The 143,572-nt window shown below is 37.0% G+C and overlaps 4 protein-coding genes, 1 non-coding gene and 2 pseudogenes across 15 annotated transcripts; 1 reads left to right on the top strand and 6 right to left on the bottom strand.

Moving 5' to 3' along the window:
• Window positions 1-13,732: 13,732 nt before the first annotated feature.
• LOC148210764 (uncharacterized) lies at window positions 13,733-17,642 on the bottom strand. Of its 2 annotated transcripts, XM_088124962.1 has the most exons (4): window positions 15,623-17,642; window positions 15,351-15,538; window positions 14,729-15,276; window positions 13,733-14,639 (listed from the first exon to the last, which is right to left on the bottom strand). In XM_088124962.1, exons 3-4 carry the CDS (start codon window positions 15,272-15,274, stop codon window positions 13,941-13,943), a joined length of 1,245 nt encoding a protein of 414 aa, XP_087981088.1. In that variant the 5' UTR covers window positions 15,275-15,276; window positions 15,351-15,538; window positions 15,623-17,642; the 3' UTR covers window positions 13,733-13,940. The 2 variants fall into 2 exon arrangements, with proteins under 2 accessions (XP_087981088.1, XP_087981087.1); XM_088124961.1 differs by having other exon boundaries at window positions 15,351-17,642.
• A 4,133-nt stretch (window positions 17,643-21,775) lies between these two features.
• Window positions 21,776-33,015, bottom strand: SEC (Tetratricopeptide repeat (TPR)-like superfamily protein). 4 transcript variants are annotated; one of them, XM_022296000.2, is made up of 29 exons: window positions 32,521-33,014; window positions 31,823-31,968; window positions 31,501-31,599; window positions 31,366-31,416; window positions 30,474-30,590; window positions 29,951-30,007; window positions 29,204-29,323; window positions 29,001-29,063; window positions 28,794-28,872; window positions 28,480-28,589; window positions 28,323-28,376; window positions 28,170-28,237; window positions 27,968-28,070; window positions 27,568-27,770; window positions 26,650-26,746; window positions 25,962-26,033; window positions 25,735-25,811; window positions 25,548-25,664; window positions 25,389-25,473; window positions 25,147-25,314; window positions 24,540-24,650; window positions 24,374-24,460; window positions 24,159-24,286; window positions 24,000-24,082; window positions 23,770-23,875; window positions 23,519-23,665; window positions 22,656-22,776; window positions 22,447-22,560; window positions 21,776-22,280 (listed from the first exon to the last, which is right to left on the bottom strand). In XM_022296000.2, exons 1-28 carry the CDS (start codon window positions 32,717-32,719, stop codon window positions 22,447-22,449), a joined length of 2,982 nt encoding a protein of 993 aa, XP_022151692.1. In that variant the 5' UTR covers window positions 32,720-33,014; the 3' UTR covers window positions 21,776-22,280. The 4 variants fall into 4 exon arrangements, with proteins under 4 accessions (XP_022151692.1, XP_022151693.1, XP_087981092.1 ...); XM_022296001.2 differs by having other exon boundaries at window positions 21,776-22,275; XM_088124964.1 differs by lacking the exons at window positions 21,776-22,280; window positions 22,447-22,560 and adding an exon at window positions 22,929-22,964 and having other exon boundaries at window positions 32,521-33,015.
• A 13,189-nt stretch (window positions 33,016-46,204) lies between these two features.
• Window positions 46,205-46,675, bottom strand: LOC148210763 (uncharacterized). The gene has a single exon (XM_088125177.1). The coding sequence runs from the start codon at window positions 46,673-46,675 to the stop codon at window positions 46,205-46,207; it is 471 nt and encodes a 156-aa protein (XP_087981303.1).
• A 3,469-nt stretch (window positions 46,676-50,144) lies between these two features.
• On the top strand, window positions 50,145-51,334 carry LOC148210761 (uncharacterized; annotated as a pseudogene).
• On the bottom strand, window positions 50,649-50,754 carry LOC148210762 (small nucleolar RNA R71). The gene has a single exon (XR_015792037.1). It is a non-coding gene; the product is annotated as a small nucleolar RNA R71 (small nucleolar RNA).
• A 12,361-nt stretch (window positions 51,335-63,695) lies between the features above and the next one.
• On the bottom strand, window positions 63,696-136,383 carry PIR121 (transcription activator). 6 transcript variants are annotated; one of them, XM_088124950.1, is made up of 32 exons: window positions 136,203-136,379; window positions 135,946-136,018; window positions 129,621-129,685; window positions 125,643-125,720; window positions 113,310-113,429; window positions 113,166-113,236; window positions 112,922-113,014; window positions 108,705-108,774; window positions 108,438-108,502; window positions 108,052-108,247; window positions 107,667-107,825; window positions 106,339-106,425; window positions 104,404-104,616; window positions 101,970-102,181; window positions 97,040-97,281; window positions 96,679-96,862; window positions 92,472-92,616; window positions 87,636-87,804; window positions 85,214-85,290; window positions 83,946-84,116; window positions 83,685-83,761; window positions 83,506-83,608; window positions 83,035-83,154; window positions 82,775-82,918; window positions 80,826-80,975; window positions 80,470-80,613; window positions 70,398-70,485; window positions 68,172-68,299; window positions 67,597-67,801; window positions 66,961-67,133; window positions 65,593-65,799; window positions 63,696-64,120 (listed from the first exon to the last, which is right to left on the bottom strand). In XM_088124950.1, exons 1-32 carry the CDS (start codon window positions 136,254-136,256, stop codon window positions 63,920-63,922), a joined length of 4,284 nt encoding a protein of 1,427 aa, XP_087981076.1. In that variant the 5' UTR covers window positions 136,257-136,379; the 3' UTR covers window positions 63,696-63,919. The 6 variants fall into 6 exon arrangements, 5 of the variants coding, with proteins under 5 accessions (XP_087981076.1, XP_087981078.1, XP_087981077.1 ...); XM_088124952.1 differs by lacking the exons at window positions 96,679-96,862; window positions 97,040-97,281 and having other exon boundaries at window positions 136,203-136,378; XM_088124951.1 differs by lacking the exons at window positions 129,621-129,685; window positions 136,203-136,379 and having other exon boundaries at window positions 135,946-135,991.
• LOC148210760 (uncharacterized) lies at window positions 116,446-118,559 on the bottom strand (annotated as a pseudogene). The gene is made up of 5 exons (XR_015791925.1): window positions 118,499-118,559; window positions 118,080-118,130; window positions 117,217-117,968; window positions 117,015-117,133; window positions 116,446-116,919 (listed from the first exon to the last, which is right to left on the bottom strand). The product of XR_015791925.1 is annotated as an uncharacterized LOC148210760 (transcript).
• Window positions 136,384-143,572: the final 7,189 nt, after the last annotated feature.

Here is a 143,572-nt window from a genome sequence, read left to right as displayed (position 1 = left end):
ATTGCTGCCGTTTGTCACTATCGTTTTGATCAAAACACAGGACCTCAACCCACCCAACATAAAAATTTCACCCCCTCAAATTCTGGACCAAATGTATTTGCTGCACATCACACTTCTACCACGGTCACTACCCCTGAGACTGTCATTGATCCTAGTTGGTATGCCGACAGTGGAGCTACAAGTCATGTGACTGCCAACCCGAACAATGTTGAGCAAAAAGTTGATTACTCAGGTACCGAAAATGTAATTGTCGCAAATGGCAATAAGTTATCTATCTCTCACATTGGTAGCACTAATATCCATGCCTCGGGTGGTTCTTTAAAATTGAAAGATGTTCTCCGTGTTCCTGATATAGCTAAAAACCTTGTTAGTGTCTCATGACTAGCTAAAAATAATGACGTCTTTGTTGAATTCCATACTGACTTTTGCTTGGTTAAGGACAAGGCTTCGGGAAGAACTTTGTTGAAAGGAACACTTAAAGACAACCTCTATCGTCTTGATAGAAGTCACCGGTCACCACCCGCTACTCCCACATTGACTGCACCGTTGTTTGCTCACACTGTTGTATCTCTGTCGAATAATACTCTCAGTTCAGAGAAACCAACTCCTTCTTTCCCGTTTGCTGAACACATTAATGTAGTGGTGTCCACAACCGTGTGGCATAAACGGCTTGGACATCCTTCTATTCAAGTCTTAGATCATATCATTAGGACTTGTAATCTTCCCTACAAGACTAATGAACCAATAAGTTTTTGTGATGCATGTCCGTTTGGAAAATCTCATGCCTTACCGTTTCATGACTCTCACTCTCATGCTACAGGAATGTTTGAACTAGTTTATACAGATCTCTGGGGACCGGCACCTCACCTCTCTTCAGACGGGTTTCGATATTATGTCCATTTTTTGTATGATTACAGTCGGTTCACATGGATATTTCCTTTACGTCAGAAAAGTGATACAATTGTAGCTTTTAAGCAGTTTTTATCTTTGATACAGAATCAATTCAAGATCTAGGTGTTGACACTTCAATCCGATGGTGGGGGCGAATATCAACCAATTCATTCTCTGTGCCGCAATCTTGGGATTCAAATCCGAGTCTCTTATCCATACACTTCAGCACAAAATGGACGGGCAGAGAGAAAGCATCGACACATAGTTGAGACTGGTCTCACACTTCTCGCTCAAGCATCTATGTCGTTGAACTATTGGTGGGATGTGTTTCTTACTGCCACCCTCTTGATAAACAGCATGCCTATGGTCGTTCTAAAATTCAAGTCTCCGATGGAAGCACTAGTTGGGAAGCAACTTGATCTCACATCTGTAAACACCTTTGGGTGTGCCTGTTTCCTCTGCTTACGCCCATATCACAGCCAGAAGTTCTAGTTCCATACCATGAAATGTGTATATCTTGGATTTAGTCCAATGCACAAGGGTCATCGCTGTCTCAGCCCAACAGGAAAAGTGTTTATCTCACGGCACGTCCAGTTTAATGAAACTGAATTCTCATTCACCTCTGGCTTTGGACAAACAAAGTCTGTCACCTCTCCTCCCGCTGCATCTGTGGCTTCATCAATAATGTCCTCGTTTCCCATGCCACCACCTCTGCCTCTCTCCCCACCTGCCCAAAGTCACCTTTCCACTCCAATTTCTTCCATCCCAACAGATCTCATACCCACTGGCTTAGCTTATCACTACTCCTGCCCTATTGCTGTCTTACCAACAACTTCCCCTATATCCTCTGACCTTGCCAATTTGTCACCCAACCCTCCATCAGGCCCACCTTCGCCGCCCCCTCCCTGTCTCTTCTCTTCATCACCTCCACCACCAGCCCCAGAACAACTGGCTATCTCCTCTCCAACGCCTCAAATACCATTAACAATCATTGACCCTCTAGCTATCTCCTCTCCGCTGCCACCAATAACATCATCGGTCACTGAACCTCTCAACCCTCATCTTTCGTTACTACACCTCCCCCAACCCGAGGCCTCATCCGACCCTTCTCCCCTGCCGGTACAGAACTCTCATCCTATGATTACCCGTTGGAAATCTGGCATTATTAAACCCAAAAATGGGCTGCCACCACTGCCCAAGATTGGTCACTAACTGAACCAACGCGGGTCTCTGATGCTCTTCAAACGCCTCAGTGGAAGGCAGCGATGGATGCAGAGCTTTCAGCATTGATTCGCAACAATACTTGGACCTTGGTTCCATCGTCCACAACTCATAATGTTGTTGGTTGCAAGTGGGTTTTTCGAATCAAGCAAACCTCCGATGGGTCCATTGAGCGCTACAAAGCTCGTCTTGTCGCCAAAGGCTTCCACCAACATCCTGGTGTTGACTATTTTGAAACCTTCAGCCCCGTTGTTAAGGCTTCCACCATCCGTATTGTTCTATTTTTGGCTGTTTCTTCTGGGTGGCAACTTCGGCAACTTGATTTTAATAATGCTTTTCTGAATGGCACTCTCAAGGAAGATGTTTACATGGCTCAACCACCAGGCTTTGAATATTCTACGTTTCCTCGTCATATCTACAAACTCAATAAGGCGATATATGGCCTCAAACAGGCACCTCGGTCATGGAATGATGAATTAAAGTCTGTGTTGTTATCTTGGGGTTTTCAACACTCCAAATCTGATGCATCTCTCTACTACCTACGGTCCAACTCTATGATTATTCTCCTTCTAATCTATGTTGATGACGTTATTCTCACAGGAAATGACATCACATTCATTGATAAGTTCATTCGCATGCTGGATAGTCGATTTGCCCTCAAAGATCTTGGTCGATTGAGCTACTTCCTTGGCATTCAAATTGACTACTTGCCTATGGTCTCTTATTTAGTCAAGCAAAATATATTGACGATCTACTCTCCAAACTAAACATGCAGCATCTCAAGTCGTGCTCTTCTCCCGCTGTCACCGGCACCCAACTCTCCCTTAGTGACGGGCAACTCATGGCAGACCCTTTTTCTCTATCGTAGCATTGTTGGTGCGTTGCAATACTTGACACACACCCGGCCAGACATTTCTTACATCGTGAACAAGCTCAGTCAATTTTTAAAGGCCCCAACTAATGTTCATTGGCATGCTGTCAAACGTGTTCTTCGATATCTTAAGGGTACTCCTACTCTCGGTCTGCTTATTCAGCCCTGTGACCGTCTCACTCTCACAGCTTATGCGGATGCTGACTGGGCTGCTAGCATTGACGATCGCAAGTCTATTGCTGCATATTGTGTTTTCTTTGGTGATTCGTTGATATCCTGGTCCTCGAAGAAGCAGAATGCTATTGCTCGGTCCAGCACTGAGTCCGAATATCGAGCTCTGGCCCATGCCTCAGCTGAAATCACTTGGGTTCGCTAGCTTCTTCAAGAGATTCACTTCCGTCTTCCACTACACCGGTCCTTTGGTGTGATAATCTTGGAGCTGGTGCCTTAGCCTCTAACCCAGTGTTCCATGCGCGCACCAAACACATTGAGATCGACGTTCATTATGTCTGTGACCAGGTCCTTAATAACCATCTTGATGTTCGTTATATTCCCTTTGTTGATTAGGTCGCCGACTGCCTCACCAAACCTCTTGCCCACTCTCAGTTTGCCTATCTGCGTTCCAAACTCAGATTGTTTTTCCCACGCTCTCGTTTGCAGGGGATGTTACGAAGTGCAAGTCACAAGCCAACAACTAACTCCATGATCTTCTCAAAGTCAAGTTATATTGTTAACACAATCTCTCGTTAGTTTGTTTACTAAATTTAATTCTCTCACCTCTCTATAAAAAGGTGGGAGCTTACACTGTAGAAAACACACAGAAATCAAATCATAAACTTCTTATTGAGTTACTTTTTTACTTTTCGTGTTAATTGTTTTCTTAACTGTTAGCACCCTACAACACCCGTGAAGACAGTTGCCAACATTTTATTTTTATTATCCAATTTAATAAATTATTGAAGGTCCGAAAAAGTTTATTTATTTTATTTTTAAATGTCTCATGCTTATTAATTCACATTTTAGAAATAAACATGGGTTAATAATTATGGGTGGCATAAATACCATTGAAAATATGAAAAATTATTTTTGGGAGAAATTTTATGTATTTAAAGAATTTAACAAAATTCAAAAAAAAAAAGAACACTACTCATCCTCCCTTTTTTTTGTTTCTTTTTTAATTGTGAGTGGTTTTTAAAATTTTATTTTTAATTGTTTTATGGAAAACGTTTTGAAGTATTAAAATTAATTTTATGGGGAATTTCTTGTATTTATGGAATTTATAAAAAAAAGACCAAAAAAGATTTGTGAGTTTTAGAAGAATTCACAGAAGTGAACACTGCTAGTTTTATGTGGAAACAAAAATATTTTTTTAATTTTATAAAACTAAAATAAATTAGTGTATTTATGAATATTTTAAAAGGAAAGAGTGAAAAGGAAACTATACAGAGAACATTATAGCAATTTCAAAATTTTAATATTTAAAATTAAAAACATTTAAATCTTTTTTGAACTCTGAGGTACAGCTTGGAAGATTGCATTTACCAAATTTCATAGCTTTAATATTGAAGATTTGATAAAAAAAAAAATTAAAAAGCTATACAGAATCTCTTGAGGTAAAATTTAGAAATATTTACCAAGCTTTGCAATCTCAAAATTTTAATATTTAAAATTTCAATTCCACAATTTTAACATTTAACAAACTAGAAACATCTATCTAAAAAAAATTTACATTTTGTGTCAAACTAATTTGGTGGAGAATTAAATGTTTCAAATTTTGAAAGCATTTTGAAATTTAGATGTTGGGTTTAAAAGCCGGCAGAGTATAAAAAAATACAAACATGGCCCAAGATTAGATAATTATGTGGTCTAAAATCCATAAAAATACAGTAAGTTAAGATTCAAATTATCTACAGATTATTCAACAAGTTACAAAATTTAATGCATATCTCATACATTCAAATTTTAAATAGAATCGACATGGAAAATCAATTAGCAAATCGGTTAAACAAATTACAACTTTATTCCAATTTCAAATTTATGGAATTGATTTAGCAACCACAATAAAAATGGAGGATAAAACATTAACAAAATAAGGCAAGCAGAATATACATGGGAGAAAATATTAACAGCATACTAAATGCGACTTTTAAAAGAAAAAAAAAACTGCTAGCAAGATGTTATAACAATCATACTCCATCCATGAAATTCTTTACCATAAAATAAAAGAAACAAAATTAAATTCTCCTACTAATAAAATACATTTTATAAATTGAAAGATAAAGAATACCTCAATGCTTTAGTGAAATTCCACCGAAATTTTGGAGGAAGAATAACCCTGCAATCTCACTAGATAAATTTCTTAGAAATATAAGAACCAAACTTAAAAGAGAAGAATTGGAGTAACAAAATTTAGTAACCTTCAAATCCCTCTTCTGTCCCCTATTTCAAGAAAATCTAAACGTTTATATAGCAATATGAAACTGAGTGAAAAAGGAATGAAGACAACATGCAAGGGAGGGAAAGAGGAAAAAAAAGGGAGATAGTGGGAGTAGAGTAAACGTGGGAGAAAAAAAATAAATAAATAAATAATCCTTACCTCTGTGAAGCACAAAAGATGAAGGAAGGGAAGGAGAGAACTAACAAAAAAAAATAACGTGGAAGAAAATTAGAGATAAAAGAAAATGTGAATTTGAGTAATATGGAGAAAATAGTGGGAGATTGAGAGAAGGGTGGAGAATGGAGATATGGAGAGACAAAATAAAAGAGATATAGTAACTTAGGGAAATAGTTGAGAGAAAAATAAAAAATTGGATTTTGTTAATAAAAGTGAATAAAAAAAATAGATTTTGTTAAATAACACTCAAAAGAAACATCAGACTAAAGGAATATGCATGAAATGAAAAATAAGTCGGACAAATTACGATATCTACAGTTGGAGTTGTAGTTTTTTCTTAACATCTAAATGCAATCCCCCAATGTATCTTGCAATTTGGTACTGTTCTTTCTCTCCCATATTAGTTCTTGCACCTAAACGATGAAATTTTTCTGTATAATCCATGATAGATCGAGTACCTTGTTTGCAATTTTGACATTGGTTGTAAATGGCCTATTCATAATTGATGGGTAAGTATCTTTCTCGCATGAGTTTTTTCATCTTTTTCCATGTGCAGTTTGGTCTCTTCCCAGATCTCCTTCACTTTTGTCTCTAGTTGATCCCACCAAGCGAATGCTACCCCTTTTAATTTAAGAGCTACAAGTTTTATCATCTTGTTTCTCATGAGTGCTCATGTAATAAAAGAAGTTTTTTAGTTCTTCATCCAATCAAGAAACCCTTCTTAAGCAAATCTATCTCCATTTTGTAATCACTATCATCTCGGTATTGTCAATGATCATAACGAAATCGTCTTACGGCTTCTTCCAATTTGAGTAGTTCATCCTCATCACTTGAAGAATCCACTACAATTCATTTCTCCTTTGATGCAACAGATTACGATTGAAGTTCAAACAAAACCTTGCCGTTCTTGGATTCTTCTTGGTTATAAGGTTAGTTCTTGAAGTGATTCATGATTCAAGTTTGTGCTGATCTTGACAAATTTTATTCCCTTGTTCTCTTAATTCTCCTTCTTGGTTAGTTCTTGTTTAACCTTGCTACAGGTTCAAAGTTTCAAGATGCCTCATAATAGTTCCCATCATCTGATGCCTCTCAACCACATCCCTTTGAATGTTCTCTACTGCTCATTCAACCATCAGTAGATGATTGGTTATAGTTCGTGGTGAGAGGATGGTGGTTTGATCCACCTCTTCTTGGGTAAGGGAAGAATCTCTGCAGGCTTGAGAGCCTTCTTACCTGCCATTAGGAGTCCAAGTGGTGCAGTCCAAATCGAGAGAAAACTTAAGAATATTTTATTCAGCTTCAAACGAAATTAGTCCTACACGTGATGGGGCATAGGACTAACTCTCTGAAAAATAAACAAATAAAAAAGTGAGTAATCTTCTAACGTTTCTGACCAACAGGAGCTCATTCCTCGTTACGGTTTCGCTACTTCAGTCAACATGATCGTTATATTCAGTGCTACTTAAATTAAAGTAACCCGACTATTAGGTTATACCAAACACCATTCTGGCTAAGCATACCTGTTTGAGGGTAAACATACCCAGAACACGTGGAGGATCCTTATTGGTATTTGAAGAAACTAAATAAGAGGGATTGCCTAGGTCCACCTCGGCCTTGCCGAGGAGACCGGGTTCGCCCATTATAAAAGACTGTGGGCGTCAAGGTTCGACCTGGCTGGGGGTCCGACCTGCTCGGAACCCGACAGGTTCGATATGAGAAAAGACATATAACCGCCGGTTGTATGTATTGTCGGATCCATCACCTATAAATAGAGGGCTTCATTTCACGCTCAGGGATCGAATCTCACCTCGAACAAAATATAGAATCCGATCTGTACTGACTTGAGCGTCAAAGTGCTTACCCTCTTGTGCAGGTCCACCCGGGTGTTCAGGTCGGATCCGGAGACCGAGTTCGAGCTTGATTCGCGAAGAACCGTTGTGCAAACTCTTGCACAAACATTTGACGCCGTCTGTGGGAACGAATACGATTTAAGTCATCTCGATCTAAGAAACATACGCAAAGATGGTGCAGCCAGCAAACTCTGCCAATACGACAGAACGGAGGGGTTTTAACGCTGATAACGGCCCTCAACGAGACCTTGACGCTAGAATGGTCGAGGATCAGGTTCGAGCAGGACAAGAGGGAGATCTTCCACAGAGGTCGTCCCGCCACGCGAACCAAGAGTTACCACCTGCTCACCCGAAACCTTCAAAGGCCAACCGAGGCCGAGGTGGGACCTCGAGAAAGACCTCTCGAAGGGCCAACCAGGCGGCAAACCCTGAGGCTTTGTATACTCTCCAACGCGAGTTGGATGATATGCGCCATCGGTTGCGCACAATGGAAGAAATGTACGTCGAGGCGACGCGGGCTAACCGAACAGTGTCTCCCTCAAGGGCCCCAGGCGCACCCGGAGAGAGGGAAGGCTGGGTTCCATCTTTCCACTCTGGCGACTGCGAGCCCGTTCCCAACAATGAGGGGGTGGATTACAGCTTGCGGGATAACGATCTGAGAAAGCACCTCACTGATAAGAAGAAGAGAGCATCTCGGGAGCCGGAAGACTCTCCGTCCTACTCCCGAGAGTTCTCCAATTCTAACCTCAAGGCTCAATCAAAGTATAAGCCTCTAACACCAGAAGCTATGATCACCAGGGAAGAGTTCAACCTGATGAAGCCCAGGTTCAACGAGCAGGTCGAGGCGCTCAAGGCCAGGTACGAGAAGAAAGAGTGCTCGTTTGACGATGGCGACTTGGGAGAATCGCCATTCACCTCGGACATCCTGGAGGCCCCAATTCCTCCAAAGTTCAAAACTCCCACTATGAAACCTTATGATGGGTCTAAAGACCCGAAGGATTATGTTGAAGTCTTCGAGGGCCTCATGGACTTTCAAGCGGCAACAGATGCGATAAAATGCCGCGTCTTCCAGATCGCTCTCACCGGCAGCGCGCGCCTGTGGTACCAGAGACTACCGGCCAGTTCGATCTCGACCTACTACCAGTTGAGGAAAGAATTCATTAGCCAATTCTCTTCCCGTCATTACGATAGAAAGACAGCGACTCACCTCGCCACCATCAGGCAGAAGGAGGGAGAGACACTAAGAGAATACGTCACGAGGTTTCAAGAGGAGCAGCTGAAGGTCGCGCACTGCTCCGATGATTCGGCCATGTGCTACTTCCTCACCGGCCTGGCCGACGAGACCCTCACCGTGAAGCTCGGATAGGAAGCACCAGCAAACTTCGCTAAAGTTCTACAAAAGGCGAAGAAAGTCATTGATGGGCAAGAGCTCCTCCGAACCAAAACTTGCCGACCTGAAAAGCAAATCGACCAGAAGAAGCTAAGCCAAGACAAGAGGAAGGCCGATTCTAAGTCTAAATACAAGGGATCGTCCTCCTCTGGCAGCAGAACCGAGTATCGTCGGTCGGAGATCGGCCACAATCGAAGCCAACCTTACGAGCGTTACACTCCTACCACCATCCCCATTTCTGAAATACTTACGAACATCGAGGAAAGCGGGATGGAAAAGCTCATCAAGCGACCTGAGAAGCTCCGAGGATACCCAGAAAAGCGTAACAAGGATAAGTATTGCCGTTTTCATCGCGATCACGGCCATAATACGACGAATTGCTGGGAGCTGAAGCGCCAAATTGAAGATCTCATTCAAGATGGCTATTTCAAAAAGTTCGTAGGAAAGCCGAGGACCAACTCGGTGGAGAAGACAGAAGAGAGGAAGCGTTCAAGGACGCCACCTCGTCGAGATGACCGACCTGCGGTCATCAACACAATATTCGGGGGCCTTAATGGGGGCCAGTCTGGAAACAAAAGGAAAGAACTAGCTCGCGAGGCCAGGCGCGAGGTATGCATCATTAGGGAGCAGAAGCCTACTTGCTCCATTACCTTCGGCGATACCGACCTGGAGGAAGTTCATTTGCCTCCTAATGATGCACTTGTGATCACTCCTCTCATTGATCACGTCTTGGTCCGAAGAGTACTGGTAGATGGAGGCGCATCTGCCAACATCCTGTCCCTCCCAACATATCTAGCATTGGGGTGGACCAGGTCACAGTTGAAGAGAAGTCCAACACCTTTAGTTGGATTCTCTGGAGAATCGGTCTCCCCTGAAGGGTGTATCGACTTGCCGGTTACGATTGGGCAAGATAGTACACAAGTAACTCAGATGGCCGAGTTCATGGTTATCGACGGCGGATCGGCCTACAATGCCATCTTCGGGAGACCGATCATTCACTCATTCCGGGTCGTCCCCTCCACACTGCATCAAGTCTTGAAGTACTCAACCCCGAATGGAGTGGGCACGGTTCGAGGTGAGCAAAAGACCTCGCGGGAATGTTATGCATCCGCACTTAAAGGGTCGGCAGTATGCGCCCTGGAAGAACAAACAAATCGCGACAAGCTGCGAGAGTCCGAGGCCGACCTGCCCAAAGAAGGCAAAAGGCAGTTCTCCCCGCCAACAGAAGAGCTCGAGCTTGTTCCTTTACTTAGCCCTAAAAAACAAATAAGCATAGGAACCAAGCTGGGGGCCACTGACAGGGAGGAGTTGATCAACTTCCTCAGGTCTAACTCGGACGTCTTCACATGGTCTCACGAGGACATGCCAGGCATCGACCCAAAGATCATGGTGCATCGCCTCAACATAGACCCATCATTCCGACCTATAAAGCAAAAGAGAAGACCTGTAAATAAGGAGAGGAGTGATGTAATTGTTGAGGAAGTTAACAAACTTTTAAAGGCTGAATATATAAAAGAAATTATGTATCCCGAATGGCTCTCTAATGTCGTGTTAGTTAAAAAATCCAACGGGAAGTGGAGAATGTGCGTGGACTTCACAAATTTAAATAAGGCATGCCCAAAAGACTGCTTCCCTTTTCCAAGGATCGACCAGCTCGTGGATGCAATAGCCGGGCACGAGCTGCTCACCTTCATGGATGCCTACTCCGGATACAACCAAATTAAAATGCACTTGCCAGACCAAGATCATACCTTGTTCATAACAGACCAAGGTCTGTACTGCTACAAGGTGATGCCTTTTGGCCTAAAGAATGCAGGTGCGACCTACCAAAGGATGGTGAATAAAATGTTCGCCAAGCAGATTGGTCGGAATATGGAAGTATATGTAGACGACATGCTTGTCAAGAGCAAGCAGTCAAAGTCGCATCTTTCCGATCTGTCCGAAGCCTTTGGAGTACTGCGCAAGTACCAAATGAAGCTCAATCCGACCAAGTGTGCCTTTGGAGTCTCCTCGGGAAAATTCCTTGGTTTTATGGTAAACAACCGTGGGATCGAAGCTAACCCAGAGAAGATAAAGGTCGTGCTCGAGATGGAGGCACCCAAGACTCTAAGCAGCTTCACTGCCTCAATGGCAAGATTGCAGCCTTGAATAGGTTCGTGTCAAGATCAACGGACAAGTGCCTTCCTTTTTTCAAGGTTCTTAGGAAGAAGGGACCATTCGAATGGACGGTAGAATGTGAGCAAGCACTGGAGCAGTTAAAAAACTATCTCTGCTCGGCACCTCTACTCGCAAAACCATTGCCAGGAGAGAAGCTCCACTTGTATCTGGCAGTGTCTGATAGCGCTGACAGCTCGGCCCTAGTCAAGCAGGAGGGCGCGTGCCAAAGTCCCGTTTATTACACTAGTAAGGCCATGACTGAGGCCGAGACCAGATATCCCCAAATGGAGAAGCTGGCCCTTACTTTAGTCACATCGGCCCGAAGACTTAGGCCATACTTCCAGGCACACACGGTTCTAGTATTTACAAACTTGCCCCTAAAGAATATCTTCCTTAAGCCTGAAACGTCAGGGCGTCTGATGAAGTGGGCATTGGAATTGAGCGAGTACGACATCCAGTTCGGGCCAAGAATCGCGTTAAAAGGGCAAGCAGTGGCGGACTTCATCGCGGAGCTTACCCCACCGTCCCAGTCGACCGAGTCCGACCTCTCGTGGACGATCTATGTTGATGGATCTTCCAATGAGAGGAGGTGCGGGGCAGGAATTCTCTTGCTCGCACCGGGTAGTGAGCAATTTGAGTACGCTCTGCGATTCAACTTTCGAACTTCAAACAATGAGACCGAATACGAAGCACTTCTGGCAGGCCTGCACGTTGCCAAAGGACTGGGGGCTAACCACATTAAGGTCTTTAGTGACTCCCAGTTAATTGTAAATCAGATTAAGGAGGAGTACCAAACGAAGGACCCCCGAATGGAAAAATATTTTAGCAAGGTCAGATCGCACCTCGCCCAGTTCGGAACTTACGAGGTGATTCAAGTTCCAAGATCTGAAAACTCCAATGCGGATGCCTTAGCCAAATTGGCATCAGCGTATGAGACCGATCTGGCTAGATCGATCCCGGTCGAGATCTTGGACAGCCCTTCAATCTTGGAGCCAGATATGATGGAGGTTGACACTCCATCACCCTCTTGGATGGACCCAGTCGTGGAGTTCATCAAAGGAAATTCACCGCAAGATCCGAAGGAGCAAAGGAAGATGGCACGGAGAGCAGCTCGGTTCACACTCCGAGAAGGAGCGTTGTACCGACGTGGCTTCTCCCTGGCTCTGCTTAAGTGTGTGACTCCCGAAGAAGGCCTTTACATTCTTAGAGAAATCCATGAAGGGGTGTGTGGAAACCACTCAGGCGCCAGGTCGTTGTCGGCCAAGGTGGTTCGACAAGGGTACTATTGGCCCACTGTCGAACAGGATGCAAGGCAATTTGTGAAAACCTGCGACAACTGCCAGCGCTTTGCAAACATTATTCATCAACCTCCCGAACTGCTTACCCCCATCTCGGCCCCATGGCCATTTGCGCAGTGGGGGGTAGATATCATAGGTTCTTTTCCCCTGGGCAAAGGACAAACCAAGTTCGCCGTTGTCGCTGTGGACTACTTCACCAAGTGGGCCGAAGCCGAGGCACTATCCCACATCACAGAGTCCAGAGTCACATCTTTCATATGGGCAAACGTTGTATGCCGTTTTGGTATACCAAATGCTATTGTGACGGACAACGGAAAGCAGTTTGATAACGCGAAGTTCAAGGAGTTTTGCAGTAACCAAGTTCGTCGTTGGGAAAGCCAACGGGCAGGTCGAAGCAGTAAACAAAATCATAAGGCGGGGACTCAAGCTGAGATTGGATTCCAGAAAGGGGCGATGAGTCGAGGAGCTACCTGAAGTATTATGGTCGTATCGGATCACCCCGAGAGAGTCAACTGGTGAAACTCCGTTCTCGCTAGCCTTTGGCTCCGAAGCTGTTGTACCAGTTGAGATCGGCATACCAACAGACAGAGTAGAGCAGTACGAGCAAGCGAAGAACGAAGAAAAGCTACTCCTTAACCTGAACTTATTGGAAGGAAAAAGGGAAATGGCTCAACTGCGCCTAGCAGAGTATCAAAACAGAATGGCCAGACATTACAATGCCCGAGTTCGACCTCAAAGCTTCCAAGTTGTACATTTGGTCTTAAGGAAGATTCAGAGTCATGTGGGCACCCTTGACCCAAGTTGGGAGGGACCGTTTGAGGTTAAAGGCATAGTCCGGCCCGAAACGTATATGTTGGCCGACCTGGAAGGACAAGTGCTTGCGCATCCATGGAACGCGGAGCACTTGAAGCGCTATTACCCTTGAAATGTCAAAATAGTCCTAAAATGGACTTGTAAAAATTTTCAAGGGACGGAATATTTAATAAACGAAGTTATTTAATTTCCTGATTCCGAGTTCGATCAGAAATCAAATGGGGGCCACGGACTCCCATAAGACTTAAGATCGGCAAGGTAAAGCTAAAAATTGATCAAATTCAATCTCTAAACTCATGGCTGCGATGTGCGATGTGAATATTAATTATGGACTAAAAATTCAACCCTTTAAACGTTCAAGTTAAAGGTGCGATGTAGGAAGTTCAAATTGTTGCTTAGTATTATCTTCTGGACTTCTGAGTTCGAGGAGAAATATTAAAGACCAATTAAAGAAACTCTTAGATTCAAACCTTAAGGGTGCGATGTGAAAAATTATCTCACGCTCAATCCTTCAAACTTGCGAGTTAAGAGGTGCGAGATGGAAATTATTCATAGATAAGTTACAACTTACAAAAGCAAATCTAAAAGTTTAAGGAAAAAGTAAGGGAAGAAAGAATCAGCGCTAGATGCAGAATCGCAATCAAATGTAAGGAACGAATAATTCATTGATTGGAGGACAGAGCCAAGGCTTATAGACCTTGCAGCTCTGCCCAAAGACTTACAAAGGAAAATAAAAAGAGAAAAAAGAGAGAGAAAGAGAGCCTCAGCTACTTCCGAGGTGGGAGGACAGCTCGCCCTGGGAGCCCAGAAGGTTGACCTCTTGGGATCTGCCCTGCTAAAAAGGAACTTCCTCTTGCGTCGTGCCGACCTCATTAGGCTCTTGGCTAGGAGCATCCTCTTCCTCCACATCGGAGTAGTCAGAGTCCAGCTCCCTGACGTACTTGTCCACCAGTGATTGGGGGCCAAGAGTACCGTTGGGCCCAGAAGCCCACTTCTCAGAATACTTCTTCTTGAGATCGCTGAGATCGATCTGAAGATGAGGCATGTCGGCAGCAATGCCCTTCATCCGGAACTTGAAGCCGACATCGCTGAAGTCTTTGGCAAACCCATCGAAGTCTGGGTGTTGCCTGAACGACTCCTCCAACAGAGTTCCATTGGTAAGGCGCTCCTTCAGGTCTTTGAGCTCGGTCGTAAGGCGCCCAATTGAGGCATTCTTCTCCTCAAGGACTTGAGCAAGGTCGTCCTTCTCCTTCAGGAGTTGGAATTTCTCCTTCTCCAACCCTTTGGTGATAGCATGGGCTGCTCGGAGGTGGGCCTTGTGTTTCTCACCCTCCTTCTTCAGAAGCTCGGCCTTGGCATCCACCTCGGCCCTTAAAATATCCACCTCGCCCCGGGCCTTTAGCAGCTCGTCCTTCAGCGTGGTGGCAGCCTCTAAGGCAGCAGAGGAGTTCTCCCTCTCCTTCGCTGCCAAAGCCTCTCTTCCATCCAGCTCGGCTTTGATCATAACCGCTGAATGAATGGAAGCGACAAACGCCTACGAAAATCAAAGAGCACAATGGTTAGACCAAGCTGAGAATTGAGAAAGTAAAAAATGGTAAAAAATGGCACAAAAGCAGGTCTTACCTCGGCAGCGTTGTCAATGGTCCTCTGCAATACGGACCCAGGATCACTCACAAACTTGGATGCTCTCCTCAGACAGCGGTCCAAGCACGTGGTCGAGATGCGGGACACCTGGTCCTTCACCCCGGAGCTTGACGGTTCCATCCTGAACCGCATTCTCACATCGGATGTTCCCCCCATCCGAGCTTCGGGGTCATCCACCAAATGAGCATGGCTCGTAGGCAGAGTCCCACGAGCCCCAGCCTCCGAGAATGAGGAAGTCTTCTTCTTCTTTCTTCTTCTCCTCAAAGGAGATTCTCCCCTCACCTCGTTCAGGGGAGATACGTCAAGCGCCTCGGACTCCTCCCTTGAACGCTTCTCTCCAGATCGATCCCCAGATAAGTCAAGCTCGATCACGGGGGTGGGGACTGCAGAAGATGGCCCAGAGTTACTATGGGCCTCAATCCGTGGCATCGTTGGCGTCACCAGTTCAGTACCCACCACGATCTTGAGGGCGTGAGCACGGCCCTTGGACTTGCGCTTCACACTTCCAGTGAATCCGCACACCATTTCTGCAAAATAAACAAGAATAAAGTTTGAGATCAAAAGAAAGTTAAGATTGAAGTCGAGATCGAACACGGCTTACCGAGCTCGGAGTTCGGCCTTGAAGCTTCAATTGGTCGAACCAGAGGGTTGTAGTCTAGTAGCCCCGACTCCAAGAGTAGCTTGTCGGTGACCAAGGTTCCGATCTTCCGGCCCCTGGGGAAGTGATCCGTGTAGTTTTGAGGGTATCGAAGGTGGCTTGAGCAAGCTCGGGAATCGGTTTGATCGACACTGCACAAGACAAAAAAGATTCAAGTTAGACATGAAAAAGAAAGAACAGAAAAATTCAAAAAGGTAAACACAACGGCCTCATACCTAGATTCCCAAACCTAACAGGTACGTCAAAGAAGGGACGACCTGACTCGTCCTTTGCCAGCCATTCCCCTGAGGCAAAGAACCACTTACCTACCCATCCTTTGATGGAGGTCGGCCCCTTGACTATGCCACCCGCGCCCTTCCTCACGCACATATAATACCGACCTGGTTTTTTAGCTATCCTCTTGGCCTCAAAGCACCAAGAAGTTGATCAACGCTTAGTAGCTCGGCCTCATCCTCGTCCCAAGCTCGCAACCAAAAAAGGATAGCTAAAGCAAAAATGACACCCCACCCATTGGGGGCCAATTGAGCAGGAGTCAGTCCAGTTCAGTTCAGGAACTCCTGAGCAAAAGGATGAAGGGGAAGTCTGAGGCCGTACTCAAACATCTTTAAATAAAGAGTGACCCATCCCTCTGGGGGATTGTCAGCTCTTTCCCCTTCCTCAGGAATCCGAAGAAGAATATCGTTCAGAATTTTAAACCCCCTACGGAGGGGTCCGAGATAGTGCTCGGGCATCTTTGAAGGGTACTACAGACCCTTGCCCGAGGTGGAGGTATCACTATGTTTTCCATCATCTGAGAACCTAAAGTTCTCTATTTCTTCCAGCTCGGACTCTAACCTACGAGCTAAGCCCTCCCCAGAATCACTTGGTTTTGGGGCCGAACTACCTATGGTACGACCCGCACTACCTAGGCTATCACTACTGGAAGGGGAAGACAAAAAAACCACCATATTCGAAAAAAAAGTAAACAAGAATGACTGACCTACGGAAGGTTCGAGCTGGTTTCAGATCGAACTCCAGAAATTCAGGAAACGTGAGGTTTGACCTGAAATCTCAGGACTATTTATAACTAATCGGAAAAGTCTTTGCGTCGTACACGTGTAATCAACGAGCGGCTAAGATCTTCTCGAGATACGCAACGACGGAATGCTTGAGTGCTCCGACAACCTGGCAGATCGAAACGTCTTCCGCAACGGTCATATTCCCTCTACAAATGAAAAGTCGCCACGTGTCCAGAATGGACTCAGATGAACTTCTCTGTCAGGTCGAGATCGAACCTAATAGAGAGGGGGCCAATGTTTGAGGGTAAACATACCCAGGACACGTGGAGGACCCTTATTGATATTTGAAGAAACTAAATAAGAGGGATTGCCTAGGTCCACCTCGGCCTTGTCGAGGAGACCGGGTTCGCCCATTATAAAAGACTATGGGAGTCAAGGTTCGACCTGGCTGGGGTCCGACCTGCTCGGAACCCGACAGGTCCGATATGAGAAAAGACATATAACCGTCGGTCGTGTGTACTGTCGGATCCATCACCTATAAATAGAGGGCTTCATTTCACGCTCAGGGATCGAATCTCACTTCGAACTAAATACAGAATCCGATCTGTACTAGCTTGAGCGTCGGAGTGCTTACCCTCTTGTGCAGGTCCACCCGAGTGTTCAGGTCGGATCCGGAGACCGGGTTCGAGCTTGATTCGCGAAGAACCGTACTCTTGCATAAACAATACCCATTTTAGCCGAGGTGACTTAATGATGAAAAATTCAAATTGAAGAAAGAAAATGAGAAATGAGTTTAACTAACAAAGGCTCAAAAGTAGTTTTCCGGTTACAATTAAGAATAAGAAAAATAGAAAACAAAGCTTCCTACAACGGCACCATCGTGATTGCCCTTCCCCACCACAAAAGAAATGGAGCTCTTTCATGCCTTGTAGTTCAAAGGAAGGAAATGGAAGGCGGCCTTATTGGACATACCTTTTACCAACCACGTTGTAGGCTTCCTATAACCAAGCTGATGCTCTAGCTTCCTATGAGGGAGATCGAGTTGAGGAGTGAGTTGGGTTGATGGGCCCTCACTAAGCATTAGCTATAATGGATCGATTTTAACCATCATATGTAAAAATATGTAACTGTCCATGTCGATAGAAGTGTCGGAACAAGATAATGGAGATTGATGGAAATAATTTAAATTAGTAAATTGAAGTTCAATGTTGCTTAATTATGTTTTATTAATAATTTGTAACCAAATCTAGTCTTTAGTTACATAATTGAACAATATATGAAATATTGATATGTATATATACACACATATACATATGAATATGATAGATTTAAAAATTTTGTAATTAAATTTGAAAACAAAAATATGTCTTTAGGTTAAAATTAAAAAAAACAAGAATAAAAAATATGACAAGTCAATTTCATTGTTACAAAAATAATCTCAGTGGAACAATGGCATCGTTGCAAATATCAAATGAATTAGTGTCTAAAGTTAATTTCGAGAAAATATAAAGACACAAATTTGAAAGTCTTTGAAATAATAATTATTTTTCAAGATGTGAAGGTATATTTCAAAAAAATGTATAAATAAAAATAAATGAATAAATTTAAATAATAATAATAATATTATCATTATTATTATTAGAAGGAAAAAAAAACCGCAGCAACCACCCCCATCCCAATCCCACATCGAAAACGCAATGAGGGAGGGAGGGGAGCGCCTCCTATAAAACCCCCTCCCCCACCTCTTTCCTCATCAACTTCTTAATTTGTGGATTGTGGATGGGTTGTGCTCATGTTTATGGGCCCAATCTTTTAGTTAATTTTTTAAATTTAAATATATGTTGTTAAATATCACCGAAATGTCGACGTCGCGATATTTTGACGATATTTTATTATATCATTGATAAGAGGATAAAAACGATTTTTCCCCTTTCAACGTGTTGACCTTAGTGACACATTGACATGTCGAGCCGCATGTTGACGTGTCGATCGACATTTGAAACGTTGCTTGTAGATACGACTTGAGGAACATCCTCAAGTCTCGATGGATGGAATTGTTGGGAATGGAGATAAGGGCCCGCCCAATGCCTTTTTCTAAAAAAAATGGAAAATGGGAAGTAGTGGAAAGTGAGATCTTGTGTGGTAGAGTGTTGTCAGCGTTCTCACGATTCATGTAAGGTTCTTCATTCTATATCTCTAAGTAGCTATTGTTGTAGTGCTTAGTGCTTAGAAGCTAGGTAGCTACTGTTGCAGCATCCAGAGAGTGAAGAAAGACTCATTGTAATCTTCTCAACATAGTGGAACCTGCATATTGCAAAAGACTAGACGAGCTCCAAGCTTGGGGTGATCTGGTGTTTACTTTTCTATCCATATCTCGTATTTCCCTTATTATTCATTAAACTACGGTCTGCTCTATTCTGTGAAAGGGGAAAAAACTAGTTAAATCCGGTTGGATTGCTCTTGCTTGAGAACTAGGGATATTTTATTTTACTACATATCTTTCCCAACTAGTATCAGAGTTTTTGATTAAGAATCATAGGATTTGGGTAAGCAATCAAGTTTTGAAGGAATTATGAGGTTTGATGGAGCCAACTTTGAGTATTGGAAAATGCAGATTAAGGATTACTTAACCTGCAAAAAGGTGCACAAAGCTTTAAAGGAACAACCAGTTGGAATAAATGGATGAACAGGCAATTGCAATTATTAGATTGTGTCTATCAATGAATGTGACGAGTCTCATAGCGAATGAGACAACAGCGATAGGTCTGATGAATGCATCGACGAACAGGTATAAAAAACTCTCTGCCAATAATAAGGTATATCTTTTTAGGAGATATTTTAACATTCGTATGGATGAGAATGCTTCTGTGAATTCCAATATATATAAAGTCAATAATTTAGTCAATCAGCTAGCTTCTCTGAAGAAAACGATGAAGACGGTTGTGTCTAATTTGTTAAGAAATAATAATTTGAAATTTACAGAAATTTGTGATGCTGCAATTGCTGAGCAAATTCGCACGAAAGAGTGTAAAATAATCCACTTCTAGTTCTAGTTCCAGCTCAGTATTGGCGGTTCAGCTTAAAGGTAAAGAAAAGGTTGAATATGATGATCGACAACATAGAAATAACAGGAGGAATGAGAATGGTGAAATCGAATGTTAATACTGCCACAAGAAGGAGAGGCACTATAGAAAACTGAATAAGGATCTGAAAAATTTGGAGGCAAATGTAAATATAGTTGTGCATGATGCTCTTGTTTGTGTTGAGAATAACTGAGGTAGTAGACAATGTAGCTTTAATACATATAGCTTCAGATAGTAGATCGTTCACATATTTCACTAGAGTCAATCATGACATGGTGAAGATGGGAAATCGTAGACTATCCAAGACCAAAGGAATTAGAGATATTAGTCTAAAGACCGACAGTGTGACTGAATTGGTTCTGCATGATGTAGGTATGTACCCAGCATTAAAATGAATCTGATATCTACAAGTTAGCTGGATGATGATGGTTACAGAAATGAGTTTTCTGGAAACATGTGGAAACTCACTAGATTATTCAAGTTGGTAGTTGTTGGCCACTGGACATCTACAGTGTACACAACGAGGTTTGGTGTTAGCCAAAGTATCAAAGAGACAGATAATGCACAAAGTTGCAAATGCTTAAGATGGAGACAGGATAAAACCGGTAGCATTGACAACCAGGATAGATCCATCAATTCAGGTTCAACAATTGGGAGGCCAGGATAAGAAAAAGAAAATGAGTTCAATTGTTGTCAGGTAATAACCGAAGTTGTCAGACGGTTCAACGAATAGATGAAGTCGCATAAGCGAAAGGATGCATCGAAGAGAAAGACTTCAATTGGTGCTGAGGTCGCGGTTGGAGTCTCTAGCTTGGTAGCATACTTGAATAGAGATGTAAAGTCAGCTTCTTTCTTTGGGAGTCGCAGTTGTGATTGAAGAAAGAAGCGTCGGAAGGTACCACTTAATTCGAGTGAGAGCACGTAACTGCCATCAAGATTCAGCTTCAACAGAGGGAGTAACTTGCCACCACCAAGATTGTACCAAAAGACTCAACCCAAAATGGTGGACTAATCGTTCAATGCATTCTATGAACGAACGAGCCCCACCTGCTCCAAGAACTCTTGGATGAGAGGATTCAAGGGGAACTTCACCGCATTAGAAACATTTTTGGGTAAAAGCAAAACGAAACAACTGGAGACCAACTCTACACTCACTATGATTAATCACCAGCTTTCTTTGGGAGTCGCAGTTGTGATTGAAGAAAGAAGCGTCGGAAGGTACCACTTAATTCGAGTGAGAGCACGTAACTGCCATCAAGATTCAGCTTCAACAGAGGGAGTAACTTGCCACCACCAAGATTGTACCAAAAGACTCAACCCAAAATGGTGGACTAATCGTTCAATGCATTCTATGAACGAACGAGCCCCACCTGCTCCAAGAACTCTTGGATGAGAGGATTCAAGGGGAACTTCACCGCATTAGAAACATTTTTGGGTAAAAGCAAAACGAAACAACTGGAGACCAACTCTACACTCACTATGATTAATCACCCCATAAAAACAGCTAGATCTAGTACGCAATCTTTATCTGACCTCTATGATTAATCACCCCATAAAAACGACTAGATCTAGTACGCAATCTTTATCTGACCTCTATATAGTATACGATCTTTACCTGACCAACCTCGACCTCCTCTAGTTCACCTTCTAACTTAAACATCAGATGACCATAGGCTCAACGTTACACCAATCCACCTCAACCTCCTCTAGTTGAACATCCTAACTTAAACATCAGATACGCTCAACATTACACCAATGTAAAATTCCCCACTGTCCAAGAGATTCCAAACATCCCCTCCACAATTTTGCATCTTCTCAAATCAAATAGGTTGAGATTTTAAAATTTGACTCGTAAAGAAATCAACTAATTTCTTGAAATCTCGTTACTTACAAGACTGTAGTAGTGTTTGTTTGACTTTTAAATCATCTTTTGAATTATGAGCTTATCTTTATTGAGGAGGCTTAACCAATGCTTAGGAATACCTAATTGGCAAGCTCAAACAAACTAAATTCAGTCCAATCCCTACATGAAAGGACAACATTCAAAAACAAAACAAAGGCCACTGATTATCTACACAATGAGGGGACATCTTCAATTTTAATCAGTCATCCATGTTCCCTCATCAATCAAAACGTATTGTAAGAGTAAAGTTTGAGCATGCTTCTCAATTCTCATACAACCACAATCACTTACTCTTGCGGCCTCAACCTTCCATGGAACTCTAATAATATATAAACCGATCCTTAACCATAAATTTTTCCCTTAAATCCTTCCAACAAATAGAGATTCAGTATTCAAATAGCATATTCACATATCGAGAATGGCCTAAATGGTTCCAGCACACAAAATACATAAGATATTATTGGCCATAATATCTTGAACAATATAATAATAGAACAGCTGCTGCTTATATTTTCTTGTAATCTCAACAATAAAACAAGAAACAAATCTGAAATATTTCACTACCTCACGACCAAAAGGTGTTGGTTTCTTTGCTTTATTCCACTGCTTACCTTACAACATTCTATTTAACCACACACCAGCAATCTGAATCAAGTCGAAACAAACAAACAACCTCTGTAGCATTCTCCTAGGCAATGGCAGCAGATATTAAACTCGAGAAGCTGATCCTTTTGTCATACGGAGAAACTCGGAACACCATGGAATACAATGTCAATGTCGAGCACCCAACCCACTAGTCGAATATGCTACAACACTCTGCTGATCAGATCACATCAAAACTACCAGCAAGGCTTACCAATACAAACAATGAAGGCGTGGAATGGCTGTGCTGCAGCCAAATAACTTCCATAATAAATCATTTTATGACATCTCTATAACAACATCCGTTTTGATCAGATATATTATACCCCGTGGATACACATTCTACATATCAATTTTTCCCAACTGAAAATCTCTCTTTTATGTTATATACAATCCCGTGTCATCTCTCTTACCTATCTATCATAGGGGAACTCCAAATTGTTTTCGGTCACTTTGAAATGTTGCGGCCGCTGCCCCGAACAATGCAAGTTCCACATTTTGAAGTATGACCTCTCCAGATTCCTTACCTACAACACACAAGTTGGCATAAGAACCGTAAGCATTTTCTAATTCTAAACACACAAACGTACAATGTAATTGCATATAGATCACATGTGCATACCCATCGAGTCGTGTCAAATAGAGGGCAAGTCATTCTCACTGCTTTCAATTTGTTGGTAAGTGCTTGGAGCTTCGGCCGATTCAGTGCCAATGATACTGCCCTCTCCTCGTACTCTTTCATACTAGAGAACATTTCAAGCAAAATTAATCAGAAAACCACCTATGATTTTGCCACCAGATGGAAAAGTAAAGAACAGAGGGTTTGGTGATCACAAGTATTAGAAAAGAAGCAATCATAAGCAACTAAGGAAACAAGGACTAAATTGATCCATACTTTCAAGTAAAATATCACTTCAAGGAGAGGAAAAATCTGCAGCATGAAACTGATGTTCAGCAATAGTTGAAACTTTTTTTTTTTTTTTGATGTTCAGCATTAGTTGAAACTTCCTATGATTCAAAAACAAACGCTGACTACACCATTGTAATATTAGAGGGACGGAAAAAAACTAACACTAACAACTAATTTAATCCTGAAACATCACTCACTTTTATTTTAGTTTGTGATTTTTGAAGGAAGGAGACTAACATTAACTGCTAATTCAATCCTGAAACATCACTCACTTCTATTTTAGTTTGTGATTTTTACACAATCTTACTGATCCGTAATCTAATAGCTAATCATGCTAAACATCAAAACCCACATTTTTTACAAGATTGAACAAACAAACATGTAAAAGCAGCATAATTCATAAATAGACTTTTCTTTTTGTGTGTAGTTTTTTACTTTTATAAAATAACCAACCAATTCTTTTTACTTGACCAATTCTATAGTATACAGTCTTTCCATTTATAAAGAGCATATTGATTGACCAGTATTTTAAAATTTTCCTCAGGCTCAAAAAGGTCTACTACAATAATAATAACCTGTTAACAATCATCTCATCTCCCAGTCCAGTCGCCAGACAGAGAGACCCAGCAACCCTTGTAGCCATTTTCTCGAGGGGCAGGGTAACCATTGGTAAACCCGCCCATAAGATGTCTGTTCCTGTTGTATGTGCATTACACAAAGGCCTGAAGAACGGGAATATCAATTCATAACGTCAAAAACCTCACAAAAGAAGCAATTAGAATCTAGGAGGCACCATCAAAAAGATAAGAGGAAGAGGGTGACTAACGTGTCCAGGAACAAATCTGCTAATGCACTACGTCTGATATGTTCATTTTTCATGGCAACGTCCGTGAAAACTATTTGCTCTGGTTGCACTCCTTGAGCGGCAGCATCTGTGGGAAGGCCAAAATTTTCATTTACCAGATACAAGATTCCGTTTCTACCATGTTAATATTATAAATCACTGATCACACAAGAATCACTTCCGAATAAAAATGTCAAATGAATTCTTCATACATGCTCGAAGCCTCATTTCACCAGCAGCAGGGAATCTCAGAAGCCAAAGTGCGCTGTTTGGCACACGTTTAAGAATATTACACCTGGTACAATAAGAAAGCATCTGGTGAGATAAAAACCATATGGAAAACAAGTCAAATATGGAGCTATTTCCGTTACCAGGTGTTGAAGATCTCTGGATCCATTTTGTATAACTGATTAAAGCAAGCAAAGATAAATTTCCCTTCAGGTAATCCATAATCTGAACGTTTGTGCTGGCAATTTGGATCCAACACATCCAGATTTTTCTGCACGTGCAAATAATATGTAAGGCACATGCTAAACTAATCAACAAACCAACTCAGCAGCACAAAATTACATTATAAAATACTGACCTGCTTATAATCATTTACAAAGTAACAGTGTGGGAGGTGGACAATCTTCTCAGAGTAAATATGTGCATAACGTAAAGGTGAAACAAACTGAAAACAGAAAAATAGGTTCAGAAGATTCAACAAAACCGTAAAAATAAACAAATATTGAAAACTAGACTAAGCTCACCTCATCAGTCACTAAATAATCTATGTAAGTTGCTCCTGTTGTTCCTGGAAAGCCCATGTATGAAACCTGAATAGGTGCCGGCTGCATGGCAAAAATTTCATTTCTAGCCCCCTGCAAAGTGCAATTAGATAATTATTATACTTCAAAGATAATAATAAATAATAAACATTGACAATAATTATTAAGAAGAAGAATTAGAACAAACAAATATGTTAACCCAATAGCTTAGGCTTCAAAAAATTAGTATTTGATTCCAACTCAATCATTTTGATGTCAGACCCCTGGAAACAAACTAAACAAATAACAGACAGAAACAACATTTGTTGCTTTTTCTACGTTTTTCTTTATTTTTAATATAATAATAAATCAACCTACCAGGACATAAATTTATGATTTTTCACATTAAAAAATAGAAGGCAAAAGAGAACACAAACAGAGAATAACTTCCAAGACATTATTTGAACATGCAAACCAACGGAAAACAGTCTTCAAGATAAAGCTGAAACATAGTGTCTGAAGAAAAATAATCATGAAAAGCAACATAATTCTAAATTAATGTTTGTCAAGCTTCGGTAAGCTGAACAGGATAAAATCCAAAAAACTATACCTTAGTATAACCATTCAGATTTATTAAAATTTGTATTTTGTCTTCATTGATCATTTTTGCAATCACATCAGATGTCATGGCAGAAACATCTATGAAGTGCTCAGCTTCAAATTGAATACGATGTCTCCACTCCGTACCATCATTTGGACTCAAAGCATAGCAAAAGACCTAAAAAGGAATTGTCAGCTGAAAAGGCAGAGCAAATATGCTTGTCAAAAGTGCAAAAATATAAATTCCCAGACCTCAACATGTTCCCTGTTGTGCATGCCAAAAACAGATCCCATAAGATGTGATAAGGGGTGATTACCGAAGTCACTGCTGACGTAACTGCAGGTCAACAGCTTCAGTGAAATTAACAATTTTAGAAGTATAAAAAAGGACGTCTTTAGGTTAATGCATACCCAATCCTAAGCCTCTCAAATCCCCCGTTGCACTTAATAGGAACTGGTGAAGGGTGGTTGAAACTAGGAAGTGAAAATCGAGATGCAATTTTCAAGCAGTGTGATGCATAACTGCGGCTGTAATAACAGAGAGGTTGTGAGAGTTGCATCATTTTGAAGGGCATATACAAGGGGGAAATTACTGTACCTAATTTCAAGGGCAAGCAACGGGTCAATTGGATATGCTATTGCATGAAAAGGTTGAACACTTGGTAGAACAGATATCTGAAACAAAGAGTATCCAGGCACAAAATTCGTCATATAGAAACTGGATAAAAGACATTGGCTATACTACGTATTTATTCGTTTATTTCCTTCCCTGCCTGCCAGAACGGAGAAGGGGATACTATAAAGGAAAATAAGATTCATACTAACATTAATTTGCCTCTTGATGATCCCTTCTACCTCAGCAAACATTTTATCACGGTCCTCCCAGTTGCAGACACACTGCAAAAGAAAATAAAGAAAATTTCTTGCTTACAAAATTTTAATGCTCAACTACTTAGTATTAAATCAACACCAAGAACCAAATGTAAGAAGTTAATCTAGCAGGTCCAATAGAACAAAGATTACAAGGAAGCACCATTGTCCGAGTACTTTTCCAGTGAAAACCGATGCAGCAAACATGGGAAGTCAGCCCACACATACTTCTTAAACCACAGGCATTTTCTCATTAACACTTCTTGACCAAAAAGTTATGAATAGAAGGAAATATACATGAATGAAATTAAACAGTTCCCACTTTTTTTACTAAAAAATTGTGTTGTATATACTATATTCTACCTAATACTCCCTGTTACCTGTTAAGTTGCAAGGAAACTCATAGATCCTAAGTGACTGAACACCATGTTATTTGAACCCATTCTCCCAAACCCCTCTACTTCACTTGTGGTCACTTCACTATATTCAATGACCACAAGTCTTTTTTTTTTTTTTTTTGGGATAAGAAAATCAATGACCACAAGTCTAACCAAGATAAGTTTACAACCACTGTTAAACAATAATCCATGCTACTTCTATACAAGTAAAAAAGTAGGAAATGTTAATGAAATCTTAACATTACCTGTAGTGTATGCAAAAGGTTGCATGTTGCCTCAGGAAACTCAGGCCGAAGATGCAATGCTTGTTTATAGCTCTTTATAGCAGCCTCCACGTGTCCACTATAACCCAAAGAAATTAAATTAAATTAAGATCAATACCACTGGCGCTCAAACATATTCAGGACCAAGACCACTCAAAGGCTAGACGGTCTTAATATTTTTGTCTTTCACCAGAGGATTGCGACTGAATGTAACACACTTTTCTCATAAGAAAACGAGCTTTCCTAGCAGAACACAAAAAACAGAGTCCAACAAAAGGGCTACCAGAAGGGATCCCAATCCAAAATGTACCTCAATCCAAAAGAATAACACTTAACGGGTAATTACAAAAAACCTTAGAAACCAGTACCCATAAAGAAGTATTAAATCTAACTAAACCCAAAATTTCGTCCCAAGACCTCCCCCACCCCAAAAAAATTATACTATTCCTCCCAATCCAAATACACCATAAATTTGCCAAAAAAAAAGAAAATGGTCTGCCACAACAGCTCCTCTATCCCAAATGTAACAAACTTTATTTAATACCTGAATCCAAAAAACTTGTGATGCTAAAATATTTTTATCCTTTGTATAAAAGAGATCTTTCAACTAATATTTTTATTCTTCGTAAATAGAAAACATCACTTTAATCATCACAGAAAAGCACATAGTACCAGGCCTCCCAAGAACCATCTTGAACAGATGGCAATACATGCTCTTTCATTGTTTCAGAATAAGGCATTAACAAGCCAATGAAATGTCTAGAAAACCCAGTTCCTTAAGTTAAGGAAAAGATGCATCTGATGACAACATGATCGAATTATGTTGAAAATAATATAAATATACAAGGATTATAGGAGCATAATTAAAACCAACTGCCTTTATAGGGAGAGAAGAAATACCTGTCTTTATAAGCTGAAGCTAAATTAGCATGAGCTTCAGCCATGGTAGGCCGGATATTAATGGCCCGAATGTAGTCCTGAATTGCATCACTCACTCTTCCAATTTCCTTATAAGTATTTCCCCTATTGACAAGGCCATCAGCTGCCAATGGATCAATTCGGAGGACCTCATTGTAGCAAGAAATTGCATCAGCATAATTCCCCTGTAGTAAATTGAGTTAAAAGGTTTGGAAACCAAAAGAGAGAAATCCTAAATGGCTAATCAAACTATTCTAACAGTTCCATCAAGCTTTCTATTTTACACTTATTTTTGGGACCTTTCCTCATCCATATAGTCCAATTTCCTTGTTATTCAAAATCAATAAGCATGAACAAACTAAAGCACCTCTGAATTAGTTACCTGCTGCTTATAAATGATGGCGAGATTATTAAAAGGGGCTGACAAGCCAGTAGTTACTCTCAGTGTGGCCTTATAATATGAAGCAGCAGCCGGCACCATATTCCTGTAAGTACAAAATTAACTCTTATAAATCATATCTAAAAGAAGTGAGATAAATAACAACAATCAAGTAGCACCATATATACACTGGAAAACATTTTACCATTCCATGTATATATTCCCGAGGTTGGTAAGAGCTTGTGGGTGGCTTGGTTGCAGAGCAAGGCATTGCTTTACGCAGCAACATAAAGTTAATAATTAGAAACTCTAATTGTAAACTAAAAAGTAGGTAGAATGACAAGTGAGAAAGACATACATTGTAACATTGTATAGCTTCATCCACTCTACCAAACTCTTTTAGAGCATTACCCTTAAAAATTGCAAAAAGAAAAAGGATGTTATAGATACCAGAAGATATTAGAAGACAAGATAAGCACGATGTCGGTTAAGATGATAAATCAAAAGGAACCAACCAAATTGTTATATGCCTCCAAAAATCTAGGATCACATGTAATAGCTTGCTTGTAGTGAAGTATTGCCAGATCAAGTTGGCCTTGTTCGTAATGAGTACTTGCCAAATTACCTGGAACCATACTCAATACGTGTCAGCTAAAAGGGCAAAGAGGTAAAAATGAGACAACTAGAACCATGTTCAAGGCATGACCTAATAGAATGTCAAGAAACGCCCCAATCCCATAAGCAAAAGATATTACCTCAAGAAAGATCCTTATATCCACAACAAGACAATCTTACTTAAGAAACATTAATATAAAGCATGAACAATTACCATATGCTATAGCATAGTTGGGGCGCATCTGAATAGCACGTTGGTAGCACACAATTGCCTCCTGAGGCATTCCCAAAGCCTGGAAAAAAAGCAAAGGAAACCTCTTGTTTTTTTTCTCTAGTACCAGGGTAGACAGACTCTCTCTAATGCAAGGACAAACACTTGCAGCCTCGAACCTGTGCTCATTCAAGGCATATGACACCTTACCTTATAAACATTACCCAGGTTCAGATAGGCATCTGGAAATTGGGGTTTGAGTTTTACGGCCTCCTAAATAATTAAGAAGTACAAGAACAGTTCAGTGAAACATATGAAAAGTGATCTAGGTAAACAAAAAGATTCATGCACAGGTTAGTTGAAACTAGCCACTTTCATTGCGACTTGTGATGTGAATTAAATAACAAGAGTACCTTGTAGTATTGAAGTGCTCTGTTAAGGTCACCAGATTCCATAAAAAGACCAGCGAGATTTGACCATGCGATAGCAAATGTAGGCTGAATGCGTAAAGCTTCAAGGTAGCAGCTGTATGCCTGCACAAAATGTTAGTTTCCTTGACAATTTGCAGACTTGGCATGGAAGTAACAACAAGACCAACCATCATCTGTTCCCTGGCCTGAAGATAACAAATTGAAATATGTATCGAACTGTGGATTCCAACACAGTTCCACAAATGAATTGTTTCAATCAGTAACTTTAACGGAGGAAGAGAGGCATTAAGAATGAAAAACTAAATAATAGATGGCACTCTTCCACCCAACTACACAAAAACAAACGTAAGTTACCCATTGTGTGAAGAACATTAGGGCATGTGATGCTCAAACGGTTTTCAGATTCAATATTTTGTCTTATTTTCTCCCCCATCAATTACTTCAGTTAGTGTGAAAAACAGTATTTCCACGTGATTTTGCGAGGAGAGTTTTAAATGGAATCTGAACTTTAAATGCTGATTGTTCAACAGTGCCTTGGAGAGCAATGTTAAGGATGCTAAGTTGATAATTAAGCACCAATTCTTATCCAAAAAAAATAGTTAAGCACTAATTTTGATAGCAAATTAGAAATGGGGGATTCAAGATCCCAGCCCCAAATATCCAATGTGCAATCCATCACACACTCAGAAATTAGAAGGGGCAATTCAGAAAATACTTGAAGTTACTTACTTCTTGAACCATCCCTTGTGCTTTCATGAGGTTCCCAAGGTTGCTATGAGCATCAACCTATTGTCCAATAAACACAGAAGGAAGGTATCAAAATCCTTGTTACTTGGTACAAGCATAATTTTGCATGATAGCAACCAAAACATCGCTTATATAGTTGGAGAGAGATAAAATAATGGAATCTTCTAAAATATCCAAAAGAGGAGTCAAGAAAAGATATTGGAATTTAGTGAGATGAACGAAAGGGACAGTTTACTACCCATAGAACATGAATACCTACAAAATACATAATTTTCTTTCATGCACTGATCCAATATGCCCAACAATCTTACATATTGCAATATCATAAAGTCAGTGCAAATTATACTCCTCAAGCACACTAAGAATCTTGCTTGGTATTAACCAGAATCTGAGGAAAAATAAATTGGGGATAAATGTAAGTATTTTATTACATACATTAATTCATACAAACATATGCAAATGTGTTCACATACATACAAAAATAAATAGAGAGGTGAGAATTTACCAGAAGAGGATTCAATGCAAGTGCCTGACGACAACATTGAGCAGCCTCATTAAGCCTTCCTTTTCGCATGTAAGCACTGGCCAAGTTTGACCATGCATCACAAAAATTGGGTCGCAGCTGCAACAAGACATATAAATAGAGTGAGGACCACACTTTTACAAAGTGAAAAGGAAAATTTAGAGTCATAAAAGAATGAAATCTCGAGTATAACAACCCATGAATCCTATACAAGCCACTCATAAAGAATTTCATATGAATAAGGGACCTGGAAAAAATCTCCAAAATTATTTTAAGCAAGCCAAGCGCTGCCAACAAATCTTCATAAGGATGAATGCTCATAAAATGTTAACACTTCCAGCCAGAAAGAACAACATAGATGCCCAACATACGTGTCATAATCAACAACTAGAGTAAAAATAAGGTGCACATATTATCAGATAACAAAGCATCACTGCCATTTTCCAAACCTTGTCCATCTGAAAAGGCTATTCGATTCCTTCAATATTATAAATCCCAACCACTAGACCAGGAAACGTAGAAAATTGGATAGTTTAACATGATCTATCAAACTCCAGGAGGGAAAAACAATACTGAGCTAAAAACTAACTCGAAAATGTTAATTATGAGTCTATGACAGTTCCACCACAAGGGCAGAGTCATGACAACAATGATACTGAGACAAACTTTACATCTCATACAATGACAGTCTCAATGCAATGACTTGCACAGATGATGAGAGTTTATGAAAGAAAATGCATGCATGGTCAATTTACATCACATACAGATATGCCTAAATATAAGAGAAGTAAATTACATGCATCCATTTTCATGGTCAATATCAATTAAAAAAACGTCACTCTTTCATGAGAGGGGATCAGGAGTCTTCACATACCTCAATGGCGATCAGGTAGTAACGAATTGCAAGATCTATATTTCCTTTCTCCTGTATCATGCATGAATGCAGAAGCATCAGCACCCAGTGAGGATAACGAACATTTAGAATGCCGAGCACAGTCACAAGGATTACCTTCCAAGCATTAGCCATGTTTCCATAACACTCAGCAAAACGCGGCTCTAGACGAAGAGCTTCTTCATTTTTTGCAATACACATATCAAAGTCACTCAACTGTAAAGAAAAAAACAACCATATACTTGAAGATTGAATTCTTACAGACTTCAAAAATGTCATAAAGGAAATCTAATAAGGCTAATAAATTGAATACATAGATAAGTTTATTAATAATTAAGTACCCGTTATCATATATCATGATTAAAAATAAAAATAAATAAATAAACTTTTTTGGGGTATCAAAGCTAATCAACGCCCAAATTACTGGCAGAGCAAGAACCTGATAGTATATGGCACCCATCAGAAGAAGATTATCTGTGCGAAGTGGATTCCTCTCATAAACTATAGTGCTATGCTCCAACGCCAGCTTATAATCACCATTCTTGTACTTCTGGTGAGCAAGAGCCAGATAGGTTTCTTCATCAACTACAGCACAAAGTTGTTATTAGAACAAGATTTCCTACTTTTTTTGGTCTTTTCAGGAACAAGATACGACACTAGAACAAGTATTCTAAAGAATAGAAGTTAAGAACAGGCTTTACATTCGCTTTGAGACATATCAAGCACACCATATGACAAACCAGGGCCAAAAAAAAAACAGTTAAACAACATGGCTTCTCTCTTCTCCCCGAGTTCTCTTTTCCTTCTCTTTGAAGTACATGTTAAGATGCAATAAATAAAAACTCCAATTTATACTATCTTTAAATCAATAACAGAATAGGTAAGTTATTAGTACACCCAGAAAAATCCTTGCCAAACAATTCTTTTTCAGAAATAACGCAAACAGTTTACGTAACATCTATACATACACGAATGAGCATGACATCCCAATACACCACACCAACGAGTTACGGCACAGAAAGGTATTACGCAAACTAACCACCGCATTAGGCCCCTCCAAGAGCTGGGTTGAACTAAGTAAATTAAACATTGTACAGAAACGGCCGAAGTTCCAAATCGGTAAATGAAATCACAAACCTTCATGAGAATCAGGACTGTCGAAGGAAACGAGGGTGAGAGAAGGGGGCTCCGCCTTGGGCACAAACGAATCATTGCCGCGATCAGAGCCGAAAGCAGCAGCAGCAGCAGCAGCAGCTCGAGAAACCCCAGGCCCAGTTACAGCCCCAGGTCCAGGCAGCAGCTGCTGATGACGAACCTCGCCCTGTACCGACATCATCACCACGATCCCTCCGAAGGATCAATCAAAACACCAGATCGGAGTTGCAGCGACAAACAAAACCCCCCAAGCACCACGGGAAACACGGAAGAAGAAGAAGAAGAAGAAGAAGAAGAAGAAATGGGAGCTCGGAAAAACCAAACCAAACCCTACGTCAGTTTGGAATTTTCTCGAGTACTTCTCCTTCGAATTGCGTGGAAGAACGAGACAAAGATGAAGAACAATTGCAAAATAAAAATAATAAAATAATAATAAATTTCTTTTTTTTTTCTTTTTCTTTTTTTTTCCGGAGGTGAAATTAGCGAAAGGCGTGGCGTATAAATAGGAGGGGTGGAAAAGGGGTCAAAGAGAGTGGAGAGATCTGGACCGTTGACGTGGACGGTGGAGATGCAGGCGTTGGGGGTGCGGAAAGAAATTAGATTCGGTTGCTATTGACGCGTACGAACAACAAGTGGGTGAGAGGTGTGTGTCTGAAGAAATTTTGGCATGAGATCCCATATTCTCTCCTCTACCAAAAGTTTATAGAATTTTCTTTTTCTTTTTTTTTTTTTTGTCATTCTTTGAAGTCTATTTTAGAATCCTCTTTCTCGAGTAGTACTATGTGCACATTCTTTTTCTTTTTCTTTTTTGAGAATTTTTTGTTGATGGGAAAAGTGTTAGATTAAATGCAATTCATGTTACAAAAGATTATTGATAGAATATTTTTAAAAGGAAATACTTCAAGTTTGTATTTTGTTTAAATATAATATATTATGAGTGTGCTAAGTTTACAAGTCGAACCACTCAACTTGACTTTATCGAGTCGGTCCACCAAAATTCCCAATGAGACTCCCTTTATAAATAGGAGAGGCATGGAGCATGGACATGAGGCATGTTTTCGCAACTTTACTCTTGCTATGCTCAACAAAACTCATCATATTTAGGCATCAGAGTCTGTAAGGCTCGATACAACACTGATGCATATATCTTATTGTTTAGCCAAAAATTAAGAAAGTAATTTAAGATAAAATTAAGAATCGAAGCTATCCTTACACTGTTGTTTCGAATCCACATAGAGAGTAATTCGTTGGTAGGGCGTGTGATGGAATTGTCAATAAATTCAAGCTTGTTCTTCACCGAGAGAGGAATTATCATAAATTTACTCCATAAAGTGTAATTTGCATCAATGAGTAACTCAGTAATGAGTACCAAATTGGTACTATCATTGTGATGCAAGAAAGATGGATTGAGAGATTATTCCTTTGAATTGTGAAGAAAAGAAGTTGGATTTTAACTCAACAAAGTTGAAGAGCGATCATTGGCTGGAATAATTGTAGGATTTGGAAGGAGAGAGGTTGGATCCATTTCAAAGTTTGGAATTACAGGTTGTATGGCATTCAAAAGAATAAGAAGTGAGAGGAAGCGAGTGAAAAAAAATTAGAGAATCTCTTGTTTGTTCTTATGTTCATAAGACACTTATTTCCTTATAGCATCATAGGTTTGGTTGCTTATCATGTCGTCATTTGTTTACTCTCTTAAGGAGATTTTATGTTTTGATTCATCTAAGTATGTTTGTGATGACCTTATGTTGTTTGTCCTCTTGCGAAATAAATCAGGCTTGCTTTTATCTCAAATAACAATTTTTTTACCAATGCTTTTGAAACCTTTCATGCTGCTGTTTGGGACCATTTTTTAAGCCTGAAATGTCGAATATACATACCTTCTCACTATTGTTGATAATTGCACTATGCATGGATTTGTCTTCTTCGGCATAAATCAAATGTTATTTATGTTATTCCTCAATTTTTTTAAGTATGTGAAACCCAGTACAACAAGGTTATTAAGTATTTTGGTATAATAATGCACCCGAACTTCGTTTTGATGATTTTTTTCATTCCAAATGTGTTTTGCGTCGGTTCTCTTATGTTGAGAAACCTTAATTGAATTCTATGGTTGAGCGTAAACACCAAAATATTCTCAATGTTGCTTGAGTCTTACATTCTTAGTTGCATGTCCTCCTCCAATTTTGGGGAGAATCTATTCTTATTGCTCTTTTTTTCGTTAATTGCACGCCTTCTCGTGTTTTACATTAGTCTAATCCTTATGCTTTATTACATAATTCTCCGGCTGATTATTCTTCAATTTGAGTGTTTGGGTGTTTATGTTTTGCCTCTTCACTTCCTCATCATAGATATAAATTTGATTCTCAAGTCATACTTGCTATTTTTGTTGGTTATCCACCTAGAATGAAAAGCCTATAAGTTGTTTGATATTGAAAATAATTTCTTATCTTAGGGATGTTGTTTTTCATGAATTTGCGCTTCCATTTCATAAGTTGACAATTGAAACTGATTTCAATGATTTTCTTATGGGCTTTTCTCTTCCATAGCCCTTTAATATTGAAAATTCTCCTTCATTCATTGATTCTCCATCTTCCCCTATTGTTATTAATACTGCTGCTTCTGTTTTGGACGATGCTACTTTCTCTTCCCTGATCTTTTTTCATCTCTTATGCCTTCTAATGTTTTATCATCTCTTGTCCCTACTTTTGATATTTTTCCTTAATCTCCTCTAAGCTCTCTGGTTTTATTTTTGCCCACCTTCATATTTGCAAAACTCTCATTGCAATCATACCACCAATTCACCTTTGTCTAGTTTTTCTTCTTGATATCTCTTTCAAAGTTTTGTTTCTTACGAGCTTTTCTCCTTCTCATAAGGTTTTCTCTATGGTTGTCTCCGCTCATTTTGAGCCCACTTTTTATCATCAAGCTGTTAAGTTTTACCATTGAAAGAATGTTATGCATGCTGAATTACCTACTATCGAATAGAATCAAACTTGGTCTATTGTTTCTCTTCCAATTGAGGAACATTTTATTGGGTGCAAGTGGATTTATAAGGTTAAACATCTGGCCGATGGTTCTTCCGAGCATTATTAGGCTCGACTCATTGCTAAGGAATTTACTCAACAATAGGGTTTGAATTTTCTTGAAACTTTTTTCGCCTCTTGTTGAGCTTTGTTATTGTTCGTGTTTTATTAACTCTTGTTGTTTCCCATAATTGGCCTCTCATTCAGTTTGATGTTAATAACGCATTTATTCATGGAGATTTGCTTGAAGAAGTATATATGGATTTCCTTTGGGCTATCAACTTTCTACCTCCTTTTAATATTAAAGGAAGCATCTTATGTGTCACTTACATACGTCCATATATGGTTTTAAACAAGCTTCAAATTAGTGGTTTGCGAAGTTTTCAGATGTCTTGTTCTCTCATAGTTTTCAGTAGTTTAAGTCTGATTATTCCCTTTTAATTTGTGGGATCGGGAGTTATTTTATTGCCCTTATTGTCTATGTTAATGACATTATTATTACGGAAGCTAATCTTGCTAGCATTGAGCACTTGAAGGTTATGCTCAATCAACATTTTCGTCTTAAGGATTTGGGCCCTCTCAAGTATTTTCTTGGTCTTAAGCTTGCTCATTCTTCTACACGTATTTGTGTTTCGCAATGCCATTATACTTTGGAACTTTTGGAGGAATCCAGTTAATTACTTGGGTGTAAACCAGCCATTATTCCTATGTATCCACGATTGAAACTTCATGCTTCTGATGAAGACTTCTTGGAGGATCTTTCCATCTATAAACACTTAATTGGATGAGCTTGTTATATTTGACTATCTCAAGTTTGAATATTACTTTTGTTGTTAACCAATTAAGTCAATATGTTTTCATATGATTTATTAATTATTAATTAAATCTAAGATTTAAATCTAATTTAAAAAGATTCGAATTTGAATTGAGGGGTAGTTAAGCCCACAAATCTCTCTCTTTGTATCACAATAAGAGTAACCGTGCCAAGGGCTTGATATTGTGAGATTGGGAAGAGAGAGAATCCAGAGAGATGCTGTGAGAGAACTCAGACCTGCAAAAACGTAGAGACTATTCCTATCTCAAAAACCTATATGCATCATCGGTGAAGGATTTAGGCGGTGAAAATGTGGGAATTTTCTGTTCATGACTATTCTCTGATCGCTACAAATTGTCAATTATAACCTAATTATAAAACTAAACTCTCATTTACTTATTTAAATAATTTATATTGATTTTCACAAATTACAAGTTTATCTTACTGAAATATCTGTCGATATTGATATTTCCATCGAGCAACATTTCAAACCTGGATAAGGAAGACATTTTAAAAAATTAAAAATAAATAAAAATATAATATATTAACAAAAAAGAAAATTTGTGTTTTTATTATTAAAAAAAGTGTAACATGGGGTTGAAGGTAGGAAGCCCATGGGCAAAACAAGTGGTTAGTTTAGGATGTCAAACTCATCATAAGCCGACCCCTTGGGCCAAACAGACTCATAGATTTCCTAGAAAAAGCATAACTTCAATTTGTCTGGACCATGTTCCTTTGTGTTTCTTTTAAAGCTTTTCAGAAGTTTTTTTTGCCCGGTCTGGCTTAGTTTAGTTCATGGTTGATCCCTAGACCTTTAGAATAGCAAGGATGTCTCCTAATATTTCTTCTATTTTCCTTTATTGTTTTTCAATTGTAGTGTTTTAATACTTGAAGGCTTTTTAAATTTTTTTGTTTCCTTGCTATTTTGTCTTAATCTTTTTTATGTGTCAAAATCACTTATTGTTTTATTTTTCTGTATTTGTTACAAAAAATATGGCCAGGATAATAAGGAACCAAAATTGATTAGGACAAGAGCTTAGAAGACAAAAGTGAATAAGATGATAGAAGATTTATCCTTTATAAATTTAAAACTGGGTCCTGAACTAGCTTTAATATACTCAGTTCAATATATAATCTATAGTCAACTTCAAATGACTATTTGGGAAGGAGGTTTGCTGCAAGATGATTAAAGGCTGAGTGTATTAAGATTATTGCTACCTCTTAAATGCCTTAAGGACTTCTTAGAAAATGTATGGAATCGACGCATTGGTGATGACCTTTTGAAATTGTGACCAAAGTTTTTATGTGAACTCAGTATACGAGCTGCTTTATAAAGGTAAAGGTATAAGGCCTCAATCTATGGAGAAAAGTTCCGTCTCAAATGAAAAAAAACGTGGAGTGGTTGTTTGCAACCATAAAATTCCAGAAGCTTTTTATGAACGTTTTAGAAATTCATTTTTCTGTTCGTATGATATATTTGTAAATGTTTTCATATACATGTCATAGGTATATATTTTGTTGATGTCATATATTCAATGAAGTATTATGCCCATTTCGGGATTTGAATGTGGGTATTCAAATGAAGATTGTGTTTCATTACTCTTTTATACTTTTTTATAAAGTTTTTGTTTATTTTATGATGTGATAAATTTGTCAATAATTATTTTGTTTAAACATTGATAATGATTTGGAAACTTAGTGAAATTCCGACTCAATGTTGAATGAAATAATTATGATCAAATTTATTTGAAAATTGTAAAATAATAAGGGATACTGCGTTATGCATGTAAATTGATATATGTGCAAATATGTCTTATACACTCTGAAAATATGGTTATGACTTTTTTTTAGGTTTTATAATATTGGATATTGTTGATACGATATATTACAATTTTGCTAGTTTATCTTTTATAACATCATATGTTGATGCGATGTTGATATGACTATATGACATGCTAGATTAGGCAATCATATAGGTCAACATCGTATGACTAGATTGGCTAGAGAAGGCTTATTAAGTCAATTGGTCAAAATTGAACTACATTTATGTGAAAGTTGTCTAGTGAGAAAAATTGCAAGAAAATAATTTAATAAAAGAATTAGGGTTGAATATTCATTGCAATTTATCCATTATGATATTTGTGGACCTATGGATATAAAGGCTAAACATGGAAGTGAATATTTTATCATTTTTATAGATGATTTTCACTCGTTATGATCATGGTTATTTAATTTTCCACAAGTCTGAAGCATTTGAATGTTTTAGAAAATTTATAATTTGATGGAAAATCAATTAGATAAAAATGTTAAGGCATTGAGAACAGATCGAGGACATGAATATATGTCTAATTAGTTTAGATAGCCATGTAATGAAAATGGTATAGTAAGACAATTAACTACTACTAAAACACCACAACAAAATGGAATAACTGAAAGAATAAATAGAGCTCTTCTTGAAATAGTAAAGTCAATGATGACACAAGTGAAATTGTCAATTACTTTTTTGAGACGATGCTTTATTAACGACTGCTTATATACTTAATCATGTGCCTTCAAAAATATTGCTTCCACATCCTATTAGTTATATGCACAAGTAGAAAACCTAACCTTAGTGGTTTGAGATCATGGAAATGTGCTGCTTATGTACATGAGTCATCACATCAACATGGAAAATTAGGTCAAAGAGGTCAAAAAATATTCTTAAGATACTCAGAACACTCCAAAAGGTATGTGTTCATTGGTGAACAAGAAAGTCGGAGTGTGACTATATTTGAATCACAAGATATTACTTTCTTGGAGAATGATTTTTCAAGTAGAGGTGAGATCAATGCCAAGATATACGTATTTGAAAACTATAATCAAAATGGTTTGATTTTATCAAATCAATCATGAGAAACTCTTAGTAATCTACCAATAGTACTCATCCAAGTAAATATATGTGAATACTATATGTGATTTGAAAGAACCACAAATAGTTCATGACTCAATTGATTAGTTGTCATGTGATTCAATGGAAATAACATGTGCACCATCGACAGAACCACAAATAAGACGTAATAATCGTGGTAGGATATCAAAGCGTCATGTTGACGATGATATATATAAATGATTACATCTAATGATGATGAAGAGTCAAGAAGTGTTTAGGAATCTCTCGATGTCCCAATAGAGAGAAGAGAATGAAAGCAATGAATGAAGAAATGGAGTCAATGAAAATTAATAATGTTTGAGAGCTTGTTGATTTCCCTAAAAGATGAAAAGTAATTGGTAACAGATGAATTCTTAAAATTAAGCGCAAGACTAACGACTCTATTGAAAGATGTAAAATTCGATTTGTATGAAAAGGATTCACACAATATGAAGAATAGACTATAATTAGACTTTTTCACCTGATGTTAGGTTTATCTTTATAAGATTCATCCTAGCCATTATTGCCAGTTTAAATATGGCATTACATCACATTCATGTGCAAACAAGATTTCTAAATGGTGAATTGACAGAGTAAATTTACATGTAGCAGCCCATTGACTTTGTGACTGAAGGACAAAAAGATAAAGTATGTAAATTAATGAGGTCAATTTATGATCTTAAACAATCAATCAAAACAGTGGTACATTAGATTTCACCAAGTAATCATTTCGTATGATTGACGATGATTATTATGCATATGTAAAAACAAACAAAGATAAGTTTGTGATTTTTTCACTATATGTGGATGACATACTATTGGCTAAAAAGGATAAAGAGTATGCGTTAACCATTAAAGAATGATTGTCCTTAAAATTTCAAATGAAGGATATGAGTAAAGTAGTTTAGGAAGTATTTGGTTGGTGATTAGAAAACAGAAATTTGAAAACAAGGGATTCAATGAAAACCAGAGTTGTATTCTTTGTTTTCAGTGTTTTCAGATATGTGTTTAGTAGCAGATTTGATAATTGAATCTCAAGTCAAAAAATTGTTCAAGTAGTTACAAACTAAATTTTAGTTTAATCTAAACTTATATTAATTAATTTATTATCATTTTTATAAATTTTGTATAAATATTATTTTACAAGGTTATATAATTTAGAATACCTTATATTTTTACATGTTTTAATTTTAACAAACATAAAATGAGTTTATAATATAAAGTAATATATTTATCAAAGTTTTCATCCTTTTTGATGTAATTCTGCATCTTAAAAATTTCAAATTCTGAATCTGAAAACACTGAAAATATAAAAAAGTCGGTTTTCATAATTTCTACTAGAATCCAAAAACAGTTTTAAAAAACGAATCTCCAAAATCCTGCCAAACGCGTATTCGTTGAATCCATTAGATTTAGTGAATCTGAAAACAAAAAGCAGAATTCGAATTTCCAACCAAACCCTTACATACTTGGAGTTAAGATTGAAAGAGATTGTTCCAAAATGATGTTAACCCTGTCATGAAGTCGATCAATACATCTAGAAAATCCTGAAAGGTTTAAAATACAAAATTACAAATGTATTGATACTCCTATTGATCAATACATCTAGACAATTATGTTTTATATATTTCTTACAATCTTTTTGGCAAAAGTATGAGTAAAGGCAAAATTGAACTTTTGGAGGTTGAAACTTGAGGGCATTATTTTAAATAAATGAACGGAATATACTATATTTACTATAATTATACAAAATCTCAGCGATGCCCTTTTGAACTTTACATGAATCCAACCCTATAGTTAGTTTATCTAAAATTAAGAAGATTTTGATATTTCAATCAAATCACTAAAAATTATTTGCAAATCAAACACCTATAAATAGCTACTCCATCACTTGTTGTATTGACATCAGCAAACCAAACACCTATAAATAGCTACTACATCACTTGTTGTATTGACAAAAAATGGCTACTCAATTTTGAATCAAATCACTCAAAATGATGAACAACTAAGCAACCATAACTATAAGTAATCACAAATTTGTTCGACTAAGCAACCATAAGCTTTTACCTAATGGAATCATGTATCAAGGCTATCGTTCTGCACTCTGGCCTCACATAGTTGACCCTTTAGGTCAATCATTGTCCTCTCCACCTTATTGCATGATTCTATCGTTTGTTTAATAACTTCCTCAAGCTACTCAATGTTTGTGAGAGCTAATTGAAAGATATCCAACAATTTTGAGGTCTCATTTATTAACTTGGAGAATTCATTGGTCTTCTTTTATAGATATTCAAGATCTTTCTTAACTGTGTCTATCTGCAAAATAAATATAACAATGAATCATCAAACAACATTCGTACTTAGATAACACACACATGCACACACACTGACCTTTTTCTCTAGATATTCAAGATCTTGCTTAATTGTGTCCATCTGTAAAAAAATATAACAATGCATCATCAAACAACATTCGTATCTAGATAACTCTAACACACGCACACACGCACGTACGCGCACATACACTAGCCTTCTTATCTGCAAGATCTTTCTTAACACACACACACACACACACACGCACACGCACACGCACACGCACACGCACACGCACACGCACACGCACACTCACTGGCCTTCTTCTCTAGATATTCTAGATATTTCTTAACTGAGTCCATCTGCGAAAAAAATATAACAATTCATCATCAAACAACATTCATACCAAGATAACACTAACACACACACACACACACACACACGCGCACGCTCACACACTGACCTTTTTCTCTAGATATTCCAGATCTTTCTTAACTGTTTCCATCTGTAAAAAAATATAACAATGCATCATTAAACAACATTCATACCTAGATAACTCTAACACATGCACACACGCACGCACGCGTGCACACACACTCGCACGCGTGCACACACTCACGTGCGCGCGCGCGCACACACATCCTTTAATACTTGTATATGTATATGTATATGTATGTATGTATGTATATATATGTGTGTATAAACTTGGCGGATCCAGAAATTTTATTGAGGGGGGGCTTAAATTAATTTACAAGTACGTAACTTTTAGAATTCATAAAAGTATGATCTTGAGGCTGATAATGTCATTTTTGTAAATATTTTTTACAAACTTGGTCTCGAATTTACTATTGTAATCAACAGTTGTGGATAAAAAATTTTAGTTCGATTGTTTTTTTTTTACTAACTATTATATTAAAAATAAACTCAAATTCACAGTACCTAAAATTTAAAAAACAATGTAGCTTAAACAATTAATCTCAAAATTGTCGTCTTATTTGGACTCTACAAAATTCAAAAAAAAAAAACTTGAAAATTTGATAAAAATACGTTGCAACAATTAAAATATGTAAAAAATTTGACATATTTATAAAAAGAATTATTTATTTATTGAAAGCATGAAGAAATTTTACAGATACCTCTATAAAGGCAAGAAATTTTTTAACAAAAATAATACGTTTGCTGAGGCTTAAACGCTAGCATCTTAAAAGAGCTTGCCCCTTTCTTCCACTATGCCAATATAAAATTTTATGTTTATTTGGGACATTAGTTTGTATATAATTCAAACGTTTCAAAGTTGAGCGGGGGCTCGAGCCCCCCCGACCTACTATAGATCAGCCCCTGTATATAAGCTTAGTCCTAGTGATTCTTGTACGTATATAAAGTTTGTTATTTTTGGGTTTTAATTCATTTTAACCCAGTTTTTCAAATACGGTTTTGTAGCATTAAATTTATATTTTCTTATGTAGGATTAAAGAATTAATTGTGGATATTGGTTGTGTTTTAGGTTTCTAGGAGGTTGACGAGTACTATTCAAGGAAATGGTTACTTAGATTTGTGGGTTTAGGTAAATAATTTATCATATCTTTTCTAAAAGTGTTGTAAGTAGTTTCTCCATCCCTTCCAAAATTGAAGATTTACTATGGTTTTGATGAATACTTTTGAAATTTATATTTTGTTAATTTGTGAAATATTTGAAAAAATATATTTTGATAAAGTTTTGTTAGGAATTATTGAAATATTTTGAATTGATTTGTTATAAAAGTATGTATTTGCGATGCCTATTTTTGAAAGGTATTTTGATTGATTCGAGAGAGCTATTTGGATATGCCATTTTTGTTTTGGGAATATTTTGCTTATTTATGGTAATAGTCTAACTTCGAATTGATGAATTGATGTTCTGGGTTAATTATGGGAATAAACTTTTGTGATTTGACATTATTTTTTAATGAAGATTTATGTATGTATTATTCACTCATGTGGTCTCACACTTAAGTAACCTTATTGGTTTTACTAAATCTAACTTGTAGAAGTAATGAGACCAGGTCGAATCCCAAGGAAACCAATGAAATTAATTTCTCAAATTAAAAAGAATGGGGGGTTCTGAATTAAAATTTTTAAATTCAAATAGATAAATTAAAAGGAAAACGAAAGTCAATCTTACCAAACTTCCAATCCAAATGTGTGATTTTCATCTAATTGTAATCTTGATCATAGGCTTGACACAAAACTGGTTTCTTGATTCAAGAACTTAGTCTATTTACTCGGAACAACCATGGTAAGTTTTAATTCTCCTAATTTAATTAATTTAGACCAAACATCAAAATTAAATCTTATTAATTAATCAACTTGACACGATAGCGTTCCATATTAATCAAAGAATAGCATTAAGGATAATAAGAATGACTAAACCAAAATCAATTAATTTGAGATAGCTGCAAGTTAATTAATTTTGTCCCTTTGATTCCCTAGAGTCTATTATGTAAGCTATGTAAACGTGGAAAAGCCATAAATAGATACACATAAGCCAACTCCTTGCTACTTATTTCAATCATTTATGACAATTATGGATCACAAACTCATGGGCACCAGTAGAACAATTAATATGAATTAAGGCGTTAATTTAATCAAAAACTTGACTGGGATGTTTATGCTGAACGCACGCGCTAAGCGTGGTAACAATTATATAGATGCAAGCGCACACCTGTCAGAGTAATATAAAATGGATGGAGTATCCAAGTATCGATCCTCAAGGACTTCTAAACAATTTCCAAACTCTAAAGTTTTAAAGAATAGTGAATGTTGGAATGAGTGATTCTTGTAGAATGGGAAGTGGTCACAAATAATGGTTTGGATTTGGGATTTGGACTTAAAATAATAAAACCTAGCCCGAATTACTCAAGTTAGCCAACAAAGAATCAAGGACATGCTAAGGATAATATGCATTTTACTTTAGAAACTAACGACTACGCTTCTCACTTTACTTATGTCTAAGCAAGTTCAAAGTCCTAAGACATTCCCTAATATGTCTATTATGAGATATATCTTAGTTTTAGGATGGAAATAGTCGCAACCTCGGGTTAAGGTCCTATGTCTAGGCTACTTAAGCGGAACCCTTATGTCTAAGGCGCTCCTCTCCTCGGTTTAACCACTCAACAATGCAAATAAGCAACCTTTTCAGTATTGACTTGTTAAGACTTACAGTGGCCTTCTCTAAATCCTAACTTTTTGGGAAAACATGTTGAGCAATGAATGGAAAGCAAAAACACTACTTCTTAGCAACCCTTTTTAGACATAAAAGGCTAACTATCCATAACCGGGCTAGAGACGGGAATTTAGAAAGACATATTGAAGAAAATACAGCAAGTAAAACGGTTGAATGTGGAATGCATGTGTGAAAAACAAAAGTTAACTAACGGAGAGTTTTTATCGGGATTGAGAGCTTCGCCCTTCTCTTTCAAGCAAGGGGGAGTGTCACGTGCTCTTTCATCCAAAAACACAACTCTCTTAACTAAAAATAAAGTAAAGGCAAAGAAAGAATAAGCAAAGTGCTAGGTTTTTATATATTTGAATAAGTAGAAAATAACTAAGTACAAATGGAAACAAAACAAAGCTCAATAAAAGAATATAAAGTACTCGGGATTTAAAAACCAAAAGCAACTAATGAAAGCAACTCAAAAGTACTTAGAAAGCAACAAAGAAACACTAAAAATGATCAAGAGAAGGAAGCAAGGCTTGATGATTTTGGTGGAGAAGTTGCTGGAATTTATAGCTGTGCAGAATTGGTTAGGTAGGTCCTAAAACAATGGTGAATCACCCATTTCCAACTCTTTTGACTGACCAAATCGTGCTCAAACTGATAGTGGAACACTTCTTCTACACGTATGCATCGGTTGGAACCACCAAAACGCATTGGAAGACGCGTTTCATTAAGGGCAAAGTTGGAAGAAAACCAGTTTTTCTGCAGGCTTCCCAGGCGCCTGGCGCCTCCCATGATACTTTTTCGTCTTTTTGCTTCTTTTGATTAATTTGCACTCCCAAATGGTCCTAAAATGTCATAAATACAATATAAGCCAACCACAAACCATAATATATGAATTTTGCATGAATTGGAACTCAAACGATCGAGAAAAATCCGAAACAAAGCTGAAACATTGTAAAAACAGCATCTAAAACCTTCTTTTTACGCATGTAAACAAGCGTAATCACCAACACGATCTTATGCATACAAAAGCTGGGACTTATTTCTTTGATATTAGCAATAGTCCACCCAATTGCTCTCTGATGGGCTTTCAGCACACTTAACAACATTTGCTCCTTTTCCATGGGTAGGTTTGCTGCTATGATGATCGATAATGTCTATGATGAACCCAAGTATGCATACTTCAGATGTTGGGACAATGCCTTAAGCTCTAGGGCTGGTGGATCTTCTATAGATGACTTCAACAAGTTGTACTCACAATTTGCGAGGTTTAATAACTCATGCATGCGCTTGGCTGATCTTTCACTACTGTTCAGTCTTTCTAGGTAGATAACCTCAGGATCTTCCTCTATATCATCAAAATCACTTCTAGAGTCGACAACTTCCAGCTGCTCTAGCATTGCTTATGTTTATAACTCTTCAATTAGTGCTTCATCTAGAATCTTAAGCACTGAGCATTCTTCTGATTCAGCAGAGAATTTCATTGAATTATACACCAAGAATTTAACTTCCTGATCTTGAACACGCATTGTCAGCTCCCCCTTGTGGACGTCCACCAATGCTCTACCAGTATCAAGGAATGTTCGTCCAAGGATGATAGAGACCTCTTTATCTGCATCATAATCCAAAATAATAAAGTCAGCGGGAAAAATAAATTTATCTACTTGTACCAGAACATCTTCAATTTTTCCCTCTACATGCGTGATAAACCGATTTGATGGCTTCAAAGTGACCGTGGTGGGTCTTGCTTCTCCTATTCCCAGGTTGTTATAAATGGATAGAGGCATGAGGTTGATGCTGGCTCCGAGATCACACAGTGCAAGTCCTATCTTCTGTCCTCCAATGGAAATATGTATGGTAAAGTTCCCATGATCATTCATCTTTGATGGAATCTTGCTTATGAGGATAGTGCTGCATGCCTTGTCATTGCTACCATTCTTCTAGCTTTCTCTTTTTTGTGAGTATCTCTTTTAGGAACCTCACATAATTTGGCATTTGATCTAGAGCTTCCACCAAAGGTATGTTCACATGCATTTGCTTCAGCACATCTAAGAATTTCTTAAACTGAATGTTTTGCTCTTTCTTCTGCAACCGTTTGGTATATGGTGGTGCTGGTCTGTACTCTACTGGAGCATCATCATGCTCTACCTGCTTCTTTTTCTTAGGCACTCTAGCTTGTGATGATCCAGCATTAGATACTCTAGCATTCACTAGGTTGACTTTCTCACTGGCAGTATTCTGAACTTCACTTGGTTGTTCAACATTCTGCACTGGTGGTGTAGGTGAAACTTCTTATGCTGGCTCACTTTCTTTTCCTGACGGAGATTCTCGTTCCTGAGTAGGCTCGCTCGTTGCTCCTGAGGCATTCAGATGTGCCAGAGGTAATGCTTTCCCACTTTGCAGTATGAGAGCTTTACATTGCTCCTTGCTGTTCTGCTTTGGCAATTTAGGTGTCACTAGGTAATGCTCCATAAGGTCTAATTTTCAAATATGTTGCGAGTTGGCCTACTTGAATCTCCAAATTCCTTAATAATGATGTCTGGCTTTGCACTGTTGCATCATTTTTTTCCATATACTTCTTCATCATCTCTAACGATGAAAACGATCATTCAGATGGTCTCTGTGCTGCTACCTGACCTTGGTTCGAAAAGCCTAGGGGATAACTTCCTTTTTGCTGATATGCTGGAGCATTACATGTACCAGCATTGTTCCCTCCCTGATTTCTACTCCAACTGATGTTAGGGTGATTTCTCCAGCCCGGGGTGTACATATTGGAGTATGGATTATTTCTACTATTCTACGAATTCCCTAAATAGTACACCGACTCTGGATTGCCAGGGTAATTATTATAATGATGATCTTCTTTGCAAAAAGAGCAAGAAATCGCTTGATGTGGCTAACATTTTATTTTCCGGCAGACGCTCCCACTGTACTTTATTGTGTCATGCTCCTCATAACCAAGTCTGTCAGATTCTCAGTCTTCGAATTCAGTGCAGAGTACACTCAGATTCGTTCAGTCCCTTGCTTCCTTTACCTTGAATGGCTCTAGGGTCAGACCATGAATGATTGTTGGACGATATCCTTTCTAAGATATTAAATGCTTCAACAGAAGGTTTGGCTAACAAAACCCCATTTGTTGACGTATCGATGACCAAGCACGTGGCATCATCCAAACCATTGTAATATGTTTCGATCTAGATGCATCTTGGGATCCCGTGGTGAGGGTATTTTTCCAGACGTTGTTTGAAACGCTCTCAAGATTTGCTAACTAACTCCCCAGCAAATTGTTGAAAGTTGTTGATTTCGCTTCTGTACTTAGCATTTTTGCTAGGTGGGAAGTACTTCATCAAAAACATTTCGGCCAAGTCGTCCCAGCTTGTAATTGATTATGAAGGAAGTGACTCCAACCAGGTTCTTGCTTCATCTCTGACTGAATAAGGGAACAACTTAAGCCGTGACACTTTTTTGTTGCATTATTCATCCTTAAACAAATTAAAAACTCCCATGAAAAACTTCAGATGCGAATTCGGGTCTTCCATAGGATGTTCGTGAAATTGGCCCACTGTCTGGAGCATTGGAAACATTACTAGCTTGAGTTCAAATTTTGGGGCTGCAATTTCTGGCTCCGTGATTACTGGGTTGAAATTATAAAATGCTGGAGCTACATACGACCTGATCTCTCTATAGATATCATCTGCTAATAGTACAATGTTGAGAGAAGGCACTGCTACCTTAGGGTCAGCAACAACAGGAAATTTGTCTACTATTTCCTCAATCCTTACATTTGGTGGAATAGGTGGGCGCTGAGGTTGGTTAGTGATAACTCTCCAAAACAGAATTATTTTAGTATTTATTTGGGTGAAAATGTGCATTAAAATGTCAAAGTGTCTCGATTTTAGGTCATAATTAGCATGAATAGTGTTAAAATTTAAATTGTTAACTAAATATCTGTAGTCTTGAGAACTTTGGCCAAAAACAGCATAAACTCTCGTATTTGTGGTTCATTTGAACAAATTTTTAAAGAAGAGCTAAGAAGAGAAGGATGTGCTGAACTAGAGAAGAGCAGTTAAAGCATTTTCAAGACAGAACATATACAAACTGGAGCATAGCAATGCCAGAGCATGGAGTGACAATACAGTTAATTCCAAAAATTTTCGGCTGGGTGCCTTAAATTTAGAACCTGATATAAAAGGGGCGTGTTGCCCCAGCCGCCACACGCACAGAGCCCAAGAGAGACAAAATTTGAGGGCTGAAAAGACCAAGGAAGGGAAGATACCCATTTTCGGGAGGAGAGTTGACGCCAGAAAGGGGAAGCTCGTCTGCTGCTTTGCGTTGACTGCTCTTCTTCTCTGTCCTTTAGCTAATTTTCTGCTATGGGTTGTATTTATTCTTCTTCCATTTTGTTTTCTTCACCCATTATGAGCTAAACCCCATTTCGGGGGAGGTTCACACGCTGTAACTGACTTGAGACCGAATCTCTAGCATGCTACATTTATTTTTAAGCAAATCTAAATTTATTTCTCAATTCTTCGCGTTACTGTTGGCCGCTGTTTCGTGTATGCTAGCTCTGATATTGACCCGGAAGGGATTGTGGGTGCTGACTTGTTTTGATTGTGATTAGCGCTTTTCTATAGCTATAGGGATACTCAGGAATGGGGTCCCTAATCATGCCTATAGCTTGGGTTTATTGCTTAGGTATTTAGCAACGAGAGTTGTACTTACTCATGTTTGGGGTGTCTCGGAAGGGAACCGAGTTGAGCTGGGTACTAATAGATGTTAGTTACGCTAGAGGGTAGGTTGATAACCTATGAAAGTATGCTGAATCTCCCCTGCCTTTTCCATATCTGTTATTCCGCCGTTATCGCTTTCTATGCTACTGCTTCCTTGTGTTGACAACTTGGAACTATTGTCTCTTGCAAGTTTCTGTCGTCTTGTTATTACTTTATTTTATTTTTTCTGGATAATATCCACAACCAACCTTTGTATATTTTTATTTGTTGGTATCTACTTTTATCGTTAAAATACAACCAAAAATCCCTGTGGATACGACCTCGTTACGTACTACAACCAATAAATCGTGTATACTTGCACGTGTTGTCAACACAGTTGTGTGGACGCAATAAGTTTTTGGTGCTGTTGCTGGGGATTTTTGTGATCTTATTTTAACATTGATATTTGTAGATACGGTGCTGAAGTGAGTTTTCTTGTTCTCACATTTTTATTTTGTTGTGTGTTTTTGCGAGGTGCATGAACGATTTTGAGAGCTTGGAATATATTATAGATCACGAGATTGAACGCACATTTCATAGGAATCGAAGAGAACAATGGAGAGTCCAAGTTGGAGCAAACATGAATCCACCCAACCCAAATATGTGCCAGCCACCGAATGTGAGGATTGAGGAAATAGTAGACGGTGTTCCTGTTGCTGCTAACCCTGAGGTAGCAGTGCCCTCTCTCAATGATGTATTACTAGTAGATGACATCGACAAAGAAATCAGGGCATATGCAGCTCCAACATTTTATAATTTCAACCCAGTAATCATGGAGCCTGAAATTGCAGACCCAAAGTTTGAACTCAAGTTGGTAATGTTTCAGATGCTCCAGACAATGGATCAATTTCATGGAAATTCTACGAAGGACCCGCATCAGCATTTGAAGTTTTTTATGGGAGTTTGCAATTCGTTTAAGGATGAAGGATGCAGCAAAGAAGTGCTGCGGCTTAAGTTGTTCCCCTACTCACTTAGAGATGAAGCCAGGACTTGGTTGGAGTCGCTGCCTCCAGAATCCATTACAAGTTGGGACGACTTGGCCGAAAAATTTTTGATGAAGTACTTCCCACCAAGCAAAAATGCTAAGTACAGAAGCGAAATCAACAATTTTCAGCAATTTATTGGGGAGTCGTTAGTGAATCTTGGGAGCGTTTTAAACGGCTTCTGCAAAAATGCCCTCACCATGGGATCTCAAGATGCATCCAAATTGAGACATATTATAAAGGCTTGGACGATGCTACACGCTTAGTCATCGATGCTTCAGCAAATGGCGCATTGCTAGCAAAACCTTATGCTGAAGCATTCAATATCTTGGAGAGGATATCATCGAACAACCATTCATGGTCAGACCCTGGAGCTATTCACGGTAGAGGAGGTAAGAGACTTAATGAATTTGAATCATACTCTGCTTTGAACTCGAAAATTGAAAACTTGACAGATTTAGTGATGAGAAGCATGACTCAGCAAAACACAGTGGAAGCATCTGCTGGTAAGGCAAATGTTAGCCACATCCAAGGGATTTCTTGCTCTTTTGTGAAGGAGAGCATCATTACAACAACTGCCCTGACAATCCAGAGTCAGTGTACAAAAGAAATGCTCAGAACAATGGAAAGAACGCATATTCCAATACGCACAACCCGGGCTGGAGGAACCATCCCAACTTTAGTTAGAGTGGAAATCAGGGAGGAAACAATGCTGCTACATCCAATGCTCCAGCATATTAGCAAAAAGGAAGTTATCCCCCAAACTTCTCAAACCAAGGTCAGGTAACACTACAAAGGGCATTTGAAGGATCATTCACATCTTTAGAGAATCTAATGAAGAAGTATATGGAAAAGAATGACATCACAGTGCAAAGTCAGGCAGCATCGCTGAGGAATCTGGAAATGCAAATGGGTCAGTTGGCAACAGATCTAAAAAGTAGACCCAATAGAGCGTTGTCTAGTGATATTAAGGTGCCCAAGAGGGATGAGAAGGAGCAATGTTATGCTCTGACATTACGGAGTGGCAAGACATTGCCTACTGCTCGTCCAAATGCTCCAAGAATCCATAAAGAATTAAATCAAGATGAAGGACGTGGGCTACAAACAGAAGCATGCGAGTCGGATGGAACACCTATAATCATGCCAGTTAAAAAAGGGCAAACCTCAGGCAGTTAATGAATAGTAGTGCGCATATAGTGGAACTGCAAAGCAACACAAGCGAAGAGGTCAACCCAGTAGAAGCTAGGGCATCCAATGCTGGAGCAGCGAAGTCACAAGCAATGGGAAAACAGAAGCGGACAGAGCATGAAAATGCTCCAACCGAGTATCGACCTGCACCACCATACCCAAAATGACTGCAAAAGAAAGAGCAGGATCTGTAATTTAGAAAGTTCCTTGATGTGCTGAAGCAGCTTCATGTTAACATACCGCTAGTGGAAGCGCTGGAGCAAATGCCGACTTATGTGCGCTTCCTTAAGGACATTCTTACAAAGAAAAGAAAGTTGAGAGAATACGAAACGGTGACAATGACTAAGGCCTGCAGCAACATCCTTACAAGCAAAATTCTGGAAAAGACGAAGGATCTTGGAAGCTTCACCATACCAGTGTCTATAGGAGGGCAAAAGATAGGCCAAGCACTCTACGATCTAGGGGCAAGTATCAATCTCATGCCCTTATCCATCTATAAGAAGTTGTGGACAGGAGAAGCGCAGCTGACAACAGTCACATTGCAGTTAGCAGACTGATCAATCACATATCCTGAAGGAAAAATTGAGGATGTTTTAGTGCAAGTAGATAAGTTTATTTTCCTTGCTGACTTTATTATTTTGGACTATGATGTAGATAAGGAGGTTCCTATCATTTTGGGAAGACCATTTCTTTCAACTGGAAGAGCACTTGTGGATGTCTAAAAGGGCGAGATGATGGTACGGGTGCAAGATCAGGAAGTCAAGTTTTCAGTCTATGACTCCATAAAATGTCCTGCTAAATCAGAAGAATGCTCAATGTTAAAGATTTTGGATGAAGCTCTAATAGAGAAGTTGGAAGCAAAAGTGATGCTGAAGCATTTGAAAAATACTGAGCCGTCAGATGCCCCAGCACAGCATGCAGAAGCTAGTGAAAGCCAACAAAGTGGAGAGATGGTAGATGCTCTAGCATCTTGTGCCTTCAATGAAGAACAGAGCCTTACAACCCCTGTAGATAAAATGCACATCATTGTAGAGGAAAAGCCGGCAAACTTACCTAAAAAAAAGCCACCCGACATTAAGCCGATTCTAAAAGCTTCAGAAGCAAGGACGAGGAGACCGAAAATAGAGCTGGAATCGTCATGCATCAAAGAGAAAAAGGTAAAATCTTCCAAGTATTCGGCCAAGGTACGAATTGAGCAAGCAGAAGTAACTCCAGTCACCACTTCCAAGAAAAACAAAAGGGTAAAAAAAAAAGAATTTTCGTGTCCCCAACTGAGGGGAAGATGTATGCTGTAGCTATTTCATAGGAGCATGCCCCAGCAGCAAAGAGGGGGAAGAAGACAATGGATCTAGAGAGGAAGATCAGCCCACGAGCGACTCGTTGGATGGAAAAGAAGGCAAAAAATATTGACATGCTTGACCCGCGAGAGGGAAGTTCCTTTCCTTTTTACTCTGAAAAATGACCCCCACCCCCAGTTGTTGTTACTTTTTATTTTCCTTAGTCTAGTTTAGTTCAGTTTTAATTCATGCATTTTAAATTTCTATCTTTCAAATCGTCTTTGCATATTTTTTCTTTTTTGTAGATCAGTATGTGAATCCCCCTGAATTTAATGCAAAGAAGTTAGCAAATCCTGTGTTCTCAACGTCTGTCTTTTGCCCTACCCCGTATGTATAGTATTGATGCTAGAGCCTGCTAGTGCGCAGTTTTTCTGTTGATGCTGGAGCATTTTAATGAGTGTTAGCTTTCTTTTGTTCATCTTCTAGTTCATGTTTCATGCCCATGCCCTAGCATCCCTCTCGTAGTACTGGCCCCAGGTAGCGCTTACTCTAGGGAGGAATTTCAATGGCTATCTATCCAAAGCCACCCTTATCTTTGTATAGCTAGCATGAACCTCTTTCTTTAAGATCCCCTAGTTGGTAGCAAGCACCCCTTACTCATCTACGTATACACTTAGCGACCATTCCTCTCAGGCTCATATTAGTCGTACTTTAAGTTTGGGGGTGTGTTAGAGCATTACAATCTAGATGTCCTTAGCTGCATTGAAGACACTGCAACTTTTTAAGTTTGGGGGAGTGAACGTTCAGTTCTTACGTCTTTATTAGCAATTGTATAGAATCATGAATCTTTCTAATCCTGTAATTTAGCCCTAAAAAAAAACTCAATAAAGGAGGGGCTAGTAGCCCACATCTAGAGCACAAAGAGGCTTCAGGATCAGGAAGGGCTAGTAGCCCATGGTTAAGAAGCCCAAGTGAGTAGTACAAGGTTTAAAGGTTTAGACTAGTAAAAGGGGCTTGAGAAATGAATCTCTAGGAGAAGTTAAGCTTGAGGTTGGGAAGTAGAAGGAAGCTAGAGTTGGGCAGAAAATAGCGTCTTCCAGAGTGTGAACAAATCTAGGCTACTTTCATTTCTTTGCCCCAACTGAAGCACTATAGCAGAATATGTAAGTTCTAGCATTGACGATCAAGGTAAAGGTTTGAGGCATAGAACTGAATGTTTGAAGTGCAGGTTTCTAACGTTCTTTTTTTGTGAAAAGAGGGAAAAATGTATGCTCTTGCTTGAGGACAAGCAAGATTTTAAATTTGGGGGTGTGATAACTCTCCAAAAGAGAGTTATTCTGGTATTTATTTGGGTGAAAATGTGCATTAAAATGTCAAAGTGTGTCGGTTGTATGTCATAATTAGCATGAATAGTGTTAAAATTTAAATTCTTAGCTAAATATCCTTAGTCTTGATAACTTTGGCCAAAAACAGCATAAACTCTCATATTTGTGGTTCATTTGCACAGATTTTTAAAGAAGAGCTAAGAAGAGAAGGAAGTGTTGAACTAGAGAAGAGCAGTCAAAGCATTTTCAAAATAGAGCATATACAAGCTAGAGTATAGCGATGCCAGAGCATGGAGTGACCGTACAGTTAATTCCAAAAACACGGGATTTACTGTGTCCGTACAATTTTCGGGTGGGTGCCCTAAATTTAGAACCCAATATAAAATGGGAGTGTTGCCTTAGTCGCTACACACACAAAGGCCAAGGGAGACAAAATTTGCGGGCTGAAAAGACCAAGGAAGGGAAGATACTCATTTTCGGGAGGAGAGCTGACGCCAGAAAGGGGAAGCTCGTCTGCTGCTTTACGTTGACTGCTCTTCTTCTCTGTCATTTAGCTAATTTTCTGCTATGGGTTGTATTTCTTCTTCTTCCATTTTGTTTTCTTCACCCATTATAAGCTTAAACCCATTTCGGGGGAAGTTCACACACTGTAACTGACTTGAGACCGAATCTCTAGCACGCTATATTTATTTTTAAGCAAATTTGAATTTATTTCTCAATTCTTCACGTTACTGTTGTTGGCCACTGTTTCGTGTATGCTAGCTCCGATATTGACCCGGAAGGGCTTGTGGGTGCTGACTTGTTTTGCTAGTGATTAGCACTTTTCTATAGCTATAGGGATACTCAGGAATGAGGTCCCCTAATCATGCCTATAGCTTTGGTTTATTGCTTGGGTATTTAGTAACGGGTGTTGTACTTACTCATGTTTGAGGTGTCTCGGAAGGGAATCGAGTTGAGCTGGGCACTAATAGATGTTAGTTACGCTAGAGGGTAGGTTGATAACCTGTGAAAGTATGCTGAATCTCCCCCGCCTTTTCCATATCTATTATTCCCCCGTATCGCTTTCTGTGCTATTCTTTCTTGTGTTGACAGCTTGGAACTATTGTCTCTTGCAAGTTTCTGTCGTCTTGTTATTACTTTATTTTATTTTTTCTAGACAATATCCACACCCAATCTTTGTATATTTTTATTTGTTGGTATTTGCTTTTATCGTTAAAATACAACCTTGATACGTACTACAACCGACGAATCGTGTATACTTGCACGTGTTTCAACATAGTTGTGTGGACGCAACAGTTAGGCAGATTCATATTTGCTTAAGCTTGGGTTCTCTTTTGTTCTCTTCGATTCCTATCGAATGTGTGCTCTATCTCGTGATCAATAATATACTCCAAACTTTCGAAATCGTTTATGCATCTACAACCACACACAAATGTGAGAAAGAGAAAACTCGATTAAGCTCCGTATCCTCAATCACTATGGCTAAAAATAAAATCAACTAAGTCCTCGGCAACGACGCCGAAAACTTGTTGCGTCCACACAACCGTGTTGGATATACATGCAAGTGTACACTATATCTATCGATTGTAGTATGAAATGAGGTCGAATCCACAAAAACTTAGGAAAATTTTCTAAACTATGCTTGAGGATACCAAAAGTACAATAAAATATAGATGATTGTGTCGAAAGTAAAGAAAAATATCATAAATAAACAATAAAAGATCCTGAACACGCTTTAAAATGTTGCTAATAAGAAGAAGCTACAACACATAATAACAAAAATATCTAGACATGAATATCTACAACTCCCATTGTTAAATATCCAAGCAATAAACACAAGTTCTAAGCATGATTACGGGACCTCATTCCTTAGTATCAACGACACTACTAGAAAAAAGTAGCCAATCACAAATAGAGCAAGTCAGCTACCCGTAAGCCCTCTCGGGTCATACAAATGCTAGCATACAAATCAGAGTGACCAACAATATTCAATAAGATTCAAGAAGTAAACACAGCTCTATTTAATAACAAATGGAAATCAGTTAGAGTTTCGGTTGTTCATTAGTTACAACACGCAAATCTCCCCCAAAATGAGGTTTAGCTCATGGAGGAAGAAGAAAACATAATGGGTAAAAAAGTATTACAACCCATTTAGAGAAAAGAGAAGAAAACCGAAGGTGGAGATGACAGCTCGCAGCAACACCCGAATATTCTCCTCTGTCGTAAACCCTCCTCCGAAAATGGTGAGATTCCTCTTCCTTGTCTTTTCCAACACTAAAAAATGTGTCTCTTGGGATCTGTGTGTGTCGGCTAAGTTATAATGTCCCTTTTATATTGGGTCCCCATTTTAGGGCACCCAATTGGAGATTATACAGGCATGGTAAGTTTCCCGTGTTTGGGATAGTTACTGTGCTGTAAATCCATGCTCCAACGATTCTTCGCTCCAGCTTTCTTCTGCCCTACCTTGAACATGCATCATCTACTCTTTTATGGACTCAACACTTTCTTCATGCCTTGTCTTCTCCTTCCAAACCTGCGCAATTAAGCAAAAAATATGAGAGTTTAGCACAATATTTAGTTAAAGCATTCAAGACATGAGACTTTAGCTCGAAATTCATGATGTTTAAGAGCTAAAATAGACACACTTTGACATTTCTTTGTATAAAATCACTCAAATAATCACTATACTAACTCTCTTTTGGAGATTTATCAACTGTCGGGTCCCTTAGGTCGAAGCATGGAATTTCCTTCGACCAAGTGGAGTTTGACTGAACTTATAGGTCACCTCTTGGTCGAGCTTCAAGGTCGGTCATGTTATGTCCGAGATTTTAGGGAAAGACTTTCACTAACTGATCTTTCCTAACTCTCCACGTGGCAAGTTCAATTGTACCCTCAAACAATTATTTTGTGCTTCAATTGAGGCAACGTTTTGACATGACTGCTTTGGGACATTTGAAGTACTTTCTTGGGTTGAAAATATCTCATACTAGTAATGAGTTACCTATCAATCGAACCAAGTATGTTAAGGATATCTTGCATCGTTTGGGCTTTCAACAAAGCAATTTTCTACTCATATCAGTTTAACATCTGCTTCTAATGTTGATTTGCTTTGTTGTGCTGATGATGCTCGAAATTATAGAAGTTTGGACGGTGCCCTTCATTTTATGTTATCTTTACTCAAACTAATATTTCTTTTGTGGTTAGTATACTTTCTCAATTCATGCACTCTCCCATTCTTCTCATCTGATTGCTGCTAAAAGAGTCTTGCGTTATCTAAGTGGCACTTTGAATCTTGACATTTTGTTTCAAAAGGATTGCTCTAGTCTTTTGAGTCTCCAAGCATTTTCTTACTCAGATTGGACAGGAGATTCTATTGACAGACGTTCTACATTGGGTTTTGTTATTTTTCTTGGCTGTAATATTATATCTTGGGGTTTCAAGAAACAAGTAACAATATCTCAAAGTGATGGGACGTTAATCCTGTAGCGGAAATGACGATCTTTGTTCTTGAATTTTGAGGAACAAAACCCACAAATGGAAAAAGGGAAAAAAACAAGGGAAAATTTTTTCCTTTACCTTTGAAGAACTGTTCTCCCGTTAAATCAACAATGAACACCACCACCGATCTTCCCGTTATCCTCTGGGAATGGCGATCACGCTTGTGGGAGCTTTGATTTGAAAACTAAGAGGGAAATTGAGAGAGAACTTGACTTGAGAGAATTGCAGCACTTGATTTCTCATTTTGTTTGTTCTGTTTTTGTGCAGAACATTTCTACAAACAACAAGATGACGTGGAGAGTTACCCCACGTCATCACAAACCACCCTCTCCCCATCACAAACCACCCTCTCCCCTGCAATTTGTAGGGGAGTGATAAATATTAATATTAATTATATTAATATTAATAATTAATAATATATATAATGAATTAATCTTATTAATGAATTAATTATTAATCTAATTAACAATTAATTAATTAATTATATATTAATTAAATAAATAATTAAAATTTAATTATTTAATCCCAAAATAGAATCATAAAGCAATTCTCTCATATAACCTATAGTTGTGATGTACATCTTATGCACATTATTTTGAACCTATAGTTTTAATATGAATCATATTCATAGTAATTTTATTTGAATCACTCCGTAAAAAAAAATTTATTTTATTTGAATCTCATTCAAATAATTTCTCTCATAATATATAATTTTAATTAGAATTAACTATATATATTATAATGTATCAACATATATATATATATAATTCCTGGAGCAATTTGTACATTTCAAAATTTTCCAAAAACTTGATCCTCGTTTTACCCGTTGTGAGCTAGTAAGGGGATCAATGGATCTATAGATCAGAAGCTCCAACGATACAAGATTAATTGGTCAAACTCATTAACCGAGTTAATCAACATTCATTAACTATGGGTCACTCCACTAAAGACCCGTAGCTGCACTCTTCTCACTATAGAATATTTTCATGTCCACGAATATACGACAATTAATGACAAGTCAATCCTTCACGAGTGCTCGTAACTCAAACTGGGTCAAATTACTGTTTTACCCTTGAGTTACATCTTGCTCCTTAAATGCCACTGCTCCTCTAATGAACAACCCAGTTATGGTCTGACCAATAACCAGAAGTCTCTCTCGGACCAATGAGAGGGTGGGGCCCCTTGTTCAAGTCTCGGAGTCAGCATTTAAGAGAACACTCATCTACTCCCTGAAAGTCGGGGAGGAGTGAATTCCATCTCTTGAAGTTATGTTCCTAGCTCCCCACTCGGTCTTGTCTCCAAAATGGTAGGAATATTGAGTCGGCGAGTCGGGTCACTCTCACCCATACAGATCAAAGGATGAGCCCTCACGGGCAGGAGTCCATAACTCACTCAGGATTGAGAACGAGTTGTCTCGTCATCCTATGAAATTGTAATCTGTTAGTCAACGATGTTACATCTAAAGATTGGCTATCTCGTGGTCCGGTTTTATACAAACTCATTGTATAGGATACCCCTACTGGCATGTCTCCATATGAACGACCTGGATCGGGTCGTCTGTAACATTTACAAAGTGGACCGTATCCATAGTGTTGCCATGATAAGGTACCCAACCTTATCCATATACTATAGACCCTTTAGCTTATTCCCAAGATATTATCCACTTGTATATCGAGGGTATATCAAATATATACCCAGTATATATACTGTCCCAGTTACATTATAATAAAACCTTGGATGTTTAATTTATTAGATTTAGATAATGTAATACTATAAATTCAACAACAAATTGATTGAATAAAACTTTATTGAATATAAATTTATTTTTATATTAATTACAAACTACGAGTTTAGGGCAACACACCCAATACAAAGTTCCATTGAAGAAGAAGAATATAGATCTCTTGCCTCAACATTTGCTGAATTATCTCTTGGCTTAGACAACTTCTCAAGGATCTTCACATCTTTAGTTCCAAACAATCTTTGTTGTTATATGATAATCTTTTACTATTCATCTGGCTCGTAGCCCGATTTTCCATGGGTGTAATAAACATGTTGAAATCAACTTTTATTTTGTTTGTTAGCTAGTCCTGCACAAAGATATCGAGCTTCTTTATGTTCCTACGACTCAACAACTTGCTAACATTTTCACTAAACCGCATACAAGTGCTCGTTTGCTCTATCTCAGATCCAAAATTATGCCTTAATCTACCTTCATTTTTGAAGGGGATATTAACTAATACAATTGTAATTAGTTTTGGTGTCAGTCTGTTAACAACTTTGTTATCCTGTAATTAGTTAAGCTTTCCTTATCTTTAGTGACTGAATATGACTTGTAAATTTATCATTTCATTAACGAGGGTAAATCTCTCTTAATATTGAGAAATTATTATAATATTGGACATGCCAGTTAGAAAAAATGAACTTTGTTAATGGATGAGTCCAATTTTAAAAAGAGACGAATTGAGTTTTATGTGTCAAGTAGCGATCAGGTGACATGTTCATTTGTCCATATACATTAACAAAGTAATAATTCAAGAGTACATTAATTTTTTATTAACAAACTATAATAATTTTTTTTATGGGAGGGTATAAATGAGAAGTTCTAATACATTAAAGTTATAAAGGGACTTTTAAGAGAATTAAGGACCCAATTGAGAATTAGTGAATAGATTATGGATTATTTGGTGTATTTAACCTATTTTAAGTATTAGAGTATAGATATGGCTTTCAATGTATTTTAAATAGAATGAATAAAAAATTTTAAAGGTTTAAATACTATTTTAGTTCCTCAAATTTCGGCTTTGGTTTTACCTTGTCTTTTTACTCTCAAAACATTCATTTTAGTCCATATACTTTCAACTTTTATTCATTTGAATCATTGTGCTCTCAAAAGGTCCATTTTCCTCCCTGTACTTTTAAAAAGTGGTCATTTTGGTTCATTCATTTTAATTTTTATCTCATTTATTTTGATCACAATTTTAGTATGACACTACACCCACTAAATTTCTTGAAATTCGACCTTAAATTTGTATTAAAAGGTTTTCATTGTGTATAAAACTTGTGTTAAAATTTTGAAAATGTGGACCAAAATGTTAGCTTTTTAAAAATACAACGATCAAAATGGACATTTTGAAAGTAAATGAACTAAAATAAACAAAAGTTGAAAATACATTGACAAAAATGAATACCTTGAAATTACAATGACCAAAATAAAACTAGGTCCATAGTACAAACATGAAAATAGTATTTAAATAAATTTAAAAAAGGGTTAACAAACAATGAATGTAGTGGGTGTGGTGTGGTGTAAATTGGGTCTAATTAGTCATAATTAGATTCATTTAATGTGGGAAAGTTGATGGTCTCTCAATTTACTGTTTCATAGAGACAATATGTCTAATCTTTGATGATGGAGATCAGCTGCCCACCAACTGTCCACTCTCCCATCGACCAACACAAGGCATCCCCATGTGGTGTCAATCATATTTTCTTTCCTATTTTTAGCACAAAAATATGCATCAATAACTATTTTTAGGTTAAATTATAATTTCGATTTATGAATTTTTAGGATTACGTTTAGTAAGTTTTGAAGGGTGCATTTTGTTCGTGATTTAAAAACATAAATATGAAAATATGGAATTTAATGAAAAATAGAGTTTTATTTAATGACGTCAATATATTTGAACATGTGTTTAGTAATATATTTGTAAACTAGCGGTAGTTACAAACTAAATATTTAGTTCAATCTTAAAATATTATTAATTAATTAATATATATATATATATGTTATAAATATTGTATTAATTTACAATATTATATAATTTATTATATATTATGTTTTACATGTTTTAATTTTAAAAAAAATAAAATGAGAATATAACCGGAAAGAGTATAAGGTTTATGACACTAAGCACTACTTGAAATCAAGTTATCATTAATCGTCAAATAATATTTCTTAGAGTGATATGCATGCGTTAAATGGATAAAAATTAGCAATAGAGATTTATTAGATACAAACTTAAACGTTTAATGGCTTAATATAAAATTTTTAAAATATAGGGGCCGAATAGACATAGTCAAGAGTTTATTGATGGAAATGTCGAAGTCTGATAAATTTTAAGGGAATGGTGATGGAAATATCAATAAAATATTGATATCGATGGATATTTGTAAAAAAATTATAATAAAAAAGATTCATAAAAAATACTTAAATTAACAAATATATATTTAATACTTTTTAAATAAGTTAAAAATAATTAATATTAACATTATGTCAATATTGGTGATATTTTGATGATACTTTTATATTTTGTTTATTTTTTACAATATTATGAAAATAGCGATTCACTCTTTATGTCGATGTGGAACCCATATACATATAGAAATATCAACATATCCACATAATTTAATACCCTAAATACAATCTTACAAATTATATATCTATTAAAAATATTTATGAAACTTGTAATTTAACCCTATTAAAAATTTTCAGAAAAAATTGAAAGGAACAAAGAATTATAGAAGGGATTATTCGTATGCCAAGCCTCCTACACTAGAAAAATTAAATTTCTTGTTCTCGTGTCGAAATAATAAAATAATTATCTTTCAAGATTCCTATATTTATTTCAATTTTTCCTATCGGAACTTTTATTTATTTTTTATTATTTTAATACCTGATTTTTTTAATTATTTTTGTGCGTGTATAAATGGTCATAGATGACTTACTTTTTTGTGCCGAGCGGGTGCTAAAGATCCCAAGTTACATGGCAATAGTCCATGCAATACTTTACTTTTCTTATTTTTGTTTTCGTTTCGTTTGTTAAAAGTGTTGAAAGATTCATTTTTAAATATTTAGATAATAAATAATGATTCTAAATTGACAATATTTTGTTTCTCTAATATTCTATTTGACAAAAAATGTTAGATTCAACTTTCATATGCACAAAATAAAACGCCTTATTTGTGCAATTCTTGAAGCATGGAATATGGAGAACTGCCTTTTCAATTGATTATGGAATCGCCTTAATAAAACAGCAATCTGGAGGAGATTCTCGCTGTCTGAATTTTGATTTGCTCCTTGAGCATAGATAATATAATTAGATAAATGTGTTATTCGAACTATAATTAGATTTAGATTAGGATATAGTTTATAATTAGATTTCATATTTGATAGCATAAATAGGTTATTAGGTTTACGTCTATGAATGTTACAACTTATACTTGGTTCTTGAAGATTGCAGTGTATACGATTGGTTGTTGGTGGATGTTGCAACGTCTACATGTTACAACCTCTACAACATTGGTTGGTGCATTCACGACATTGGTTGTTGGTTGCTGTAACATCGACATGTTTGCAACTTTTAAATCATTTTAATTGATGTAATTTTATTTTAATATTAAATAAATTGTTATAATAAAAAACATTTACTGACCAATGATATAGTAATAAAATAAATTAAAATTTATTACTATTTTAATTAAAAAAGATTATCACAATAGTATATATGTAATTGGCAAAAAAGAAAAAAAATGACATACTAGTTTATATATCTGTTGCAGATAATTTTAGTAAAGAACACCAAAATAATTTTGATTCCAAAAAAGTTTCTAGTAAAAGACATAAAAAACATAACATTCTCATTTGATTGATATTCTCATCCCGATTCTTGGTAAGTAAACATGACCTTATGAGTGGAGGATTATCGGTCTTTATGACAGTAACAAATGCATTATTCCACAAATTGACTAAGATAGTCCAAGCATAAATTAAGTGTAAATGATATTAATAAATATAAACTTTCCTCTATAAGCTCATAGTCGCGAGATTACGAAGTAAAATAAAAATAGACAATTTGAGAAGTTAGGAGACAAAAAGATTAATAGCAAGTAAAAATAGAAATATCTTGATTTCAAGGAGGCAATTAAAAGAAATCACGTATAGAAAAGAATCAATTTAAATTCCCTAAACACAAAAAAGCCAAGAAGAAATGGCTTAAACATCAGAATCAGCTATGCTGCACCGTCATTCACATTGACAATACAAAACTACTACCACAAAGAAAGAAGCAGGTTGTTGTAAAGGCATCAGTTGACAGCTCCCTTCTGGGGCAGCGTCTCGAACGCAGAGACGGTATTCTCGAATTTAATCCGATGAAGAGGCGCACCGCTCTGCTTGATGGCACAGGCAGTCTTGTCTTCAAGAGGACAACGCGCCTTCAGCATTGAGAATACATGGTTGTTCAGTCTTCTGGCCTTCTTCATGGCTTCTATTAAGGACTCCCAGCCCTGCATAAAGAAAGGTTTGTGAAGCCGAAAAATGGCATGGATTATGAAACCAACAATTGTCGTGTCCAAAGAAACAGTAGGTTTTCAAACAGGTATCGTCCGATAAGATTAGTTGAGAACCAAGTTTGTCTATACGAACATATGAAGATGCGATCGTATAACTTGGGGACATATGATTTGATGTTTAAATTTGGTTAGACTGCACAGAGGGACCTACTTCACTAGTGTGTTTGCACGAAATAATATGGACAAGAAATCCAGTAACAAAGTTCCATTTGAAGTTGTTTACATGTGAGTTCTAAGATTAACATTGATCAAGATAAGGATCTTCACTGTTTGCTTAAATCCATTTAAGATGGACCATATCAGGACAAAGTAGCCAATAATATATACATCTAGCCAAGTGCATAGCTCAAGAACGAGTTATAACTAGAGTATAACTTAATTGATTAAGGCATATATCATCGATCAAAAGATTCTAAGTTTCGAATCTCCACCCAAGAGTTGTTGAACTAAAAAAAAGGACAAGTTATATGTTATAGGGAAACTTAAGTTAAAGCTAGTAACTTGATAGAATAAAATTGGACAAGTTATATAAAATGCCATTAAACTATGCTGTTAAAGTTTCAATTTTACTCTTGAATCTTTTAATTTGTTACAAAAATAATTGTATTATTCTATTACTATTCTGCCCCCAAGAGGCAGCCCAGTTAGTAAGGAATTGGATCTTTTGGTCGTATTGGCTTAGAGGTCTCAAGTTCGAACCTTCCGACCAACATAATACCAAAAACCTTTAATGTCTCTCAGATCTGAGCCTTGGAGCGGGCGTGAGTGCCCTCGAGTATAGGAAAGCAAAGCTTCGACTCTCCGTTATTAGAAAAATAAAATAATAATTCTATTATTCTAAAATCTATGGATAATTTGGTTTCTATCCAAATCCAAGAATCCAATTATTCAATCTATTATTTAGTAAATATATGTATATATTTTTTTAATCGTTTCATTCGCGAGGGAGGAGTTCATTAGCAATTTCCATTATCATCAAAACTCTTAAAATGTTGGGGACAAAATCGAAACCAAATACAAAGCATATGGGCAAAACTAAAGCCAAATACATTATACAAAATGGCCTTAACGTATGCAGTTAGTTTTAATTTTACTTCAATCTTTCAATTTCGGATAGCTATTTTAATGAAGAATTGCTAACAAAGGGAACCCTTCAAACATTAAAAAAAAAATATTAATAAAATAAAAAATAAAAAATAAAAAATAAATTAAATTAAAATTAAAAGATTGGAGGTAGATTGAAACTTTTAAAACGTTAAAAGGCAAAATTGAAAACAACAATATAGGTTAAGGGGCATTTTGCATGATTTAGCCAATAAAACTTGACAATCTAGAATACTAATTTTCAGATTTAGCAGATGCATCTTGAAACGAAATTTCCAGATGAGAGTACTAAAATTCCAGACCTGCATATAATGGGAACTTTTATGTGCTTGCACAACTGTTCCAGCCTCTGCTTCTGCAATATTGAGGAGTTGGTATGAAAAATCAAACAGCTCAAAATGTAGCTGTTGCCCAAGCAGGTAGACAATTGTGCAGCCACCCCAAGCAACTGAATCACCAAGCAGTTCATGGTTGTTTGATGGTGACTGAGCACACTCTTCCAGGTAACCCTTCAATATGCAGTAAAATAATATCAGCAATAAATATTTAACGACCATTTAATTTTACTAGATAAGTGTAAAAGGAAAACTGAGAGTTTATGAAAGCTTAATTTCATTTATTTCTAAAATTAGAAAAGTGGGGAAGTTTGATAATTGTAACTGATTTACAGCTCTGAGCATCTAAATTTCTGCAGTAAGATATCTCTTTCTGTGGCATGCTTACAGCTCACAGTACATATCACAATTTACAAAAAACCAGAAATTCAGAACAAGATATAGAAGATTCATTAAAAATTACATTAAATGATCCATACTGTAAATGATGCTATGAGAAGATACCTATGTACCCATCACATCCTTGGTTTTTCTGCATTTGTGACAATTTAATTTATTTGGCAACTGTATTATTAATTCTTTTGTTTGAAAAATTTACATTTTGTTTACAATGTAATAAATTCCATATCACAAACAGTCCAGATACTTATGGTTTAATTAGTTCAAAATTTATTTTAGTTACATGTTATCGGATGAACTCTAATGAAACATTCAATATGAGTTTACAACGTTGAGTAAACATTGGATGAAAGCTAACCTAAAAATCTACCTCTATCATATTTAATCCACCTATCTATCTCACTGTATAGTCAACCATTAAAGTGTTTTTAAAATCGGAGGGCTAAACAAATGCGTTTGCTTTGTGTCTCTTTTTCATTAAGGCTTTTCATATATTCAATTTGTTCTAAAAAAAAAAAAGCATCAATGGAGGATTGTCATTCATAACTATATATTATACGTAATTTAAATTTATAACTATGTATACGAGATGAATAAAACCATACGCATTAACCACTTGCATTGCATTGCTTCCATTACTAGAGACATTAATTAGAAAGGAAATATTACATAAAATAACGTCATTGAATTTAAATCAATTATAGGATTTAAAAAGCATGACCCAATCTGATTAGAGTTTACATTTCTCCCTTGCTAATGCATTTGTTTTGTTTAGCAGAAAACCATGGAAAGACATTAGCTAGAAATTTAAAACACTCGGGTGAAAATGATTGAAAGGTGTCCAATGATCATGATGTAGTTAAAACAAAAAAAATATATATTCAGGGAAAAAAAACAAAGATACGAAGTATGGATGAAAAAGGGCGTAAGACTCACTATTTGAAGTCCACTGTATATCCTATAAAAATCTTTTGAAGTAGTGATGTCAATGAATCCAGTCTTGGGAGCAGCACTCCACTTGCTACAGTATTTATCCAGAGCAGCGCTTGTAAAAGCAAGCGCATATTCTAGAACACTTCCAGTATTCATGTTAGATTTGTACAGAAGATCTGCACAGGAAGATTCAAAATATTTTACAAATCAGGTCATTGAAACTAGAAAGAGAGGACAAACAGAAGAGTGGACGTCAAAAGTTGACTATTTTCCCTTCCCAAAACCACTTGTTTATTCAACATATTAATGTTTCCATCTTTCCCAATCCTTGATCACTGGACTTTCAAGTCTTGTCTTGAAAATTTCCAGTTATTCATCAATAGCCAGCAACATTTGGTATTTACATTCCAGTTTTAATTCTCTAGTTGTCCAATGTCACATGCACACAGGACACAAATCTAAAGACATGGATGATTAAATTACATGACTTAAAACTGCAACATATTAACTGCAAGCAGAATTAGAAATTGGAATGAAGGGCTAACAACTCCCACCCTCTCGAAAGTCGAAACCCGAATCATAAGCTTAATCAATAAAAACTAAAAAGAAATTGTTATACTGTGTGAAATAGTAGAAAACCTGCTGCTTCAGCCTGCTTTGACATGGTATAGTATGACATTGCATTAGGGTTTCCAGGATTTGAAACAATTGCACTTGTTGCCGACTTGAATAGGCTTACAATAGGGCTATCTCCATCTTGAGAATGCAATATTTGTCCATCAACACCTGGAATTATCCCTAACCAAGGTGCTGTTTGCACGAAATGGGTGATGTCTAACTCTCTCTGTTTTTGGAGCAAGAGTAGAAACTTTCAGTTCATCCATATCCAAATTCATACAGCGACCAATAATATGTTTGACCACCGAATAGAAAGATATTATTCCTTGTACTATATTTGCAAATATGGCAAAACCGTTTGCCACACATTACAATTCCCCTATAAAATAGTCTGTAGCTTTGAGTTTAAAGGCCAGTGAGATATAATACATTTTAAAAAAATAGGACTCTGAATTTGAAATAGTAATATTACTAAAGGCTAAAAATAAATCTTTATTTCAGAAATAGAAATTGGAGAAGTATAAATACTTTTGGATATTTTCAAAAAGAAAATAGAGGAAAATAGTTGCTGCAATATGAATGCTTCAAATACTAACCAGCACGATATCAAGAAGACTAATCAAATATAATACACTTCCAATCTCCTTTATTCCATGTAGGACCTCCAATCTGAGCTCCGACTTTGCTTCCCAGTTTAGACTTTCGTTGATCAATCTCATGCAACCTGAACTCCGTACATATAATGTCGCATCAGGACAATGACATCGATAAGGTTAGTTAAGGATGCATTAGAACCCTAATGTCGGGAGATGGGGGTAACTATGTAGTTTATGGCTTAAAGTTTGTTAATTGTTAGTCAATAATTTTAGTACCTGATTAGTTCGTTTTGTTGTTTTGTTTTAGTTGAAATAATAAATAATAGTTGGAAGTAAAAGAGCCAAAGAAAGTAAATGTGCTGATATCTATTTTGCTTCATTTAGAATTAAACACCGAGGAAATTCTTCTAAAGAAGCTCTCTTATTTAAAGCTTCAATCTTCGGTGTGCTTATTAAGCAAAATTGTGAAAATCAATGTCACCTCTTCTTTTCATGTCCATATGTTGCAAGCCGTTGCTCTTCCCTTACATAATGATGCAAATTGATTCTGTGGGGCGGTTTTATCTCCTTGTGGTTATCTTCTTTGGGTTAATGATGTCAAAGTGTTGATTTCAGAAATACAGTTTGAAAGGAAACAAAGGATTTTTTTAACATAATACTAAAGTTTGGATGGAAAGATTCAACATAACTATCTTCAAAGTCTCTCAATGGTGTTCTTTCTCTAATTTGTTTGCTCAATAATATTATAGTGATATTTGTATAAATTGTGATACATTTATTTTTCCTTACCAGGGTTTATGTTTATTTATATGTCTTTCATTCCCTTGGGAATTTGTTTACATTCAATATATTTGTATCTTTTTATTATTTTCAGTTAGAAAAAATAATAATAGAGGGATCAGCTCTTGTATATTCATGTAATAAAGCAATTACAGTGATAAATTTATACGGAAGAAGTTCTATACATTTTGTTCACACTTTGGTAAATATTTTAAAAGTTAATTACAAAAATAATTAAACATCCATTTTACAAAATAATTATTCAAAATTTAACTGAGAGTAGTAGTAAAAATAATTTATTCATTTCTTAAAATATAAGTAACTAATTTAACTAAAAAAATATTATTACATTTTTAATAAAACCTTAATGTATAATTTAATTTTTATATATTAAATGAATATATTAATTATCTAAGTTTTTTTATTACGAATTACAAACCCATCAAGTCATCTACTAAACATAGTCAAACCAAGGTTAACTAAACCCGGTTTTCTAAATCCATAGTTTTTCAAAAACATTTGAATAAACTTATATAACATTTTCTCTATTGTAAATTTCATGTTGGATAAATTTATATATACTCCTCACACTTAGGTAAATACTCCAAAAACATTTGCATGAATAACTAAATATTTATTTCACAAAATACATATTGAAAAATATTGCGTGGACAAATATACTAAAAATATTTTACTTATTCTTAAAATGGTACTAATTTAATAAAAAAAATAACATTTATAATATATTTTTAATTAAATAATTAATATATAACTTATATATTTTTATTACTAATACTAAGCCTACCAACTAATCACAATTTTAATCCACCCTGGTTTAACAAAGCACAATCTAAACATAGCCTTAACAAATCAAGCCTCAACCAACCTATTCTTATGCAAAATCCAAACATGGTCTTAACAAACAAAGATTTAACAAATCTAAACAAACAAACCTTTTCTTTAAAAGGAAACAAAACTTTTCAGTGATAGAAATGAAAAATTACAAGAGTACCAACAAATACATTGGAACAAAAAACTGAAAAATTACACAAACTCTGCACCCATGACCCTACAAGTTTGAAAGGACAAATCTAAAAAGCTAACATAAACTTTAAAAATGACTACAGCCTAAATTACAAAACTTGACAGCATCTATATACTGTAAACCATTCAAATTAATTAGGCGATTTGATGAATTCCAACAATTATTGAGTGTTCTACCCAATATACGAGTAATTTGCTTTATTTTTCTGACCATATTCCTAATACTTTGACAATAAAAATATAATAAATTTCTTTTTCTTCACTTATATGGCAATGCTTTAACTGTATAATAGCAATAAACCATAATGCAATTAAAAACATTCTAAAAATAAAGGGGAAAAGGATCAAACAATTCAAAGAAAAACCATAAACTCCTACATTTCCTTTATGGAAAGAATGTACCTGCTACACCTCCATCAAATGGTAGTAGTCCTATAGATCTAGGCAATGCTTCTTGCAATCCTGCTATCATCGGTTCAAGTATAGCAATCTGAAACACAATAACAGGGCTCATTAGGGCAAAGCTGTTTGTATACAAATCATCGACGGTAACAAATCAATTATCATGGTTCAATGGAGTTAAAAGCCATCGTTTCAGAATTATGGTCGGAACACAACCATAGAGTAAAAAGCTTCACAATGGTATTCTCCTTCTAATGTCTTTTCAAATTATAACTCCCTCCATATTTGTCTAAATTGGTAAGCTGTTAGGATCCCAAATACAAGAACCTAACGAGATAATCTATATTGCAATCTCAAACAGAAACTACAATATTGATAGCCTTTCGAGAGGGCTATCTCTCTCCCAAGAATTCTCTCAAGTTCCTCACAAAATACTATTCCCCAAGATACCCCTTCCCCTCCCTACTACCCTCTATTTATATCCAACACACCACTAAGTCCTAACTAATTACCATAATACGCCCACTAATAATATTTCAAAACTATCCCTATTAGGACTCTCACATTACCCCACCCTTCAAAGACACCTTGTCCCCAAGGTGTGCATACAAACACTAAACAAAATTCTCATACTCGCCCCCAAACCATATTAACAAAAGATGCAAAAGATGCCAACTGAAAACATAATCTTCAACAACATACCAATAACTAGGAATTGCCGTCGGAAAGTCGAAAGAAATCATCTTGAATGGTCCAAAAAGCTGGTTTTGTTGTTCCCAAGTTAGCCATGCACAAAAGTATCCCTTTACCCTTCAAGGTCAACCATCGCACCCAACTCTCTATTTTCCCAAGTAAGAATCTGCCAAAGTAGTGTCTCAATCCTATCTCAGTGATTTTCGGCTTGAGATGTCCCCACTCCCAATTCTTGATGATACCTATTAGAGTATATATTTTATATTCTTGTATTAATATGTATTAATTTGTCCTTTACCTTCTCCGTATAGGATTAGGTCAACCTTGTCTATTTGTCTATATATATAGACTTTAATAATGAGAATAGATTACATTGGATTCTCTCGAACCTTAGTTTCTACATGGTATTAGAGCCCTAGGTCTTTTCTAAAATTTTTGAGCTTAGGATTTTGTGCCCATTAGGGTTTTGTTTATTAGCGTCCAACTCAACTCACTACTACCGCCGCTACCGCCGCCACCGTCGCCCATCACCGCTGCCGCCGTTGCCCGCTGCCACTGTCGCCCACTGCCGCTGCCGCCGTCGCCAACGCTACCGTTTGTGGGTTTCCGTTTGCTGATTCGAGGGTTTATATTCGTGATTTGTGACGTGGTTCCTGTCCCGCCATCGTTCGCGCTTTCGTCACCGCCAGTCGCAGCCCCGTTGCCGTCACCGTGCGCTTCCGTCATCACTAGTCGCCGCCCGTCGTCTTCGCCGTGCACATCCGTCGCCGTCAGTCCGATTTTGCCCTTCTGATTGTCGTGGGTTTTAGGGTTTCTGGTTTTAGAAAACACACGGTCCGGTTCAAGAGGTTCGGTTCAGCCGGTTTTGCTTAAACGGTCCGGTTCATCTAGGTTGGTTCAAACGGTCCGGTTCAAGCCGGTTTGGTTTAAGAGATCCGGTTCAAGCAGTTTGGTTCATCTGTTTTGTTTGGTTCTGTTCTGGTGGTTTGTTTTGATTTTGTTGTTTTGTTCAAATAAGTTCATTTGTTATGGCTGAGAACAAATCAATCGTCACATCTGAGGTTATCCCAATGATATCGAAAATCACAGAACATAAGTTTAATGGATCAAACTATTTTTCATGGAAAGTCAATGTTCGTCTTTTTCTGTGGAGTTTTGATATGGACGATCACATAATTGAAGATCCTCCTAAAGATGAGAGTAAGAAAGCTTGGTTGTGGGATGATGCTCGCTAGTTCTGCAGATCAAGAATTCGATCGAGGGTGACATTATTGGCTTGGTCAATGAGTGTGAGTATGTTAAAGAGTTGCTTAAATACTTAAAGTTCCTTTATTCTGGAAAAATGAGTGTGAGTATGTTAAAGAGTTGCTTAAATACTTAAAGTTCCTTTATTCTGGAAAAGGAAATGTTGGTAGAATATTTGAAATTTGCAAGCGCTTCTACCAACCTGAGTTTGGTGACCAATCGCTTACAAATTACTTTATGGAACACAAAAGAATTTATGCAGAGTTTAATGCATTACTCCCAGATAGTAATGATGCAAAAGTTCGACTTGCCCAACGCAAACAACTAGCAGTTATAAGTTTTCTTTTTGGTCTTCCACCTAGATTTGATGTGGCCAAAGACCAATTACTCTCTGGTTCGGAAATTCCAGCTTTAGAGGAGGCATACACTCAAGTACTTCGCATTGAAAAGTCACAACCCGTCTTGTCATCTCAGTCTAATAGTGCTTTGGTTGGACGTAGTACAAATGCAAACCGAGGTTATACCTACCAAGGGAATTCCACGACTTCGAATGCTCAACGTTGGAATTCTAGTGCTCCAAGATCAAATTCAAAAGATATGACATATGTGTAATTATTGTCATAAGCTTGGTCATACAAAGCGAGAATGTAGAAAGCTGTTGAATAAAGGTCAGAAAACACAGTCTGCACATGCAGCATCTACTCCTGATAGTGCCGGCAAGTTAGTTACAATTCCTGCGGAAGAGTTTGCTAAGGTCCAACCGTATCAAGAGTCATTGAAAGCATCGTCCTCTAATCCGATTACCGCCATCACTGAGTCAGGTAACACCAATAAATGTCTTATTTCCTCTGCGTCAAAATGGGTCATTGACTCTGGTGCGACAAATCATATTTCAAGTAACCCTAACTTATTTGCCAATTTCTCCCCATCTGCATCTTTGCCTGATGTTACCATAGCAGATGACACTTTCTTGGCTCTGGCACAATTCATCATTCGAAATCTCTTTCATTGACATCTGTCTTAAGTTTACCAAAATTTTCCTTTAATTTGGTCTCTGTTAGTAAACTCACTCGTGATCTTAATTGTTGTGTCTTATTCTTCCTTGGTTATTGCTTATTTCAGGATCTTACGACGAAGAAGATTGCACATGGGACATTGTAGAGTTACCAAGAGAGAAGAAAATGGTGGGATGTAAATGGGTTTTCACTATAAAATACAATGCTGACGGTAGCATTGAGAGATACAAAGCAAGGTTGGTAGCTAAAGGCTTTACTCAAACCTATGGGATTGATTATCAAGAAACATTTGCCCCCGTTGCTAAGATTAACTCTATTAGAGTCCTTTTATCTATTGCTATTAATTTAGATTGGTCGCTTCACCAATTGGATGTCAAGAATGCCCTTCTGAACGAAGATCTTGAAGAAGAGGTATTTATAGATCTACCCCCTGGTTTTGAAATTGATATTGGGAATAACAAAGTATGCAAATTAAAGAAATCTCTCTATGGTTTAAAACAGTTCCCTAGAACATGGTTTGAATGTTTTGAGAAAGCAGTCACTAGCTATGGATTTTGTTAATAATAAGAAAAGAAAATAATTCTTCATTTATTACTCCAAATGATTGATACAAGGCTATATAAATAGCAGTCACAAAGAAGTAACTAAAAAGAAATTCTTGCCTATTAGGATAAGAAAATACTTACCTATTAGAACAATAAAAGCCTAACCTAAATAAAATAGGAAACCTTTAAAATAAAATAAACTATAATTTAACACTCTCCCTCAAGCTGGTGAATGAATATTTTCCATTCCCAGCTTGTTAACCAAATGCTCAAAGTTATTGTTGTTCAATCCTTTTGTAAGAATATCTGCTATTTGATTGTTTGTTGGTACAAATGGAGTACATATGAGGCCGCTATCTAACTTCTCTTTTATGAAGTGTCTATCAACTTCAACATGCTTGGTTCTGTCATGTTGAACTGGATTATGTGCAATACTGATGGCAGACTTGTTATCACAATAAAGTTTCATAGGCCCTTCCCATGGAATCTTCAAATCTTCTAAAATAATTTTTATCCACAGTAATTCACAGATGCCCAATGCCATTGCTCTAAATTCCGCTTCTGAACTTGATCTTGCAACTACATTTTGTTTTTTACTTCTCCATTTCACTAAGTTCCCACTAAAGAAAGTACAATAGCTAGAAGTGGATTTTCTATCGTCTATCGATCCTGCATAATCTGCATCTATATAAACTTCTAAATTGAGTTTCTCGCCTTTCTTAAACAACAATCCTCTCCCAATGGAGTTCTTTAAATAGTGGAGTATTCGGTACACAGCTTGAAGATGAATTTCTTTTGGACTATGCATAAATTGGCTTACCACTCCTACAGCATCCACAATATCTGGTCTCGTATGAGAAAGATATATTAATTTTCCAACTAACCTCTGGTAAGTTTCCTTATTTACTGGAGAACTCTCTTCAGATGCACATAATCTATGGTTTTGATCAATCGGCGTTCCTATTGGTCTGCTGCCAAGCTTTCCTGTTTCAAAAAGTAAGTCAATCACATATTTCTGTTGTGATAAGAATATGCCTTGTTTAGAATAGGCTACTTCTATCCCAAGAAAATATTTCAGTCTTCCCAATTCTTTAACTTCAAACTCTTGGATTAAATAATTTCTCAGTTTCTCTTGCTCATTATTATCATTGCCAGTAACGATAATATCGTCCACATAAACAATCAATGCTGTTACTCCCCCTGTAGCAGAATGTTTTATAAACAATGTATGATCTCCTTGACTTTGTTTATAGTCCATCTTCCTCATGACTTGAGAAAATCTACCAAACCATGCCCTAGGAGATTGCTTTAATCCATACAACGCCTTTTTTAATTTACAAACTTTATTTCCTGCTTGCTGATATCCAGGTGGAATCTCCATATAATTTCTTCTTCAAGATCACCATGTAGAAAAACATTTTTTACATCATATTGTAACATGTCCCATCCATGATTTACAGCAAGAGATAGCAGTATTCGTACTGTGTTCATCTTGACAACAGACGCAAAGGTTTCAAGGTAATCAACTCCATATGTTTGAGTATATCCCTTAGCAACCAACCGTGCTTTGTACCTCTCGAGTGTTCCATCTGCTTTATACTTTACAGTATATATCCATCGACATCCTACAGCTTTCTTATCTTTAGGCATAGTAACCAATTCCCATGTTTTATTTTTTTCTCAAGCTTACATTTCAAGATTCATTGCTTGCCTCCATTCTTCATGTTGTATTGCCTCCATATATGTTTTTGGAATATTTATCTGAGTAAGGTTAACCATAAAACTTTTGTACTGACTTGAGAGTTTGTCATATGATACAAAGTGAGACAATAGATACTGAGTACAAGTCTGTTTTCCCTTTCTTAAAGCAATCGGCAAATCCAGGTCTGACTCATCATTAGCAGATATCGTAATGTCTGACTCATCATTAGTAGATACTATAATGTCTGATTCATCATTGATTATTTTCTCGTCAATTTCAGTTACAGGGATATGTTCAGACTCTTGGACGTGCTTATCTTTTTCAGTGTTCCTTCTTGAATAAACCTGTAATGGTGTAGTAGTAGAAGGGTTAGATGGTCCTGGTAAGGTGTCTAAGGGTGGTGGTAAAGGATTTGATATAGGAAATGTGAGGTTGGGAATGGGCAAATCCTTATCTTCCAATAATAGTTCCTCCCCCTGAAGATAAGGTGAGGTAAAGAAGCTGGTGTCTTCATAAAAGGTAACATCAGCAAAGATGAAGAACCTTTTTGAAGGAGGACGATAGCATTTATATCCCTTTTGAGTGTTCGAGTATCCGACAAAAATACACTTGAGTGCTCGTGGATCAAGTTTACCTCGCTGATGACTGTGAACATGAACAAAGGCTACACAACCAAATACTCGAGGAGTCAAGTTATTTGTTGTTCGAAAATCAAGATAATATTTTGATAGGATATTCATAGGAGTTCTATGGTCTAGAGTAGCAGATGGTAACCGATTGATTAAATAAGTGGATGTTAACACAGCTTCCCCCCAGAAAGATTTAGGAACATTTCTTTGAAAAAGAATGGCACGTGTCACAGAAAGGATGTGACCAATTTTTCTTTCGGCCATTCCATTCTGTTGAGGAGTGTCCACACAAGACGACTCATGGATGACTCCATGTTTTTGAAAGAAGGATGTTAAGTTTTGATTGAAGTAATCTCGAGCATTGTCAGAACGGAATCGTTTGGGTTTGATTCCGAATTGGTTTTCTATCATATGAAAGAATGTTTGAATGGTAGAACCAACATCAGATTTTTGTTTTAAAAGATAAACCCATGAGACTCGAGTACAGTCATCAATGAACACAATAAACCAACGAAATTTGGAAACATTTGGAACATTGGAGGGACCCCACACATCAGTATGAATAAGAGAGAAGGGAACAAATATTCGTTTATTATTACTAGGGAACGATACATGCTTGTGTTTAGCGAATTCACAAACTTCACATTAAATTGACTCAGATTATGATTTTGGAATAAATCGGGAAACAATATTTTAAGAGTTCGAAATGAAGGATGTCCTAGTCTATAATGATTCAACAAAAGCTTACTTGAAGGATGATGAGTTTGTGAGGTGAAAGAGACTGGAACACTAGTCTGACTGACAAGTTCATTAAGATAAGAAAGTCCATCTTTTTCATTAGCAAGTCCAATAATCTTCCCATTGCCCTGGTCCTGTAAAATATAAGAAGAATCAGGAAAAGTTACTCTGCAACCTAAATCTTTGATCAAATTCTTTACCGATATCAAATTATCAGTTAAACGTTGTATATGAAGCACATTCTTCAAAGTAATGTTTGAATTTATCTTGATGTCTCCTTGACCGGCTACTATTACCAAGGTACCATCTGCTGTAGAAATTTTCTTATTGCTCGGACAAATACTATAAGAGATAAAATGACAGCTACTATTCGTCATATGGTCTATTGCACCAGAATCAATAATCCAGGTACAAAGTTTGGGCTAGGAACTTGTACTCGTCAAAGTTACCAAACCTGTACCTTGACTAGGAGCATTATCCAAAGTTTTAAGAAGCTCCTTAATTGTTTGATCTCATTTATGTCCAAGTGTTTTGTAATTTTGGACGACTGTGACATTGATACCAAGACTAAACTGCAACTCAAAAATGGAGATCCAAAACTGAAAAATCAGTACTGTACCGAACCGAAAGAGGGCTGAACCGAATAAAAAACAGTTGAATCGAACCAAAATATTCCAAACTAAACCAAATCTGACTGAAACGAACTGAAACCGGTCGAAACGATCCGACAATGAACTGAATCGGACTGAAAAACGCTGAACCAGTCCAACAATGATTTGAACCGAGCCTAAAGGAGCCGAACTGGCTGGACCGAATCAAGTGAACCGAACCAGTTGAACCAGACTATCTGAACCGAACTGGACGAATCGGGTTGACTGGACTGGACGTAGCAGCAAGGACGACGGCGGCAACGGCGGCGGCGACGAACAACAGCGGTGACGGTGACCGTTGTCAGTGACGAAGGACGACGAAACCCACGAACAACACTCGAAAAACAGCAGCGCTGGCGAATCAGCAAACGGCGCCGGCGCTGGTGGCGGTGGCCGGCGGCGGTCGGCGATGGTCAACGGTGGCCGGAGGTGGTCTGCGGCGGTTGGCAGTGGCCGTGAGTTGAGCGGCGGCAGTAATGAACAAAATCTTAATGGACAAAAACCCTAATGGGCATCAAAACCCTAATGAGCACAAAACCCTAATGGGCACAAAAACTAAGTTAAAAAAAAAATTTTAGAAGAAAGCTAGAGCTCTGATACCATGTTAATAATAAGAAAAGAAAATAATTCTTCCGTTATTACTCCAAATGATTGATACAAGGCTATATAAATAGCAGTCACAAAGAAAAAACTAAAAAGAAATTCTTGCCTATTAGGATAAGGAAATACTTACCTATTAGAACAATAAAACCCTAACCTAAATAAAATAGGAAACCTTTAAAATAAAATAAACTATAATTTAACAGATTCCTTCAAAACCAAGCAGATCACACTATTTTTTATAAGTGCAATGGTAATGACAAAAAAGTTGTTTTGATTGTTTATGTTGATGATATTATCCTCACAGGCAATGATGTAGGGTGGATTGGCCTCTATGAAGAAAAGACTTGCTAGTAAATTTCAAATTAAAGATTTGAAAACTTTGAAATATTTCCTAGGGGTGGAATTGCTAGATCAAAAAAGGGAATCATTGTTAATCAAAGGAAATACATTATTGATTTACTTGAAGAGACATGTTTACTTAGGTGCAGGATAGCTGAAACTCCTATTGAATTGAATTTGAAGTTGCAAGCGGCAAAAGATGAACAAGTTAAAGATAAGGAGAAATATCAGAGACTTGTGGGTAGACTCATTTATTTGTCTCACACACGTCTTGATATTGCCTTTACTGTGAGTTTGGTAAGACAATTCATGCATTCTGCTGGTGTAGTTCACTTTGAAGCTGTTCACAGAATTTTAAGGTATCTAAAAGGAACTCCAGGCAAAGGTATACTATTTAGAAAGCATGGCCATTTGCAAGTTGAAGTTTATACTGATGCCGATTGGGCGAGTAGTACTGTTGATAGACGATCCACATCTGGTTACTGTTCCTTTGTAGGAGGTAACTTAGTTACCTGGCGTAGTAAAAAAACTAGTGGCAAGAAGTAGATCCATCAATGCACACTATCCATCTGTCTACAATTATCAATGTCAATGGGGTATATTACTTATTTCTTTATGTCTCAGACCAGAAGCTGGAAACATAGAGTCTCTGCCTCAACGGATCTCCGACAACTCAACCTCGACTCCTGAACGGTGGCTTAAGGAAGCAAGGAGGCTCGTGGAATATAGTAACATAATGCGACAGATAGCTAGACATACAACAGGAAAACTAAACTAAGAAGATGGATAGACGGTTGTGAGAAGAGATAACTACTCTACTGATGCTGCTATACAGACCACAAGAACAACAGCTACTGCACTACGCTCATTCCTAATCAATTTGTACCATACCAACATGCAAGGAGGATGTATAGCTGATTGACTTAGAATACCAAAAAAAGTTAGGACTTCAAAGCTTTGCTGAAGTAGAGTTTAGGGCGTTAGCTCATTGTATTTGTGAAGGTATATGGATAAAAAGGCTACTAAAAGAATTGAAGTTTACTTGGGAGGCACCTATTCATGTTTATTGTGACAACAAGACTGCAATTTCCATTACTCACAATCCAGTTTTACATGATAGGACAAAATATATTGAGGTTGACAAACACTTCATTAAGGAGAAGATCACTACAGGGGTAATATGTACTGCCTACTTGCCGACAACGGAGCAAATCGCTGATGCGTTGACTAAAGGCCTTCCAAAATTGCAATTCGATAAGTTGATTGACAAGCTGGCAGTGGAAGATATCTTCAAACCAGCTTGAGGGGAAGTGTTGGTTTTATGTCGTTTTTTTAGTAAATAATTATTGAAAATGTTTATTAGTTGCTTCTCTTTTTTATTATTTGTAATTAGTATATTATTGTACTAGATTCCTTATTTAGATTTGTCTCTGACCTCTACTTAAAAGAGGCTTTAGGGTTTTACTATTCAATAAGAGAAATTATTATTTTTCTCCCAAAATTGAGATCTTTGTAGTCACTTTTTTGGTTTTTAGTTGGTATTTTGATGATTTATTACTTCTACAAGATGTGGCTTTTTTTTGTCGTCATCTTTTTTATGCTGGGTTGGGGTCTGTATTTTTAACGTTGGCAACTTTTCAATTCTCCATTAAAAAACATTCTTTAATAATAATAATAATAATAATTATCAAATAAATAAAATAAAAAATTATAGTGTTATTATATGCATCTACATTCAATTATGACCATTCGTTCGTTGGAGACATTTTTCAACATGCTATGTGAATTGTATGAGCATGTGTGTGCGCATGTATCTCTATCTATATATGTGCATGCATAGAATAACGTGTTTACATTGTATGAATATTAATAAGTGTATTCCATGGAAGGATATATTCAATTCATACTATACCTTATTTGATATATGATCCAGAAGTGCTCGAATAAGCCATGGTAAGGATCTAGATCCTAGAAGTCTCGCAATGGAAAACATGTGAGTCATCCCAAAGAATCCACTGTGCAACCGTGCAAAACTTTGATGAGCAGAATTGAAGTCCTAACATGGTGGGAAATAATTGAAAGCATAAATACAATTGGAAATTTTCTTGCGAATACAAAAATATCAAACAAGATTAAAGAGCCGAATCCAAATATGAAATACTTTATTAACGACTCAAGTAGATAACAACGGTTATACTTAAAATAAACTACCAATATGGTCTTATATGTAAGTGAGTTGGAATACTTTGACTATAATAATTAACGTACTTGAGTACCATAGTAGAAGTTAGGCTTGGCATGTGGAACTGATGGTTTCTGAACTGGAACAGGAGGAACTTTCGACGATCTTACGAATCGCTGAGTAGTATTGCATAGGATAAAGTTCGGCAAGAAGTCATTCTGCATCTCTGACCAAATCTAACATGATAAATTACATGAAAATTAAAATGGATGAAGAAAAACAAGTGAAAATCTCAATACCATAACAAGGTTCGTGCTGTATAACAGAAATTATTGCACGGACAAAAGGCAAGAGTACACTATTCATTAGTTTTTCTTATCATTAAAGCTATAAAGTAAGATTTTCAATTAAATAAAATATTAATTTTGAAAAAAAAAAAATTAACTGATGCTGATAAAGGATAAATTTTATATTTCTATTCTGCCCTTTATTTTTTATTCAAATATAGTTTTTCTTTTCCTTTATTTTTCTAAAATTGAAACAATGTTTTAAAAATCGTTAGGCGGGTTTGAGGCTTTTTCTCATGAAGAAGCGAGGCGTAAGCCGTGAGGCGGTGTGAGGCATAAGCCTCATTTTAAATAGGAAAAAAGTAAAAAAAATGATAGGAATGTAAAATCTTGTATTATTAATATGATAGTGTTCATATAGAAGTATGAAATACATCACTTAGAACTAAAAAAGTAATTCTCAAAAATTTGTAAAATAAAAAGGAATATCGAAAATATTAAAAAACAAAAAGGAAAAACATGGAGAAAAGAAAAATTAGAAAAAACACATGAAAAAACACATCAATTACTTTTATTAGAAGTTAGAACGGAAAACATTACTTAACCAAAATTAAAAAACTTGTAAAATATTTTGATGTAATAATTGTTGAAAATTTTGTAATCCATATAACAGTAGAAATAAGGTGGGCTGGCAGTAGTATCACATAAAAGAAAGAGAAAACAAAACAGACAAAAAAAAAAAATGGTTGCTTTCCACCACCGTAAAACAAGCCAGTAGCACAAAGGAAAAGAAAGTTGAGCAATAAATGAGTCAAATACTGCCAAAAGCCACCACATGAAGTTTTTTTTGTATAATTCCCCCATTGGAGCTTAAGGCTTACGCTTTTCAAGCCTCAGAGGCGTAAGCAAAGAGGCTTACGCCTCCATCTTTAGAGGCGAAAGCCTCATTTTATGTGGCACCGGCGTAAGCCTTGAGGCACCTCAAGTCCGCCACGCCTTAGGCGTGCCTCAAGGCTTACGCCTCAAACGATTTTTAAAACATTGAATTGAAAGATTTTTATTTTTATTTTTTAAGACTAAAAATAATTAATTTGATAGAGGTAAAGAAATATTACAACTTACTTCTAAAAATTTTCATCTCCAAAACTTGGACAAGCATTTTGGTTTTCTAATAAAGTACACTATACTTTCCAATTTTTTTGAAAGTATGTAACAATACGTATGTTAATCCTTTAAAAACCTTTTGGTTTTTCTATACTAAAAGGCAGTTAAAGGGGAAGAAATTTGTGATTTTTCTTCTTGCACCTCCCTTAATAATTTCATCTTAATTTTAAGTTCTAACAGTTGTTCTAAATATTTGATTTTTTAATCATATTTTAATCACATTACATACTAGTCTCTACTCTTCCCAATATCCCTTCTTTGTAACTAGTCTTCCTTCCTATTTACGTGTTCTACCTCTTCTCCTCTCTCCTCCCTAGTTAGATTTTCTAGTAGAATATCGTGTTATTAGATATTTTTCCTTAGGTGGCTTTCTTCCTCCTTATTAGAAGGCCCGGGTTTGTACGATTATAAATACAGTAACGTGAATAAAGATCATTGCTCACAGAAAAACATAAAATATATTTAATTATAGAACCCTGACTTCTTACTATACACTAAGTACTTAGTCTCCTAGGTGTAGAGCATCTCGAGAAAAGAATGTGAAGACCTTGCTGAAAATGTAGAAGGGAAGAAAGATTTGTAACCTGGGAAGCCAATCGACCAGAGAATGACACAAGAGAGAGGTTTTCTTGCATCTCATTTAGCATGAGACTAAATGAGTCTATTGAAAGATCCTTGGACAGAAATTCGTGGGCCGCTTTCAAGACATCCATCAGCTTTTCTAGTTCCTAAAACATATTGATTTACTTTCATTGTGTTACAAAAAAAAAATATATATATATATATATATATATATAAAAAGAACGTATTAATTGAATCACGACCAAGCAAAGAAACTACTTACCACTATGCCACAAAGATCTTCAGACTCAAACCGATCAAATAAAAACTCAAGATTCTCTCGAAAAATTCTGTTCATTCGTTGAGCAATCAGGCTTCTTAAATCAATGGTCCTCCCAAGTAACTGTTAACATAAAAATTTGGACATAGGAAAAAAAGTGGATAAATAAAAAAGCCTATACTAGGTTTACTGAGTTCAATAAATAGACGGTTTTTTGTTCATACACGATAAACCAACTATTAGTTGAGAATAAATATCCAAGTTCATATTGATCATGTAGTACAAGCTCTGTACACTGATTCATTAAAAAGGATAACATTGTTAACCAATGATGAAATATACATGCAAGTACTTATATATATGTATATGGGGAAAGTAATTTCCCACATGAATGGCTTAATCAGAGGACAGTAAGAAGTGAAACGGAAAAAGTTATCCTAGATCAGTAAGCTATAAACAGAAAGCATAGTTTACCTGGACTCTAGTGATCTTTAGAAGGGCATTAAATCTCATAGGCTGGACAGAATATTTTTCACCATTGTCTATGGCAAATAGGAAAGACGAGTCGAGCATCTCGCTGTAATGTTTGGTTAGAGCACCATGTTAATGTTCATTCACAGAACAAGTATCTAATCACAAAGAGCAGTGCGTACCTCGCAGCCCAACTCTTGTAATGTGTAAAAATTGAATCACATAGTTTTGAGACAAATATATCAAAACAATGGTCAACCTGAGACAGAGCAAAAGGTGATATAAGGTAGTAAAAGTAATGAAATAACAGATAGATCAAAAGCATAAATAATAAACAAGGCATACTACAGGAGGCTATGAAAATAATGGTGTCTCGGATGCTTAAATAGTCTTTACTTCAATGCAAAGTAAACTCAGAAATTGAATTTTAAGAGAGAAAAAACCTCAGCTTCAATTTCATCATAGAGAAAACGTTGTTTCAAAGTAACCAAAGCATGTTGAGCTGAATCATTGTAAATGTCAAGTGGAAATAGAACACTCTCATAAAGGCCTGCATTCTGTGACTCAAGGACATAATCCACCAGCATCCAGGGAAGGGAGCATTCAATAGGAAACTGCAAGCAGAAAAGAGAGATTCTTAATGTAGCAGAGTTCTAAGAACATTTTCAGAAGCAAATAATGAAAAAATCAGACAGCATTTATTGAAATAGAGGAGAGAAAAAAATAATAAAAAGAGGAAAAATCAATTATTGTACCCTACAATGGAAGGAGTTCACAATTTCAAGAGGCTTGTAAAACATTATGGAGATACAAAAAATGAACCAGTAGTATACAAAATACGAAGATCTAGGATATCATGAAAGTTGGAGGTCTCAGAACACAGTTCTTAGATACAAATGACTTAAATATGCTAAAATCTGCATGAATGCATACAACCAACTGAGATTGTTTCCATCTAAGAAGCACGGACGCTTCATTTTGGGTAACATGTCCGTGTTGGACATGTGTCGGACAGTTCGACACTCCGACACTTATCGGACATGTGTCAGAAGTTTAATAGACGCGTGTCACACACTACTTGTAAAAAGTGAATAAAATTCGACCGTTGTTAGGCTCATGTCGAACACTTGTTAAGCATCAGAAATAAACATAAATAGTAGTATATGACAAAATATAAATGGTAGTATATGACAAAATAATAAACTTTGAGGGTAAAATATATCAAACTAATTCTTTTATACATGAAAATGCACAAGCTTATTGACTTTGAATTTCCTTCCTAAAAACTGTATATTTTAATAAACGTGTCATTGCCGTGTCCATGTCCTAGATTTTTAGAAAATAATGTGTCACCATGTCTACGTCGTGTCGTATCCGTGTCTGTCTCCGTGCTTCTTAGGTTTCCGTGATTCATCATGAAACTCATGAAGTTATCTTTGACATCATTGACAGTAGAATATTGCTATTAAATCAATAGTATGACTTTTTATTTAAAGCATAAATGATTAAAAAAAGAAAGAAAGAAAGAATAAATGAACCACGGTCATCACCTCCCTAAATCGAATCATAGGAGCTGAAAGCAAAGAATAGAATATTTCTATCTGATTTGAGATTTTCCCTAAAGTCATACTCACCACATACCATACATCTCAACAAACTGAATGTGCAAATTTATGTCAATAACATAGCTGACTGTAAATCATGAAACTACCTGAATAACACGAGATGTCTCTAAATAAAACTCTCTAAACCATAGGAATCCAAGATCCGTTAATGTTGCAACTGTCACTGCAAAAAAGTAGTAGCATTGTCAATGTGGATCATAGGAAATAGCTCATCAATGTTTCTATTACAAGACTTGCACAGTAGATAATTTTATTCAGTTCAGACATATGACTTTTTTTTTTTTTTTTTAACAAGAAACAACTTTTCATTGATATACGAAAAGAAGAAAAAGTTCAAGGATACAAACTCCTGGAGGAGTGAGAGAATGACATTGCAAAGGAATACGAAAGAGAAAATATTAGAGGCTCAACAAGGAGCATTACGGACAAAATAAGAACAATAACCACCAAAGACTAAGACATAAGTGATCAAAAAGCTTCAAAGACCAGTCTTGTAACAGAAAAGAAGTCGAAGTCCTTTGTAAATCAAAACTTGAACGCCAAAGGAGTTTAAAATCTACTTGGACAAAGAGGGAACCGTTCATTCTTTCAAATAATCTTTAATAATCAGAATCCTTTTTCGGGATGAGACATAAAGGTAAGCTTTTTTGATGTAGTTAAAATGTTAGTTTCCGTTTGTTGGTTAAGTTGTTAGGTTTTTAGTTTGCTTTATGAAGGTAACTTAGTTACTGTGTAGTTAATAGCCCAACAGCCTCTATAAATAGCTGCTGGTTTTCATTAATAAAGGATCATCATTTTCCTTCAAGAAAACTCCCCCTCTTGTGTGCATCAAGTTGGTATCAGAGCATCCCAATTTTCTGGGCTGTTATGGCGGGAAAGAAGTCCATCAACACCGGTGACTCTTCTCTCGTCAATAAAGAAATGGAGCAAGTATCCATTCTCTCGCCACGATCATCAACCGTACGCTTGCTGTCGGTTGAAGGAGAGGTGAAGGCCATCCAGCAGGACGTCAGCAAGATTAAACAGATCTTGGAGATTATTCGTGACAAGCTTGAAGCCATGGGTGTACAACAATCTTCGGTTAGAAACACCCCGCTGCAGCAAGAAAGAATGGATCAAGAAGTGGGGATGGAGGGTCATAGGACGATTTATCAGCAAGAAAGGCAAGCGGACCCACCAAGAAGACCACAAGCAGTCCGTTTAGGTCCAGGAAACCGCCAAGAACTATGCCTTTTTCATCAAGAAGTCAGCCGGAATCCTCTATTTCAACGACGAAATGAGATCAATTTTGATTCTTACAGCAATGAGGAAGAGGAGCTGCTTGCCTTTGAAGGAGAAAAGTTCAGTAGGTACCCTAACCAAAATAGGAATAAAGAGCAAAATGAATACAAAATGAAAATTGATCTCCCTAGTTTTAATGGTAAGATGGATATTGAAGGCTTCTTGGATTGGGTTAAGAACGTAGAAATTTTTTTTAGTTATATGGGGATTCCCAAACATAAGAAAGTTAGACTAGTGGCATTAAAACCAAAGGGTGGAGCTTCGGCTTGGTGGGATCAACTAGACATTAATAGATACCGCTATGGTAAACAACCAATTAGGAATTTGGAACGTACGAAAAAACTCATGAGGGAACGTTTTCTCCCAATCAATTTGAGCAAGTTTTGTACGATCAATATCAAAATTGTAAACAAGGCTCAAGATCTATAGCCAATTACTCTGAGGAGTTTTATCGGTTAGGAGCAAGAACCAACTTGTTGGAAAGCCAACAACATCTTGTAGCAAGATTCATTGGTGGTCTATGGTCGGATATTAAAGAACAGATCGCACTACAACCAATTGGATATCTCAATGAAGCCATCTCAACCGCAACTACCATTGAAGAGCAAGTTGGAAATCGCTTCAAGAAACAGTACTCAAGAAGAAGCAATTGGGAACAAGGAGGGACATCCAAAAGGTCTGCCAATCCAAGCGACAATATCTCTTCTCCAAACCTCAGCAACCGGTAAAGGTAAGCAACTTGAAACTGATTCCATTAAAGATAAACCAACCAATATTGTGGCAGGTAAAAAGCAAGGAAACATGTATAACCGCCCAACATTGGGTAAATGTTTTCGGTGTGGACAAACCGGACATTTATCTAATGAATGTCCTCAAAGGAAAGCTATCAACATGATCAACGAGGATGAGGCATAACAGGACAGTGGTGAAGAGCTGGAAGAAGATGTTGGGAGGCAAGTAATATTAATTATGATTTAAATTTGTAGCAAATTTCCTCCAGAGGCACATTATTCCAGCATGTACTGCTATACTCTAAACGAGAATTCTGGATAAACAGGATTAAAAAGCGTAATTCCAGCTGGATTGCGGATTTCACCATAATATTATAATAATGAACTTCAAATAGCTTCGACGAGGGGCAGATAAGAAATATATGAAGATGTCAATCCAAAAATTTATGTTTTAACAACACCTTGCAGGGATGAATGCCTAAGTGTGGCAGGGTACCTGTGTAATCAAATATGTGCAGAAAAAAGCTGAGCTTGTAGAAAAATGCCTCCAACTGCTTCAAATCATTAATGGGAATCTCAGATGCACTGTTACCAAAAAGCCCCCCGGGCTTCCTAAGGTTACCACCAGACACCACCTCATAAATCAGAAATTGCAAGCAGTGAACCTGGAACAAGATAAAAAGTTATAAGGTAATCTAACTTTTGTTCAAGCTTGTTCATATTTATCTTATATTTCCAGAAAACTGAAGTTCTGACGAATAGGAAAATTTCTCAACTTTGAGTAATATAAAATATCCTACAAAGTATGAAGTCAATGTAAGGTCGTAGCTGTTAGAACTCTATATCCAATTCTGTATAACCATATAATGAAATAAATTTTTAAGAAACCAATAAGATCCCATTTTTCTATAGGTTCCATACTTATCTATTTGGAATTGGGCTCAAGAGTCTTCTATTTGTTTGGGCCACCTCTCTCCCTCCATTTTCGAAGGCACAACTTTAACAGCTCTATCGCCTCTTAACACTATCGGTTGAGTCTACTCCTTCGTCAAGTTTCGTGGCACAACGAGGTATTTTTAGTGCAGCTTTAACAAGTCAGCAGCATTCCGATAAGTGGATCTTAGATTTGGGTGAAACTGATCATATGACCGCTTTTCATGATATGTTTACCATGTACTCACCCAACCCGATTCAGACACATGTCAAGCTTGCAGATGGGTCATTGGCCATTATTAAGGGCTTTGGTTATGTTATTCTTAACCGGAACATTACATTGCACTTAGTACTCCATCTGCCTAAATTATGTTGCAATCTAATTTCTGTTCAGAAGTTGACTCATGATTTAAAGTGCCAAGCCCTGTTCGCTGACTATAAGTGTTTGTTTTAGGACTTGATAAGAATGATAACAAGAACGACGATTGGTAGTGCTGATGGCTTTGTAGGGCTCTACTACTTCAGAGGACCAAGTCTAAGAAATAAACAGGTTCTCCAGGTTGGTGGTGAGTCAAATTCTAAAGAACAACAAATTCTAATTTTACATCGCCGTTTAGGGCACCCGAGTTTTCAGTATCTTAAACATTTGTATCCTTCACTTTTTCATAAAGATGACCTTTTTACTTGCGAAGTGTGTCAACTTGCAAAACACTCTCGTACATCTTATCCTTCTTTTGAGTATACACCATCCAGTCCATTCACAATGATTCATAGTGATTTATGAGGGTCGTATCGCATCAAAACTATGTCCGGTAAACGTTGGTTCCTTACCTTCACTGATGACACACTAGGGTTTGTTGGGTTTATTTACTTAAAGAAAAATCAGAAACTGCATCAATCTTTCGTTCTCTCATTCATAATCAATTTAATACGAGAATCAAAATTCTTTGCACAAATAAGGGGATAGAATATTTTAATCAAACATTGGAAACTTTCCTGTCTCAAAATGGAATCATTCACCAAAGTTCCTGTGTCATTACCCTCCAACGAAATGGTATAGCTGAAAGGAAAAATAGACATCTTTTAGAAAGTGCCGTGCTTTTGTAATCAAACTTACTACTCGTTATCTCATTAATTGGATGCCCTCTCGTGTTCTGAAATTTAACACTCCACTAAAAATCTTACTCACTATCTATCCTCAAATCCGATCTGTCCTCACAATCCCCCTCAAAATATTTGGATGTACTGCACTCACTCATGTTTATGATCATGAACGTCACAAATTGGAGCCAAAAGCCAGAAAGTGTGCCTTCCTTGGTTACTCTCCTACTCAGAAAGGCTATAAATACCATTGTCCTATCACCAATAAATTTTACACTACCGTGGATGTCACATTTTTTGAGTCTCAATCTTTTTTCTTCCTAAATTCCCCTCAGGGGGAGACTGAGCCTATTACAAGTAATCTTGATGGGAATTTTTGGGAGATTGACGATCTAAATACCATAATTGAGTCCCCTCAGTCAAAAATACCTGAGATTGATGGTCTAAATACCGAGTCACCTCAGCCAAAAATACCTATCCTGATCGTCCCAATTACTCAGATAGAAGAGTCAATTCCTATTCTTTCCTATAATAATGAAAATGATCAAGTCAACCCAAATCGAATTGACAAGCAACCTGAGACACTTGTTTATTCTTGGCGACAAACGATTCAAAGAGGAGTGGAGCCACTACAGCCTCAACAACAAAGTCATGAATCCATCTCGTCCTTAGGTACTGAACAATCTACCCTTGTGCCTCAAGAGAATACTAATGATCTTGATCTCCCTATTGCACTTAGGAAGGGTGTGAGATCGTCTACTCAACATCCAATTGCTCGATGTGTTGGTTATAGTCATTTATCTTCAGCAGTTCAGACCTTGGCTTGAGCCAATGAGGTACCAAAATCCATTCAAGAGGCTATGAGCAATCCACAGTAGAAAAATATGGTAGATGATGAAATGAAGGCTTTGAAGCTTAATGATACGTGGACAGTAGTTGATCATCCTCAAGATAAACCAACGGTAGGATGCCGATGGATCTTTACTGTCAAATAGAAGGCTGATGGGTTCATTGAAAGCTATAAAGCACGACTGGTGGCCAAAGGATACTCTCAGACTTTTGTGGTAGACTATCAGGAGACATTTGCACCCGTTGCAAAATTAAACACAATCCGTGTCCTCTTGTCCCTTGCTGCAAATCTAGACTGGAAACTACAACAACTATATGTCAAGAATGCATTACTCAGTGGAGATTTGGAAGAAGAGGTGTACATGGACCTTCCTCCTGGATTTGACATTGATAAGTATGATGGGAAGGTGTGTAAGCTGAAGAAATCTCTCTATGGTTTAAAATAATACCCACATGCATGGTTCAGGCGATTTTCAAAGGCTGTTTGTAAACAAGGGTATACCCAAGCTCAAACTGACCATGCAGGCACTTTCAAGGTAAGATCATCATCCTCATTGTTTATGTCGATGATATTATCGTCATAGGTGACCATCATGAAGAAATAGAGAGACTAAAACAGGCACTTGGAAAGGAGTTCGAAATAAAAGACCTTGGAGAACTTCGGTATTTTCTAGGGATGGAAGTTGCAAAGAGCAGAACTGGTATATCTGTATGTCAAAGAAAATATGTACTAGACCTCTTGAAGGAAATTGGAATGCTTGGATGTAAACCATCTGATACTCCAATAAGTCCCAATCATAAGTTGGGAGAGAGCCTAGATGGGGTATCTGTTGATAAAAGGAGATATCAACGTCTTGTTGGAAGATTAATCTATTTATCCCACACTAAGCCGGATATTGCATTTGCAGTGAGTGTTGTAAGTCAATACATACATGCTCCTCCTGAAGAACACATGTAATTCGTGTATCATTTTCTAAGATATCTTATAAGAACTCCAAGACTTGGATTATTTTTCAGAAAGGATGATGACAGAAAGATTAAGGTGTTTACAGATGCTGATTGGGCAGGTTCTGTTCAAGATAGGAGATCCACGACAGGATATTGTACCTTCGTATGGTGTAATCTTGTTACATGGAGGAGTAAGAAACAATCAGTTGTTGCAAAAAGTAGTGCTGAGGTTGAATTCAGGGCATTATCTCATGGTATTTGTGAGATAATGTGGCTGAAACTCCTTCTCCTCGTAGCTTGCTTGCAGTTTTGATACTAATTATACAAGATTTGCTCGAAGTTCAATGGTAAAAATCACTCGCGCATAAGTTTTTTCATCCTCTCCCAGTTGCGGATTGGTTTTCTTCCATAGCAAGAGACCTAAGTAACAAATAGCAAAAAAAGTTAACCGAACAACCCCAAATGGTGGAAACATGCTAGTATGACATCATAAGGTAAGACCCAAAGAGCTTCCTATCTCAAACTTTATATGACCACCCTTTTAAAAAGAAAGGAAGCTTCTCCTGGACACATTTCATCATAGAGGAAGCAAAGCAAAGGGTATACTAATTAAAAAAAAAGTCATTCAAGTTGGTGGGGTGTGTCAGACAATTGATTGGATACCAGCATTCACTTGCTTATCATCGAGGCTGTCAGTCCAAAAATGGGCTAGAATTAATAGTTGGTCTCCACTAACTTTAGAGTAAATAGGTGTTATTTCTTCTTTAGGGAAAGCACCAAAGACGAAGGCGAAAGAAGCTCCAGCAGACCCCAAGGATAAGGAGAAAGGAAAAGCAGCACAGCAACCAGTCAAATGAATTTTGTCCGACAAAGAAATGATCTCCGCACTTCATCATAAGATGAGGGGCAACTAGAATCCCGAAGCTCCTCCTTCTCCTTCCGAGTCACATCTGGCTTACAGTAGGCTGCTTTCATCCCGAAAGTATCTTTTTTCTAGGAACATGGACAACCATAAATTATTATGTTCGCTATTCATCATCCATCCCGCATGTTACCTTCCATGAGTACGAGTTCTTCTACTTCCCCTTGTTTTAGTAGGTGCCTATTGGATTAGTATCTTCTGGATCTTTCAGAAGCTTTACATGTTACACTTGTGATCATTCTTTTGTCACTAGCCTTTTTGGCTCTCTTTGTGTAAATTGCTCTTGCCTTTTTTTTTTTTTTTAAACAAGATACGAACTTCTCTCATTGATTAATATGATAATTTTTTTTTTATAGAACTTTTCATCTCTTTCTTTCATAATCTGATACCACCAATGAAATTGTTTCTTATAAAAAGAAAAATATCATAAGGTAAGGTAAACTATTTTATGACATGGCAAGGCAAGCCATCTGAATTTTTCTTCTATCAAACTCATCACAGATATTTCATGCTCCCGCAAACCTTTTCTTTCTTTTTGTAACGAAATGTACGACAAGAAACAATTTAAAGTGTGGAGACCTGAGTGGACGTTGGTGCAACTGGGCGTGGATAAAAGAAGTTCACTTTGCTTTCTTCACCTCTTTGAATAGATTGTGCTTCGGATTCAGATTTGCTTCTATTTGCCATCCAATCGGCTGACAAAGTCCGCATATCAGAAAGAATCCTGAAAGTTAGTCGCATAAGATTAAGAATTTGTAACGTCAAATAAAATTTACACCAAATAAGTTTGACATAGACAAATAAGTTATTATTACAAATTTCACTCATATTTTAGTTATTGTAATTACTGTAGAAGCATGTTTTATTAAACAGAAAAAAATGGCAAAAAAAAGATTTAGAGGTTACTCCAAGCAATAACCAAAAAAAAAAAAAAAAAAAACAATTGTCATATTTGAAACAAGATAATCAATTCTTTTATTGATAAAGGTAATAAAGAAGATAAAAGTTTATTCGGTAATAATATCTGCCCCTTCATTGAACTTGTAGGAAAAGTACTCTAATTTTCTAGAGAGATGAAAAATAAAACCATTTTTGTTAAATTATAGTTTATTTTATTTTAAAGGTTTCCTATTTTATTTAGGTTAGGGTTTTATTGTTCTAATAGGTAAGTGTTTCCTTATCCTAATAGGCAAGAATTTCTTTTTAGTTTCATCTTTGTGACTGCTATTTATATAGCCTTGTATCAATCATCTGTGGTAATCAAGGAAGAATTATTTTCTTTTCTTATCAATTAACATGGTATCAGAGCCAAGTTTCCTCTAAAATATTTGTGGGAACTAGGATTTTGTGTCCATTAGGGTTTTGTACCCATTAGGGTTTGAATTTTTGAACACTATTTTGCAAGTGTTCATTGTACCCAACCCACTGCAAGATCACCGCCGCCACCGCCGACCACTGCCGCCGCCCCCCGCCGTTTGCTGATTCGCGTGGCTGCTAGAGTTGTTGTCGTAAAGGGTGGCTGCTAGGGTTTGCAAAGGGAAATCTAGTTCGGTTCACGATTTTCGGTTCGGCATGGTTCAGTTTCTAACCACTGTTCAGCTTAGCCTCGGTTCAGTCATTTTTGGTCCGGTTCAGCTAGTTCGGCAGTTGGTTCGATTCTCACAGTGGTTCGTTTCAGTCATATCTGGTTCTGTTCAGCATATTTTGGTTCAATTCAACTGGTTTTGATTCGGTTCAGCCCTCTTTCGGTTCGGTTTAGTGCTGATTTTTCAGTTTTGTGCGTGGTTCTCCATGTTTTGAGTTGTTGTTTAGTCTTGGTATCAATGTCACAATCGTTCAAAATTACAAAAAAGTTGGACATACATGAGATCAAACAATTAAGGAGCTTCTTAAAAACTTTGGATAATGCTCCTTGTCAAGGTACAGGTTCGGTAACTTTGACGAGTACAACTTCTCAGCCTAAACGTTGTACATGGATTATTGATTCTGGTGCAACAGATCATATGACGAATAGTAGCTGTCATTTTATCTCTTATAATATTTGTCCGAGCAATAAGAAAATTTCTACAGCAGATGGTACCTTGGTAACAGTGGCCGTTCAAGGAGACATCAAGATAAATTCAAACATTACTTTAAAGAATGTGCTTCATATACCACGTTTAACTGTTAATTTGATATCAGTAAAGAATTTGATCAAAGATTTAAGTTGCACAATAATTTTTTCTGATTCTTCTTGTATTTTACAGAACCAGGACAATGGGAAGATTATTGGACTTGCTAAGGAAAAAGATGGACTTTATTATCTTAATGAACTTGTCGATCAGACTAGTGTTCCAGTCTCCTTCACCTCACAAACTCATCATCCTTCAAGTAAGCTTTTGTTGAATCATTATAGACAAGGACATCCTTCATTCGAACTCTTAAAATATAGTTTCCTGATTTATTCCAAAATCTTAATCTGAGTCAATTGAATGTGAAGTTTGTGAATTCGCTAAACACAAGCGTGTACCCTTCCCTAGTAATAATAAACGAATATCAATTCCCTTCTCTCTTATTCATAATGATGTTTGGGGTCCCTCCAATGTTCCAAATGTTTCCAAATTTCATTGGTTTATTGTGTTCATTGATGACTGTACTCGAGTCTCATGGGTTTATCTTTTAAAACAAAAATCTGAGGTTGGTTCTACCATTCAAACATTCTTTCATATGATAGAAAACCAATTCGGAATCAAACCCAAACGATTCCGTTTTGACAATGCTCGAGATTACTTCAATTAAAACTTAACATCCTTCTTTCAAAAAAATGGAGTCATCCATGAATCGTCTTATGTGGACACCCTTCAACAAAATGGAGTGGCTCAAAGAAAAATTGGTCACATCCTTTCTGTGACACGTGCCATTCTTTTTCAAAGAAATGTTCCTAAATCCTTCTGGGGGGAAGCTGTGTTAACAGCCACTTATTTAATCAATCGTTTACCATCTACCATTCTAGACCATAACACTCCTATGAATATCCTATCAAAATATTATCCTGATTTTCGAACAACAAATAACTTGACTCGTCGAGTATTTGGTTGTGTAGCTTTTGTTCATGTTCATAGTCATCAGCGAGGTAAACTTGATCCACGAGCACTCAAGTGTATTTTTGTCGGATACTCGAACACTCAAAAGGGATATAAATGTTATCATCCTCCTTCTAAAAGGTTCTTCATCTCTGCTGATGTTACCGTTTACGAAGACACCAGCTTCTTTACCTCACCTTATCTTTAGGGGGAGGAACTATTATTAGAAGATAAGGATTTGCCCATTCCCAACCTCACATTTCCTATATCAAATCCTTTACCACCACCCTTAGATACCTTACCGGGACCATCTAACCCTTCTACTACTACACCATTACAGGTTTATTCAAGAAGGAACACTGAAAAAGATAAGCAAGTCCAAGAGTCTGAACATATCCCTGTAACTGAAATTGACGAGAAAATAATCAGTGATGAATCGGACATTATAGTATCTACTAATGATGAGTCAGATATTACAATATCTGCTAATGATGAGTCAGACGTGGATTTGCCGATTGCTTTAAGGAAGGGGAAATGGACTTGTACTCAGTATCCATTGTCTCACTTTGTATCATATGACAAACTCTCAAGTCAGTACAAAAGTTTTATGGTTAACCTTACTCAGGTAAATATTCCAAAAACATATATGGAGGCAATACAACATGAAGAATGGAGGCAAGCAATGAATCTTGAAATGCAGGCTTTAGAAAAAAATAAAACATGGGAGTTGGTTACTATGCCTAAAGATAAGAAAGTTGTAAGATGTCGATGGATATATACTGTAAAGTATAAAGCAGATGGAACACTCGAGAGGTACAAAGCACGGTTGGTTGCTAAGGGATATACTCAAACATATGGAGTTGATTATCTTGAAACCTTTGTGTCTGTTGCCCAGATGAACACAGTACAAATACTTCTATCTCTTGTTGTAGATCATGGATAGGACATGTTAAAATATGATGTAAAAACTGCTTTTCTACATGGGAAGGTAAAGGACAAATGAATACATATTATTTAAAAGAATGTAAAATATACTAATATATACTCTAACACTCCCCCTCAAGTTGGTGCATATATGTTAATCATGCCCAACTTGTTAGAGAGAAAATCTATCTGTGCTCCAGTCAATGCTTTAGTGAAGATATCTCCTAACTGCTCTCCAGTCTTCACATATCCTGTAGCCACCAATCCTTGCTGTATTTTCTCACGTACATAATGACAATCAACTTCAATGTGTTTGGTTCATTCATGAAATATTGGATTAGATGCAATATGGAGAGTTGTTTGATTATCACACCAAAGTTTCATTGCAGTTGTGATGCCAAATCCTAATTCAGTCAGAAGCTGATATATCCATACTAATTCACACACTGACTGTGCTATGGCTCGATATTCTGATTCAGCACTTGAACGTGACACCACATTTTGTTTCTTACTTTTCAAAAAAACTAAATTACCAGCAACAAATACACAATATCCTGAAGTTGATCTCCTATCTTCTTTAGAACCTACCCAATCAGCATCTGAAAAAACATTCAATATTAAGATGACCATGATCTTTATATAACAAACCACGTCCAAGAGCACCTTTCAAATAACATAGAATATGTTCCAATGCGGCCCAATAGTCAGTCATAGGAGAACTCATAAACTGACTCATAATACTAATTGGATAAGCTATGTCAGGCCTAGTAACTGTAAGGTAATTCAGCTTCCCTACTAACCTCTTATACTTCTCAGGACCTTTCAATAACTCCCCTTCTTTTGTAAGTTGTAAATTAGGCATCATTGGAGTACTACGTGGCTTAGCAGCTAATTTTGCTAATTTTCCTGTTTCAGTTAACAAGTCAAGTACATACTTTCTTTGTGACAGAAGGATCGCCTTCTTGCTCCTTGTTACCTCAATTCCTAAGAAGTATTTCAACATTCCCAAATCTTTAGTATGAAATTGACTATGAAGAAAAGATTTGAGTGATAGGATGCCTGATGAATTATTACCAGTAATTACAATATCATCAACATATACAATTAGTAAGATAACACCAGACTCGGATCTTTTATAAGAAACAGAATGATCTGACTTACCCTTCTTCATTCTCAAATTCTCAATCACCTGACTGAATTTTTCAAAGCATGCTCGTGGACTTTGTTTCAACCCATATAAGGATTTACGAAGGCGACATACCTTTCCATTCTCCCCCTGAGCAACAAAACCTAGTGGTTGCTCTATGTACACTTCTTCTTGAAGATCACCATAGAGGAATGCATTTTTAATATCAAGCTGATGCAAGGGCCAATGGTGAATAGATGCCAAGGAAATGAATAACCTGACAGAAGCCAATTTAGCAACCGGAGAAAAAGTGTCAGAATAATCAATTTCATAAGTCTGCGCATATCATTTAGCAACAAGGCGAGCTTTCAAACAGGCAATTGATCTATCCGGATGAACTTTAACAGCAAACACCCATTTATAACCGATAGGTTTCTTTCCTGCAAGAAGAGACACTAAATCCCAAGTACCATTGTCATCTAAGGCAGTCATCTCCTTCAACATAGCAACTCACCAACCAGGATGAGACAAAGCTTCATGAACAGTTTTAGGAATAGATACAGATTCAAGGGATGCAATAAACGAACAAGTAGATAATGATAAATGGATATATGAAACAAAAGAAGAAACAGGATAAGTACACTTACGCTTACCTTTTCGAAGAGCAATAGGAAGGTCATCACTCGTTCCTGGATCCACATGCAAAGAAGCTACTGGTATAGGGCATGAGTCCGTAGGAGGTTGCCGACGAGAATAAACTTGAGTAATAGTGGGGAGAAAAGGATCAGGCGCAGAGGGAGATGTATTGCTAGGAAGTTCTTCACTAGAAGTAGAGACAATAGAATAGACAAGAAAAGTATCATCTTCCTGGGACTGCTCCTCCAGACTGGTACTCAAGGACGATGAAAAAGGAGTATCTTCAAAGAACGTAACGTCAGGAGAGACAAGATATCTATTGAGATCAGGACAATAACATCGATACCCTTTTTGAACACGAGAGTAACCAAGGAAAATGCATTTCAATGACTTAGAGTCTAATTTGGTGAGCTGGGGGCGAACATCCCGAACAAAACAAGTGCAACCAAATATTTTAGGTTTAATAGGAAATAAAGGTTGTGTAGGACACAGAGTACGATAAGGTATTTCACCCTTAAGAACTGACGAAGGCATGCGATTAATCAAGAAGCAAGCCGTCAAAACAGCATCAACCCAAAAGTATTTTGGAACATGCATTTAAAACATTAAGGCCCTTGCTGTTTCGAGAAGATGTCTATTTTTCCTTTCTGCAACTCCATTTGGAGACGAAGTATCAACACACGAGAATTGATGAATAATAGCATGTTCACTTAAATAGGAGCCAAGAGCACCAGAAAAATATTCCTTAGCATTATCACTCCGTAAAACTTTAAGAAAGCCACCAAATTGAGTTTGAATTTCAGTATGAAAGTTACGAAAATGAGAAAGTAACTCAGAACGATGTTTCATCAAATATAACCAAATTACACGAGAGAAATCATCGACAAAAGTAACAAAATACCGAAATCCATTTTTGGACTCAATATGACAAGGACCCCAAACATCAGAATGAACTAATTCAAAAAGAGCATTAGCTCGTGTATTGCCTCTAGGATAGGAACTGAGACGATGAAACTTAGCAAATTGACATGACTCACAATCTAAATAATGCAAATTATGAAATTGAGGACGGAGACTCTTTAACACGGCGAGAGATGGATGACCCAAACGACGATGTTCTTCGAAAGGAGTTGGCACTCGAGTGCAAACGATGGTTGTAGGTATTTGTGTATCAAACGTGTAGAGGCCATCAAATTCACACCCTTTACCAATAGTCTTCTTCGTTGTAAGATCCTGAAAGAAGCAATAACCAGGAAAGAATAAGACACAACAATTGAGATCACGAGTAAGTTTACTGACAGAGATCAAATTAAAAAAAAAATTATGGCAAATTTAAACCAGAGGTCAATGAAAGAGTTTTGGAGAGATGAACTGTGTCAGAGCCAAGAACAGGAGAAGTGGTGTCATCCGCTATTGCAACATCAGGTAAAGATGTAAATGGTGAAAAGGTAGCAAATAAATTGGGGTTACCTGACATATGATTCGTACCACCAGAGTCAATGACCCATTTTGACACGGAGGAAATAAGATATTTATTGGTATTACCTGAATCAGCAGTGACAGTAATTGGATTAGAGGATGATGCCATCAATGACTCTTGATACAGTTGGAATTTAACAAACTCTTCAGCAGAAATCGTTACCATTAATTTCTTCTCGATCATAACTTTAACAATATGGACACAAACAAAGAGCTGCACTGAAACAAACCAAACCAAATCTGAAGGAGGAAAGGGAATCGAACCAAACCAATTGAACAGAGCCAAGTGAACCAAACCAATTGAACCGAAACAAACGATCCGGACCAGAACTGGTATAAATCAGAACAAACCGAACCGGAATGTGGCGAACCAGACCGAATCGAACCTAAACAGGATGAACCAAACCGCTTGCAACCAAACCAGTTGAACTGGACTGCTTGAACCATATCAGGTGTTTTCTGAAACCAGAAACCCTAAGTGCTACCGCACGACAACCAGAGGGGCGAAGGCGATTGGCGGTGACGGAAACGCAGGGCGACAGGCGGCGACGGAGGTGCGAAGGACGGCGAGACGAAAACCACAAACAGCAATCGGAAAACAGCAGCGCTAGCGAATCAGCAAACGGCGGCGGCGGTGGGCGGCGGCTACAATGGTCGGCGGCGGTGGGCAGCGGCGGCGGCGGTAGTAGTGAGTTGAGTTGGATAGCAATGAACAAAACCCTAAGGGACAAAACCCTAATGGGCACAAAACCCTAATGGGCATCAAAACCCTAATGGGCACAAAAATTTTAGAAGAAACCTAGAGCTCTGATACCATGTAGAAACTAAGGTTTGAGAGAATCAGATAGATCTTATTTTCATTACTGAAGTTTATATATATAGACAAATATACAAAGTTGACCTAATCCTAGAAGGGGAAGGTAAATGACAAATGAATACATATTATTTAAAAGAATGTAAAATATACTAATTTATACTCTATTAGGTATTATGCGTTTTGAGGATGATAGAATTTTGAACTCTTTGGAGCTTTCAAGCAAGTGGAGAAAGATTGGGGATTATCATTTGAAGTTACAAAAATGGAATCCAAAGCTTCATAGCACAAAGAAACTCATTCATGGTTACGGGGGATGGATCACTATAAAAGACCTACCGTTGTACTACTGGACTTAGGAATGTTTCGAAGTCATTTGAAGTTACTTGGGAGGATTATTGACTATATCTTCCAGCACGTTAATCATGCTTGGGCTTCAAATGCTCGTATAAAAGTTGAACCTAATGTCTGTGGATTTTTGCCTGCTTCATTGGACACTAAGGATGCCAAGCTTGGGTCTTTCTCTATTAGAGTTTCAGATGGTCGATATTCCAATAGACCCTTTCGATCGTCTTGCTCTGTTCTTGATAGCTTCAAAAGCCTCTCAAACTTACTGGACATTGCATGAATCAAATCTGTTTTGGAAGATGAACAGTCAGTTTCCAATGGGTTTGATTTTTATAAAAGGAGGGAGACGGAAGGCTGCACCGACTTCTCTGAAGGCCCAGCTGTCAGTCCAAAGAGTTCCCGTACTAATGATCTCCCCCAGACAGCTGGAAAGTGTTTGAAACCCAAAGCCGACATGCAGCCCCTATGTATTAATGATAACCAACCACTGAATGGGCTTCGCGGCAACCATGCGTCTCCACATTTAAAATATCTCTCTCCTCAGAAGCAGAAAGGTCGTCCTAGAAGCCTCGACGAGAGTCCAACGGTCGAATCCCCCCTTGCCTTTTTTCTACTCTCGGAGGAAAACCAACGGGTTCGAAAATCACACATCGAGAGTTAAATTGTAGACAAATCTATTGCCAACTTTTATTAAGGAGAGAGAAATTTTTAACACCGGTAATGATAAGCTATTGCCTTCGAATTTATTAGCAATCTTTAATGAGGAGAGAGACGGGAGAAAGGCATGAATAATTGCTGGAATTTCTAATCCAGAAGGGGAAATGAATCGTTTTTCAGAAGAAGGGAACACGAATCACCTTTCTCAAGGGGTGTTTAATTCAACAAATGAAGTTTTAGTATGTCAAGAGTCGTTACAAGACTTCCCTTTTGAAGATAGTTGCTCTGAATTTAGTCTCAGTAGTTATGCCTCTTCCCACACATCAAATTCAACAGATTCCTCAAGTGAATTGCTATGTGAGCAATCTTTTGCATAAGATTTTCAGGCTCTGTTTGATGAGTTTCAGGAAGTTGAAAAGACCGGATTAATCCCTCCAATTTTTGAAGAAGTTGGTATTACCATTATACCAGCTACATCAACAAAATGAAAATACTATCTTGGAACATCAGAGGACTTGGTAAACAACAGAAGCAGTTGACCATAAAGAAATTTATAAAGAATCATTGTCTGGATATTGTTATATTTTAGGAAACCAAGGCGCAGCAGTTCGGTAAATTCTTAATCAAAGCTCTCTGGAGTTCGAAAGATGTCGGTTGGTCCTCAGTTGGTTCGAGCGGCTCAGCGGGAGGATTATTAATCATGTGGGACGAAAGTAGAATACACGTTAAGGAAGTATTGGAAGGGTGCTTCTCATTAAGCATTTGTATTTCTCTCTCTAACTCTAATGAGATTTGGTTAACAAATGTTTATGGTCCTTCCGATTATCATGAGTGAAAACATTTTTGGACCAAAGCATGACTTGTTCCAATTGGAAGGCTTTTATAACTCCCCATTAAGTTTTTTTAATTTTATTGTTTTTGTTTGCACTTCACTCCTTCAGGAGTCTGTATCTTTGAACAATTTTTGTTTCTTGTTCAAAAAGAAAAAAAAAGAAAAAAAAAATCAAAGAAATCAGGAATACAATTTCCACCTTGAAATTTCTTTCTTCTTACGGAAGGTAGTTCGTAACATGGTGGCTAATGTGTTTTGAACAAAATCTTGAACCTCGGCATGTACTGTCTCCCACAAAGCATCAGCTACCAGAGTATCACACTTCTGCATCATTGACCCAATGCTCTTTATATAGCTAACCAGCTCAACAAGAGCTTTCCTTTCATCTGCACTATAATTATGTCTCACCACCTAGAAAAACACAAAAGATAAGGAAGTCATCAAGCCAAAAGACAAATCAGGGAACATGGCACGGGCCTCTTCATTAGTTTTCTGATATAATAAAATCAGTAGAATAGCAGAAACACACAATTCCAAATTATTAGGACTATTATACCCTTGTTTAGTTGGTGTGGGTCGAATGGCTATAATAGACTCTTGTTTAAAATGACGGAAAATTTTCATAAATTGACGTACACACAGACGCCTAAAAATAATGTCTATGTGATTAAATGCAATTCATCTAAGCACAATCAAGAAAATAACGGCTTTGACCCTAAGTGGCCTCAAAAATGAAAAATAAGCAACTGGACTTATTTTTATTGATAGTGAGTCAGCCAAGATGCTCTATGGTGCATAGCTAACTCACAAACTTTGAATAGAAAACTAAAACACTGCTATTATTTTTCCTTAAAATGTCCGAAATGACTTCTTCAAATATGAACAAGCACATCGATGAATAATCAACATTTTGAAGGAAATTGCACTTTTGACTAAATGGTTCTGGCGGTTCTTCCAAGAACCTAGTGCCTTATGGCGGAGGATTATCATGAGCAAGTATGGGCCGCACCCCTTGATTGGGTCTTAGATGGAGGGCTTAAGGTTTGCGCAGATAACCCCTATAAGGCTATCTCCTCAGCTTTTCCTTTCTTCTCTCAATTTTTGTCTTGTGTTGTTGGTGATGGTCATGACACTAATTTCTGGTAGGGCCTCTAGGTGGGAGAAAAGCGTCTTTGTTCTTTATTTCCTCGCCTTTTTCGCTTATCGGATTGGAGGTTGCTTTTGGTGGCCTTGGTGCTGGGGTGAAGGGTTGTGTATTTCCTTAGGCCTCAGTTGGTCTTTGATTGACAGAGATGCTTGAGAAGCGGCTAAATTGCTCCGTTTGCTCTCTGATATTTCTTTCTTTCATGATAGGAAGGACTTCCGTGCTTGGTCCCCTAATTCGTCTAGAGGTTTCTCCTTGAGCTCCTTCTTCAATCTTCTATGTTCCCCTGATTCTCCCCCTGCAGCCCCAGTGTTTGTCTCGCTTTGGAAGGTGAAAATTCCAAAAAAAGATTAAGTTTTTCGTATGCCAGGTCTTACTGGGAAAGTCAACACCCTAGATCGTATTCAAAAGCACTCTACTTCCTGCTTGGAGTTGCAATGGAGTGTTCTTTGCATGCAGAATTCTGAGGATCTTGATCACATCTTATGGCATTGCCAGTTCGCCCAGGATATTTGGGACCGGTTCTTTGAGACCTTCGAGGTTTCTTGGGTTCGTGATAGAGATTGGAGGACTATGGCGGTGGAAGTGCTTTTGTATTCTCCTTTCCGCGAGAAAGGGAGGTTTTTGTGGCAAATCTGTTTCTTTGCGATTTTGTGGGGGATTTGGTTGGAAAGAAACAACAGAAAATCTTTAGATGGGTGGAGAGAGATTGAGAGTCTGTTTAGGATCTCATTAGGCTTAATGTCTTCTTATGGGGTTCTGTTTCAAATTTGTTTTGTAATTACCAGTTAGGTTCTATTCTTTTGGACGGGAAGCTCTTTCTTTAGGCAGCACTCCTCTTTCTGGACTTTTGTTTTTTGTATGCCCTTGTATATATTTTCTATTTATTTATCTTAATGAAAAGTTTGCTTTCTTATAAAAAAAATTAAAAAAAAAAACATTTTGAAGGAAGTTGGTTATCTCTCATTTTTTCAAAATAAGTCACTAGACCATCTTTGAAAATAAACTAATTTACACGTTTCCTTGTTTTCCTCCCGTTAGCACTTCGATGGAATAAACTTGAATTCTTGTACTCTTTTTCTAATTATTGGGTCTTCAATATTATTTTCATAAGAAACGAGCCTAGAACACCCCAAAGAAACAAATATAAGAGAGAGACGGAGAAAAAGATGGATTTATAATAAAATTAGGATTAATAGAGAATACATATTAGAATGATGTTAGCATCCCTGAAAGTCAAGGATGCTGATCTTGCCAACACTACTGATAATTTGAGAAGGAAATATTAAGACCAATTAGGTTCAAATACAAAACAAAAGTGAAACAGAATGAGATAAAAATGTAGGAAAATGAAGATCAGGATGCAAGAAATACGAACAATCTAGGTCAAATGAAAATGAAATAATCTAAAGACAAATTAAGGTCTACAAACTAGCCAAATAGTACATATACTATCTGGATAACTATTATTGCTAAGATGAAAATTCACCTTTTCATAGTCTGAGAATGATGAAGTTTCATGAGATTCCAAGGAAATAACATCTTTGCATGGACGAGAGAATTTCCATGCACATTGTTCCCAAATACGTGCAGTCCATCTGCTCAAGAGTTGAAAACCTTCAACCACCATGTCGTACATGTTCCCCTTAACATCTTTGCACCACTCAATATCTGGATTCTCTGTTGATTTCAACAGCAGCAGCTGCATATTCGAGGATGAGTCCAGATTTAAGTACAGCCAGAAACATAATTTGTAAAATAGGGAACTTTGAGAACTTTCTCATCAAATTTCTCTATTCAGTTATTTTTAATTATTATTATGCCTGTATGGTGGTTGTAGGGTTTTTTTTTTTTCCTTTTTGAACAAAAAACAACTTTTCATTGATATATGAAAAGGAAAAATGTTCAAGTACAAAACCCCCAAGGGGGTGAAAAAAGAAAAGAAAAGAGAGAAGAATAGAAAAATAACGAATAAATATCGCAACAAGAGCAATACAAGCTCAAAAGAGAAAAAACATGTGAGGATGGGTGATCGAACTCACAACCTCTTGGTTGGAGATATATGTCAATTACAACTGAGCCATGCTCACTTTGGCAAATTCAAGAAGCTAGTTGGAGAATACCTTATCCTCTTGCTGCTTTATAATGACTAATATACGAATGAAAAGTTTGTTTCTTGTTAAAAAGGAAAAACATGGGGAGTAACTTATCTTGATACCACTACTTGGCTCTAGTCTCATAATAGTATTTCTAACAGGAGAATACCTTACCCTCTTGCTGCTTTATAATCACTTTTTAAAATTTTCTTTACTACCAAACAAAATTTTTGGAAGAAACAAACTTTTCATTCATTAATGAAAAGATACAAGAAATGTTCAAGGATACAAACTCGTGGAATCTTTCAAAGCATAGTTGTGCTTCGAACCGATTTGATATACTTTCTATACGAGCCTTGCCCGAATTCATTTTTGGGATATAATTCAAAAGACATCTGCTTAAATTTTTTTTTTTTTTTTTTGAAATCCGTGTGTCCAGGCCAGCTTACGCGCACCTCGACTAATCACGAAGACATCTGCTTAAATTGGGAACCTTTTATATTCTCTGATTACTATTTTTAGAGTTCTTATTTCCCTTTTCATTATATCAAGTTCTCATTTCTCAAGGAAAAAAGAGAGAGAGAGAGAGAGAAAGAGAGAAGAAGAAGAAGAAGGCTACTCAACACTTTGTTCTCTGTATGGCAAGTCTTGTGAGTTCCAGCAACATATTTTCTTTCGGTGCTCTTTTTCGGCCACTTGCTAGAGGCTTTTCTTCGAAATCTTCGAGGTTTCTTGGGTTTTTGATTTCGAAGTCGCAAAGAACGTTCATTCTCTGTTGATTGGCCCGTGTCTCGCGTCAAAAGCGGGTCTTCTTTGGTGTAATGGACTCAAAGCTTTGTTGTTTGATATTTGGTTCGAGAGAAATCAAAGGCTTTTCAAGGGGAAACATCGAGATCCGGTTGAAGTTTTCCTACTAGCAAAGTTTAAGGCTTCTCAATGGTGTGCTCTTTCCAATGTTTTTGTTAATTACTCTTCGAGTATGATTTGTTCTAATCGGGAGGTTTTTATAACTCCCCCCTTAGCTTTTGTTCTTTTCACTTAGTTTGTTGTTCTATTTTCCATTTTGTTTATTTTCTCTCCTTCGGGGGTTTGTATCATTGAACAATTTTCTATTCCTTTTCATTAAATCAATGAAAAGTTCATTTCTTGTTCAAAAAGAAAAAAAAATACTTTTTTTCTTGATAACTAGGAGTCGGAGTTTTGCTTTCCTATACCCAAGAGCACACGTGCTTGCCCTAAGGCCTGGACCCGGAAGACATTACATTTGGGAGAGGTTAAGAGGCCAGAAGTAAGACAAAAAAGAAAAAGAAAAAAAAGAAAAGAAGAACCTGATTCATTGATGATGCAAACCGAATGGTGAAATCATCATGCTCTGCGTGGATGGCTCCAATGTGGTTGATGATAAGGTAATGTCTCTGATATGTTGACAGTTGTCAAGGCTTTACCATGTGCAAATTATTTTTTACGTTAGCATTTCATCACATTTTAAGAAAGGTGCATGCATACTGTTTGATGAGTAGAGCTTATTCTCTGGAGGAATTTGAGGGATGACTTATTCCTAAGGAGTGTAAATCATGTCGAAAAAACAATCATTTCGTCAGCTAGGTTATATTATGTTGTTTGTCATATCTAGTTACTTCAGTGTATTTTCATCTCAACGGTATACTCAGGTTAACTATCACTCTTCAGATAAAATATTCTAAGTTCAGAACTAATTATAACAAAAGGCTGAGGATCGAGAAGCTAGAAAAATATCAACAGCAGCAGTTTCATGTTACACTCGTCTCCATCACGAGTAACCAAGAAAAAGAAACAGAAACTGAAACAGCTCAGTCATTGTTGTTACCGCAACAGCTTGTCTAACGAAAAAACAACTATACATGCAGGAGAAGGGTAATGTGAGCGAAAGGGGGAGAGAGACCAACAAAACTGTCTTTAAGAGCCTTTTCCAAACTGGAGCTTTTCTCTTAAGATAAGAATTGAAAAGTGTAGGCAGATAAGAGAAAAGCAAGGTTGTCTTGGGTTATCCCGCAGAGAAAGAATTGGAGGTTGTTTAATAAGCATACCAGAGGTCCTCTATCCTTCGCCACTTTTTTAGGTGGAAATGCCTATTTAACACCAAAAATTGGTTCAAATTCTAATCTTAACAACTCCACCCAGCAGTCATTGGACTTATAGTAAAAATCCAACCCCCGGACTTTATGTATGAGGGAAAGATTGGTGGGTTATCCCACATTGATTGTTAATGGGCTTGGACATTGGTTAATAAGTGCAAGGAAAGACCTTGATGTGGGTAAGCTTTAAAGGTTGGCAAGCTCATTAACATATAAATAGATTAAAAATAATAATAACGATCTCATATGTCATTTGTTTTGCTGTTGGCACATGATTAGATGTGAAATGCACTAAACATTTCTCAATTTGGTCACTAGGGCAATCACAAAACTTTCTCAAATCTTAGATCCTGGAAAGAAAATGATGGTCAAAAAGTTATAATAATAATTCCTATATGATAAACTGTCAACCACAAAATATTGGCAAGGGAGTGGTGACCAAAATTAATCAAGTTTTAAGATATTTTCTTGTTTAAATCAAAGTTACCAGATGTTTCATGCCCAGTAGAGAAAGAGTAAACACTAAGTACGACAAATAGAACAGGATATTCTTGTGCTTCACGTGGTGGAAGCTCATGTGGAGCTGGAAGAGTAAGAAGACGAGCTTGGGCAGAAAATTTTTGGAAGTATATTGACAACTCTTTCAAAATTGCTGCTGGAGAAAGATGAAGATCTGGAAATGCTGGAATCACCGGATCATTCTGGAAAGATATAAAAAAGATATTGTAGCTGAAATATAATCAGTAAGTAGAATAAAAAAGACATGATAGACCCGATCATTCTTGTATTTGCTTTTCTTTCACTCCCTTGGGAGTTCGTATTTTTGTACAATTTTTTTTCCCTTTACATAGATAAAAGTTCGTATCTTTTTCAAAATATAGTAATACCAAATCAATGATTTGATTATCATTCTGGAGACTATAATACCTTAAAGATGTTAATGAGTCTGTTGATCTTCACCCTCTTATAAAGAGATTCACTGTCTTTCTCTGATGATGTTGCTAATACAACAAGAACAGGCAGAATACGTAAAAGCACGTGCCTCTCTGGATATAGAAGAGCAAAATCCAACTCCAAGGACTCCACAGCAAATACAATGAGGATCTGAAGAATGTCTTCTACACTATTTCATGTCAAGGAAGTCTAAGAAGACGAAAGGAACATATTTTTCATGTGTTATGAAGAAATATGTGATCAAAGTACTAATGCAACTTTTGTAAAACTTCAAAGACAAATGAACTAATACAAAATTTAGAGCCCTGGGACGAATTAAATCCTCTCAATTTGGCATAGACATCTAAGAGTGAGGATACTTATTTACACGAAACATCTCAACGTGTAGATTCAGTAAAATGGCCCATCTAGTGCTTAAGAAAATCTGTTGCAAAATAGATAGCAAAAGATACAGGGAGGGAGAAAACAAAGAGTGTTAAAAGGATGCATGATATTATAGTGCCAGGTTAAAGAAGCAGTACTTCATAAATAACTAAAGAATATGGCTCATGAAATTGAAAATATTTAGATCCTACAGCCATTGTTCACATATACAACATAAAATTTTAGGGGTAACTACCAAGAACCTGTAAGTCATCTAATTCTTCTCTCATTGAATCAGAGTCTTGCCACTGAATACTGACTTGTGTGAACGTCCTGAAGAAAGAACAGAAAATGACTAAGAAAAAGTTACTTCTTTATTATTAGCCAAAAGCTTCTAATAATATCAGACCATTCCATAAAATCTAACCTTTAGGCCTTAATCCCAAGGCAAAAAATAATAATAATAATAAAAAAAAAACCTGAGGGCTTTTCTTTTTAAGTGCATATATAAATAAACAATACACATATATACACATATCTACATATATATATATATATAATTTATAAACACATAATCCACTAAAAGCTTTGAAGAGAGAAATTTTTTCAAAGAACGTCTCAGCCCCGATTTTTGTTCATGCACTCTTCGAATAGGAATCCATTTTATGAAAGATTTTGGCTTTCGTACTTTGGTGCTGAAACTCTAATCATGAAGGAGCCAAGCTTTGGATCTTTGATATCAACCGAAGCAAGAAGAACCCCACAAAAATTATGTTCAAATTGAATAAGAGCTTTAGCATATGGTGTTTTATATTTGGAGGTTTTCTGAAGCAGCATTGAGGCTTAGTTTTTGGTGATTTGTAACAACCCGTATTGTTAATAGGGTCATTCTGACAAAATGCGGAAACGTAACTTTCAAGAAACCTTAAGAATGAAAGTTATTCAGCGGAAGCAATTTCTTTACAGAATTTTTCTACACTAACTTAACTAAATAGGAAGATGACTTTCAAACTCATGCCAGTATGCTAAATTTCACCTTCTACCAGAACGATCATTCAATCTTTCATCTGAAAAACATTTAGGAAAACAAATATGAGTACAAAAATACTCAATAAGCAATTTCCATATCAAATTTTCAAAATTCATTTTCCTTTCAAAACATTCGTAAATAACTAAATAGGGTTTGTTGGGTCTATTTACTTAAAGAAAAATTAGAAACTACATCAATCTTTCAACAGTTTCATTCTCTCATTCATAATCAATTTAATACGAGAATCAAAATTCTTTGCACAGATAAAATGACAAAATATTTTAATGTCTCAAAATGGAATCATTCACCAAATTTCCTGTGTCATTACCCCCCAACAAAATGGTATTGCTGAAAGGAAAATAAGCATCTTTTAGAAACTGCCCGTGCTCTCATGTTCACCAATTCTGTTCCTAACCATTTTTGGGGTGATGCTGTCCTTACTGTTTGTTATCTCATTAATCGGATGCCCTCTCGTGTTCTGAAATTTAACACTCCACTAGCAATCTTACTCACTATCTATCCGCAAATCTGATATGTCCTCACAATCCCCCTCAAAATAGTGCCTCTATTCCTTATCTTTGATCAATCAATTTGAGAATTTATTTCTTCTCTCTTTTCTCGTATATGTCTCTCTGGTGTCTCTATCCTTAGTTTTTACAACATGAAGAATGGAGGCAAGCAATGAATCTTGAAATGCAGGCTTTAGAAAAGAATAGAACGTGGAAGCTGGTTACTATGCCTAAAGATAAGAAAGCTGTAGGATGTCGATGATATATACGGTGAAGTATAGAGCAGATGGAACACTTGAGAGGTACAAAGCACGGTTGGTTGCTAAAGGATATACTCAAACATATGGGGTTGATTACCTTGAAACCTTTGCACCCGTTGCCAAGATGAACACAGTACGAGTACTTCTATTTCTTGCTGTAAATCATCGATGAGACATGTTACAATATGATGTAAAAAATGTTTTTTTGCATGGTGATCTTGAAGAAGAAATTTATATGGAGATTCCACCTAGGTATAAACAAGCAGGAAATAAAGTTTGTAAATTAAGAAAGGCGTTGTATGGATTAAAACAATCTCCTAGGGCATGGTTTGGTAGATTTTCTCAAGTTATGAGGAAGATGGACTATAAACAAAGTCAAGGAGATCATACATTGTTTATAAAACATTCTGCTACAGGGGAAGTAACAGCGTTGATTGTTTATGTGGACGATATTATCGTAACTGGCAATGATAATAATGAGCAAGATAAATTGAGAAATTGTTTAATCCAAGAGTTTGAAGTTAAAGAACTGGGAAGACTGAAATATTTTCTTGGGATAGAAGTAGTCTATTCTAAACAAGGCATATTCTTATCACAACAGAAATATGTGATTGACTCACTTTCTGAAACAGGAAAGCTTGGCAGCAAACCAATAGGAATGCCGATCGATCAAAACCATAGATCATGTGCATCTGAAGAGAGTCCTCCAGTAAATAAGGAAACTCACTAGAGGGTTGTTGGAAAATTAATATATCTTTCTCATACGAGATCAGATATATATTACATATGCGGTAGGAGTGGTAAGTCAATTTATGCATAGTCCAAAAGAAGTTCATCTCCAAGCAACGTACCGAATACTTCACTATTTGAAAAACTACATCGGGAGAGGATTGCTGTTTAAGAAAGATGAGAAACTCAATCTAGAAGTTTATACAGATGCAGATTATGCAGGATCGATAGACGATAGAAAATCTACTTCTGGCTATTGTACTTTCTTTGGTGGAAACTTAGTGACATGGAGAAGTAAAAAACAAAATGTAGTTGCAAGATCGAGCTCAGAAGCGGAATTTAGAGCAACGGCATTGGCATCTGCGAATTACTATGGATAAAAATTATTTTAGAAGATTTGAAGATTCCATGAAAAATGCCTATGAAACTTACTGTGATAATAAATCCGCCATCAGTATTGCACATAATCCAGTTTAACATGATAGAACCAAACATGTTGAGGTTGATAGACACTTCATAAAAGAGAAGTTAGACAGCGGTCTCATATGTACTCCATTTGTACCAACAACTTATCAAATAGCAGATATCCTAACTAAAGGATTGAACAACTACAACTTTTAGCATTTGGTTAGCAAGCTGGGAATGGAAAGGGGGAGTGTTAAATTATATTAGTTTCTTTTAATTTCCTATTGTATTTAGGTTAGGTTTCCTTGTTCTAATGAGTAAGTGTTTTCTTATCCATTGTGGAGATGCATTGGGTACGAGTGATACCGTTGTCCTTGACAAAAGGTTTAAAAAACAACAGAAGGTGAAATAAAGGTTCCCCTATTGTTAGAAATAAGAATAGGCGAATAATTTGAAAAGGAATCCGATAAAGAATACCACTGGGAAACTTTGACCAACCATTCTTATTATAACCATCCGGAATCAAGACATTCTTCCTCCCCCCAATGGTAGGCCATACAACACATTCCAAACGACTTATTATTACTAAATTTTCTAATGCTATAGGTACCAAATGCATTCCTAATCTGGTAATAGTACCTAACATGAACGTAACTTGTAATAACCTAACCAAATGATCCTCAGACCATAAGAGTTGGAAAGGATGGAGAGGCACCAGCGTTTTCCTATTCACATCCTCCAGCATAAAACTATCATTTTCATCCCAGTTTTATCCCAACTGCAAGAAGAACTTATTATCAATACGACAACTCCTAATTTCCATCTTCTAAAAAAATCTACCACTCGTGTACTTGATTAAAAGCAATCCAGGATATACAAAACTAAACCAGAAGAATACTCCATAATCAAATTTGAGGAATTGGCTCTAGCAAACCGAGAACCTAAGGAAGGAAAGAGAAGATAGTATACCTACCTATTATCCTATTTTCTTTATTATATTTTAGTCCTTATACAACATTAAGATGAGGAAACTCTCATTCCGCTTTGTACAACCTCTCTTAGGTAAAAACTTGGAAGGCTCTCATTTTGTAGTTCTCGCGAGGTTCTCTCTTACTCAGCCCTTAGGATGTCTCTCCCTTTCTTTGTTCTTTTTGTTGAATATATATCTCTGTTTATTATCAAAAAGAAATTTTAATTGACACTATTCTTACAGTAAAAACTAGACATACATATGTTAGCCTACAGTTGGGATGGTCTCTTTTGCTACTCTATTTTGTTTGTAACTTTCAAATAGTTAGTAAGTTTGTAACTTTCAAATAGTTTGTAACTTTCAAATCTCAATCAAGGTTTACGTTTCTTGTAGGTAAAAAAAAGGGGTGAAACAAGGCATACAGCTTGAGAAAGGAGCTAAAATGTTGACGAACTCATACAAAATCAAATTTTCCCTTTTAGATTCAAATGGCCTTTTTAGGGAAAAAAATTACCATTCACCAAATCTTACAGACAAATATTTTTTAAAAAATAAAGAAAATAAAATTTTCTCTTACCTTTTATACCAAGAGAAGTCATTGGGTATGCTTGCCTTGGCATTTTTAAGATGATCAAGTTGAACTAATACATCAAGCAATTTCAGCATTGACCTAAGGCGGAAAAGTTTTGTCAGAAATAATGGAAGTGGCAGAAAATTAAATTTCCCGACACTGGGGATGAGTGAGAGTCTAATTATATGTTACAGGAGCTTTAATTTAAACTTCCTAAGTTGCCTAAATTAACACCCAAATAATAACAGACCAGAGATGAGTAACTGTTGGGCCATTGATGCGCCTCTCGGGTCTTGAGAAGCGTTGCATATCGGCAGCAAGCTGCATAAAAAAGAACTTATATAAATGGGTAAAAAAAATCAATAGTAATAGAACAATTCCCTAAAAGCAATACCTTTGATGCAGCTGATGCCTGCCATCTCTGGATCTCACGTAGACGACTCATTTCCAAGTCCAAAACTTGATATGTTTCTAAATATAAGTCAGCTTGACTCTGCTTCATAGATTCAGGTAGCTGCCAAAGTTTTATAAACCAACAAGTCATTTAATTTGGTCGGTTAGATTTTGGTTGGATTTTAAGCAATTATTGTATCATATATGGGTTGCTTATATTATAATGTTACTTTCTATGTAATTCATATTTCTTCCTTTTCTTCTCGCCAAAAACAAAATTTTCCACTAGGATTCGAAAACTGAAAAGTTACAAACTATGAAGTAGGGACACTCCATTTTAGGCAAGGTGTCCCTGTCAAACACGGATACGTCCGGACACGCTTCGGACGTGTGTCTGACACGCCAATTTACATGCCTATTTTTATTTTCTTTTTTTTTTTCTAGTTTCAGACACACCTTGGACACACCTGACACGTATTGGACACATTGGTTAAAATTTTAAACCAAAAGATAAGATCCAGCCCAGCCGACATTTAAAGCCTATAAAACTTTCATTTTTAAATGAAAAAACCCCATAATAAAGTAAAAAACTAAATGGCAAAAGACCTAATTGGCCTGCATGCCCAAAGAAGTTGAAGCACGAAGACAAAATTGAAGGCATCTCCTGCATTCGCTACAACCACCATTGCTTGCCTTCACCACCACCACCACTACTACCCGCCTTTACTCATGAATAAGAAGAATTGGAAGAAAACAAAGAAAAATAAAGAAGAGGAAGTGTGGGGTGAGGAAGAAGAGTTTGAAAGAAAAACAGTTGGAAGAGGGGAAGAAAAAGAGTTGGAAAGAGTAAAAGAAAAGATAGAAGAGAAGAAGTATAAAAAGGAAATTTGAATAAGAAAAAAAAGAAGAAAAGATGGAGTTGAAGAAGAGTCTCTGAACTTATTGCTAGTTGCATGAAACTGCGGTGGCAGTATTCCTCCTCCTTCCATACGTACAAGTTGATGTAGTTAAAATGTTAGTTGTGATCAATTGGTTATGTTGTTAGGTTATTAGTTTGTTTTATAAAGGTAACTTAGTGTTACACTTACCGTGTAGTTAAAGGCCCAACTAGCTCTATAAATAGCGGCTGGTTTTTCATTAATAAAGGATCATCATTTTCCTTCAAGAAACCTTCCCCTCTTTTGTACATCAAGTTGGTATCAGAGCATCACATTTTTCTGGGTTGTTATGGCGGGAAAGAAGTCAATCAACACCGGTGACTCTACTCTCGTCAACAAAGAAATGGAGTAAGTATCCATTCTCTCGCCACGATCGTCAACCGCACACTTGTTGTCAGTTGAAGGAGAGGTGAAGACCATCCAGCAGGACGTCAACGAGATTAAACAGATCTTGGAGATTATACGTGAGAAGCTTGAAGCCATGAGTGTACAGCAATCTCTGGTTAGAAGCACCCTACTGTAGCAAGAAATAATGAATCAAGAAGTGGGGATGGAGGGTTGTAGGACGACTTATCAGCAAGAAAGACAAGTGATCCCACCAAGAAGACCACAAGCAGTCCGTTTGGGTCCAAGAAACCTTCAAGAACTGCACCTTATTCATCAATAAGTCAACTGGAATCCTCTATTTCAACGGTGAAATGAAATCAATTTTGATTCTTCTAGCGACGAGGAGGAGGAGCTACTTGCCTCTGAAGGAGAAAGGTTCGGTAGGTGCCCTAACCCGAATAGGAATTGTTAGAGTAGATATTCGTATATTTTTATATTCTTGTATGATATGTATTAATTTGTCATTTACGTTCTTATAAAATTAGGTCAACCTTGTATATTTGTCTATATATATAGACTTTAATAATTATAGAGACTAAGGTTGAAGAGAATCCAATGTGATGTATTCTCATTATTAAAGTCTATATATATAGATAAATATACAAGGTTGACCTAATCCTATAAGGAGAAGGTAAAGGACAAATTAATATTAATACAAGAATATAAAATATACTAATATATACTCTAACACTCCCCCTCAAGTTGGTGCATATATGTTAATCATGCCCAGCTTGTTAGACAGACAATCTATTCGTGCTCCATTCAATGCTTTAGTAAAGATATCTCCTAACTACTCTCCAGTCAACACATATTCTGTAGCTCGTGCACCAGTCAATGCTTTAGTAAAGATATCTCCTAACTACTCTTCAGTCTTCACATATCCTGTAGCTACTAATCCTTGCTGTATTTTCTCACGTACATAATGACAATCAACTTCAATGTGTTTAGTTCGTTCATGAAATACAGGATTAGATGCAATATGGAGAGCTGCTTGATTATCACACCAAAATTTCATTGGAGTGGTGATACCAAATCCCAATTCAGTCAGAAGCTGATATATCCATACTAATTCACACACCGAATGTGTCATAGCTCTATTTTGATTCAGCACTCGAACGCGACACCACGTTTTGTTTCTTACTTTTCCAAGAAACTAAATTACCTCCGACAAATACACAATATCTTGAGGTTGATCTACTATCTTCCTTAGAACCTGCCCAATCAACATCTGAAAAACATTCAATATTAAGATGACCATGATCTTTATATAACAAACCACGTCCAGAAGCACCTTTCAAATAACATAGAATATGTTCCAATGCGGTCCAATGGTCAGTCGTAGTAGAACTTATAAACTGACTCATAATACTGACTAGATAAGCTATGTCTGGCCTCGTAACTGTAAGGTAATTCAGCTTCCCTACTAATCTCCTATACTTCTCAGGATCTTTCAACAACTCTCCTTCCTTTGTAAATTGTAAATTAGGTATCATTGGGGTATTACGTGGCTTAGCAACTAACTTTCCTGTTTCAGTTAACAGGTCAAGTCAGTGATTTAAAAAGCTCGAAGCGCACAAAAGCTCAATAGACCTCTGGAGCTTAAGCACGAGGCGCAAAAAAAAGCGCGGGTTTTTTTATGCGAGGCACACTATATATAAAAACAAATAAAAAATATATATACACACATATAAAACATATAAAAACCAAACAAGATTAGAAAACATCATAGATCTTAGCATAAAGAATCAATTGTCCACAAAAACATGAAAATGATCCTAAACTAGTATAAGTATGATAGTTCAAAATGAAAATCTAAAGATCAAACTCATCATCACTAAATAGTCCTTTAATTTCATCATTTTCGTTCTCTTCATCATTAGACTTGTAGCCATCTGCATCTTCCTCCTCGATGTAATCTTCATCATTAATCAATTGTATGGGTGTGGGTTGTGTGGATTGAGAAGCACTTGAAGCTCCAGTCATAGTCCTACTTCTTGACCTTGACGTACTTGCTCTAGAATGATAGGCAAGTTCTTCTACTCCCGCAGCTCTCGAAACATCACCCCATGTTAAGGAGTCTTCACCAAAGACAAGATCATTATCCTCTTCAGAATCACTATCCATTCTCCCTGTCAACCACTCATTACTATTATCGATATCCTTTAAAGAGATAGGGTCGATTGTGTTCCGCATGTTATGTCGTCGTTTCAATGCTCTATTATACTTTATGAAGACCAAATCATTTAGACGACGTTGTGCAAGTTTATTCCTTCTTTTTCAATGAAGCTGCAAAGTATAAAAGAAAAAGGTTCTACAACAATACTTTTAAGTTTCTAATCAAGAAGTTAAAAATATATTTCTCAGTGTCATAAAGAACTAACTTGTTCAAAAACACTCCAATTTCGTTCACATCCAAATGCACTACAAGTAAGACCTAGAATTCTCATAGCAAACTTCCTCAAGTTTGGAGTTGATACTCCAAAATCATCCCACCATTCCACTATTAAATTGAACTAAACTATGTTAATAACTTTCAACCGAGTAATGAACCAAACATCATAAATTAGTACCATTAAATATTACCTGGAGATCTTTTATTTCTTTGTCTAACCGCCATGGGTTGTCCAAATATCCCTTCAGCGTTCTTGTGACACATGCATACATCCCATTGACAACCTCATCATCTTCTGTAATGTTCGGATTTGAATAGAAGAATTCTGGATTTAAATAATATCCTGCTACATGCAAAGGACGGTGCAACTGAAAATCCCATCTCTGATCGATGATTTGTAAAACGTCCTTGTATTTGTCTTCCTTACCATTAAAAGATTTAGCAATGACCTTCTTAGCTCTATTAATGGCCTCATAAATATATCCCATAGGAGGCTTCTTCTCAACATCCACCAATCTAAGCACTCAAACTAAAGGGCCCGATATTTTAAGAGCAAATACAATTGTATTCCAGAATGATGCCATCAATATTGTCTGAACAACTCGCTTGCCTTGTTGTTCCTTGCTCCATTTGCTATTTTTCCATTCATGAGAAGTAAACATCTTCCTCAAGTTATTTTTTTGACGATGTATGCTTGATAATGTTATGCAAGCTGTGGCAAAGCGAGTCTTAGCTAGCCTAACTAACTCTTTCTGATTCGTAAATTGCCTCATCATATTTAACAATCCTGGGCGAATATAAATAAAATTACTGATCTCCATGCCTCTTTTCAATGTGTTACAGATATTTGGGATATTGAATATGTCCTCCAACATCAAGTCCAAGCAATGAGCAGCACATGGTGACCAAAATAAATTTGGTCATCTTGCTTCTAATAATCTCCCTAGTAACAAAATAAAATAAGAAGATAACATATTATATTAGTTAGCCTACCTGAAATGTTTAACTTAACATGATACTAATTTGAACAGGAGCAAGGAATTTGATTTCTTACCCGCCATTACATTTGCTGAAGCACTATCAGTAACGACATGTGCGACATTGGCTTCAAATACGAGCCGTTTATCCCAAAATAATCATCCTTTAGAGTACTTTAGTGAGAAACTTAGCCCATCCCGACAAAAATGGAGCACATATGAGCAAGAACTTTATGCTTTAGTTCGAGCATTGAAACAATGGGAACATTACCTCTTAAGGAATTTGTTTTGTTTACGGATCATTTTTCCTTAAAATTTTTACACACTCAAAAAACCATTAGCCTCATGCATGCCCGTTGGTTGTCTTTCCTACAAAGGTTCGATTTTGTTATCAAGCATAAGGCCGGTAATACTAATAAGGCTGCTGACGCTTTAAGCCGAAAAAGTAGTCTTTTAACACTCCTTAAAGGGGAGATTATTGCTTTTGATTACTTACCTGATCTATATGATAAAGACCAAGATTTCCAAGAAATTTGGCACAAATGCACTAACAACATGGCTATCGAAGATTTCCATATTGTGGACGGATATCTCTTTAAAGGGAACACACTTTGTATCCCTCATACCTCTCTTAGGGAAGCAATTTTACGTGATGCTCATGCTGGAGGTCTCGCGGGACACTTAGGCCGTGATAAGACACTGGACATCATAACAGCACATTTTTATTGGCCTCACATCCGAAAAGATGTGGCTAACTATGTTAAGAACTGCTTCACATGCCAAACGTATAAGGGCACTACACAAAACACCGGTCTTTACACACCCTTGCCTATACCAGAAAGTATCTGGGAGCATCTGTCAATGGATTTCATATTGGGACTTCCCCGAAGCTATGATTCGGTAATGGTGGTTGTGGACCAATTTAGCAAAATGTCACACTTTGTGGCCTACAAGAAAACATCGGATGTCGTGGCTATTGTTACCCTATTTTTTCGAGACGTAGTACGGCTTCATGGTATTCCAAAATCGATAGTCTCTGATCGGGACGTTAAATTTTTAAGCCACTTTTGGCGTACACTATGGAAAAAGTTTGATACCTCCTTAAAATTTAGTACAACAAGCCACCCTTAGACGGATGGCCAAACGGAGGTCACAAACTGATCATTGGGCAACCTCATTCCGGTGCATAAGTGGGGACCATCCTAAACAATGGGATATTTCATTGGCTCAAGCTGAGTTCGCATATAACGACATGAAGAATAGAACAACAGGGAAGTCACCATTCGAGGTCGTTTATACTAAGCTTCCTAGGCTAACTTTAGACCTTACTAATCTACCTTCATCTATTGATCTCAGCTTAGAGGCTGAAGAAATGGCTGGTCGTATAACAGAGCTCCATCAGGAGGTACGCAACCACATTGCCAAGACAAATCTCGAGTATAAAGAAGCAGCAGATAAAAAGAAGCGGCCAAAGGAGTTTCAAGAGGGAGATTTGGTGATGATACACTTAAGGAAAAGTCGATTCCCTACAGGCACTTACACTAAGTTGAAGAAAAAGAAGCTCGGTCCTTTTCAAGTCCTTGAGCGGTTCGGCCCTAATGCATACAAACTCCAACTCCCAGCAACATATAATATCAGCCCTGTTTTCAATGTGGCTGACTTGTACACCTACCATCCACCAGATTCTTTCACCATCACGTCTTAACTCAAGGACGAGTTTTTTTTTTTTTTTTTTGGGTTAGGGAAAATTGATGTAGTATTCAGTTGTTATGTTAAGACTTTCCTTTAAATTCTAGCTTTTAAGCTTATTTGTTTAGTTAGTTATTAGTTACTTCACAGTAACTAGTTTTACCGTGTAGTTAATTGTTAGCCAGCCTCTATAAATAGAGGTTGACCTCTTTAATAAAGGCTATGCTAAATTCTCTTCAAGAAATCGTTTTTCTTGTGTGCATCACAAAGTTATGAGAACTTATGCCTAAAGTGAATAATATCATATCATTGTGGAAATATGGAGGGTCCGTTGTCCCTAACAAGTGATATCAAAGTCATGCCCTTAACTGAGCCATGTCGGTAGAATCTTCGGGTACCAAACAAAGAAGTGGTGAGCTTTGGAAGATGTAGTCATGGTGTGATCCATGGTTGGGCTATATCGGACAAGTGGTGGGCTAAGTGGTGGGCTAGACGGATGGATGACTATTTGAGAGGAGGCTTGGTGGTACTTTGTTCAAGGGGAGGATTGTTAGGAATGTAATCAAAGTCTCACGTTAGCTAAATAAGGAGAAGACCACGGGTATATAAGTGAGGGACAATATCTCTATTAGTATGAAGCCTTTTGGGTGAAACTAAAAGTAAAGTCACGAGGGCTTATGTGATGTAATGTTAGTTACTAGGTTTATAGCTGTTGGTTGTTAGTAGTTGGAACCTCTTATTATTGGTAGTTATTATAGCCGTTGGTTTTTTAGTTAGTTAGTAGGTCGTTGGCTAGGTAACCTATAAAAGGCCAAGTCGGGTCTGCTGAGGAAATAAGAATTGTTTTCAAGTTTCCATTCTAATTGGTTGACACCAAATTTGGTATCAGAGCCCTATAATCGACAAAAAACTTAGGACCTGATAATGGGGAAGAGCACAGAAGCTTCCGATAAGAGACTCGTGGGAGATCCTTCGGCAGAGCAAGCTCTATCACCCAAAACAACCACTAATCGCTTGCTGTTAGTGGAAGATTCATTGGGTGAAGTACGGGAGAACGTGCGGAACATCCACGACCTTCTGGAAAATGTTGGAAGGCAGTTGGAGTTGATCCCTGTCAAGCAAGAACGACTGCGACTGGATTTAGGGACTCACGGCAATGCAAATCGGGGAAGACAACCTCAAGAAAGACCAAGAAACCGATCACCAACCCCTGTTCGTGCAAGAGATATGGAAGGGAATAGTAAAAGGGATCAAGAATTACAGGTGAAGGTCCAAGAATTCGATTCTTCAGATGAGGAAGAGGAATTTTTTCGTGCAAATCCCCATTTTGATAGAGAGGAAAACTACAACAGGGGCGGCGTTCGTACTGACTTTCGCATGAAAATTGATTTACCTACATTCAATGGGAAGATGAATGTAGGGGCATTCTTGGATTGGGTCAAGAATGTCGAGAACTTCTTTGACTACACCAGCACGCCCAAAGATAAGAAAGTCAAGCTCATCGCTTTTCGGTTGCAATTTGGTGCATCGGCTTAGTGGGATCAATTAGAGATCAACCGCTGCTGCCTTGGCAAACGCCCAATTCGGAGTTGGCCTCGAATGCTGCGCCTTATGCACGAGCGTTTTCTCCCACCCAACTTTGAATAGCTACTCTATCAACAATATCAACGATGTCACCAAGGCAGTAAGTCGATTACTGACTATACTGAGGAGTTCCATCGCTTAGGCACTCGAACCAATTTAACCGAAATAGAAGACTATAAGATCGCCCGCTTTGTTGATGGATTGCGTGAGGATATCCAAGATCAAATGGATACTCAACCTATCAGATTACTCACTGAGACTATCTCTATGGCCACAAAGATTGAAGCTAAGATAGAAAAGAAGCGTGTCAAGACATCATTTCATCGCCCTAGTTGGGATAAACAGCCTCTGTCTAAAAATTCAGGTGGGGAGACCGGAAAAACATTACCTCTAACTGGTGCCTCAACCTCCACTGCTACTAAGAATGATGAAGCGCCTAAAGCTTTGCCACTGCCCAAACCTATTGACACCACGGCAAAACGAGGTAATAATCAATATACTAGACCTACTCTTGGAAAATGCTTCCGTTGTGGGCAAATTGGCCATTTATCAAATGAATGTCCCCAATGCCGAGCCTTGGCATTGGTTGATGACGACGATCAAGATGATCAAGAAACTGAGCTCCTTGATGACAATGATATTGCCTACATTGAACCGGATGATGGAGCGCCAATTAACCATGTCCTTCAAAAAGTTCTCCTTACTCCAAAGGTGGAGACTCCTAATCAAAGACATTTCCTTTTTCGAACTCGTTGCACTGTCAACAGAAAAATTTGCAATGTTATAATTGACAGCGGCAGCGGTGAGAATATGGTCTCCCAAAGATTGGTGACCGCGTTAAATCTCAAGGTTGATCCCCATCCTACTCCCTATAAGGTTTCTTGGATACGCAAAGGGGGTGAGGTTCAAATACAATCTGTATGCACTATACCTCTATCCATTGGGAATCAATATAAGGATCAAGTTATTTGTGATGTATTAGATATGGACGCATACCACATTTTGTTGGGTCGCCCTTGGTAGTTCAACCTATAAGCATTACATAGAGGGTGGGACATACTTACGAATTTAATTGGATGGGTAAGAAAATTGTTCTTCTTCCGTCCACTATGGATATAAAGTCCAAAATGATACATCCACTACGTCTCAGAACCTATTCTCCATCATCAATGGCAAATCCTTCTTAGAAAAAGGGGATCCTATGGTATGGGCCTCGGTAGTTAAAGGGAATTCTCCTCTTTCTCTACCCGTTGCTCACCATCCCAAGATTGAACATCTCCTGAAAGAATTTGTTGATATCACCAAAGAGCCTGCAGGGTTACCACCCTTGTGGGATATTCAGCACTGCATCGACTTTCATCCTGGTTCTTCCTTGCCCCACTTGCCTCATTAGAGAATGAGCCCCAAGGAATATCAAATTCTGCATGATCAGGTGAATGATCTTCTACTAAAGGGACATATTAGGCCTAGTCTTAGTCCTTGCACCGTGCCTATCTTGTTAGCACCAAAAAAGGACGGATCCTGGCGGATGTGCGTGGATAGTCGCACCATCAATAAGATTACAATCAAATACCGATTTCCTATTCCCCGTTTATCTGATCTATTGGACCAACTTAGCGGTGCTCACTTATTTTCTAAAGTGGACCTCAAAAGTGGATATCACCAAATCCGCATACGACCCGAAGATGAATGGAAAACAGCCTTCAAGACAAATGAAGGTCTTTTTAAATGGCTTGTTATGCCATTTGGTTTGTCTAACGTACCGAGTACATTTATGTGCTTGATGAACCAGGTACTTCGCCCTTATCTTAACAATTTTATGGGAGTTTACTTTGTCGACATATTAGTATATAGTAAATCTGAGGTCGAACACATAGAACATCTTAGAACACTTTTTTTCACATTACAAGAACACGAACTACATGTTAATCTAGCTAAATGCTCCTTCATGACTACTGAAATAGCCTTTCTTGGATTCTATGTTACACAATTTGGCATTTATGTTGACCCCTCTAAAGATTTAGCTATCCAACAATGGCCCATTCCAACTTCGGTAAGGGATATTCAATGTTTCCTCGGGTTAGCTTCTTTCTATAAAAAATTCATTAAGCACTTTAGCTCTATTGCTGCACCTCTCACAGATTGTCTAAAGAAAGGTAAATTTTTTTGGGATACAGAACAAACTACTAGTTTCAATACACTGAAAGACAAACTAAGCTCTACACCTGTCCTAGCCCTTCCAGATTTCTCATACCCTTTTGAAGTCGCTGTTGATGCATCCGGCATAGGTATAGGTGCAGTCTTATCCCAAAAAAGCCATCCCATCGAGTATTTTAGTGAAAAACTCACCCCCCTAGGCAAAAATGGTGCACTTATGAATAAGAGCTCTATGCATTAATAAGAGCATTAAAACAATGGGAGCATTATCTCATTGGAAAGGATTTCATACTCTTCACAGATCATTTCTCCCTCAAATATTTACAAACACAAAAAACGATAAATAGAATGCATGCCCGCTGGATTGCCTTTATGCAGAAATTTGATTTTGTCATAAAACACAAAGCGAGAACAACTAATAAAGTGGCAGATGCGCTTAGTAGGAAAGTAAGCCTCTTAACACTTCTATCAGGACAAGTTATTGCCTTTGATCACTTACCTTCTACGTATGAACATGATAGTGACTTCAATCTTATTTGGAACCAGTGTATCAATCATGTTAATTCCAATGATTTTCACATTGTTGATGGCTTTCTCTTTAAAGGAGACCGATTATGTATACCACACACATCCCTACGAGAAACCTTGATTAAGGACTTACACAGTGGAGGCTTGGCAGGCCATCTTGGCCGGGATATAACACATGATCTTGTTGCCTCACAATTTTTTTGGCCTCAACTACGGCGGGATGTAAACAATTTTGTCAGTCGCTGCCTTATATGCAGTCCGCCAAAGGACAATCCCAGAACACCGGACTATATACACCCCTTCCCATTCCTCAATCAATATGGGAGGATTTGTCTATGGACTTTATCCTCAGACTCCCTAGGACACAACGGGGACATGACTCGATTCTTGTAGTTGTGGATCAGTTTAGCAAGATGTCTCATGTCTTGCCATGTAAAAAAACGTCGGGCGCTATTTACATTGCTAATCTCTTCTTTCGTGAGATAGTAAGCCTACATGGTATTCCAAAAACAATTGTTTCAGATCGGGATGTCAAATTCTTGAGCCACTCCTAGAAAACACTTTGGAAAAAATTTGATACCGGATTGAAATTTAGCACCACCAGCCATCCTCAAACAAATGGTCAAACGGAGGTCACAAACCGAACTTTGGGCAACCTTATACGATGTCTAGGAGGGACTAAACCAAAGGAATGGCATCTTACATTGGTGCAAGCTGAATTTGCTTACAATCATATGCGCAACCGATCCACAGGGAAGTCCCCCTTTGACATTGTGTATACAAAACTCCCTAGGCTTACTGTGGACCTTGCTAATTTACCATCTTCTATTGATTTTAATCAGGAGGCAGAACTTATGGCCGAAAGAATAGTGGAGCTACACAAGGAAGTAACGGATAACCTTACAAAAGCAGCTGCCTCCTACAAAGTTGCAGCAGATACACACAGACGGAAGAAAACATTTGAAGTCGGGGACTTGGTCATGGTGTATCTGAAGAAATCGCACTTTCCTAAAGGGACTTACAACAAATTATGCAACAAGAAGATTGGACCATTTGAGATACTTCAAAACTATGGTGATAATGCATACAAAGTTAATCTACCCGACGATCTTCGAATAACTCCAGTATTCAATGTTGCGAATATCTACGACTACCAAGCCACGGATGCGTTCACTTTAGCCAACTAAACTCGACGACGAGTTTTCTTTTTGGAGGAAGGAATTTGATGTAATGTTAGTTCTAGGTTTATAGCCGTTGGTTGTTAGTAGTTGGAACCTTTTATTATTGGTAGTTATTATAGCTGTTGGTTTTTTAGTTAGTTAGTAGTTCGTTGGCTAGGTAACCTATAAAAGGCCAAGTCGGGTCTGCTGAGGAAATAAGAATTGTTTTTAAGTTTCCATTCTGATTGGTTGACACCATTATACCCAAGTGGATTTGGGATAATACCATGGAAATGTGAAAGGTCTATTGTCCCTAACAAGACCATCAAATTGCAGATATTAACTTAATACATACATATGAACCGGTGTACTTTGCACATCTTCACACAAAATGACCCAAATTTTTTCCATGATACTTACAAACAAAGATATTCCCTATCAAGAAAATCACTTTCATGAATAAATAATAATAGGCCATGCACAATATTTAAATATTAAAACATATTTATAAAGCATTTTAACCTGAGGAAGTGCTTTAACACAACTTCGATATGTATAAAGAACTGATGTCATCTCTTTCCCCTCGTGAATAAGTGCATTCTGCCAATGAAAGATATCAGCAAACATCTTAACAATATAGAGAAATTACAGCAAAAAATAACCTTCTTAAATGGATTTAGACGAATTATCAATATTACTTGGTTCGACAAATTGTCCTAATAATTTTGAAGAGGTTGAAAGATGGGGTTTGGCCTTTCAGAAATTTTAGGCTTCCTTCATGGGGAACCAACTTTCTTTAGTGATAAACCGAGCTTTCATTGAGAAGCTTGAAAGAGTACAAAATGGTAAACTATTAAACATGAACAAACCACCAACGAACCCAAAAGCTTATGTTGATGGGTTGGGTAAATTTAATTCATTAATGGATATCTAACACTCCCTCTCACTTGTGGGCTCGGAAAATTGCACAAGGCCCTACAAGTGGAAATCATAATAAATGGGAGCAAACAATAATGCAAAGGTTTGAACACAAGACCTCATGCTCTAATGCATATTTTTTTTGTTTTTTTGAACAAGATACGAACTTTTCATTGATAAATGAAAATGAACAAAATTGTTCAAAGATACAAACTCCCATAGGAGTGAAGGTACAGGAAATAAATAAAAGTAAGCATTAGAAGAAATAAAAACCATAAACTTAAATAAACCTCCTTAAAGGGGAATTATAAAAGTCTCCCAATTCATACAAAGCATACTAGGAGAATAAGAAGAGAAGAGATCGGAACGAACACACCATTGGGAGGCTTTGAATTTGGCGATTGAGAAACACTCCATAGGAGATCGATTCTTGCCTTCAAATATTCGTTGATTTCTCTCAAACCATAATTCGGAGAGAAGAGCTTTTATTCCAAAAGCCCAAAGCAGATTAGTTTTAGAACTTGCTTGCAGCCCACTGAAAAGCTGAAAAATGATTTGAGGCACCTCCAAATCCCACACCCATGAAACTCCAAACAAAGATAGGATTTTTTTCCAACAGACCACTGCATAGCTACATGAGAAGAAGACATGCCTTTGGGTTTCCCCACTTGCTTTGCACAGTAAACAACATGATGGCTGCATCAAAGAATTGGGCATTTTCTTCTGTAATGTCTCTGAAGTGTTAACTTTGCCCATTAGAAGAATCCAAACCATGAAATTAACTCTCTTTGGACAAAAAGAGTTCCATAAAATAGGTAGTACTTCCTTAGGAAAATTAGAAACCGAATGCTGGAATTTGCTCAATGATCGAACTGAAAATATACCCGAGGCTTCTAAACTCCAAACTCGTTGATCTTCTGTGATGGAGGTTGAAGAAAGCAAGGATAAAAGATTCAATGACTTCATCATCCTTCAATGAACGCCTAGTTGGCAGCCTCCAAGAATAACCAGTGTTATCCCAAGCATCCACAACTACAATGGACGGATTAGAAAAGATCCTAAAGATTGCTGGAAATCTATCTTTAAGCGAAAAATCTCCCATCCATCGATGATGCCAAAACAGACACCTTTTGCCATTCCCGATTTTTAAATGGGAAAATGATTCCACTTGCTTCCATACCTTAGATATATTCCTCCGAGGGCTTCTACCTGAACCTGTCAACTTAGTCAAAGTGAACCAATCACCAAAATCAGAGCCATGAATACTAGCCACCACCAGCCTCCACAAACTTGAGGATTCAACACTGAACCGCCACCCCCACTTGGCAAGCAAAGCTCGGTTTCTTTTAGCATAGTTCCCTATGCCAAGGCCACCTTCCTCTCGATCTAAAGAAGATATGTCCCACCTTACTAAGTGATTTACTGAACCTTTCAAAGAATCTCCCCAAAGAAAGGATCGAACATTTTTCTCCATTATTTTGCAAATTCGCATAGGAACCTTGAAAAGAGAAAAATAATATAATGGAAGATGTTCAAGAACCGATTGACAAAGGGTCAACCTTCCACCTCTCGAAAGTTGATATCTCTTCCATCGATCTAGCTTCTTTGTTGTTTTGTCAAGAATGGGACTCCAAAAATTGTCATGCTTTGGATTTCCCCCCAAAGGCATTCCTAAATAAATCAACTGAAGTTTTTCAGCTTTGCAACAAAATTTAGAAGCCATCCTCTGAATTTTCTGAGTATTCATGTTGACTCCACTTAAAGAAGATTTCTCCCAATTTACTTTCAACCCCGAGAGCCATTTCAAAGGCTTTAATTGTGTCAAACAATACAGCGAACATATTATCATCGTCTTTGCAAAACAATAGTGTATCATCGGCGAATTGCAAATGTGAAATATGCACCGAATTCCGACCAACAGTAAATCTTTCAAATGCTCCAATAGAGTATATGTGTTCCAACAAACTGCTCAAAACGTCACTCACAATTAAGAACAAGAATGGAGAAAGAGGATCACCTTGCCTTAAGCCTCTTGAAGCAAGGATTCTTCCTCTTGGTCTTCCATTAATGAAGAAAACATGCCCTTGTGACTCCCCACTTGCTTTACACAAGGAACATATCGAAGGTTGCAACATCATTGAAGTCGTTTTCTTCTAAAGAGTATCCATAGTATTGACCTTGCCCATAAGAAGGACCCAAGCCAGAAAATTGACCCTCTTAGGGCAATGAGAATTCCATGAGACTGAAAAAACCTCCTTGGAAATGTTGGAAACAATAGCCACTTTCCTGCTTAACGAACGAACAGAGAAGATGCCCGAAGACTCCAAACTCCAAACCCTAACATCATCAGAATCATGAAGGGCAACTGAAGAAAGAAGTGATAAAATAATGGCCATATCCGCAACCTCCTTCTCCTTCAAAGCACGCCTAGTAGGCAGCCTCCAAGAGGAATATTTACATCCCAAGCTTCCGCAACCATAATGTATGGTTTAGTAGAAATTCGATAAGGAAATCTCTCCTTTAATGAGACATCTCCCATCCATACATGATGCCAAAATAGACTTCGATGGCCATTCCCTACTTTGACATGTGAAAACAGCTCCACCTGTTGCCAAGCTTTTGAAATATTATGCCAAGGACTTCGACCCGAACCAACCAACTTGGGCAATGTGCACCAACCTCTATAATCCAACCCGTAAATGCTAGCCACCACTGATCGCCAAAGAGCTGACGTTTCCACACTAAATCTCCAACCCCATTTGGCTAACAAGGCTTTATTCCTTTTGGAGAGATTTCCAATACCCAGACCTCCGACCTCTCTAGCTTGAGAAGAAATATCCAACCTTATTAGATGATTCACCGAGCCTTTTGAAGAATCTCCCCAAAGGAAAGAGCGGATACTTTTCTCCAACTGCTTTATAACTCTCATCGGGCCCTGAAAAATAGAGAAATAGTGTAAAGGAAGATGTTCAAGAACCGATTGACATAAAGTCAACTTACCCCCTTCGAAAGATGATACCGCTTCCATCTATCTAACTTCTTGAAATCCTTATCTTGAATGGAGCTCCAAAAAGCATCATGTTTAGGGTTGCCTCCTAAAGGCATGCCCAGGTAAAGAATCGGGAGAGTTTCTGCGCTTGTTCTTTCTAATTAATTTAGGAATTCTTCTTCCTCTGTCTCAATTCTTGTTTGGGGCATTTTTCCAACAAGTTTTGGGTTATTTTTAGAAAGAATGTATTTTTGTATTTCCCCTCTAAGGAGTTGAAAGGCTATAGTGTAACTTATATTATTTCTTTTTTAAAAGTAATAATTTTTGTTTAGAACCAGGAATCGGAGTTTGCTCCCCCATACCCAGGGGCACCCCCACCCACCCCAAGGCCCAGACCCAGGAGATATCAAGGGTTTTTGGTATTAAACTCACCAGAAGATTCGAACTTGAGACCTTTAAGCCAGTATGACCAAGAGACCCCAAGCCCTTGCTAACTAGGCTGCCCCTTGGGGGCTAGTAATAATTATTGTTGTTGTTGTTTAGAGATACAAGAATAAACTTTAAATACTTGACATGAAAGAAAAGCAGCATACCAACTGATTGAGAGCTTTTGTGTCTTCTGCTAGAGATAGACGGTAAGCAGAAACATCACAATACTCTACAATGAAAATGCATCCATAAGTTACAAAATAATCATCTTATAACAAATGAATTATATATATAGAAAAATAAAATATATTGTAACAAAATGAATATTTAGAACAAAAGAAGGATGAGGGAGATCTTCTAACTATAAGCTCAAATAAAATGTTATAAGAATTACAAATTAGCCAATTTTCGAGTCTCGAGATGTCAATGTCGATGGAAATGTCGGGATCCTGATTTTAGGGAAATGTCATGACATATGGAAATTGTGAAAGTTGATGAAAGTTGTTTGAAAAAGTAAATAAAACTTTTATTGTAGCATAATTAGACTACAGTTGATCACTTTTAACCATTATATCTAAAAAAGAAGTAATATATTTATGGAAATGACGACGTCAAAGAAAATGTCGAAACAAGATCATGAAAATTGATGGAAATTATTTGAATTAGTATATTAAAAACTAGGACACAAAATCATAACTAAACCAAAAGAAAAACAATCAGAACTACAAAGTCCTGAGGGTGTGTTTGGTTGGTGATCGGAAAATATAAATCTAAAAACAAGGGATTCAGTGAAAATAGTGTTGTCTTCTTTGTTTTCAATGTTTTCATATATGTGTTTGGTAGCAAATTTGAAAATCGAATCTCAATTTAAAAAATTGTTTAACGTGTGTTTAACAATATATTTGTAAACTAGTAGTAATTACTAACTAAATATTTAGTTTAATATAAAATAATATTAATTCATTTATTAACATTTTTTATATAAATTTTGTATAATTATTATTTTACAATGTTGTATAATTTATATTTTCTTTTGAACAAGAAACGAGATTTTCATTGATTAATGAAAAACCATACAATGCTCAAAGATACAAACACCCAACAGGAGTGATAAAAAAGTTAAAAAGTAAATCTAAAGTACAGAGGCTAAAGAGAAACAAGGTTTCTCAATTGCTGTAGATGATGGAGGAAGAATAACTTGAGAACAATTCCGAGAAGGCACACCATTGGGAAGCTTTAAATTTAGCAAGCTCAAAACATTTGAAATGGTCTTTCTTCTTGTCATGGAAAATGTGCTAGTTCCTTTCAAACCATAATTCCGAAAGAATGGCTTTTATTGCATTAACCCAAAGAGATTGGGCCTTCGGGAAGGAGAAAGAACAGAAGAACAGTTGTTGAATGTTGCTTTTGGAGTCAGCCGAGAAAACCAAAGACAAATTAAATTGTTGGAGGAGAGACGACCAACAACTCGATGCAAAAGAACAATGGAAGAAGATATGTTTTTGCGTCTCACTACTAGAGTAACAGAGGCAACAAACCATAGCCTGTAAATGGAAAGTAACTAGCTTGCTTTGCAATGTTTGTGCAGTATTGAAATGCCCACTACGGAGAATCCAAGAAAGAATATTAACCTTTTTTGGGCAAGAAGATTTCCACTAACCCGAAAATAAAGCCTTTGGAAGAGGGGTCCCTTTCGTAAGATGAGAATATAAAGAGTTTACTGAAAAACTCTTTTGAGGCCTCATGATTGCAAACAATTTGTCTTCCCCCACATAATGGACACTGATCTCAAAGTAGAAAGTAAAGCTACAAGGTCATCAAACTCAAAATCTTTGAGACCTCTTCTAGTCTTAACATCCCTGAGATGATTGGGATGTTATATTTATAATAATATGTTATATTTCACCTGTTTTAATTTAAACAAAAAATGAAATGAGTTTATAACATGAAATAATATATTGTTATCAAATTTTTTTTCTTTTTTTAATATAATTCTGCATTTTACAGTTTCAAATTCAAAATCTGAAAATACTGAAAACATAAAAATATTTTTTTTTTATAAGAAACTTAGAGAAACTTTCATTAATCACAAAAGAAAGATACAGCAAACGGGCTGGGGTAGAGGCAACCCCACCCAAAAACTAGACCAACTCTTTCCAATTGTTCATGAACAAGGAGAGGTTGATATTACAAAAGAATTTTCCGTAATTAATACACCACCAAGAAACAGTGTGCTGTACATTCCTACAAAAAATGTCAAAAGGGCTGATTCTATCCTCGAAGACCCGAGAGTTCCGTTCTATCCAAAGATGCCATAAAAGGGCTCTTGAAGCACACTTCCAAATCAAGTTAGCCTTCTTTGGAATCATCCACCCATGGAGAATTTCCACCAACCAATCGTCAATATGTTTTGGGAAGCATGTCGCCACCCCAAAAATATTCAAAAGGAAATGCCATCCTCTTGCCTCAACCCTCTTTTAGCGACAATCTTTCCTCTCGGTCTACCATTTATGATGATGGAAAAATTTGTTGAAGATAAGCAGCCATTAATCCAATTCCTCCATCGGGCGCCAAAACCCAACTTCTCCAAAACAGCATTAAGGTAAGTCCAATCGACCTTGTCGTAGGTTTTCTCATAATCAAGTTTGAGAATGAAGCCAGAGTTTTTCCTAGTCTCCCAGTCCCCCACTGCCTCAGAAGCAACCAGAATCGCGTCTATGATTTGGTAGCCCTCTATAAAGGCCGATTGAGTATCATGAACAATCTTTGGAAGAACCTTCTTGAGCCTCTCAGCCAAAACTTTTGAGATAATCTTGTACAAAGAAGTCACAAGGCTAATCGGTCTGAATTCCCCAACCCTCATGGCCTTCGTCTTCTTCGGGATTAAGCAAATATAAGTCTCGTTTGTACAACGGTTGATGATACCATTTCTAAAAAAATCCTGGAACACCCCTAGCAAATCATCCTTGAGGGTGTTCCAAGATTTTTTAAAGAATTCATTAGTGAAGCCATCCGGACCCGGGGACTTCAAATTTCCCAGATTGAAGACCGCATGTTTAATCTCTTCCATGTCAAAAGGTCTTTCGAGCCAAGCTTTCCAGTTCTCCTCAAGGCCTCCCCATTGCAAATTTTCCACCAAGAACCTATGCCTTGAAGTCTCCCCACATAGACGATGGTAGAACCCTACAATCTCCTGCTCAATATCTTTTTCTGCAGTAAGAAGCTCCCCTGAGACTGTTTCTAGCATTGAAATACAAGCTTTAGACTTCCTAGCCGACACCCATTTATGGAAAAAACTGGAGTTTTCATCCCCCTCTTTTAGCCACAATAACTTGCATTTTTTAGCCCACTTTCTTTGTTCACTGATTACTAAATCCAAGTAGGACTTTTTGAGCTCCTCTCTGTCTTTTCTATCAACTTCAGAAATCAAGCCATCCAATTCTAATTGATCCAAGGCTTCAATTCTGTTTTCACAATTCTTTAGCCTATCTTCCACCACCCCAAAGGTCTCTTTGTTCCACTTTTTGAGCAAGGCTTTAAGAGCTTTCAATTTTCCCATAAAAGCATATCCCGGCCAGCCTTCAGAAGGTAGGGAAGTCCACCAGGATTCAACCGTTTTCTTGAAAGTGGGGTGGTCTAACCACATATTTTCAAAACGAAAAGGCATCGGTCCCCATTTCTGGTTTCCTATCTTTAGGAGCAGGGGAAAGTGGTCTGACGTCGTTCTTGGGAGCCTAATTAACTCCGCCTCTTTGAAAGCCTCCATCCAGCTATGAGAAAGGAAGAATTTGTCTATACGGATGGCTACCGGTCTCTCCCTTACAGCGGACCAGGTAAATAAACCGTTCTTCATGGGGACATCAAACAAATCTAGCTCGTCTATCAACAGATTGAAATTTTTCATACTTCTAGTGGATCTTCCCCCATTCAATTTTTCCGTAACTCTTCGCACCACATTAAAGTCCCCTCCTAAACACCAATTCTCAGAACAAAGACCATTCAAATCCTGCAGTTCCTGCCAGAAGTCATCTCTACCTTTATAACTAGAAGGCCCGTAGACTCTTGTTATCCAGCCCAAAAAGCTATCTTTGTAGTTAACAAAAATAGAGACGGAGAACGAACCTATCACTGAGTCTTCTACTTGCACCGAGTCTTGGTTCCATAAGATGAGAATACCGCCGGCAGATCCAGCGGCTTCCAGCTCCACCCAACCTAAATGCCTGGAGCTCCAAATAGATTTCACTAAACCTCTATCTATAGCCTGAAGCTTTGTTTCTTGCAAGATAGCCACATCCGGGTTTACTTTGACCAAGAGAGATTTAACAAGAGCTCTCTTGGAAGGAGCACCAAGCCCCCTAACGTTCCAGGATAGGATTTTCATTTCCAGGATAGGATTGAAAACATAAAAATGTTATTTTCAGAATTTCTACTATTTAGATCACAGAATCCAGAAACATTTAACAAATTGTCAAATTCTGTGAAATGCATATTCACCTAATCCTGATTAAGTGAATCCAAAAACAAGAAACAGAATTCGAATTGTCAACCAAATAGGCCCTAAGATTCCTAAACTGCTTTTCCTTCAAACAGCCACAATCCAACCAAGGTATGACCACAACACATACACCAATATAAAAGAGGATGGAACGGCAAATAGAACCTCGTTGGTCAGAGGCAATGCTGGTGGCGCACGCACCCCCACATGTTAGCGCGTAAGACTGCAGAAAAACATTTTGATGGTGCGTAAGCCCAACGTTCTGGTCAGAATCCAACCGAATTTTATGGTTTTGATAATTGGCGGTTAGGCTACCTCTTCGACTGGGTGGTGGTGGCAGCGATAGAGACAGTAGGTTCACAATACTAATGAACACTTCCATGAAAGTGGTCCAAACTTCAAAGCCTAGAGGCTACAAAGTTCACAAAACCCTAAGGTTCACAAAATCCTCATTATCTTTATTCCATTCACTAAAGGACATATATAAACAAGTGTACAAGGTTGACCTAAAGTAAAGAAGATAAAAGGACGATACAGGACAAATAACTAAGATGTTTACAATAATATAAGCACTATAACAAGGCAAAAATTGTAAATAAACAAATATTCCCCTAAAGCACTCTGATCCTAAATCTATGTTGAAGCCTCAAGGAGGAAGAGATTTAGTGCTGAAAAGAAATCTTGTTGAAAAGGAGATAATAGAAATAGCAACTTCGCTGGAAATAACACAGGGTAGAATCCAAATAAATCAAAGAGACAAGAAGGCACGACAGCAGGTAAACTGAAGGGCATTCACCACCACAGCTCTCTTCTGGTAGATAACCACCTCAGAACCAGTATTTCCAGCTTGCATTACAATGGCCATTTGGAGGGGAGAAAACACCAAATAAAGTTAGGTTCTCTAATAAATTTATGGGGGCAACAATCCTGGAGAGATGATCCAAAATAGACACCCAAATGTGATGTTTGGTCTAAAACGATGCATGCTGTGTAAATACAATGAGGAAACTGAGAGATCGTGCCTTTCTTCCAGTGCCACTTAATCCAGAATTGTTTGGCGCCACTGTTTAAAGTTATGAGGATGTCTTGGTTACAATATTGATGTGTGAATGATAGCCTAGCATAGCTACTATGGGGAGATTGATTTAGGAAGCAAAAGGTTCTATGGTGATGGAATTACAGCATTGCTATGGGAACGATTGGCTAGAACAAAAATAAATAGTCTTTCCAGAGAATATAGAAATCACAAATCGGAGAAAGTTTGGGCAATAGTTAAATTTTTGGTGCCAACTTCAAGCACATTACCTAATTCTTTTTGTAACTATATGCTGTTCGTAACACTTTCTGGAGCAACTTTTCATTAAGCTCCTTGGTCTTGGGAAGTTTGATTTTGTTTCCCCCTTCTATTGTTGTATTCATAGTCGCAGTGATAAGTCTTGATAAATATATTTAGAAAATAAAAAATGGAAAAGAAAAGAGAAAAAAAAATCCTTCAAAATCCGTGGGCATTGTCTAGTTGAAATAAAAAACCTAAGCATCTTTTGCCTTCAACATGCTGAATTCATCTAGAAAACCAATATATTGAGTTGCAGTCTTTAAGTTTTGTTAGTAGTTCCCCCCTTGGCTTTGTATGACAGATATCTTAACCAATTGTAGTTACAATGAAATCAGCCCTAACTCAAGAACATAAAGGATTTCAATACCAACTAATATTCAGACACTACACTCACAGCCCATCCTTAGTAAGTCTCAGTCCATCCTTAGTAAGTCTCAGTCCATCCTTAGTAAGTTTCATTGAAAATAACAGAACCATAAATCCTCATTTCCATTCCAAGAAAAAGTTTCTAAAATCAACCCTCCACATGCGAAGAATAGAAAACATATTCGGACCTCATTCATCTAGTAGAAGGTGCTGTTTTCAACTCCAAATTCATAACCACTCTAAATCTAGATGTTCTACGTCATACACAACTCCAGAAAATTCATTTGCATACCTATTGGGCTCTCAGTTGCGCCTCTCTCAGTTGACACCCAAACGCCCGGTCCTTGCAACTCCGGCTGCTCATCCTACATCAATTAAAGTCGAAATCAAAGAAATAGTAGCATACGGAAAAGGCACAAAAAAGTGAAAACGCCCATTACAGAATTCCCATTTCCCAGCCAAACAGACCAAATTTAAAGCTAAAAGTCCAAGAAGTTGAAGAAATTGTTGCATGAATGATGATTTGTGAAAGTGATAGAGCATTATTACCTCGAGGGAGAATGTTGAGAGGGCAGCAATGGCTTCTTCGACGGGGACAGCCATTGAGCAGTATAGGCAGACAGAGATCTAGAAAGCAGTGGCGCTAAAGATCATAAGGAGCTAGCGTTTGAAATCGCTCTGTTTCGGTAAACTCACTTTCTTCTTCCTCTCTTTTCTTTTCTCCGTTGGTTTCTTTATTTTTACTCCTTATTTCTTTTTTCCTTTTTTTTTTTTTGGAAATAATTTTTACTCCGTATTTTAGTTGGGAGAGTGGTAAAAGAAATTTATCGGCTCCGAAACAAAAATAGTTCACCCTTAGGGCTTTGGATGGTTTAAAAGGATTTTTTTTTTAATAATACTTTTTTAAATTTCATTTAAAACGTTTAAAAAAATGAAATTATTTCTAAAAATAATAGTTTAGAGTTCAGGACACCACTTGATCGTCTATTCATAATATTTTGAGTATATGGTCATCGATCATACACAACGCTAGGCATCACGTTTGTTTTTTTAAAATAAAGTGATGGTCATCTCTTATCTAGTCATGCAATTATAAACATCTTTGCAAGATATGGGTGACGTTGATTTTTTAAAAAAATATATACTAATTATATTATTTATATATTAGCAAATATCATTTATTTGCAATATAATATTATTAATAAAAATAATATTCATACTATTCTATATCTTATTAATAAAATATTTTCTACCTCTACTCAGATAAAGACAAATTTTAGGTTGTTATTATAAAATACCATATAGATATTATATAATAAATAATAACATATAAAATATTATCTATTAATCAACTTTCTACTTTCCTCTTATTATTAATATTGGAAATTATTGGAGGACTCGTACCTAAGAAGGCTGGGACGTAAGGGAGGTGTTCCATCCCCTTAGTCAAAAAGAGATGTTATTTATGAATATATAATAAACTATAATAAATATTTTATTAGGTCGCTCTTCTCTTGAAAAGAGGATCATAATTGATCTGTAGATAGTCGTCTCTTGAAGAGATGATCATCACACTATGTTGGCACCACGACCATCATATGATCATCTCCCTCAAAATAGCATGATCGTTTCTTCGAGAGACGATCAAGTGGTTCCCTGAATTCCAAAATATTATTTTTTGAAATAGTTTCAAATTTGTACTTCCCTTTTAATATATTTTAGATGAGTATTATTTTAAAAATAAGTGAAAAAACATGGTTTAAAAAACAAATCCTGGTTTAAATGGCAGTCTATAATTCAAATTTCTAAGATTAAGTTGTATGAAATAATGGATGGCCGAGGGTTTTTTCTTTTTCTTTTTCCTTCTTTTTTAATAAAAAGAAAAAAAAAACTGATTAAACCAAGATAAGACACAACTAGACCATTTAAAGATTCAAATTATAAAATTGGTTTACTTTTAACAATTTACAACATTATCTAACCAATTGACCTATTATTGATGGAACCCATAAGTAAAATTACATATTGGTCCTTTGCAATATATATTTTCAATAAACATAAAAACACAAAATAAAAAATGGAATAAAATTATTGTTTGGGTGATTTCCATAAAATATTTTTTAAATCCCTCGAATTGTGCAAATGTTTCTAATTTAATTGAAAACCTAGAATATCTCCAATACATACTACGACAGCCTAGAAAACTACTGTTAACGATTCTAACAATTCTTATATAAGTGTACACAAATCGTGTAGCAAGTGATTAAAAGATCGAATCCACAGAGATTGAGAACTAAACACTTCAATAGCTACTCAAAGGAAAAAAAACAATTTTAATAACTAAAATATTTAATCAAGTGATGTTTGTGTAATTTAAAAACAATGCGTAAAGGTTTACAAAACAAAATACTAGGAAACAAATAAAAATAGTTTGACTATAAAGAATGAGCAAAAGAGATCAACTACTGATATATGAAAGGGTAGGGAAAGAGTTTATGTGACCTATTTTTGAACACGTGTAAACAATGTTCCAGCAACAATGATGTTAGCACACTAGCGAAACAGACATGGAATATTTCCAGATTTTATGCTATTCGTATTTTAACTTAGAATAACGGCATTTCAGTTTAGTTTTTAGCCTTGCTAGGTGATTCTAATTCGTAAGCATTCATATTCTAAACTCAAGTAGATCTAGCACAAATTGAATCCAAACACTCTATTATGATTTTCCAAAGGTTAATAAAGAGATTTCTCAATATGTTAATCAAGCACATTGAAAATCAAATAATAAAAACAAACTTCAATTCAGTGTCCATCACCATTATAAACCACAATAAAGTTTACAGCTCAAAATCGATTCACAACATTCTTCCCCTTACTAATGGGGTTAGCTACACAATGTCATACAAGAAACGAAAAGGAGAATGACAAAATAAGCTCAAATCTAAATAAAAACAATAAGAAAAGAAAGGGAGCTTTGCTTTCTCCTACTTCAGGTGCTTCTTCGGGTCTTCTCCTCTTGCCCTCCTAGTTTTCATCGGGCTCTAGGGGAATTTTTGGGAGTGAGAAATGACTTGATCGTGTAAGGAATGTTGGAGGCAGCCTTAAATGGTTGCTTATATACCCCTCCTCGGTTTTAGGAATACAACATGGATAAAGTGGGGTCCAGATAAAAAATTCAGGTGCTGCTCCATTTTCACTACTGTAAATTCTTAAGTAAAAATCTGTCGTTTTCAGCTCTGCCATATTTTACCTTTTTTATTCCGATGTTACAGCATCAACAATACTACACGAAAACATTCAAAGTTTGGATAATTCACATAGATCTCAGCATTGACTAACATAACAAGATTGTTGGTAAACTTGTTGCATGAAGTCAAGATGAAATGAGTGTTGGCGTGACTATTCTTAATTAATATATGTGCTTTTGCTTTTCTTACGCAAATAACTCTCTTATAGAGAGATATCAACCACCAGAGAATAAGGTGTTTTCCGGCAAAATCCTTGGCGTCTTCGACAGAGTTCCTTGTGTTTTCCGACAGGGTCTTTGGTGTTCGTCGGCAGATTTCTTGGCGCTTTCCGATAGAAGACCACTACCAGCTCCCTAACAGTCACCAACGCTGACCGAGAAATCTACCACTATCGCTGTCGTCGACTCCTTGGTCATCAAACTTGGCCGAAACAAACCAAAGACAACATTCCAATATCTCCACCTCTCCCACCCCTCACATCTCTCCAGCTCCGATAAAGACAACCATTGTGTATACATATATGGGTATATATTAAATTTCTGTTCCTATATATGTATACAATTGCAGGTATATCTTTTACATTCTCCCAAAAATATTGATTCTATTACATAGGTGATTTGGTAATTTTTTGGATTTACAGTATTACCTTTGATAGATATATATAACATATACCATTAATGAATTCTACATCTCTCTGTTCACTCTTTATTTTTCAAGTATTCATTTATTAACTGGCTGTTGGTCCACGTAGGAACATGGTATATACGTTTTAACCTAGTATACGTATGTATATCCTGTATTTACATAAAATCACTAATAATAAAGTTTCTTATAACAATACATGGTATATGTGTTATAACCTAGTATAGGTATGTGTATACAATATTTACATAACATGATATGAATCAACATAAAATGTAAATTGGCCGTTGAAGAATTCAGGCGATGATGGAAATTAAAATGAGTTGACAGATTCTAACAAGATTCGATAATAGAGAAGATTTATTTTTGTTATAAATGAAATTATTTAAAGTATATAGTTGAATGAGAAAATTAGGGGAATAAATGAGTGGAGCCCACGAGAGATTAATGTTTGAAAATCTAAATAAATATGAGAAATTTAAATTTGGAAACTTTTAATTAAAAATCAAATCTAAAGATTTAAATAAAACACGAATCCTATTAAATATAAAAGCAAGCAATCTTGGTATTAATATAGAATTTTAAATCTCGAAATATAAATTTTAAAGTTTTAATCTGGTGAGGCGATTTATCGATTGCCATGTGTTGACATCAAAGATCATTGACCGTCAAGATGATCAGAAGAATGAGATAAGAAGATTCGACAAAGGCAAGTTTAATCGACTCGACTGTCGAGCCGATCTACCTTTATCTACCGGCCGATCAATGATAGGTACGAGCCGAACTTAAAGAGTATCTGTAGGTGCACAAATGACAAAGATGTTCTCTGACACGACAACTCGGTCCTAGGTTGTCGAAACCCCTGTCAAGAGCTTGCCTCTATAAATAGAGAACCCACCTCTAATGCAAGGTGCACGAAACTATATTTAATCTCGAGTATAGATCGGATTGTGTATGGACTAAGGCGTTAGAGTGTAACTTTGTTTTACAGGTCCTTTGTACGTTGGTTACCGAGTCCAAGCTTCGCGGATCCAAGCTTTGATCAACTTTATGATCAAACAATCTCTAAAACATGGATTTAATATAAGTTTAATGCCTAATTCACTCCAAAATGCGTAAGATAAAATTTAAGTGTGTAACGCATCCCAAATTCTCCTCAAACTTTTCAAACGTGTCTGATTTCACCCCGAGCATCCTAAACTAACCATCAAACTTCTAAAAAAAGGACCTCCAAAATAAAAAAAATATAAAATAAAATAAATTACCTACCTTGAGTGTCAATTCTAACGAGTGCAATCTTGGATCTCTACTACAATAGAGGCTGTTTTGAGCCCTAACCATTTATTTTGAGTGAAAAAAATACTAAAAAATTTCCCAACCAAATGTAAACTTAGGACAACTAACCAAAATACACCAATAACAAAGTGAAATAGCTTGATTTCAATAAAATTAAGCCAAGCAATGAACACTACGAGAATCTTCTTCTGCCATGAAAGTTTGGGCGACGAAAAAAAATTCGTTGTAAAAAAGCAGCTTAGCGACGAGCAAAAAGCATTCTCATGCTTCAGTTTGGAAACCTCTTTGCCTACTAGATTCTTTCAACCACATGATTTAGGTTGAGATCCTCATACATTTCCTAAAAAAGCACATCTCACAATCAAATAGTCACTTATAAAATAAGCCATTTTTCTCAACTGGTCTAAGCACGTTTTTTGCTCCTCTTTGATCATTAATTACCATCGAGGTTCTCTTTGATAATCATTTTGTATCTTGTTTTATGTTTTTGAGATTAAGTTAGTAAACATTATTTTTCACCCCTGTATTTATTTGCTTTACGTAGTTTTAAAAATTTTGCTTTTGTTTTTGAAATTTACGTTCTAAAGAACACGTGAGCAAACAAATATAATAAAAAAAATTGTCGAGCTGATGTTTTTTAATTTTTAATTTTTTAGTTTTTGCTTGAAAGTTTTGTTGATAAAATTTGCACGCCTAGGATGAGAAAATTTGGATTTCGCTTATGGTTTAAAAGTTTCGATTTATTCCTTATAACCGTTGGATTTTTAGTGTGTAAAACAAAGTGAATTTTGAATGAATGGAGGAATTTAATTACATTTCATTTGTCGACACATTCGTAATTTTATATGTGTTAAATTTCTCAAATGAGGAGTTGTTTTTATATTTAAGTGATAAAGTTATATGTTACATATGTAAAAATGTTACATGTGTTAAGGTTCCTTGTGAGATATTATATGTTTGGACAACTATATATAGTTGTTGTTTTCCTTAATTTGAGATATCCAAGCATACCACAATTTGGCACTCTCCTCCTCTCACAAGAATTCTCTTCTTAATTGGTTTGGTTCGTCTTGTTTGTGTTGAGAGCAAGTGTACGAGTTTGCTGTTCTACCAGAGTTAGTCGTTGTATCCTGTTTAGACGATCGCTACAATCTGCTAGCAACTTGTGCAGAGCTAATATTTATCTTCAGGTTAACGCTATTGAAACATGTCTCGACTATATTCAAGTTCTAGTGTTCATTGAGCTATCAAATCCTGTATTTGTTTGTAGCCAGTTACGTTGTAATCTATTTGCCAGTGTTATTCAATTTACATATACAGCGTATATGTACCCAACAATTTGAAGACAAATATCTAATGTCTGCAAGCACTTCCACCAATGCTTCTTCGATGATGGAGTCGACCATTGTCAAAACTCATGCTGAAAAATTAGAGAAGTTCAAGGGAGAAAACTTCAAAAAATGGCAACAGAGGATGATCTTCTACCTCATCACCCTAAATCTTGATCACATCCTAAATGAGGTATGCCCAACTACTCCATTAGAAGCAATTACCCCTGAAAATAAAACTACCAAACAAGTATGGATGCATTCAGATTTTGTTTGTCGCAACTACATTTTGAGTTGCCTGGAGGACACCTTGTATAATGTCTATTACAATACATTTGATACTTTAAGGCAATTGTGGGAGACATTAGATAAGAAGTACAAGCTACAAGATACTGGTACTAAGAAATTCTTTGTTGGAAAATTCTTAGATTATAAAATGGTTAATACCAAGTTGGTAGTTAATCAATTGGAAGAATTCCAAATTATCATAAGTGATTTGTAAAGTGAAGGATTTGTCATTAATGAACCATTCTAAATTGCTGTTGTGATGAAGAAATTGTCTCTTTCTTGGAGAGAAATTCAAATGTTATCTCAAACACAAGTGAAAGGAATTGTCAATGGAAAATCTTACTGTGAAACTCGACATTGAAAAAGACAATAGAAAGGGAGAAAATAAAACAATTCAAGAAATTGAGTAATTGCCTGTCTTGTTTATTCATCTCGTGTGGTATAATTAAATAGTACAATGATTACAACCAATTTGCATGATTTAAAGATATACAGGTAAAGTAAGCAGTTTAGATACATAGTGAAGATATACTGCTTAGATACAGTTAACATTAACATGCCCCACAAACTTATGACACCTTTGAAGGATTTGAAGGAGACAAAAGTTTGGAAGATAGAAGATGAAACTGATCTATAGTGTGAGGATTGGTGATAAGTCTGCAAGTTGTTGCTCAGTAAGAATATAGTGAAGGCAGAGATCCTTACAAACAACTCATTCACGAACAAAGTGAAAGTCAATTTCAACATGTTTTGTGCGGGCATGGAAGACTGGATTAGATGGCAGCCAAATTAAGGATTGATTTTCACACCAAAGTGTTGGGGCAGCAAAGAGAAAAATGTAAAGATCCTTACGTAGTTGGCAAAGCCATGACAACTCAGCAGTAGTTGCAGCCAATGCACGATATTCAGCTTCAGTCACGAGATACAATGTTTACAATGGAAAGTCACGACATATAAGACGCTGACATAATTCTATTAAGCAATTGCTCTCTAATTGAGTAATTTCCATTGATTATGTGAAATCAAAAGAGAATGTTGCCGATCCTTTAACAAAATGATTGTCATGAGAGCAAGTTGCATATAAATTGAGAGAAATGAGGCTAAAGCCTATGAA

The sequence above is a fragment of the Momordica charantia genome (assembly GCF_013281855.1).
Source record: "Momordica charantia cultivar OHB3-1 chromosome 6 unlocalized genomic scaffold, Mcharantia_2.0 BLBB01000006.1, whole genome shotgun sequence".
NCBI classification, from domain to species: Eukaryota; Viridiplantae; Streptophyta; class Magnoliopsida; order Cucurbitales; family Cucurbitaceae; genus Momordica; species Momordica charantia.
This window is presented reverse-complemented; position numbering and strand designations above follow the sequence as displayed.

Excerpts from the sequence above, each read along its gene's own strand:
- SEC (XM_022296000.2), bottom strand. The coding sequence starts at position 32,719 with ATGATGTCGGTACAGGGCGAGGTTCGTCATCAGCAGCTGCTGCCTGGA. Across the intron at positions 30,008-30,473 it reads TTGCATTGAATCCTCTTCTG|GTTGATGCTCATAGCAACCT; the intron begins GTAAATTCTCAC and ends ATTGGACAATAG. Across the intron at positions 22,777-23,518 it reads GATGAGATGATTGTTAACAG|TATGAAAGAGTACGAGGAGA; the intron begins GTTATTATTATT and ends AATGTTCTCTAG.
- PIR121 (XM_088124950.1), bottom strand. The coding sequence starts at position 136,256 with ATGGCTGTCCCCGTCGAAGAAGCCATTGCTGCCCTCTCAACATTCTCC. Across the intron at positions 96,863-97,039 it reads GAATTTGAGAATGAAGAAGG|GAATTGAGGTAACAAGGAGC; the intron begins GTAAGTCAGATC and ends AATACTTCTTAG. Across the intron at positions 70,486-80,469 it reads TGGATCATATATCAAATAAG|ATTGCTATACTTGAACCGAT; the intron begins GTATAGTATGAA and ends ATTGTGTTTCAG.
- LOC148210763 (XM_088125177.1), bottom strand. The coding sequence starts at position 46,675 with ATGAATGATCATGGGAACTTTACCATACATATTTCCATTGGAGGACAG.
- LOC148210764 (XM_088124961.1), bottom strand. The coding sequence starts at position 15,274 with ATGGTGTGCGGATTCACTGGAAGTGTGAAGCGCAAGTCCAAGGGCCGT. Across the intron at positions 14,640-14,728 it reads CCATTGACAACGCTGCCGAG|GCGTTTGTCGCTTCCATTCA; the intron begins GTAAGACCTGCT and ends TGATTTTCGTAG.